Source organism: Tasmannia lanceolata, unplaced genomic scaffold, assembly GCF_043159265.1.
Source record: "Tasmannia lanceolata isolate RefF3 unplaced genomic scaffold, GAP_Taslan_0.1 ptg000008l, whole genome shotgun sequence".
NCBI classification, from domain to species: Eukaryota; Viridiplantae; Streptophyta; class Magnoliopsida; order Canellales; family Winteraceae; genus Tasmannia; species Tasmannia lanceolata.
Genome location: NW_027518685.1, coordinates 69841118 through 69985296, shown reverse-complemented (window position 1 = coordinate 69985296; position 144179 = coordinate 69841118). Strand labels below are relative to the sequence as shown.

Here is a 144179-nt window from a genome sequence, read left to right as displayed (position 1 = left end):
AAAGAATCTCTATTTCTTTTTTGACTCAAAGTGAAATCTTTAATAGCTCTCCCGTTTCTGCTTTCTCATTTCCTATCTCCTCCTTCAATTCCACCCAAATTCACTCATTTTCTTCTCCAAGATTGTCAGTGGTTGGTCCTTCATTTGTAGTAGAAATTTCAAATGCACTTATGTCCTTCATTTGTAGTAGAAATTTTGCAAAACAAACCATTCCATAGCTTGTTGAACGACCAAGTTATTTATAAAGAAGCATCGACTAACCCACTAAGAGAGATTTGCTAGGCAATTTCACGAAAAGCCATTTCGTGACTCACTTTTTAGAGAGAGAACAGCCACATACCAGCAAATTTTGTCTTATTCATTTAATTCACATCACGCATTTGTACTGTCCTGTTCAGTCTAAAATGCCTGGGCACAGTTGGTCAGTGCAAGCATGTGTGGGGAGTGTGTATATGTGTGAGTGATGCAAGGGCGTGCCAGCCAAGGAGGTATGAAATCGGAAACTCATTTCGAGGGTTCGGCAACCGAAATGTTTCCATCTTCTGAGACTGGATTTTAGGTGATTGAGATGAAGAGGGGAACGTCACTTCTTCCTCGGGCTGTCTATACACAGATGGAAAGGACATTTTTAGTACAGACATAATGTCAACTGAGGAGATGTCGACACGCGCAAATTGTCAACGACACGTCGACATGCATGACTCGCGATTGGCAAGGGAAACGTCACCGAGCGCAGAACGCAAATGTCGCTATCGATTCAAGCAGAATGCAAACGACTCTCAAGGTTTACAAGCCGTTCTATTTCAACTAAATGACAAAAGAATATAAACAAAACGGCAATGCGAGGGATAGTTGAATTAAAGGGAAGGACTCACTTGGGAAGATAAATTCATTGCATCCTTAATCCGGATAAAATCTATAGCTGGGAAAAGTATAGGTATAGTACTTGAAAGTAAAGATAAAATGTAAAAACTTGTTTGGATTTTGGTTCTGGTACCTCTTCCTTGGAGACAAACGTCTCTTTATATACCTTTATTTGGATAACTATAAATACCCGAATTTACCCCTCCCTCTAATATTCGTCCCCTTTGTGAATCAAGGGTAATTTTGTCATTAGAAGTTGGATTAGAATTAGCGCTTCTTTAGAAAAGCCTATAAATACAACTTTAAGAGTGATTAAGAACCCTAAACCGTCTTTGTGGCCCTAAGAGAAGATCCATGAGGAGAAAGAGAGGAAGAACGCGATTCAAGAAGAGACAGCGTGAATCGAGGTAAGATCTATGTTCTATATAAGGTTTAGCATGTTGAGAACACTAAAACAAGGATTAAAGTATTTAAAAGATAAAATTTGTGATCAATATGGCTTAGAATAAGAATATTTTGACTGATCTTGGATTCCTAGGGTTAGTATCGCCCTTCGACCCCCAACAAACCCAAGAATTGGCAGTTATGTCATAGAATTTTAGTTTTAGAAACCTTAACCTAAAAGATTAGATTATTTTACAATAATTACTCGTACCAATTCGGAGTGTGAAATTGATTTAGATGGATTCCTCTCGTCGATATGAATCCAACGAATCCGACCACGAGCGAATCAGAGCTAAAACGGAAAAGTTATGGTCCGTTGAAGTTTTGGGAAAATCAGGACGAATCATGAATTTTCACAAAAACCAGTCATGAATAGTGCTGCGGGCGTCCGATGAATAGTATCTGGCATCCGATGAATAGTAAACCGAGAACCCGAAAGTGTGCAGAGGCGTCCGATGAATAGCGTTGGGCATCCGATGAATAGTGGTGCGGGCGTCCGATGAATAGTGTCGAACTTCCGAACTCATTGAAAATTTTGAAGTATTTTTCTTAATTTTGGGAGGTTTTAACCATTGCTTTGGCCACTATCCTAGGCCTATTTATTGATATGAATGCCATTGTTTGGGATAGGTATTGTGCCCTAGAAATTGTTGAAGGAATATATATTCAGCATTTGAGGTACGTAATTTCGTACTACTTTAGTGCTACGATTTACATTTCGAATACTATGCCATTGTTGATTGTGAATCCCAAACTCTCTGAATCTTTGGAGCCATTGATAAACTTTAGACTTGACTTGGGTCTTGCATGCTAATTCCGTTATTTTTTGAAATCTATTGAATCTTATGGCAAAGAGACTTACATTGAATGCTTTTTCCATTATATGAATCTTTTGTGAAAACCCATTTGTGATTCCTTCACACTTATGAACTTTGACCACTGTGTGACCATCTGCATTGACAACCTTATGAAAAATCTATGTGAATTACTATCTTTGAATGTCGAATGAACTCTATTGAATTTGGTTATTTGGTGCACCTACGTGGTGTAATACTTTAGACTTGTGAAACCCCTTTCAGTTTTTCTAACGGTATGAATCTTTGAACTATCAGACATCCTCTACTATATGAATCCACTTTGGAACTAATGTAAAACAATCACTTCGAACTTTGAATACCAATATATATATATATATATATATATATATATGAGAAAAATAATTGTGAGCTTGAAGCTCATATAGCTTATATGAGCTTGAGGGCCCAAACACATGTGGGCCCACATTGTTAGGATGATCCAAAGCATTCATTTGAAAGGCCCTTACGTAGATAGAGTGTGTACGAAAATTCAGCTCCATTGGATCATCCTAACCCCACCAAAAGTGGAGGGCAAAATGGACATACACCGTTTGTCACAAATCTGCCCAGTTTTGCCCTCCGCTTTTGGTGGGGTTAGGATGATCCAATGGAGCTGAATTTTGGTACACACCCTATCTATGATGGGACCTTGTAAATGAATGGTTTGGATCACCACAAAAAATGTGGGACCCATGTGTTCGGGCCCTCAAGCTCATATAAGCTATATAAGCTTCAAGCTCACAATCATTTTCCTCATATATATATATATATATATATGGGAATTGCTAGCGTCCTTCGCAAAAGGCATTTCCCGGGTGGTTTGACCAACCACCTCGTGAATGGAGACAACAACTTTTTTCTCCATTCACGAGACGGCTAGTCTGATATGTGACTGACCAGCTGCGAGAAACCTTTAGCGATGGATCCTAGCAAATCCCTATATATATATATATATATATATATATATATATATATATATATATAGGGAAAGGTGTGCGTACTCGGTCGAGTAGATAAGCTTATCTACTCGGTCGGGAAAAACAGTGGGGGCCCACATTTTTGGGGTGATCCAAACCATTCATTTGAAAGGCCCTTATCTAGATAGGGTGTCCACAAAAAATCAGCCCCATGGGATCATCCTAACCCATCCAACAGTGGAGGGAAAAATGGGCAGATTTGTGGACAAGCTGTGTTTGTCCATTTTTCCCCATTTTTCCCTCCACTGTTGCATGGGTTAGGATGATCCTATGGGGCTGATTTTTTGTGGACACCCTATGTAGGTAAGGGCCTTTCAAATGAATGGTTTGGATCACCCCAAAAATGTGGGCCCCCACTGTTTTTAATCCGACCAAGTAAATAAGCTTATCTACTCGACCGAGTACGCACACCCATATATATATATGAGGAAACTGTTGGTGAGCTTAAGCGCACCAAACTTATGGTGCACTTAAGCTCCCCAATCACATGGGTCCCACATTTTTTGTGGTGATTCAAACCATTCATTTGCAAGGCCTTATCATAGATAGGGTGTATACCAAAAATCAGCTCAATAGGATCATCCTAACCCCTCCATTTGTGGAGGACAAAAATGGGCAGATTTGTGGACAAACATTGTCTGTCCATTTTGCCCTCCACAAATGGAGGGGTTAGGATGATCCTACAGAGCTGATTTTTGGTACACACCCTATCTATGATAAGGCCTTTCAAATGAATGCTTTGGATCATCCTAACAAAGTGGGCCCCCATGTGATTGGGCGCTTAATCGCACCAACCGTTTCCTCTCTCTCTCTCTCTCTCTCTCTCTCTCTATATATATATATATATATATATATATATATATATATATATATATATATATCGGAAAAATGTTGCTACTCGGTCTTGTAGCTAAGCTTATCTACTCGGTCGGGAAAAACAGCGAGGGCCCACATTGTTTGGGTGATCCAAACCATTCATTTGAAAGTCCCTTACCTAGATAGGGTGTCCACAAAAAATCAGACCCATAGGATGATCCTAACCCATCCAACAGTGGAGGGAAATGGGAAAAAAATGGACAGACACGTGTCGTCCTCCCCTTCCTCCTCCCGTTTATTTTGATTTTCTCAAATTCCCAAAAAATCAGCAAAAAATACAAAAAAGAAAAGAAAAGAAAGAAAACAGGAAAAAAGCCATTAAAATAGGGAAAACCCTCTCTTGCCAAGAATATTGCCCTCTGTATCTCTCGCTCGCCTCCAAAATCTCGCCTAAGAGAAAATTTCGACCCAAGATTCTCACGAAGACTCTCTCTGTCTCTCTCTCCAAAATCTCGGTATCGCGAGATCATTAGCAAGCCCGAAAATCCTCACCGAACTTATCTTCTCAGGACCGCCTCGACACACGCACCACAACTGCCATACAGCTGCATCATCAACCACGAAGTTTCTGGATTTTCCCAGATTTCCCCACTTCATCAACTGCTACTTAGAAGCCTGATTGATTTTTTTTTGGGTCTTCTCTCCCATATTTCTGCCCCTCTTCAAGAAACCCTATTTCAGGGTAAATTTTAGAAACCCTGTTTCAGGGTAATTTACCCATGTCACCTTTTAGAAAGGCTACCTCTCTGTTCTTTTTTTTTTTTTTTTCATTTATGATTTCCTGACCTAAACATTTTTAAAACTTTTATAATTTTTGAGCTGATTCTGCTATATATTCTGATTTCACGCCTTATTTTGCATTCCACATAGTCGATGACTGAGTGTTTATTTGGTTGAGGTACCAATATCTTCTTGATTTGGATTTGATTGCTATATGAATTCAGTCTCTGGTCGGCTAATTAGATGTGTATTGACTATTGAGAATTACACCGATTCATCGATTGTTTAATTTGATGATACTTCGGAGATTATGTGCGTACTACTTTTTCCAGAGGATGTTGATGATGGCCGGTTTACTTGAATTATCTAAAATGTTCTTACAGGCAGCATAGTTTAAGACCACTTGATGTTGTACTATACATGTGTTCATTGGGACTTGCTAGGCAATTTTAAGAAAAGCCATGTCGCGGCTGACTTTTGCATGTGAGAAAATCCACGGAGGCTCACTTTTCAGCTGATTTTGTCCTCATTTTATTCATCTGAGATGGTTATCCTATTATGCAAAAGGTAGCCACCAAATGGCTTCCCACGAAATTGCCAAATGCCATATTTGTAGTTCAACTAAATTTTTTATCTGAGGTGGCGGTTCTCTGGTGCAAAAGTTATATTTGCTTACATTTTCCCCCTTTGCTACTTTATAAATGATTTAGAGAAAATCTATAAATCCATCTTTTAAATTCATTTTTTATGAATTATTTAAATTCGTCCGAGTAGAAATACTATATCAACAGATATTTTTATTTTTGTGTTTTCTAATAAATTATTTTAGGTGTTAGTTTGTTTTTTCCAGTTCTTTTCCCGTGTTTTAATCACCAACTGGACTATATAGAATGTATTTCTTTTCTGTTTAAACAAATTTTCCACTGTTCAAAGACACCTGTAGGCCTCTCCTTCCTCCTCAGGGCATTTTCTATATTTAATATGGATTATTCAAGCTCTGCTGTTGGTTTTGGAATTTCTTTCTTCCTTCCTTCCTTTTTTTTTTTGCTGTTGATTCGATTCCTTTCTTCTTCCAGGAGTAGGCTTTCGGGCGTCAAACATTTAAGACACCTTCTGTTGCCATCTGCTGCTAAGTTTGGGTTCCAGACTTTAATTTCACCTCTCTAGCCTTTTTTTGATGGATTTATCAGGAAGGGGATGCTCTATATTTTGGTTGAGTGAAAATAAGGTTTATCAAAATTAGGGAATGCTAAAAAACTCAAAGAGTGTAATCAAACAAACCTACAACTATAGGAAGTTGGTACTTCTGGATTGAAATGAAAAATCCTTACTATGAGGTTTCTTTGTTGAATCAATGGATATTTATGGCAGATGGACTGTTACAGCCTTGGTGCGTCATTGCTGACGATGGTACTTTTAGTGAGAAGGTGGTGATGAGCAGTTGTATTAATTTTTTTCTACTTAAAGAATGTTTTTTTGAGGGTTTTATCTATTTTCATTATGATCTTACTCTTTCTATTGTATTTCAGGTATACCATTAAAAGAAAATTGTATTGCAGGTATAAACAAATCTTACCATTGCTCTATTGTCTGTTGGAATTGCACACAATGTCTGGATATAAAAGTTTCTCATGAAAAAAATTAATCCTGGTATTTTTGTAGTTTGCTTAATCATGTTTGAAATTGAACCAATAGGGTCATTGTTGGATGCAACATAATTTGAAAATTTAGTCATGGTATTTCTGTATTTTACTTAATTGTGAACTGGAAAATTTAGAATAAATGAGTCTCTTTGAATTTCGATGAAGAGATGAGTTTCTTTGAATTTAACTTCTTGACTTTGGTTTTCTGTACACACCCTTCCAACCATCAAACATTGTTATTTTTGAAGTTTACTTAATTCTGAGCTAGAAGATTTAGAAAGGATGAGTTTCTTTGGATATAAGTTGTTCACATTGGCTCTTTGTACACCCTTCCAACCATCAAACAGTGGTGTATATTTTTGACAAAAGCTAATATGTAGAAATTAAAATGCAATGATATCATTTCTTTAATTTTACCCAGCTCAATCATTTTTATTTCATCTTTTTAGTAACAAGCCGTCAGTTACAGGTCAAAAGCTCTTTCATTTTGTTCGTTTCCTTATCCTATTTCATAAGTTTAGACTATGATTATTAGGTAATTCTTGTGGAATATTGTTGTATATTTTTCTCTATTTCCCTTTTTGAACTGTGCATTACATAATTTTCATTTATAGTGTGTTGAGATGTTGGAACTTTGGGTTTATTGGTGGTGTGTTGTTATCATTTATTGCTTGTGTGTGATTTTTTTTTTAGCTTGTGATGTTGTGTTCTGAGGTTTTCTTATAGATTGGATTCTGAGGATTGTGTAATTAAATGCATCCGGAAAGACTAGAGTTTTGGGAATTCATGCCATGAACTCAAACGAGTCTATGGAAATTCATGCCAATGCACTCATACGAGTCTACAGGATGTCTGGCTAGCCAAGATCCCGTCCTCAATGCTCGGAAGGCTGTACTTTGGGCACTGCAGCCGTTAATCATCAGATATACTCTTTAAGTTTACTTAATTTGGGAATTTGTTTATCTTAAACTTTATTATTTTACATTCTAATTAGGACATTTCACTGATATATATTTCGTGGTGAATCTCTTTAAAATTCTTTAGATCATCTGCAATTCTCTTACGTCGCTATTCTTTTTTTGGTAGGTGAGCTGGGTTTGAACCTGGGCCATAGTCGTTTTTGCTATTCTTTCTATGCATCCAGTGGCATTTTTCATGGCCTCAATGATTTAATTTATGAAGTTGATATAGGAAGTATTCAATGGATGGGTATGCTAAAGTGTTAATAAGTATTAGTTTTTCCTTACCGCCCGTGCATCGTCCATCTTTGCATTTCTCAGGTATGTATTTCTGCATTTTTTCCTTAAATTTTGGTGAAAAAAAATTGCTTGCATTCCATCTGGGATTTTACAATTTCAAGAGGAATTTGTTTCTTCCAACTCTGACAATTGGTTAGGGTTAATGGACACAACAATGATGGATTCAGAACCCATTTATTTTACGCATTTGGTTGTTGTGGGAGTTGCGGGTCAATGTTTTTAACTTCATAACATAGGTACATACTTTCTTCGTAGGTTTTTTTCCTACTTAGTGAGGTTTTTGGACTTCTGGTAATACAAGTTGTATGTTTTCCTCTTCATTCTTTGCAGTGATTATCTTTCCATGTTGAAAAGCTTCCTACATATACCCAATATTGGGTTATGTGTCTGGAGTTGTAACAATATCATACTTTGCAGAGCTATCTTGAGGATCTATTTTGATTGCCTGATGGTGATAGAAATGAGGATTGTGCTCCTGAACTAATTCTTTTGCATTGGCTACCACCATTGTAAAATTATTTTAACACAATATACCAAGTTCATTCGGTTGTAGTATTTAATCCATCAATTTCCGTATTTAGAATATGACAGGATAATGCAATGGATGATATGAAATGGATGAGAATGCAGCCAAGCAAGTGTGAGATTTTATTTCCTAAGAAAAGATAATGCTATTAATTTTCAAAAAAAAAAAATGCTATTCTTCCCACTAATCTTCCTGATATTTTCCCCTCTTTATAATAGTAGATGTTTTTGTTTATAAGATCAAAGTCTCTTTCTCATGCTCTTCAAGCTTGGGCATCGAAGTACCTCCAGCTTCTTTTCCTTTTTCCCCAATTTTTCCTGTCTATGAGCCCTCCGGTTATTGGGTTCTTTTACCAGATCTGGTTGGAAGTAGTGGAACTTTTTGAGAGAGAGAGAGAGAGAGAGAGAGAGAGAGAGAGAGAGAGAGAGAGAGAGAGAGAGAGAGAGAGGCCTTTTTGCAATTGTCTACAGAGGTAATTATATGAATCTCTTTATTATTTAGAAAGATCTATTATACCATTGAATTCACGTCCTCTATTTCAAGGTCTAACTCAGAAACCATACTATCCACTCTGTATAAGTATTTAAGATTTTCTATGGTTTCCCTTCTTCTCTTAAATATTTGAAAACGATGAAAATCAATCCAATGATCTTTTCTAATGATCTCTGCAAATTTCTTATGAGCTTGATTTTGGGAGCCAGTATTGGTGACTTTTTTATAGCAACTATGGGTGATTTTGAGAGAGTATTGTGGCTTTTCAGATTCTCAAGTATGTATTAAGTACAATAGCAATTAATGAAGTTGAGAGCATATATCAATTTCACTGCCATGAAGGTGATAAAAGTTGGTTTATAAAGGTGGAGTGCAATGTGTTTTCTTTCTTCTTTTTTTAAATCTACAGAGTAGCCCCTGCAAAGGATGGGTTGTTGTAGCTTGAAAGGTATGGGGAAAAACCTTTGATATTCCACATAGAGTAGCCCCTGCAAAGGATGGATTGTGGTAGCATGAAAGGTATGGGGAAAAACATTTGATATTCCACATATGTTTCACTTGCACAGAAACTGCTCGATGAAATGTTTTTAAGAAAAGAAAGAATTTTTTACTTACCTTTTGTGCAATGTTAGTCTTTTACATCCGAGCAGAGATTTGCTCTTGCTGGCCTTTCCTTTTTTCATGACAATTCCTTTCAGGTTTATCCAAAAAACTTTCTCTTTTTCACATTTATATAGTATAGATAGTCATGGAATTCTATAGGGATATGTTATGTTTCATTTAATTGTAGGCATGATTTTCCTAAGCTTTGTAATAATCTACTATGGGTTCCAACATTGTTTATATTGGGTTTTTAAGGTTTTTGATTTGTTGAATCTAGGATTGCCTGAGATCGTTTGTTCGCATGCTACAACTTGATATATCTCAACTTACCTGCTTCCATCAAAGACAATATCACCAGCCAAGTTGTTTCTATCTCTATCTAGAAGCTATTCATTTGACCTTATTTTTGTGCTTCCTTCTCATTTCCTGTTGTTGCATATAAATGGAAAAAAATTTCAATATTACTTCATTTTCTTTGTTTCAGTATGTGCAGGCAGTTCTTTGCCTTTTTATTTGTTTTGGAATTTTGATTGTTGATATGGAAATGAAGCTTTTCACTTTACTGAGATTTTATGTAGAACCCATGTCAGGAAAAGTGATGAAATGCGTTTGAAAACTGTGGTCTCTAGGTTTTGAATGTGAATACTTTTTTTATCTCAATTTTTAGACCGTCAAATACACTTATTAAGACACACAATAGACTTCTAATCAAACCCAATCTTAACAAAAAAATGTTTCACATTCTTGGTTAAATCAAATCTATAACTATAATCCTGCAACTAGTCAAAGTTAAACACAGGACACTATCAGTTTTAACTGATTTTGGAACTGTTTTAAAACAACACAAAATCAGCATATCACAGTGATCCAATTGGGAGAAAACATTTAAAGAACATGTAATCAGTTTCACATTTTCGGTCTTTGAACTGTTTTTTTTATTTAATCTCGGTATATTAGGGCCGCTAAAAATGTCTCACTCAAGAAGGTGAGTTGAGTTGAGCTCTAATTTGGTGATTCATGGCAGTTTCTATAATGCATCCACCCTTGGAAGAAGATATGCCAAAGTCCTATAAAGCAACTACAACCAGAATAGATGACATTAAAATGGTAATAGCCACTGAGCAGTGAACAACAAAATGAAAAAAAAAATAGGAATGAAAGAAAAGCAGAGGAAGTGAGAACCTATTACTTTAAGAAAGACAGCTGAAATGATAAACGTCAGGGTGGATCAAAGAGAAAATAGAGATTAGAAAGGAGATAAAAGTAAGAGGAAGCTCAGGAAATTGGAGCTCACCTTCTTCTGTATAAGCTTCTTCCGCCAGTAACAGTTTCCAAAACGTGACAAAAAATGGAATTAATTGAGAATACTGCAAATAAAAGCATGCAAATGATTAATCAAAGAGAATCAAAATGTGTGGTTCCATAAAGTAGGAGGTAGGTCAAGAAATTGGAGCTCACCTTCAACACCACATTTTTTTGAATGTGAATACTTTTTTTATCTCAATTTGTAGACCGTCAAATACACTTATTAAAACACACAATAGACTTCTAATCAAACCCAATCTTAACCATAAATTGTTTCACATCCTTGGTTAAATCAAATCTATAACTATAATCCTACAACCAGTCAAAGTTAAGGACACTATCAGTTTAACTGATTTTGGAACTGTTTTAAAACAACACAAAGTCAGCATATAACAATTATCCCAATTTGCGAGAAAACATTTAAAGAACATGTAATCAGTTTCACATTTTCAGTCTTCGAACTATTTTTTATTTATTTAATCTTGGTATATTAGGGCCGCTAAAAATGTCTCACTCGAGAAGGTGAGTTGAGGTGAGCTCTAATTTGTGGAGCTTCCTCTTATTTTATATCTTTTCTAATTTTTATTTTCTTTGATCCACCATTTGCATGCTTTTATTTGTATTATTCTCAATTAATTTCTTTTTTGGGCAGGTTTTGAAAACTGTTATAGGTGGAAGAAGCTTATACAAAAGGTTTGAAACTTTCATGTTTCTTTGCACTTTTCTGCTTTTTGGAACTGTAGCTGAGAAGATCTGATGTTACATTTCAATGTCAAGAACTAGTCGATGCTTCGCATTTGGTGGAAGTAGAAACATAGTATTGCATGATCCCGAGATTGACCCACGGTTAGTTTTATCAACATGTTCTCAAGAATGTGGTAAGCTGTATTTTTTTTTGGAATGTTTTTCTCTTCTTTGTTATTGTCTGTTTTTATCCTCTTGCTTCAGTTTTTGGATTTTGATTGCATATGTATACTGCCGAATTCTGGGAATGTTGTGCGCTTTTAATTTTTTATAGCAATTTTTTTCACATTCAACAATTTCTTGCAAAAGGAGCTCTCTCTATTTGTCTTACTTTTGTCTTTATTTTCCTGTACTGGGAAAGGAATTGGTCTTTAGTTTGATTATAACAGTTGGAAATGTTTCATGTGTAGAATTTCTTGGTTGTCTCACTAGACAAATCCAAAACATTCTTCCTCGACTTAACATTTGTTATCCCATGAAATGAGGATGTTTTTATAGACAGCATCATAGCATGAATTGTATAATCTTAGTTGATACCCATTTTTCAGATGGGGATTTTTATTAGCTTTTGCATTTCCACCCATGTAAAAACATTAAACAATCTTCTTTGAATTGGATTTTTTTACTCTTTTAGAGTCGAATTATAACGACTGAAAGAAAAATAAGGAGCTGGAATCTCTCCCTGTTTTCACATCTCTTCATTGAAAAGTTACATCTTCCTTAATTTCGTATCTCTTGGTATCGTCAACACATGAAAAGTGACAGCTTTCTTACTTTCATATCTCTTTGTACGCCTCACTACTGTCTGCTAGAGTTCTATCCGTTCGAATTTCTATAGCATCTACTAAATGTTTTACAGTGGTTACTCTGTCCACTTTTTATAGAATGTTGTAGCCTCATGCCGAATTTGTTGAGATGCAGCTGGTATGGCTGGCCCCCCTCCTTCCTATACCAACTACTAAATGATTTCTTATATTTGAGATGTGCCCCCCTCCTCTCTCTGTAGCAACTACTAAATGATTTCTTATAATCTGATATTTGGCCTCATGTCAAACCAGTACATTCTCCACCGGCATCAATCACTCACTCCGTGCATCGCACGGGTTTCTTACTAGTAAATATATATAGACACACACACACACACACACACAGAGAGAGAGAGAGAGAGAGAGAGAGAGAGAGAGAGAGAGAGAGAGAGAGAGAGTTGCTTCAGAAACTCATGTGGCCCCACATTTTTTGGTACACACCCTATCCATGGAAGGGCTTTTCAAATGAATGCTTTGGATCACCCCAAAAATGTGGGCCACATGAGTTTTTAGAGCAGCTGCTTAGATAGCTTATCTAAGCATGGATTTTTAAAACAAGGGTGGGTCCACATTTTTGGGGTGATCCTAAGCATTCATTTGGAAGGCCCCATCATGGATGGCGTGTGTACCAAAAATCAGCTCCATTGGATCATCCTAACCCTTCCATTTGTGGAGGGAAAAATTGGGCAAATTTGTGGACAAACAGTATCTGTCCATTTTTCCCTCCTCAAATGGACATGTTAAGATTTGAGCTGATTTTTGGTACACACCCCATCCATGATGGGAACCTTCCAAATGAATGCTTTAGATCACCCCCTCACCCCCAAAATGTGGGCCCACCCTTGTTTTAAAAATCCATGCTCAGATAAGCTATCTGAGCAGCTTCTCACAAACCATTTCCTATATATATATATATATATATATACTAGTAAGAAACCCGGTGCGATGCACGGGTAAAAAAACAAAAGCCCTAAAAACTTACACTCAAATAGCTTGATTGTATATGTGGAAGGAAAGATAAAAAATACCATAAGAGGTAAATAGAACTGAAAGAGAGATCCAAAGAAGCGGCAAGCCTGTTGGGAAATGAAATTAAAATGTAGCTGGCAATGTTAAGGTATTCACCTTTCTAATATGACTTCTCTCAACAGCCTATTGATATGACAGATATGAGGAAAATAGAAAGACCAAGCATAAAAAGAACCGCAACCACAATATAGTACTATCAATTGAAGAGGTGGATATAAAGGAGGTGGATTTTGATATGGCCATTCCTAGCACAACCAAACTGATAAACAATTTGGATTGAATACGTGGGCCTCACCTTGACAAACGAAAGACCCCCACTCAAAATAACAAAGGACAATTTACTATCCTTCTTTTCATTACAATGACGAATCCAAATCTTAACTCGTAAAGTGGTATTAGAACATCACAAAAACTTTGAATTCTACATGGACACAGTAATGAACCTCAATTCTATACCCCGTGCGATGCACGGGCAAAAAAAAGAAAGTTTGGCTTAAAATTGTTTTAAAGGCAGAAATATGCATTCGTTAAAAATATTAAGTTTGGAGATGCAGGTTTTGCCTCAAAACATGTGAAAAAAGAGTAATAGCTCTTATAAATTATCTATTTAAAAATGGACATGAAAATGGAGGAGGAAAGAATAACAAATTCATTTTCTTGGAAAGAGGAAGGAACAACAAATTCAGTTTCGTAAACATAAACAGAATGAAAATCGAGCGAAATCCCAACTTCTAAGCCAACAAATCAAAGACAGACTATCAACAGAAAGTTCAAGTGGTGAACATTGTCTCTTGTTCTTAAGTGATGAAATAAGATGAAACCTCAAGTTCCCACTCTACTCCACCCAAGCAACTGTCATTCTTTGCAAGTAGACCTCTCCAACTGCAACTCAAGCCTGCAAGCTCAACAACAAAATTATTCATGTGGGACCTATGAAAAAGCAACTACGGAAGGATTAGAAGATTTCGGTTCTTTATCAAAAAGCAGAAATGCAACTACGGAAGCATTAGAAGATTTTATTTCTTTATCAAAAAGCAAAAATTTTGAATAAGTAACTCCTATGATCCATGTTGGATATATGTAATAAGCCTGAGGGCATAGATGTAATTATGCTTCTCCATTATTAATAAATATATTAGTATGTGTATGCATATTTATATGTTTGTGTCTTGATGTATGCCCGTATGTTTGCTCATACATTTATGACTGCATGTATGCAGAATTTTAGAAAGGGATTATTACCTATAAGTATTTCATTTATAAAATATACTATGCTTAGCCATTCTAACATATTATTTAGCCAAAAATAATTTTTAGAAAAAAAATATTTCTACTAAGTATTTATTTATGTTGCATGCATTAGACATTGAACTTGTTTTCTTCAACATGACCTTTTGAGTAACGCTAAAAAGGCAATGTTTTAGTCTGAAGAGTTTGTTGTTATATTCCTCTGATGTTTTGAAAATTTTTTATTCAAAAAAATTGTGTACATATGGGCCATGTGTCCAACAGAAAAATAATCGGAGACCAACATCAATCAAAGCCTTGACCCCTAATTATTATGGCTCAAATGGGCAGTCCGCCAGACGAAATTTGGTCGGCTGGACTCCACCTGGCATTGAACACATCTAATGGACATACTACTAATTAACCTTAACATTTAGTTGAAAATGTAACCCTCTATCTTTTTCTACTTTACCATTTCAACTTTTATTGGTAAGAAACTAGTGAGGGCATTTCAAGTTATTTTTTTGGAAAATGACTGAAAACCCTCTACATAAAAACATATCTAAAAGAGTCTGCCCAAAATTTTCTTGATTACCAATAGCATAGTATTGTGTCCTAAATAGTTTTTAATTTTTTGTCTCTACCAATTTCAACCTTAATTATATTAGGGAAAACTACTAAAAACCGACTACATCACAACATATTTTATAAGAATCTCCACGTAATTTTCTTAATTACCAATAGCTTAATCTTCGCCTTAGATAGATTTTAATTTTTTTTCTGCCCATTTTATCCTTATATTACCTAATTAGATAATGCTTACTTTTCCTAAGAAGGGACAAATTCTTAAATATCTCTCCCTATCAATAATCATTTGGAATATCTCTCTCTCTCTCTCTCTAAAAAAAGATAAAAATGCAACGGGAAGGAAGAAACACCGCAAAGAGTCGTCTTTCTCCTCCTCAAAGAGTCGTCTTTGTCCGTTGTTTCAGAACAAAGGCTCCTTTGAAAAAAGTGGCTCTCCAAGGGGGGAATTGCTTTGTAAAAATAAAAGATAGGTAACCGGATACATAAGTTCCTTTAACCTTTTGAGTTAAAGGATCGCTAAGGGGCGTGAATTTATTGTGAAGCGGGGTGAATTATCAGTGCCCTTTCACTTTCGTCTGTATTTTCCAAACAAATTCCTGTTTTGGAAGTGTTTTCAAGTCCTTTATGAGATGACCTAATTATTGCTAGTCCCACGCCACATGAAAATCAAATCGATAAGATAGATAAACTTTCGATCACCTATGATCGAAAAAATTTCTTTATGGAAGTTGGAGCAGGCGGTTGTTTATGGAGATTTTGGTTCTAGAAAAAATCCTTAAGATGATGAGGACGATGACGTATGATGAAGAGATGGCTTCTTTCAATGACTCAACTGATAAAGAGATGTTGGGAGATCTTCTCCGGAAGCAATGGAAACTATTTAAGCTAAAGACCCAAGATTGCCCTTGGAAACTTTATAGCCTTTATGAGACAGACACGGTCAAAGACACCCACTCGCCGTTGCATAAACATCCTTTATTCAAACTAATCTTGAACAAAGAAAGAGTGGTGAGGAGGCAGAACTGGGAAGCTAACAAGGTGGTGGGCATCCAGCTGGTGGGGGAAATGATTGCTAGAAGAAAAATTTCTGGATTCTTGGATCGGGTTCCGAGGATCTCCTCATTGAAATGCCGGATTTCCAAATCCAACACATCGTGGAGGAGTTGGAGAAGTGCTCGGCATAAGTGAGCCGTCTAAAGATGAGTTGCTGCTGGAATTTTCTGGAAGTAGGGTGGTTTCCATAGCGTTTGGGACATTGTCAGAATCTGGTAACATAAGTACACTTGCGGAGGTTTAGAGGTAGTCTTTGGGTATTCGAGGTCATACTTTAGGATACCTTTTGTTATGTACTTGGGACTCCTGGTTGCAACCCTTGTAAAGATGTTTGAAAGACTGAAATAAATTGTCATTTAAAAAAAAAAAAAAAACTTTCGGTCACCAGATAGATCAACAATATTGATCACATGCAGAAGGTACACGTGGGAGCAAAAAAAGCTATAGTTAGGAAAGATTCATCTTTTAGCGAGATAATAAATGCACCTTGTCACGCCTCGACCCCACTTTGTAAATATTGTTCGATTCTGGGTCTTCTACCCTCCTCAGTTTTATTTTCCAATAACACTAGCAGAGTCCGACCCACTCCGTGGGGCCCGCCCCTTGGAGATGCTGGAAACACATCTACACATGGAGAATGAGAATCCACATATATAGCCTAGGAACATTCTCTCGCTTTTCGATGTGGGATCTTACACACCTCATTGTTATACGAGGGACATACCTCCTTAGATCTTTGTTTTGAAAAAAAAAAAGGTGATGGTGGACATTGATCGAATGGAAAACAACAGAGCATGGGCCCACTGTTTTGCACTCATGCATAGCATGGGCCCCCGAATTCTAGTCTAATATATGTTAGAATATATCAGATCCATTAAGATCTGACCCTAGGATTATTGGGTACTGATTAATTAATTATTTAGATTAAGAAACATAGTTGATTAGGAGTACCTCGCCGTAGTTCTTATCCTTATTACTTACCATACTCAAGAGAATTCAATGTATAAGAGCATTCCTTCATGCTTCCAGGACAGAAAGTGCCTTCGTTCTTGTGGAACAGAGTTAAATAACACACGATCTTTAGAAATGTTTCCCCATTTTTGGATTGTGAATTGTAGAAAAAAAAATCTTAGGAGTAGTCACTACAACAATAGGCACATATTTAGTTATATCTCTAAGTATATTTGCTACGTTTTCATCTTAAATTTCCATTATTACATTAGGAAACTGAGTTTCCTTCTAATTTCAATTCCTTGGGCAAGATCCATATACTAGTTTAGATTTTTTTCCCTTACCTTGTTCCTCATCCTTCGAATTCTAGAGTTGGATACTGTTGACACCCCATTTTGACCGGACCCTAATTCCCCAAAATCGAATAAGTTCCCGAAACCCGAACCCCATAAATCGAGCCAAGTCGTACCCCAACCCAGGTCTTGGGTTCAAGTTGAGCGTAACAAAGGGGGGTGAATTTTCTAGCCCTAGTGTGCCTATATCAATCTCATGTGCCAAAAAAATCTAAATTCTACCCCTCCTTCCTACCTGAGCCACTCCTTCGTAGGGAAAAAATGGTTATAAATACACTAAAGTGGGGTTGTCTAGGGAGGAAAATGGGGGTGGAATTTATCACTTCCCTTAAAATGGATCGAATTAGGGCTTCGAAAGGGGGGTTCCATTTTCGTTTAAAATCAAGGAGAGAGGGGTTCTCTGATCTGCAGAGGGAGAAATTGAGGGAGAGGAGAAGACTGAGAGATTTGTAGAGAAAATCTCGAAGAGAGATCAAAGGAGAAAGTAGAGAGAAGACGATAGAGAGATCTAAGACAAATTATTGAGGGAAAGAGATTAGGGTCTTTGATCTTTTTTTTTTTTTTAAAAGAGTAGATCTGAAAAAATAAAAGAAGCTGAAGGAGAGTTTCTAATAGCAGAGAGACATATCTCTGATTCATTAGTGCAAGTGCTTTACAGGTATTTCTCTTACTTGTATTGTTTGGGAGTCATTGCACATTCAGATATATGGCATTTTCTTAAGGTTTTTTGAAACTTGACTTTTATGTTTGAGAGAAAGGAAACCATTGCATCTGTCATCATTTTTTTTTTTTAATCTATATGATTGATGCATTTCATTTTTTTAAAAAAATTCGCTTTGGATTCTATTTTGCATGTTATAAATCATTTGTGAACTAGAGCAATTCCTTTCTGATCTTATGACATAATGGTGAATCCGGCTCAGTTTCAAATCTTTATATTATGTCCAGTGGTGTGTTTAGTATATTTGTGATACATGGAAAAGACTCGATGAGTAGATCTGCTTTAGATTGCGTGATGTTTAGGTGTTCAGAATGCAAGACCATGTTGATGTCTCGGTTTTATTTCACATATATTCTTTTTTCTGTTAATAGGTTATAAATAGCTAATGATTTTTCTTTTGATAGAATTGGCGGATAGTGCCATTTTATTTTGTGATCATTTGAAGAGCCAAATGAGAATTTCATTTCATCATGATTTCTTGAGGTCTTTGCTGTAGATTTCCTTTATAGCTGATTATAGTGTTTTGACTTTTCGCTTGATTCTCCTTATGATTGTGGATGTTATGATAAGGGGTGTAGAATGAGAGTCATATTTAAGATTAGAGTTTAAGAATTCTAGTTTCAGCTATCTTATTAGAGATTAAACCAACAACATTTTTTTTTGTTATTTCATAAATGTGATAGAACCTGGTATTTTAACTTACAATTTTTCTTATTAAGTTCTTCCAGAATATACTAGAAGACAAAGCTTTGAACTTATGATTTTGTTTGAATTAAGGTACTGGAATGTATTGTTGTTTGTGTGATGTTTCAAATAAAAATTACCGAGATGGATATCTGAAAATGATAAGCTCTCTTTATTTCTATGGTAATTTTCCTAGTTTCAGTTGAATATTGTAATACAAAATCCTTTATTTCATAATCTTTCACACATCCTACGGATATAAGATAAATGTTGATTAGTTGAGAATTTTCATGATTACTTTAGGTTACCTTGTTTTTTACATGAGTTACTTTGATATGAAGGTATTCAATGCACGTATTTCTTCCTAAAAATAAAAAGGGTAGCATTTTCATGATATGTGATGAGTGAATAATATTCTTAATTCAATAGGTTATACAGTTTTGTGTCTTATTAGTTCATCAAGCCTTGAAGTAAGGTTGAAATAAAACTAACTAAAAGTTCATGGTATACATATTGGGTCATATTCCTTTGTGATATATAGGCGAGTTCCAGGGTATTTGATGACTATTAAAGCATTGAGTTTTTTTATTTCATTCAAGCTGTTAATATGTTTTGGGAAATGGCTTTCAATTGAGAATTGGTTGAGACCTCTTCCTCTGCTTCCTTGAGTGAATGGGCTAAAATTGATCTGTTGTTTGTATTCCTTTTTGTTAATTCAAGAGTTAACCACCTTAACCTTGGTCTTTGTAAAGCTGTCAAGATGAATAATGAAGGTGTAAAATTTGTGTGCCTTGTTGATCCGTTTAACATACTACTTGTGGTGGCACAAAGTTTACAAGCTTCAGTTGGTTGGAAACAGCTATAGTTTTGATAAATACATGAAGTTGGCTTGTTCTTAAATGGATATATACTTTATTACAGCAACTTTATCACATAATTTGCATGCTAACTGACCGACTTTAAGTTTGCACTAGGTGAAATGCCTAAAACATTAGCCATAATTAAGAGAGACATTTATAGAAATATTGGCTTGTGTTCTTGACTCCATATGTGTAGAGGACTACTTGAATGGAATTTAGGTTGCTTGAATGACAAATTCTTCAATTGGATAGATGGATAGATGATTTGGGAGGGTATATCTGACCTATTATATTCAATTTGTTCCATTATTGTTGTGAATTAAAATTATATGTGATTTCCTTTCTATTAACTTGTTCCAATTTAATCATCCATGGCATGTCATGATAATATGTTCATATTGTCTGTGTAAAGTATTACCCTTCTTCATTCTACAGAAATGAATGGTTTAGACCATTGATTTTATTATATCTTATCCGCATTCTCTTTTGCAAACAGATTCTGTTCAATTAGAGTTAGTTCCATTTCATTTGTTTTGTAAAACTAGTCATCATTTGTCATTTAAGGTAGATGATGTTTACATTTTTTTTTAAATCTGTATAAATATTTAAACTTTAGGGGTCTGAGGAAAATGTGTCTATTTGATGATTATTGGTCAGTTGTACATTTCATTGAAATCATGTGTTTACTTTTCTTTAGGAACTTGAGGTATGTTTTGGGTGTTCCATGTATTTCATTTTCAGGAGGTTTTTCAAAAGAATATAAAGGCATGTGTATACTCATTGGATTGGATAACAGGTGGTAGTTATCAAAATAGAGCAATATTTACTCTAACTTTCATAATGATGTTATTATATGTTAGGCAATCATATGTAATCTGTTCATCTTTTCCAAGGTAATTGTATGTATCCTTTCTCGAATTCTTAGTTGTCCTATGAAGTCTACTTCGGTTTAGGATTTATCCAAGATATCTGTTAGTCTTTCCAATTGGTTTAGGGCAATGAAAGAGTCATCTAGAGCCCCCTATAGAAGACATGCTTTGTCTCTATAGTAAGTTACTCTTTAGGAGACAAGCCCTGTCTCATTAGAAAAGTACCCTCATTTAGGAGACTATCCAAGTCTCATAACTTGCACCCCTAACTAAGTTAAAGACTAGCTTAGTCTTTTAGTTGTCATATCCTATTTATCATTGCAAGGGCAATGATAGGGATACTTGGAGCCCATCTCTGTGTCTAGGAGACTTGCTTAGTCTCACTAGCACCCTTCTTTGTCTCCTCTTCTTCTAAGAGACTTGCTTTAGTCTAGTTAGCACTCCCTTTAGAGCTTATAGACTAGGAGTCAGCCCCATAGAATAGGAGTCTACCCTCTAGTTAGGAGTTAGTTCTTCAGTAGGATTCTGTCCTACTATCGTAGAGAGTTCGGATTTTGTCCTACTTTTATAGTCATAGGATTCTGTCCTATTGTCATAGAGTCGTAGGATTCTGTCATACCCTTGCAAAGTTTAGGAGCCTGTCCTACCCTTTCAGACTTTAGGAGTCTGTCTCACCCTTGCAGAGTTTAGGAGTCTATCCTACCTTGACAGACTTTAGGAGTCTGTGCTACCCTTATAATGTATAGGAGTCTGTCCTACCCTTTTAAACATGATTCAAACCTGAATTCCCAAGATCTAGAGCTTAGCCTCAATATCCAACTCTGGAATTCGAAGGATGAGGAACAATGTAAGCGAAAAAAAAATCTAATTTAGTATACGGATCTTGCCCAAGGAATTGAAATTAGAAGGAAACTCAGTTTCCTAATGTAATAATGGAAATTTACTATGAAAACACGGCAAATATACTTAGAGATATAACTAAATATGAGCATATTGTTGTAGTGACAACTCCTAAGATTTTTTTTTCTACAATTCACAATCCAAAAATAAGGAAACATTTCTAAAGATCGAGTGTTATTTAACTTTGTTCCAGAAGAACGCAGACACTTTCTATCCTGGAAGGATGAAGGAATGCTCTTATACATTGAATATGACCGTCTAGACTGACCGAGGTGAGATTTAATGTTAGTCTAATTTATAACACGTTTAATCTTCATAGTTTCTTTACATAATTATTTTGGGAAATTATATTTTCACCCCCTTTTTGTCCTTGGCCACTCTTTCTAGTGTATTTAGGACTACTTTTTTAAACACTAGAAGGGGGTGTGGCCCAAGGACAAAAAGGGGGTGAAAATATCACTACCCTTAAAAAATATGGGATGGGGGTTGCTAGCAAGACAGGATCCGTGCTGAAAAAAGCACAAGATCCTCTATCGTTACACGTGCTCAAGAGACAAAAAGAGAGAGCGTGTATCCCCACAAATCCAAAAGAAAAAGGGTAAAAATATCCAAATTTTTTGGTTATTCTCATCCCTTATTTATTTTTCGCACAAGATCCCGTTTTGAAGTGTTTTCCAAGAGTGATTTTCGCTTGTCATGTGGAGTGTGTAGCATGCCATAGAGAGATTATCTTGACTGTCTTGTTTATCAGATCCCACACGGACAACCTTGAATTGTTTGTTGGATGGACAAGTAAAATACATTTCTAACATACATGCAACTTTATCTATTTCTTTAAATAATTCAAAAATGCTAATTAGTGGAACTATTTTCTATGAGGGTCTGTTTGGTTGCTTGGCATGGAGTACTGGAATAAGTAGTCAACATGGAGGAGACAAGCATTGGATTTGCCTGGAATTACCTCGAAGAATAGTCGTTGAAAGTTTTCGGTTGTGCAGCATAGGCTCGGAGAGTAGGGGAATAAGGAGGGGGTGTCATTACCAATGCATAGAGAGAGAGAGACAGAGAGAAAGCACGGTTCTCAAGAAATTTAAAGTGAAATTCCACCTTTTTTGGGTGTGTTTGATTGCACAAAGCCAGGATAGTTTAGGGGTTTTACTTTGCATTTGGGTGCCAAAATCTCTTGTTTGGTTGCCAATGTGGCATTGAAATCTCTGGATACTACAAGACAAGATTCATGGGTCATTATTGCATGTCTAGTGACATGGCATCCATGTCCCACCCTTATACCTTCCGAGCCATGTCTGGTGACATGGCATCCATCTCCCCTCCTTATAACTTCCAAACCAAATTTCTCAAAAAAGGTGGATTTTGGCTCGGAGAATAACGCCTTTTCTCTTTCTCTCTTGCTCTCTCTTTCCTTTTTATAGTAGTAATGACACCCCTCCCACTACTCTACAAGGTTAGCAACCAAGTACTACTTATCACTATTCTAGGAGGTAAATTCTAGGTAAATCAAATTTTTGTCTCCTCCCTATTGAGTAGTTATTGTTGGAGAAAATATGTCGGTGGTGATGGTGGGAAATAGAAAAGAAAGAGATGCTTCAAAGCGCGCTGTCGCTTTCCTGAAGATAATATTCGCCCCCACTAGTTAGTGTGCAAGGGGTATCACGAATTTGCCTCCAACATACAATGAAGCCTGGTGTTATCTGTATCTAATGTTTGTTGACGCTTTGTACTAAGCGAAAACAAACTCTAAATCACCTTTGGATAAACAAGTATTTGAGAGACCGGTTACTGTTTCTGTAGAAAACAGTACACTAGAATGGATTTGTGAAAAGAAAGCAAAGAACAAAGTTGATAAACTTCCAAAAGAGTAATTTTGGCTATGGATTTACTCGAACTCAAGTCCCACAAGTGTAATTTTTGTATTTTATTTCAAAGGTTGTTATCTACTCTTTTAATAGAGTATTTGGCAACCTTTATGTTTGATTTGCACCCCTACAAGGGCACCTTTTAAAAGCATGTTGAAATTTGGCCGTTAGATCGCGCCAATCCACGATTCTACAGTCTAGAGCAATCTTGGAGTGATTATTGGTTTGTGTAAAACCTCCGTCCTCCTCTCTAACTGCTAGATCAATGATCCACGGTGCGGATTGCACCCTTTGGCTTTTGATCGTTGGGACGCGATGGGAGATAATCCAAAAGTCCTCATCACACCTTATCACCCACTAGCCGTTACACCACGATCTAAAGCTTTGGATAGCACCCGCTCAAGCACTAGCCGTTGGAGTGTGTTGGACCAAAAGATCGACCACCCATATGATTAAAACCATGGCCCAACCCGACCGAGTGGGACCTTGATCGATCCAACGGTTCATTCGGCCACCTACACGACCGATCCATGGTCAATCCAACTGATCAACTGGTCTTTATTAGACGGCTCATATCAAATCTGGTAAATTTTAAACTCTCTAGTCGCTCCTAGCGATGATGTGAAGTGCGCCAAAAGAGCGCCACTAGCAGCCTACAGACCACGCCGTGCGTGCGGATGGTGCGTTGCACCGTGTCGTGGGTTCACCTGTTGTGCAACAAAACAAAAGAGAGAAGTGGATAACACTATATATACCCTTTTCCAACTCTTTGAACATCCAATGTGGGCCTATCCCCCCAAAGCGGTTTTAACCTCTTTTCCAAAGCACCCCCATTTTACAAACCAAATGCACTTTTATATATAAAACCTTTTCAAAACACTTTTACTTCGAAAATACACTTACAGTTATACCACTAACCTGAAGCCAAGAGCCACAAGAATGTCATATCAACATACACGCAATAATTACCCACGCGACATGTTAGGGAGTCTCCAAGGAGTTCAATGCTATATTGCAACCAAGAATGAAGAATTTTGCTGACATGACACCCAGATGCCGAGCAAAATCCCTAAGCCTCCCCTGCTTTTGTGCAACCAAACTCACTCTGAATGTAAGGATGTGGAGATCGAGGGGAGCCATTCTTCCCTCGAGGGTCCCACAGACTGGAGTGATTGTGACCTAGTAATGAGTGATTGAGATGGTCATATGGAGTATATGGCACGACATAGACATTTGGTGGGGTGTTCTTTTCATGAGAGAAATATAATGGAAGAGAAATTATATGGTGCCCGACTGTCAAGTAGCGTCAAGGTGGTACTTCAAAAGTACCACCCTTGATCTTTGATCCAACAGCAGCCTCTTAAAAAGTGGGCTGTTGTTGGATCAAAGATCAAGGGCGGTACATTTTTTATGCTGCTTGACGGACGGGCAACATATAAAAACTCATAATGGAAAATGAGAGAGAGAGAGAGAGAGAGAGAGAGAGAGAGAGAGAGAGAGAGAGAGAGAGAGAGACCCATGCTCATTGAAATTGAGAAAAGTAATAAGAGTAAAAAGTCGAACCGACCCCACTCCTCCCTAACTCCAATCGCTAAATGGCCTAAAAAATCAAATTGGAACCGACTCCACTCCTCCCTAACTCCAATTGCTAAACTGCCTAAAAAATCAAATTGGAAGGTAAACAAAATAATTATACTCTCTTGATCATACCCAAAATATCTCTTGGATTTTAGATATCGTGGAGACTACTTTGAGTCATGTGGGCCTGTTTTCAATGAATGTAATGAGAGACTTACTAACGAGTGATTGAGATGGTCATGTGGCGTATATGTAGGGGTGTAAACGAGCCGAGCCGAGCCGAGCTTGGCCAGGCTCGGCTCGGCTCGTTAAGCTCAAAGGCTAGGCTCGGGCTCGAACCAGGCTCGGCTCGGTCAGGGTCAGGCTCTGCTAGGCTATCTAGCTTGGGTTATATTTTGAATATGGACGGTTTGGATTATCACAGAAAGCGAAATAATAAAAAAAAAAGGTAATCATTACATAAAAAGCAAAGTAATCATTACCGAAAAAGCAAAATAATAGCTGAATATAAAGGTTTTAAATGAAAAATTACCAAAAAATGGTAAAAAGTTATTACAATTACCAAAAAAATACAACTAAAAGGCGGTAAGTTATGACAATTACAGAAAAAAGTCATGATTACAAAAAAGGTAATGATTATACCTACCGCTGTACTTATATTTATATTATATTTACCAATATTTATATTATATTTAAAATACTTTTATACGGGTTTTTATTAACGAGCCGAGCCGAGCCTGGCCTAATTCGGGCTCGGCTCGTTAAGCTTAACAAGCCTAGCAAGCCGGCTCGGCTCGGCTCGTTAAGGATTCGAGCCGAGCTCGAGCGAGCTTCCGAGCCCGAGCCAAAATTGACACCCTTACGTATATGACACAACATCGACTATTAAATTTTAATTGTTTAAATCTCTATCAACAAGACTGCTTTTTCACTAGAAGACCTTATTAAATTTTAATTGTTTAAATCTCTATCAACAAGACTGCTTTTTCACTAGAAGACCCTATTAAATTTTAATTATTTAAATCTCTATCAACAAGACTGCTTTTTCACTAGTAGACATTAAATACAGTCCGACCCGCACTCCACACTAGACACAACCGTCTCAATTACTTTTTTCAACCGATTTGGACGGTAATAAAAAATGATGTGATGCAATCAAGGGCCCTTTTTCCAGCTCTTTACGCAAGGCCGTCCTTGCATCTATCATTCCTCATAAATCTGTAGACAAACTTCAGCTCAACTGTTTGTTTTTAAAAAATAAATAAAAGATAAATAAGGCATAACTACTCCGAAGCATTATATAAAAAGTCATTCCAATCTGATGAAGTTAGGTCATGTGATATGAGTGTCGCCATCTTTTCCTTCTTACATGTGTGCATAATCCACACATAAATATTGTCCATGAGTTATCAACCTAGCATTCTGCATTAAGATATTGAACAATCCAATGGATGGCCTGAGTTTGAACGATCCGAGGGAAAACCCAATTAATTTGGATCCGCTTTGAAACAGATCCGAGCAGATTGCCAGTTTTGAGCCAGGGGCGAATGGAAGAAATTTTGAGCCATTGGTAGGGTTTGACGGGATTAGTATCATGGACACCTCTGTAGTTTTTTGACCAAAAGTGTCTTTGATCTAATTCTCATTTTGTAGTATATAAACCTGCATCTTCTTTAAATAAATAGAAAATAAATAAATAAAGGGTGACAACGAAAGTAGGAGGTCCGGTAGTTGGGTCCCCTCAGGGATCCGCGTGCCGGTCCACACAGGTGACAAATTCGTGGGCTGAGGTGGTGTGAACTCACGATATTTCCTCAGTGCTTCCGAGTCTCCCGTGGCGGCGCCATGTTTGACTCTCCAGGCCAGGTCGGGTCAACACTCAAAAAGACCCAAACCGATTTTTGGGAGATTATTTTTTTCGCCCCCCCTCTAGGATAATGCGCCCCACGTTAATTGGAACTGGGGGCAGACTTTAACGCTTTTTGACCTCAAATCACATGACATGCGGGGCGCATTATCCTACAGTGGGGCGATAAAATCATCATCGCTTTCTTTGTTTTCTTATTTTTCTTATTATTTATATTATGGGAAATGATATCAGCACAACCATGTTTGAACAATTGCTCCTACCTAACTTGTCTTTTTATTTATTTATTATTGGTTTGTCTTTTTCTTTTTTAATAGACTTGAAAATCTTTTTTAATAGGTCTTTTTCTTTTTTAAATAAATAGAAAATAAATAAATAAAGGTTACACAAAATGATAATGAGTGTGAGACCTACCATCCATTAATTATTGATGAGTGATTTAGAGTGTGAAGCACGCAGTGGAAGTATTCTCTTGACTCTCATGTTAGACGGATAGAAAAAGAAACCACCTTTCCTGTCACAGTTGTGGGTCTCACTCTTTATGAGATGTCACTATTAGTACGTGTTTTTTCCCTTATTTGGACATTTGGATGGTCTAGATTTATGAACGGTGAGGTGGCGAAGACGGGAAGACTTTGGATCCACCTTCCACCTTTCCTTCTCTACATATATCTATGTTTAAGCTTAGAGTGAAACTACAACCGAGCTTTTAGTTTGGAGTTTGGAGTTTGGAGTTTGGAGTTCGGAGATAAACTTATTAAAAATATGAGGGGTTTACATGCGTATAGTATTGTTGGGGTGTTGTGGTTTGTGAGTGTGTGCTGCTGCTTTTACGGGGGCCAAGCATGTTTGGAGGAAGAGAGAAAAGCTCTCTTACAATTGAAAGACTCCATCAACGACTATCCAAATAATGCTACTCATTCTGTCTTCCAAGATTGGGTTGGAGAGGATTGCTGTCAATGGGAGCGTGGGCGGATATCATGCTCTAATTCTTCATCTCGCGTGATAGGAATCGACCTTTTCGGTGCAAGGGATCCTTCATTAGGAGTGTGGTATCCTAATGCTACTCTGTTTGCCCAATTCAAAGAATTGGAGTCACTATATTTGACTTCTAATCAGATCGGTGGATGGGTTATGCCAGAAGGTAATACTTGTTTCCTCCAATTTTATAAAATCCTTCCTCAAATTGCATAAAAACCTTCAATCTCTTTTCTTAGGCAATTCAAAGATATTGATGGATGCTTATCAAATCAGGTTTTTCTTTTAGTTCAACAAAGACCTAAAATGGATTCACCGTCTATATATTTTTTTGGAATTCTCCAAAAGGAAAAAAGAACAAAAACAACAATGGACAAATGGTAATTTGAAACCAGTGGTATCCCACAATTTAAAACATACTAAAATATGTTTTAGTATTATTATAAAAGGGGAGGAAATATAGTCATCAGCACCTCACTCTCTCATCGTCTCTTCCTTTTGCAGGGTTCATTCAAATGAAAAACTTAGAGATGTTGGATCTTTCGAGAAATATGCTACACCAAAGCAGCCAATCCTTGTCAGGTATAGAGTCTAGATCGAATCTAACTCACGCACATACAAAAATTCCAATAAATATTTAGTGGAGTAACAGTCGATAGAATCATATTCTAACGACATGCCTTAGATAGTAATTGAATCACGTTTATGATTTGCATGAAACATCTTCTATTCTTTTCTTCTTTGTTTCTCATTTGTAAAAAGCTTGTTTTCACTATAATTTGCTCATTTCTTGCATGATTATGTGGTTTGAAAAACCTACTATATTTGAATCCTAGCTACAACAATTTTGAAGCACTTCCACCGTGTCTGCTAACCAAGCTCTCTGCATTGCAAGCATTGTTCTTCTATACGAATAACTTGAAAGGAGACTTACCTGGTATTCTGCATTTTGCCATTTCATTTCTGTGTTTGTTGAAGTAGTGTGAAAAAATCAAATAGTAGATTTTTTTCATTTAGAATTAGTGATGTGGAACAGGTGAGTAGGAAATGGGTCTTAAGCTGAAAAACTTTGATCTCTATAGACTGAGGTGTTTTAGGTAAAAAATCAAGTTTAATTTTTAGAGAAACAACACACTCTATCTTGGAACATTGTAATGAATGAGGATTTATCAATAACAACTCAGAACCGATCGGCCGAAAAGAAACACTTCAAACAGAACGTTAACTTCAACTCATGAAAGAACATGTTTCTATTTTTCTTGGCCCACTGACCGCTTAGGGAAATGATCGGATCTGATCACTATGGATGCAGAACTGATTTAGTAGGTGGAAGTTAAAGGAGATTCCTTAATTTCTCTTCACACTTGTCATCTGAGCATAGAGATGACATGAGATGGGAAAGACCCTTGCAGATTCAAAGTTGACGTGAAAGATAAATTTTACAAGCGTGGGACTGATTACATTCAAAGCAATTCAAGATAAAGGAGATGAAATGGAGCACCTTACCTTTGAAAACTGCCAAAAATGAAACTCCTCTCCTTTATTTATAGAGGAAGAGAAGTCTACTAGAAGCTGCTGCCATCTTATGACAGCTCAAGCCAGCTGGCTTGCTGAAGTGGCATGCCACATGGCTTCTTGTAAGGCTCTCAATCATGTGGTCCCTTCTTGCTCAAAGGCCCCCCTTCTCGCCTTCTCTAAGCTCCCAATTGAGTGACACATGGTGTGTTATTGTGCTTTAACGCTTTTTAACAATCAGTCCTCCCAACCGACTATGCCCTACCATCCTTTCTACTCGATATTGCCTCTCATAGGACAACATTGACATTACTACATTTCACCCCCTGTACGCATAAAGGAAAGTAAAAATACGACTACTCTATGCTAAAAAGAAACCCGCGCTCCTCGAACTCTCCCCCTTCAAAAGAACATTCCCTCAAGCTCACGTCTTTCTCCAGGCAGACTCGACACAGGTTCTAGGAGGCCCTTCGCCCGGGGCCGATCCGTGTCAACACCTTGCCTCGTTGTTAATGGTGTATTGCACCACCTGGCTACTTCTGATGGTGCCTTGTCTTTATCTCCATCTTGAATTTCAAGTAAGTTTTATGTCCCAAGGCTATCCTCACGAATCAAATGTTTCTGCCATAATGTTCTATCATGATCCAGAAAAGGATCGTGAATGAAAAGCTCTATTAAGTAAAAATGGTCCCTTGTCATCTCAAGATCCAGGCCGTCCACTGCCCACACCCCTGGGCACAATATGGTCGTCATCTGCAAATGCCATCCATTCTCCATCATCCTCTATGAAGTGTTCTTTGTATCTACGACGTCAGGCTGACAATCCTCCCAAATCTCACCTTGTATACCACAATCCTCACAAATCTCACTTTGTGTGCCAAACTCCCCTGTCTCCACACAAGAATCTATCATCAACCTGCTCATGTACACATATCAATTGATGTAGATTGCCACATTTAGATCAAATTGTCATGCTAGTTCCCAAAGGTTAGCAGAAAACTCTGAAGATCTGATCCTCAAGACTTGGATCTAAATGCAAAGCTTTCAACAACAGTGATGAAGTTCGATCTACTCACTCTTCAGAAATGAGTTTTAGAATTCTGGTCAGGCTAAGGCTCTCGCTTGTTGTTTGACAATAGCTCGCTGGATTGGAGTTCAACGAGGTTTGCTTCACTCTCTGAACTGGTTCGAGTTTATTGTGAAGAGGAGAAATAGATCCAGAGAAGATATTAAGAAGTATCAAATTGGTAACTGAATACCTTCAGCTCTGAGTTCTCCTGTTCTAGGAAACTCAGATCTGGCACTTGAACCCAAGTATTGGAGGGGAAAAAATACAAATGAGAGAGAAGGAGCAATAGGACCTAGAACTTGCTGAATTCTAGAGTGGAGAGCTGGAACTTGTAGATCCGGAATGCCTTTGTATTCAGGTGGACCGAAGCTCAGCTTCAGAAAACTATCGCCTCACGCCAGGATATGACAAGCAGGTGGCAGCTCAAACTCCACATAGTTGATTTTCATGATAACATAGCACGATGTCTTTTCTCCTTCCAGCTCAAAATGGATCAAAGGTTCAGCAATACCAATTCTCAAATACCTGTTTGGATCGAACAACCAGAAAGCATAGAATTTTCTCAAAAACAGAGTGTCGGTGGTACTTTGTTTCTGTGTTCTTGTAGAATATAATGAATCCTTTAAGATCAATTGGATTTGTTGTTTTGTAGAGATGTAAGAAGATAATAAGTATAGGATCCACAATACTTGTTGTTGACAGTTAGCAATATGTATTCCAATAAGACGAATGATCAGTTTTCCCAAAGATGAATTATCTGCCATGAAGTAGTGTAAAAACTCAGTGGTTTTATTGCCATCTAGATGACTCCTTTCCCCATTTCAATTCTGTTCAAGGAAGGCTTTCGAAATTTCATGAAAAACATGAATAGATTCATGCATTTTCTATTTTGATATATTAGATCTTTATGAGGAAAGAACTCAGAGATGAAGTCCAACAATGAAGGCAGAGAGGACCGAATGGATTGCACGTCCAGAACAAAGCGAAAAAGAACACTCAAGGATATGGAATCAAACAACGAGTCTCTCCTCCAATTGCTAAATCTCTAAAACTCTAAGTCCCATGAAAGCAAAGAGAATTCCTCAAGTATCCTAATAAGCTGCAGTTTGTGTGACGGGGATGGTTTTCCTGATATGATTCGAGGAAAAAAAATAATGGAGGTAGAGCAATGTGTGATGCTATGTTTTTTTATTCTGTGAATATATTCAATGGAAAATTGTAAAACTCTCAATGGAGGAAATATGATCGACCAAAGAAGAAGGACTTTGTCACTCCGTGATGTGCTTGTCATGAGGCTTTCCATTTGAGTTGCTTGTGGAGTAATCTCATATTGACCAGAACTTAATCCACAATACTAACACGAAAATCATTAGATTATAAATTTCAATCAATTTGGGTTTGGGATCAATCAAAACAGGGGTGATCGTTGAACCTTTTTGCTTACAAAATTTCCGCAAATTTGGTGGACTTTTCGACAATTTCTGTGGAAATTTTGGTGGACATTTTTAAAATTTCGATGGGAATATTTAAAATTTGGGTGGAAATCTTGTAAATAAGCATGAAAATTAAAATTTGGAATTTCAATGAAACCGTGTAAAATAAATGACTCATTTTGTGAATTTTGTTTCGGCTAAATCCGAAATTTCGGCTGAAATTTAAAACCATGCCACTAGTCTGATGTCTTGGAAAGCAGCCCTCACTTCCGCTTTGTTAGATTCCTTGATACCAAAAGGTCAAGGGAAGGCTCGCTTAGTATCACCAGTCTTGTCTCTAACAAGGCCTCCGATGTCGGTCAGGCCTGGGTTGCCAAAGCTAGAACCATCGAAATTTAGCTTCAAACAACCGGGATGTGAGTGACATTTTTAGCATTTTTCATAAAAGTGATATAGAAATTTGTGTTAGTATATAAGTCAAATAAAAGATGTGGAAAATTGATCGTACCTCTTGCCATGATGATCATATTGAGAGTGCTTTATGATATGTGCTACTATTGAAAATGCTCCTATCTTCGAGTATTGTTGATCACTGGAATGATTTTGCAATATAGCCAAGTCGTGATGCTCAGATCAATAGAATCTTTGGCCTTACCTTTGGTATATCAAAGAAAAATCATAAGAAATCCTGAGATCTGAATATCTCTTGCTCCCATCAATTAGAAACCCATATTAATAAAAGAGATTGGGGTTAATCCTCCTAGTGAAACACACCTTCCTTCTTAAAGTTGAACTTCTAATAGATTTAATCTTTAATTTATCTAAAATCCATTTTAACAAAAATCCTAAACACGGATTAATAAAAAATCTAAGTGGCAATGTCGGCTACCCTATTAGATCTCACGAGAGATTATTCCAGCATTCTCCCAGTGGTCGATATTGACACTGCTATGTTCTGGGTAAAAAAAGACCGGGCTTTGGACACTTTAATTTTCTGAAGTATGGGCATACATCATTTCCTTTAACAAATAATCTCTTTAGTCTAGTCTTTCAGGGAAAATATACATTCATGTAAAGAGAACTAAAAAGATAGGTCATGGCAGGCTTGGCAGCAAATACCCAAATAATGAGCATTACATTCCATATATCACAAAAATAATGATATCCTTTTATGAGCACTTAATGTGGTGCACTCTTTATGATAAGACTAACTAATATGCATTCGTGGTTAATCTTCCTTTGACTATATCCAATTGTATACACTTTACATATGATCATGGTTTTAAATTTCGGCCGAACAAAATGTTTTGGTTTCGGCACAAAACCGAAACGAAATTCACATGAAGTCGTTTCTTTACAAGATTTAGCTGAAATTTTATAGAAATTCGGAAATTTTTCGGTGTCAATTTCGGTTGAAATTTTTGCTATTTCGGTGGAAATTTTGTAAAAAAGTCCAAAAAATGAAATTTCAACCGAAATTTCGGCAACATTTTGGCCAAAATTTCGGCCTAAAACCGAAACGTTTCGGTTTCGGTGGTGGTCGAAACCGACACCGAAACCGAAATTTAAAACCTTGCATATGATACGAATCACCAAAATTAGTGTCAAAATTAAATTTAAAAGTGTCTCGTAATCGCAATCAAACACCAAGGCCCTGTTTGATTTAGATTTTGAGAATGGATTGTGAGTTCAAATCTAATTACTGGAGTAAAAATTAAATGTAATTTTGAGTTCAATAATCAGTTTGAGACTCATAAATGATTCTTAAAATCCAAACACAAACAGGGCCTAAATGAACTGATCAATCATATATGCTCTACATGCCCCTAATGTGATATGTATGGAAGCCTCTTTTTGTCACTTAGTATGCAACTATCATCACAGTGTATATGTACTTAGCAGCCAACTGATGATCCCTAATGTTCTCTCTAACAATATGATATTATAAGTAATTATGTCTACTTTCATTGTCACCCTTCTTACTTCTTAGAGAACAAACCTACTGTAGAATTATCCCGATAAATAACAGATAGCCTCGAGATATGAGTGCACGACTCCAAGCCTTGTGATGAAATTCTGCAACCATAGTGCTCCTATCGCAGTCTTGTAGCACGAAACAAAGTTTGCCTCCATACTAAAAGAAAAGATCTGATACTAATGCTTCATGTTTTCTATGAGATGAGATTTCCCTCCTTGCACATAACTAGGAGGACATACCCTAAAGTAGACTTCATTTGATCGAGGTATTGTATTTACCAGAGAAAATTAGCAGGTTAGCCTTTTGTGACTGATCCTTAAACAGAACATCACTCAAGGAAAACCTCAAATGAGTCTTACGATCCCATATGCTCTACATGCCCCTTATGTGATATGTATGGAAGCCTTTCTTTGTCACTTGGTATGCGGCTATCATCACAATGTATATGTGCTTCACAGTAGGGGTGGACATAGTTCCGGTTCGAACCGAGGAACCGAACCGAACCAGCACATTTTGTTATGTTCGGTTCGGTTCCATTTCTATATGGTTCGGTTCCGGTTCTGAAAGACGGGAAACGGTGCAAATTCGGTTCGGTTCTGGGTTTGGGATCCCGGAACCGAGAACCGAATTGGTTTAATGTGATTTTTGCTTTGGATATTAGGGACTGTTTGCTTTGAATATTAGGGCCTTATTATTTCCCAAATTTGTAGTTCATGGCTTCATGCATTGCCAAAATTTGTGCATGATTATCCCACTTGTTTGTACTTCTTCATACTTCATATAAGTTTTGCATTGCCCAAATTTGCGCCTGTTACTGTTACTGTTAGTGCTTGGAATTCATATATAAACAGGGCCATTGGTGAAGGTTGGGTAAACCCAGAACCGAACCGAACCGATTATATATGGTTCTGGTTCGGTTCAGTTCCACACATATGGTTCGGTTCTGGTTCCAATTTCAGCGAACCGATTATATATGGTTCGGTCCTGGGTTTAGCCCAAAACAGAACCAAATCGGACCATGTCCACCCCTACTTAATACCCAAATGATGATCCAACGTTCTCCCTAACAATATGATACTTTAAGTAATTATGCTTATTGTCGTTGTCACTCTTCTTTCTCCTTAGAGAAGAAACCTACTGTAGCATTATCCCAATAAATAACATATAGCCTAGAGATCTGAGTGCACGACTCCAAGCCTTGTGATAAAATTCTGCAACCATAGTGCCTGTATCGCAGTCTTGTAGCATGGAACGAACTCTGCCTCAATACTAGAAGAAAAGATCTGACACTAATGCTTCATGTTTGTATGAGATGAGATTTCCCTCCTTCCACATAAGTAGGAGGACATCCCTAAGGTAGACTTCATATAATCGAGGTATTGTATTTATAAGAGAAAATTAGCAGGTTAGCCTTTTGTGACTGATCCTTAAACAGATAATCGCTCAAACAAAACCTCAAATGAGTCTTACGATCAAGCCTAGCGTCAACATCATGTCATACATAGGGACAAGGGTGTGGAATCAAGATCATTGATCTGGTGAAACATGATGAGGAAAACCCATATGGTTCCAGTCCCGTTCCTAATGGACATCCCATTCACCCAATTAACTGCTATAGAGAAAACCTTAACGAAGCCTAATACTCAAGTGCTAGGATCATTCAATCAAGGTTGGTCAAACAATAATGTGCCAGGTTTAAGTTCGTCAGTTAGTTAACGAAACAGATCACGTCCACAGGGCACAAGTGGAGGGCCCAGGATGTGAGCCCAGGAAGTTATATGTCTTCAAGGATGCAAAGAATTGATAATGACTATTTATCTCGTAGAGTATGAAAATATAATAAAACAAAGTTAACTTTTTTTTTTTTGGAAACCTTAAAACGAGGGTTGGTTAAAGAACCTAGTATCATGTCTCTTAGCAAAAGTAACAAATTTTCCTTCTTGCAATTGACTATTCGGTTTTAGCTAAAACAACATATTTTTGTTGTAAGGTGGGGTCCATTTTTTGGCTATCCATGCCATTCAACTCATGCTCATATGTTGGTAGATCAATGCTATTAAAAAGAATTTTATTGTTGGACAAATTATGCAAAAAAAGAAAAAGAAAAAAGGGAATATAAGGGGAAGAAACGGAAATTTGGTCCATTTTATGCAGGCATCATCGCAGGGAAGTTGGTGGTCATGAGAGTCACACCTTTGATTGATTTAATCCAAAAGAAAACACGGCCTAAGAATGACCGTTTTTTGCATTATTCCTTTGCATTGAAAGGAATTTTTTTTTTGGTAATAAATGAAATGTGCTCATACTTTTTTGTCTTCATCATTTTCTTGTAGGTTTATGCAGCTTGAAGAGACTCAAGCAACTATATCTCTGGGATAACCAACTCGATGATCGAAGTCTTCCATCATGTCTAGGAAACCTTTCGTCCCTGGAAGATTTAGACTTATCATATAATAATCTTAGAAATCCACTTGGCATCTCAACAGGTATGGAGTGGCAATAGTATTTTTCTCATCCGAAATGATGATGGTTGAAGTAGTTTTTCTCTTCACTTTCACTTATCTCATAATTTCAAAGATAAGATGATGCATATAATACACTTTTGGGATCTTCGAAAGGCAACTGATCAAGGCACAAACTTGTTTTGACAATAGAGCAAATTAAATCATCTTGTCCACATGGATGGGGAGATCAGATAATGACTGTCGTTGGCGAAATTAACAAATAGGCTAGTATCATGTCTCATGGCGAAATTAACAAATTTTACTTCCTTCAATTTTTAAAATAACAAAAATACCCATTAGATCAATTGTCTATTCGGTTTGAGCAAGAACAACATATTTTTGTTGTAAGGTGGGATCCATTGTTTGGTTATCCGAGCCATTCAATTCATGCTCATATGCTGGTGGATCAATGCCATTCAAAAAAGATTTGTTTTTCTTGGACAAATTAGGCAAAAAAAAAAGGGGAATAAAAGGGGAAGAAAGGGAAAGTGGGTCCATTGGTGTGGCGATCAGAGGAGAATCTAAGATATAGGTCAAAATCCATTAGGCCAGAGAAAGATGGCCTTTCCACTTTCTCCCACACCAACACGCTACTTTAGGGCTGTTGCACGATTAGATTAGATTAGATTAAACTCTTGAAAAACCACCCAAAAGTTGTATTTATTGGTGTTTAATAGGAAGCCCTAACCCAGGTTTTGCTAACAGACAAAAACACCCTCTTTGTCTAAAGAGGAGGACGAATTTGGTTAGGGTACTTTTCGGGCTTTCGGTTAGGATAAGCCTAGGCTCAACTTCTAATCCCATTAAAAACGGTGGTGAAAATTCGCCCATTGGAGTCGGCATAGTCCATTAAATCAACGGTCTTAATTACACCCTTGACCATTTAGAAGACAGCCATGAGGAACTAGGCATATGGCCCTTTTGGATTGCAGGAATTTTCTTAAAAAGTTTGGAAAAGAAAATTCTTATAAAATTTCTTCCTTTTCCATTGATTGATTACAAAGTTTTATTTATTAGGACTTTCTTTTTATAATGGTACCCCTCTAAATAAACCGTAACCATATGATTCCCCTCTAAATTGTGAAATAAAAAAAAAAAATCAAAGAAAATATTTTCTGCGAGAAATGTTTTTCTGCAATCCAAACAGGGCTGAAACAAATCTCATATGTTTTTCTGCAATCCAAACAGGGTGTGCGTAACCAAGGCCCTTGATATGACAAACTATCATGAGGCAACGCATATGGCCCTAGCACCACACCCAACTGCCATCCAATCAGAAAGGGCCCATTTGGACACCCAGAAGATTTTGATTTGGATTTCTCACATTTGCAGCCCTTTTTGGTTGTGATTTGGATCCGGATCAAATCCTTGGATTTCCAAATCAGCTACTGACAGTGAAAAAAATCAGATTTCCAAATATGTTGTGGTAATAAGTAATTGGAAATCCACAAATCTGTCTCCCTCAGCATGAGCTGCCGGATCTATTCATTTTGTATTCAAAACTCAATTCCAAATCCAAATACACAATATCAACTATCCAAACGGGCCCTAAGATTATTTGTTGAATACAAATATGAAAGCTTTAGCGGCTTTTGGTGTGAGACCTACTAAATCAAGGCTTAGGATCATCTGATCAAGATTGGGAAAATGATAAAGAGCCACTTTTGTGGCTGTCTTCTAAATTAACAGAATTGATCATCTCCACTTTTGGTGTGAGCAATTTATTGTTTAGTAATAAATGAAATGGCTTTTGGGTTTTTATGTCTTGATCATTTTCTTATAGGTTTATGTGGCTTGAAGAGACTCACACGTCTATTTCTCAGTCATAACAATCTTCACGATCAAAGTCTTCCATCATGTCTAGGCAACCTCTCCTCCCTGGTATATCTGGAATTATTTGGGACTAATCTGACATTTGGCGCCATCTCAACAGGTACGCGGCAATAGCTTTTCCTCGCCCAAAATGATGATTCTGTTATTTTTCTGCATAGTACCCGCTGTAAGAAAAGTAAACTATAGATTTAATAAAGAAAATGGGAAATGATATTCCCACCCCCTCTTTTAAGATCTTTGGGTGGGTCTCACAAGTCACAACACAAAGAAACCACCAACAATAGAAATCTGATGAAAGTAAAAGAGGAGAAAATAAAAAATCTCAAGTTGCATGATCTCCTTACAAGATGGAACGGGACATGGTGACCCTTCACGCGATCAAGTATCTCAAGTTCTCAACAATGAACTCTGAAATTCCCATATATATGCACAGAGCCTAAATTACACGACCATTCAACTTTGGCATCCAAAACAAACAGGACCTAACTGAACTAATCAACCCCATATGCTCTACATGCCCCTTATGTTATATGTATGGAAGCCTTTTTTGTCACTTGGTATGCAACTATCATCACAGTGTATATGTACTTAATACCCAAATGATGATCCCTAACGTTCTCCCTAACCAAGTACGGAGGCAGGGCGGGTCAAGAGGAGGCAGTTGGCCCCCTAAAAAATTGAAAAAAAGTCTTTATGATATCTTTGATGGCGTGTTACATTTCCATTACTGCCCTCTTGCCTGTTTTTTCCTTAAGGGGGCAATGGTTATTAGGTTTTTCTAATTATTGCAAAATGCATAGCAAATTTTTTTGGCTAATTCCTTCCCCTCCGTAATGGTATTCTCTCTCTCAATCTCTTCTCTCCAACGAACGTTCAATTAGGTGAGAAATTTTTGGGAGAAAAGAGAGATTTTTGGTGATGAGAGGATTTTGTGCATTTTTGGCAAACCTCATTCCTTTCAATTTCGGCTTTTCACCATTCAAGCGGATCCTTTGGGCTTGGAATTTTTAAAATTGCTAGTCTTCTGGCCACATGATATGCATTGGTGTACAATAGTGGGCCCCACCCATCAAAATATGAATTTTACGATGGTGGACCCACTACATCTAAATTTTGAGATTTTACATGGTGCAAGTCCCTACAGTTAAATATTTTGCCAAAAGGAATGTATGGCCCAGACCATAGATGATCAAAACCGTCCATTTGATGGGCGACAGTGTAAATAGGTTGTGCCCCAAAAATCTCTTCCATAGGATGATCCCAACCCTCCAATCTATATAGGTTTCCATAATATACAGTTCCTCTACAGATTGGAGGGATCAGATCATCCTATGGAAATGATATCTCCGCCACAACTGATTTACGTTGTTGACCATCAAACGGATGGTTTCAATCATCCTATGACATGGGCTGTAGCTTGTAGAGTACATTTTAAAAAATAATGGACCATATGCACCTAAACCTTATAAAAACTCTCAAATGTGAGTTGTAAATTGTGAATGTGGTCGCGTGTGTGCGTGCGTGTGTGTGTAACAACCAGTGTTTGCCCCCCCTTGTGCAAACTCCTGGCTCCGCCCCTGTCCCTAACAATATGATACTTAAAGTAATTATGCTTAGTCATTGTCACTCTTCTTTCTCCTTAGAGAAGAAACCTAATGTAGCATTATCCCAATAAATAACATATAGCCTAGAGATATGAGTGCATGACTCCAAGCCTAGTGATAAAATTCTGCAACCATAGTGCCTGTGTCACAGTCTTGTAGCATGGAACAAACTCTGCCTCAATACTAAAAGGAAAGATCTGACACTAATGCTTCATGTTTAGATGAGATTTCCCTCCTTCCACATAAGTAGGAGGACATCCCTCAAGTAGACTTCATATAATTGAGGTATTGTATTTGTAAGAGAAAATTAGCAGGTTAGCCTTTTGTGACTGATCCTTAAACAGAACATCGCTCAAACAAAACCTCAAATTACGAGAGGTAGAGTGCCTCTATAAGGAAAGGAAGATAACCCTACGAGTACTGCTTTATTTGTGGTAAAGCCCCATTACTTTTCTTATGAAAGAGTAAGGATTGAATCTTACGATCAAGCCTAGGGTCAGCCTCATGTCATACATAGGGACAAGGGTGGGGTCATTGATATGGTGAAACATGATGAGGAAAACCCATATGGTTCTAGTCCGGTACCTAATGGGCATCCCATTTACCCAATTAACTGCTATAAATAATCAAAGCTTTAGCTTCTGATAGGGAAAACCTTAATGAATCCTAATACTCAAGTGCTAGGATCATTCAATCAAGGTTGGACAAACAATAATGGGCCAGGTCTGTGTTCACCAGTTAGTTAACGAAACAGATCACATCCACAGGGCACAAGTGACAGGCCATTGTTTACTCGGTTTTAGCAAAAACAACATATTTTTGTTGCAAAGTGGGGTCCATTGTTTGGTTATCCAAGCCATTCAACTCATGCCCATATGCTGGTGGATCAATGCCATACAAAAAAGTTTTGTTTTTCTTGGATAAATTAGGCAAAAAAAGAAAAGAAAAGGGAATAAAAGGGGAAGAAATGGAAAGTGGGTCCATTGGTGCGGCGATCAGAGGAGAATCCAAGATCTAGGTCAAAATCCATTGGGCCAAAACTGAAAGATCTTGAGTTCGATGGAGATCCAAGAACAAGGTGAACCGCAAGGAATCCGAGATCAATCACAGAGACCTCTCAAAGAATATGTCCAAAACGACATTATTCCAAATCAACCGAACTTAAATCTTAGGGTTTTTAAAGATCAAAACCATTTTTTGGAAGGGATCTTAGCTTGGATCACAATTTCCAGCCTCCAAGATGGTCTCTCCACTTTCTCCCACACGAACACTCTCCTTTAGGAATTAGGGCTGTTGCACGATTAGATTAGGTTATAATCTAATCTAATCAAACATAATCAAACGGACACTCCTAACATCTCACAATGTGTCTATCCAAAAGAAAACAAGGCCTGAGAATCACTTTTTTAGCTTTTTTCTTTTAAGTAATATAGAAATCTGATTTTTTTCCTTTGCATTGAAAGGAATTTGTTTTTTGGTAATAAATTAAATGTGCTCATATGTTTTTGTCTTCATCATTTTCTTGTAGGTTTATGCAGCTTGAAGAGACTCAAGACCCTAGTACTGGGTATAACCAACTTGATGATCGAAGTCTTCCATCATGTCTAGGAAACCTTTCGTCCCTGGAAGATTTAGATTTATCATATAATAATCTTAGAAATCCACTTGGCATGTCAACAGGTACGGAGTGGCAATAGTATTTTTCTCATCTGAAATGATAATGGTTGAAGTAGTTTTTCTCTTCACTTTCACTTATCTCATAGTTTCAATGATAAGATGATGCATAAAATACGCTTTTGGTATAGTCTTTAGGGTATCTGGGGATCTTCAGCAGCTGATCACGGCATATAATGACTGTCGTAGGCCTATGAAAAATATAATAATAAAAAGTGAACCTGCTTTTTTCTTTTTGGAGAAACCATAAAAACGAGGATTGATTGATCAGTAGGCTACTATCATGTCTCTTGGGGAAAGTAACAAATTTTCCTTCCTTCAATTTTTAAAATAACACAAACACACATTAGATTAATTGTCTGTTCGGTTTTAGCAAAAACAACATATTTCTGTTGCAAGGTGGGGTCCATTGTTTGGTTATCCAAGCCATTCAACTCATGCTCATATGCGGGTGGATCAATGCCATACAAAAAAGTTTTGTGTTTCTTGGATAAATTAGGCAAAAAAAAAAAGAAAAGAAAAGGGAATAAAAGGGGAAGAAATGGAAAGTGGGTCCATTGGTGCGGCGATTAGAGGGTTAGGCCAAAACCGAAAGATCTTGGGTTCGATGGAGATCCAAGAACAAGGTGAACCGCAAGGAATCCGAGATCAATCACGGAGACCTCTCAAACGCAATTATATGTACAAATCGACATTATTCCAAATCAACAGAACTTAAATCTTAGGGTTTTTAAAGATTTTTTGGATGGGATCTTAGCTTGGATCACAATTCCCGGCCTCCAAGAATGGTCTCTCAACTTTCTCCCACAAGAACACGCTCATTTAGGGCACACGCACACGCTCTTTTAGGGTTGTTGCACGATTAGACTAGGGTTAAACTTTGGAAAAACAATCCAAAAGTTGTATTTTTAGGTGTTTAATATGAGGCCCTGACCCAGGTTTTGCAAATAGACAAAAACACCCTCTTAAAGCTTTAGCTTCTATTAGAGAAGCGTTAAAGGGGGCGAATGACGAGTCCAAGCAGCACACCTAACTGCCATCCCATCAGTAAGATTAATTATTGAATACAAATATGAAAGCTTTAGCGGCTTTTGGTGTGAGACCTCCTAAATCAAGGCTCAGGATCATCTCATCAAGATTGGGAAAATGATAAAGAGCCACTTTTGTGGCTGTCTGCTAAATCAACAGAATTGATGATGTCCACATGGCACAAGTGGGTCCAAAAAGTAATCATAGGAAAAAAATAATCTAAGGGTGATTTTTCTAGCAATTTTCATATAAGTAATGTAAAACTTTGAGATTTCTCCCTTGCATTGAGAGCAATTTATTGTTTAGTAATAAATGAAATGGATTTTGGATTTTTATGTCTTGATCATTTTTCTTGTAGGTTTATGTGGCTTGAAGAGACTCACGTATCTACGTCTCAGAGATAACAATCTTCACGATCAAAGTCTTCCATCATGTCTAGGCAACCTCTCCTCCCTGGAAAATCTGGATTTAGCAGAGAATAATCTGACATTCACATCTGGCGCCATCTCAACAGGTACGGGGCAGTAGCATTTCCTCACCCAAAATGATGATGTGTGAAGTATTTTTTGACAGGATTTTGTTATTTTTCTGACATAATATTACCCGCTTTAAGAAAAGTAAACTATACATTTAATAAAGAAAATGGGAAATGATATTCCCACCCCCTCTTTTAAGATCTTTGGATCTCACAAGTTTACAGGACTGATTATGTTATTACTTTGAGTGGTCATGGTTAGGATGAAGCCTAGGGTCAACATTAAGTTCCACATATGGTCAGGGGTGTAATCAAGACCGTTGATCAAGTTGACCATCATAAGTCCAAGTCAGATTAAGGCCTCTAAATATATATCACAGCTTTAGCTTCTTTTAGTAGAATCCTTAAGGCCATATTTTTTTAGCATGAAAAAATAATAAAAACATTGAAAATAATTATGTTTTATCATTTTCCTAACAAGAGGGATATTTTTGTCTTAAAAAATAATTATGACTGTAACGTTACACACATGACAAAGCATGATAACCTCCCTACATATTATTGTTATGTTATTCTACGTACTACACTGGCCTTTTTATGAAGATAAGCCAAAAAATGAAAAAGGGAAGAAATAGCCTCCCTACATATTATTGTTATGTTATCTTATCCTGACATTTGATAGGCCTTACATTGAGTCAAGGTGTGAGAATATTATTTCCCAAAATATGACTATTTACATTTACACTAATAAATTGGAAAAAAAAGAAAAATAAAATTTTATTAGAAACTTGTTTTTTAGCGAAGAATTTTATCTTGCCTCATAATCATACAATGGGGCTTCCTCGTTATCATTTTGCAACATCAATCTAATTTTGTCACAATTTTCTCTTTGGCTTATTCTTACAGGGATTTGCAAACTAAGGAACTTAAGTTACTTGAATCTCAGGAGCAATTCAATTGAGGGCATTTATCCATGTATGGAAGGCATGCATAACCTGCGATGGCTTTATCTCTCCGACAATCGCGTTTCAGGGAAGATTCCTTCATTCATTTTCAACAACCTAACGAAGATAGAATCTATTGATCTTTCAAATAATCAGTTCATGGGTGTGTTCTCATTTTCTAGTTTTGCCAACCTCTCGAAGCTTTCAGGTGTTGACCTTTCAAACAATGTCCAATTAGTGGTCGAAACCCAACATCCACATTGGGTTCCTACTTTTCAACTGCGGAGTTTGTCCTTAGAAAATTGCAACCTCAACAAACATAGCACTCGTAGCATTCCCAGCTTTCTTTCAACTCAGCTTTATTTACGGAATTTAAATTTGGGTCATAACTCTCTTAAAGGGATCATCCCATCTTGGCTATTGTACAATACATCATGTGAGATCTTGTTGTTGAGCGGTAACTTGTTCGAAGGCTCAATTCCTCAGTCTACCCACAACACTACATCGTTCGTCAAATTTCTAGATATCTCTGAGAACAATCTGTTTGGGCCACTTCCTACAAACGTCGGCACACTCTTCCCTCAATTGAATTACTTCAACCTATCCAAAAATATTTTGCAAGGTAGGATCCCCTCATCCATGGGTGAAATAGAACGCTTATCTATATTGGACCTATCTTCCAACAACTTTTCAGGAGAAATGCCACATCAACTTACCAAAAATTGCACTCAGCTGGTTTACCTCAATATATCAAGTAATAGATTGCAAGGAGACATTCTCCCAGTTGATGCTAACTTGACACAATTGCAATATTTATTTGCCAGCCACAATAACTTCACTGGAAAAATTCCATCTGGCCTGTTAAATAGCCCTGACTTGATGATTCTTGATATGCAAAAAAATACCCTATCCGACACTATTCCTAGTTGGTTATTCTCCCTCTCAAAATTGGTATCAATTCTTTTAGGGAATAATTTCTTTCGAGGAAACATTCCAATACAACTGTGTCAACTAAGTAACCTCCATACCTTGGATCTCTCCAACAATTCTTTTTCTGGAAATATACCTTCTTGTCTCAACAACATAACTTCATGGAAGAAAACATATCAAATCCAAATTTCCTATGTTTCTTTAAATACAACAGCCTTTCTTCCTAGGCCTTCAACTTCTTTCAACACAAAGGGTGAAACTTACACTTACGAGGGCCTTCCTTTTGGCTTGATGACTGGAATTGATTTGTCCATGAATCAATTGCAGGGTGATATTCCATTCCAAATAGGAGACTTGGAAATGCTTCGCTCATTAAATTTTTCCAACAACCTGCTAACTGGCTATCTTCCACAATCCTTTCAAAACCTAAAAAGCTTAGAGAGTTTGGATCTTTCCCACAACGAGTTAGTTGGGAGAATCCCTTATGAATTATCTCAACTGGATTCACTTGGTGCCTTCTCTGTTGCCTACAATAACCTATCAGGTAAGATCCCTTTTGATAAACACCTTACCACATTTGGTAAGGATAGCTATGAGGGAAATCCAAATCTTTTTGGACCACCACTAGAAAGAAATTGCTCCTTGGAAATCCCTTCACAACCTCCTAGAGATGAGGGAAAAAATTCTAGGGTTCTTGATAATCCTGTGATTTTCTACTCATTCATGGCAATGTCATATGCTTTGGGCTTTTGGGGATTCATCGGCTTTCTCATCCTCAACAAAAATGGGAGGCATAAATACTTCAGAGCTATGGATGCATATATTGACCGGTCGATTGAGAAGCTCTCAGAATTTTGTAGTTACTTGAAAAATTGTTGTTTCAAATAATGGTACAATTTTCCTTTAGTTGTAATGCAAAATGATTGTTGGAACTAATAATAAGCTTTATCTTGAGTTTTAAGTTAATAATTTGATATTTTTGCAATGAATGGCTTATGACCACAAAGATCAAACCGCCTACCCAAAGCAATGGTGTTGATCACTCCATATCAACAATTATAAGGTTGGGATGGCACAAAAAAAATAGCTGCTTGAACTTTTAATAAATTATTGTTAGATAATCATCACCTGCATTGTGAGGATGTCCCAGATTGTGTTGGTTGTTCCTAGCAATCTCTTTAGACTATAACATCCTCTTAGAGTGATAGCTGAGATATCTTCACTATATATATAGACATTTTACTAAGTAATTAATCAAAGTTTCTGAATTTCTGGATGAATGGTAGTTTAAAAACTATTGACCTAGGAGGCGTGTCTCACGGTTCGAAAGACCATTTTGTCATCTTCTTCTCATATAATTTTTCCTATCTTTTCATCTCCTGCAATGTGTTCGTTGCACCACCGACTACCAATGAAACCCGGAAGTGGAAGAAGAGGAGGAAATAGTAACATGTAGCCAATGGGTGCATATATCTAGTCCTAGACAATAAACAATTGACATTTAGTTTTTTTGTTTCAAAGTAGAAATTTTGAAAAAATAAAATTTGATACTTTCTTTTCATAGGGCTTTATAAACCTTGTAAAAATTTCTTTTGATAGAGCTCAATTTCCTCATATAAAAAGTTTCCAAGTACGAAGAAAAGATCACTGTGTAAAATAGGGCTTTATAAACCTTGTTCTCGTCATGTTCCACAAATTGCCACATCCAATGTGGATGTTGTGTGTCAGATATATCGACTGATTATATATGGCACATCATACACACTAAAGAGAGGTAATATATGGTGAAAACAAGGCCCCATGTATGATCTATCATCACACTCAAAAGTAGCTTCATATCACATAATACATATCTATAACAAACAATATGGAATACCTTGCTCAAAACATTCTACTATATAGTTAATCCATATAACACAAACTCATCAAGATATATATCATTTACCTTAGTCATTGGAATATAGAAAAGGATGATGATAAATTCGCAAACCCTATAGGATGATTCGCACCCATTTAAGGTGAATTGACGTCAAAAAGTGTCAAAAAGCATAAACAAGCATCGGCCTTTAACGCTTTTTTTACGTCAATTCACGTTAAAGGGTTTTAATAATCCTACAGGGGGTGCGAATTTATCATCACCCCATAGTAAATCCAAAATGGTTGACGTCGAACTGTTAACTATCTATAGCCATCAGAATATAGTATATCCACAACTGCACAAGATCACCTAGAGGTTGGCAGTTCAATCCCAGCTTACCTACCGAAAAAAGGAAAGTAATAAGCTTTGCTTGCTTATGAAAACTTTCTAAAACTTACAGAAGAATTCAAGCTCTTGCTAGCAGACTTGAAATCCTTTAGGCCTTATTTAGATGGCAAGAATTTTAAGGAAAAGTTTGGAAAGGAAAAATATTTCAAAGATTTCATACTTGTTTTACACATGAAAAAGCTAATTGGAACCACCACTATTCAAATTTTATTAAGAGGAACTTACAATTTATAATAATATCCTTCCAAATTAACCATAATCATATCATTTCCATCTAAATTGTGGAAAGAAGGAAATTTTCCACGAAAGTTTTTTCCATCTAAATTTTTTTTCTTGCAATTCAAACAAGGCCTTAAGGTAGACCTGAAAAGGAATCTTAATGACTAGCTTAATACATTCCAAAGGAGGACTTCAAGGCACCTAAAAAATACAACACTTGCTAAAGACTGGCATAAGTCCGCTAACTAATGCTGGTTGTTGAAGGGTCAGAAATGCTACACGCTCTAACACCAGTGTGTATTACTGAAAGGATATTCCAAATCAAACCAGATGAAACGAAGAATCCTGATCCTGGAGAGCTCAAGATTAATATCGAAGGAGCTGGAATTGGTGGAATTCTTCAACACGACGAAAGAATGATTCTTGGTTTATTCTCGATTGAAGTCATGAAAGAACAGTTTTTGAGACTAGAGCTCTCATCCATTTTCATGGGAGTGAAAACGGTGCAAAAATGGGGAACCCCAAATCTATAGATTAGAGCCGATTAATTATTTGCAGTAGATGTAATTACTGGGAAAATCCAAGCCCCCATGGAAAATATCCCAATGATAACCCACATTCGAAAATCCTCAACACTTTCAGAGCCTGGTGCTTAACTCACGTGTCGACGGAAGCAAACTCGGCCGCAGACTTCCTCTCAAAGTGAGGTTGCCCATGCAAGGGAGAAGATATCCCTCTTCTCCTCATCCCTCCAATGCTCATGGAAATAATCCAGTCAGATAGGGAAAGAAAATTGTACTCTTGTTTGTAATTTGTTCTCTAGTTTCATCTGTTCTTCTTGTATTCTTTCCTTCTATTCAATGCACTGGTAGGGGTTCCGCCAAACCCCAGGTCACCCATAAAAAAAATCTAGTTACAATTCATTGCGGCTATCCATACCTTATCCAGTATGGTTTTCTTAGTGTGGAGATCCACACCTAAGACATACTTACATTGTAGTTATCCACACTAGCACATATGATAGCCATCCTCACTAGCTTAGCTTTTCTCACTGAATCCATCCGCACTTCATAAAATACTCAGTGTAGGTGTCCACACTATCGTAAATTTTCGGTGTGATTATCCATACTAATAAAATTTTAAGTATAACTATTCACTATAGTACATATTTTCAGTATGATTATTCACATTTATGGGGTTTTCTTTTTTGAATGTAGTTTTCTACACCTATAGTGAAAATTTTACTACCTATAAGGTCCTACTTGTGATTGAAAATGAGCATGGGCTTTAGGATTATACTAATAAACGGCGGAAATGAAGTAATTGATAGCAAGAAAGTAATGTAAGAATCAAACGGTAAAGAAGTGACTTATCGACTGAGTTGATGCATGAATATGAATCTGCTATCCATAAGGCAAATATTGTCCTCATAAACGACTAATCGATGGTACATATGGGATCTCCAATGAATGCCTCCAGGATACAACAACTCCGCTCCAGGATTGTGCATTCACACAACCTGGACGCCTTGAGAAAATGATTATGTTTGCCATGATAAAAAAAAATAGAACAGAAAAGGGACCAAACTTTACAGGGGAAGAAGGGAGAGAACAAATATATTCTAAAATAACTTTTACGTATTCTCGATCGAATATTTCAAAAAGTTAAAGAGACGTATTCTCGATGCCTTCTCCAGCCACTTAAGCTTTTGAAGCAACTGGTTGTTTGACACGATCCCTCGAACTTGTCACCACCCGTGTTACAAAAGATGATAAAAGATGTAACCAAAAATAAATCAATGGAATTTCTTGAGAAGAAAACAGATAGCTTTTATAGAGACGAGGAGACCTCACCAGAAAGTGGTCCTTCTCCCATTTTGAGATTATCGAAAGAGAGATTTTGTAGGGAAGAATAAACATGAAACGTCTCCACCCCTCCTAAAAGCCCTCTTAACGTTTCCACTTTCCCTCATTTATAGGTTTTAATGTCTCCCACCGTTTCAACCCATAAAAAGTACATAGTAAATAAAATCTTTTGATATCTTTAAACATTGAGAAACATTAAAACCAAAATGTCATAGAAATCTAGCATGTAAACGAAGCAGAAGTGGGTCTTAATAAATGTCTTTTAAAAAGGAGAATAAAAGGGAAATGATAAATGCACCCCTTTTCATCCCTTGGGACACTTGGCTAGAGTGTATCTATGACTGCAAAGGGTCTGATGTACTTCACATTTAAGGAATGAAGTGACATGATTGCCACCTACAATGCAGCCGGGTGCCCCAAGTGATGGAAAGGGGCACATTTATCATTTTCCGAATAAAAGTGTCTTTCATTTTAGCATTTTCCATTTCCATTAAGGCCTTGTTTGGATTGCAAGAATTTTTCGGAAAAGTATGGAAAGGAAAAATATTTCAAAAAATTCCATATGTTTTTTACACAAACCAACCCTATTCAATTTTTACTTTGGGGCCCTCAATTTCTGATAGTATCCCTCTAAATTAACCAAACAGGGTCATAGAAAAGAAAAAAATTGAAGAAAATATTATCATTCGGAAATAATTTTATTGCAATCCAAACAGGGTTTTAATGATGGGCATCTTTCGCATGTGTATTTATTTTCGATTGAGCAGGGTTTGCTGAAGTTTTATTTCATTTACTTACATTTGCCTCGTACTTTCCTAAATGAAGTGTTCTTTACCTACATGTATCAGAATATGTAGGTCCCACCCATATCATTTAATTTGGACCATGTAACAGATCAATACACTCACAGAATCTTAACTATCTCTAAAAAGGCGGCCCAATGCACGAGGTGCCGCTATTGCGGGGTATGTGTAGGGCTAGATGTATGCAGGCTTACGCCTGCTTTGCAGAGAGGCTGTTTCCATGACTCGAAGCCATGACCACTATTGGAGCAGCCTTACCGTTGGACCAATAATCTTAACTATTTTTGCATCTGTACTTTTTCATCATTATTTCTTATGTTCTTTTCTTGATCATTAATTTCTAGGATCTTGATCTGATGGTTACGATGATTAGCTGTGTGTTTTATGCATGGTTGTAGATCAAGGTGGGCCCATGATGATATGATGAGTGATTGAGACGATGGTGTTGTATATATGAGAGATTTTCCCCACTTTTGTAGTTTCCTTTTGATCCCATGCCTGCAACATTGCCTCATGTCGGATGGGGATGAAAATGGTGGATTGGAAATGACCTTTCGTGTCCTTATATGGGGAAGTGATATAGTCGCCCCCTTTTCTTCCTCGGGCCACCCCTCTAGTATATTTATGACTGCTATTTTCAACAGGGGTGGCCAGTGAAGAAAAAGGGGCTAGATATCATTTCCCTTCAAAAAGAGAATGTGGAATACACAATTGCTAATTAGTGGGACCACCACCACGAATGTAAGGTGGGAAACTTGGTAGGTAGTGTGAGTCAGATGGTCGTCTGAAGTGTATAACGCGGCATAGAAATGGAGATTAAGAGACCTTTCATTGAAATTGTTGGTAATCTTTTGGAGTATATACGGGAAATGATACTTTTTCCATTCTTTTCTAATATTTTCACCCATTTTCATTTATCTTTTCCTAAAAAAGATGGCATTTCCAAACTTTGTTTGATTTTTAAAGGAAACAAAAGGAAGGAAAAAAAATGGAAGAAAACCGAGTAAGAAATATGCCACCAAACCAATACTCAATTCGCGGTAGAGTAGAGTAATTGTATTGTCAATATGTTTCATTTGGGCACACCTCATTGTGTGACAATGGGGCATGCCCCACTAGGACATAGTGGGTGTCAACTTAGGTTGATGTAAATCGCACATTTCATGTTGTGACAAATTGTAACAGTGGATGAACAAAGTGACTCTTTAGAACAAAGAATCATAATAGGAGAGAGAGAGAGATAGGCAAGGCACAACGAAGCTTTCTCTTACAGTTTCTTTTTCTCTACTTATGAAGGTGGCTACACAGAAATAAGTCCCAAGAAAATTGTTGGGGTTCCACGCAAAAGCAAAATAGTCCCACATCGGTTAAGTAAGATGGATGGGGATGGATTATAAGGGAATGGGCACCCTCCTTCTAACAGCTAGCTTTTAGGGGCGAGTTCTACTAGGTTAAATTCTCTACAGATGGTTTGCTTCCGAGGGCGGGAATGTCCCTCGGGGAAGATCTCAGAAACCCCGGTGTAGTATCTTGTGGTTCCCACGTTGCCACCACGTGGAGGGGCAAGATTGTCCACCTTGCTTCCGCGTGGAGGGGGAGATTGTTGGGGTTCCACGCAAAAGCAAAATAGTCCCACATCAGTTAAGTAAGATGGATGGGGATGGGTTATAAGGGAATGGGCATTTAGGGGCGGGTTCTACCCGGTTAAATTCCCTACAAAAATAATGCATACGCCAAGAACAAGGTCTACACCCTGAATTCCGGACAAGTATGCCCTTACATATAGGAAAAGAGCAGAGTTAAAGGGGAGAAAGTTATCTTAAAATTGAGACTGCAAGCCTTTTTTTTTGTTAATAGAAAATAAAAAGGATATGAAGGCACCACGTCATATGAAAAGCACCCTTTCATTTTAAAACAATACTTTTTTCACAAGCTAAAGTGTCTTCTAGCTGGAAACATCATTTCACACAGAGAAATGTCTCTTTCAAATTTCTCATTGAAAAATCTCATTTTTCTATTTTAAAAAATAAAATATTTTAAAAATATCCAACATTTTAAAGGCACACCAATCATGCATTATATCTTAATAATATGTGTTTATGTCTTTGACCCCTTGATCATGAGATGAATATCACAAGATATTGTGTTTTATTTTGGATTTAAAACCACTCTCTCCATCTCTTGTGTCTTGATTTGGCTAAAACCTTTGAGAGATTGGATTATGCTCAACTTGTATTATATTGTGAGAGATTTCTTCTTCATTCTTCATCGTGCAATCAGCCCCTAAAATGAGGCAAAGCAAGATCTTTCTCTTCTTCATTCATTTTCATTGTAAAGGTGGAAGGGCACCAATATTAAACCCCTTGAATCTTCAAGCTTATATGGGCTCACATACGGCCTACTAGGGAGAATAGCAATAGTAGATTTCCTCAAGGAGCAAAACTTGAGAAGAGTGGAGTATGCCATGGTTTCAAGGCTGAACCACTATAAATTATTGGTGTACATTTCTCTTTCCCTTATCTTCTTTTCTTCTCTTAGTTATGCTTATCGTGTTTATATTTTCATTCTACTTGGCTAACCACTGAACTAAAGATTAATAAGCAAAAGGATTAGGACTAAAGATCAAAGTTTAAAGAGCTTAAAATTTTAATAGCCAACCAATTTCCACCCCCCTGTTTCGTGGTTGCCCTACATGGGATTCACATTGATTTAAGCATAAGGCTTTGGATAGATCTAAAGGCCACATCAAAACTAAGTTCTTCAAGGAGAGTATTCAACGTTCAGATAATGTGCATCATCTGCACCTTCAATTTGATAATCGTAGCAGACGTAACGATCTATTTCCGCTTAAGGTTGATTAATTTTCTAACAAATATCATCAGTAGGCTAAATAAAAATGTATAATTTAAGAAAAAAGTATAAAATAAAAAATATCATTAAATTATCATGTTATTTTCACAGTGAATTATAAAAATGAAAATATCGTGATATTTCTTAAAATCTCAGGATTATTTCGGGATTTTCTCGTTTTATAAGACATCTTATTCCCCCTGCTCATTTAACATATCCTCCCTTCATTATCAATCACTGTCATAAAAAATAGAAAGAACCATAGGAGAATAGGATGGGTAGAAATATACAAACAAGTACCATGATCCGAATTTTTGAAATACCACCAAGTGATAAAAATAAATACAAAATGAAGGATACATTAATCTCTATGAATGTGTACTGAGGTTCTCGCTGGTCGCCCATCCATCTTGAACTTGAGCTGAGTACTGCAAGTTCCAGAGAACATCTTCTATCGATGGACGCTGACCAATATCTTCAGATAGACAGTTTATGGTGATCTCAACTGCAGTTTTTAAGGACTCATAGGCAAAAGTACCTCTAATGGAAGGATCAGTTTCCCCCCTCAGTTTTTTCGGGCCTTCTGCTAGACCTCTCTCTAGCTGTGAACCACAAAAAACATACATAAACTTTAAAAAAATTACTAAAATTTCAACATACTATTATGAACTAAAAATCTATTCATGATTCAATCTTGATGTCTAATGGTGTGTCACAACTCGAAATCATGGGTTCAAAATTTCCTAATACAAGGAATTCATTTCGTTAACATACTACTAAAACCTTCTTTCTCCAGTTATTAAAGGAGTTTTTTTTTTTTTTTTTTTGAATAATCGAAACACTTGGATATTTTCTGAAGAGATTTCCATGTTTTTGAAAAACTAGAAATATGTTTTAGAAATAGCTGATTAATAGCTTAGAAATACTTAAAAAAAAAACATTTCAATTTCTCTCTCTAAATGCATTAATAGTAAAATGGAGGAATGGGTTGTTTACCTTAAGTTTCAAGACATCCAATTCTGTCTGAGATGCGATGGGATTTCCTGTAATAATTTCTAGTAGAATAACTCCCAGCTGATAAACATCTTCTTTATCACCATGTCCAGTACTGCAGATAAAGAAAGTAAAAACCAATTCATACTGAATTCACCGTAACATGCTTGGTGGTCATCACTATATACACTCCCACATGTAAGAAATATAAATGCTTTTTAGGTCGACGATGATCAAACTACACTTAATTTTGATTTGGGTTTTATATAAGACACACTCCAGCTATAAGCATTATATCAAAAAAGGTGGTTGTTTACCTGTCAAGATCCCCAAGTTCTGCTCCATTGAAAGGGCTTTCAGAACCGACCTACATTATTAAAGATGAAAATTAGCTGATATTGAGACCTTTTGGTTCAAACAAAAAAAAAAAGTAAATAAAATTAGGGGTGTATTAAGTAAATGTGGATACTTCATATTAACGAAAAAATAAAAACTGAACTATTCACTCTAAGTGGAGCTGACCTTAGTGATCTTATTGATAAATGGTCTTGGAAGCTTATAATCACTAATTTTGGTTGTGAGATTTTCATCCAACAAAATATTCTTTATATTAAAATTATTTCTTAAAACACCAGGCACAATTCTTGTATGCAAGAATTGGATTCCTCACACAATTCCCGTAGCAGCAGCTAATCTTTGTGGCCATTTTAGCATCTCTTGCTTTCGCCGTTCTGCCAAATAAATTATAAGAATTGAAATCTTATGATATTTCAGATATTAATGGCTGAAAAGCCATAGGATAATGGTTATTCCCCTTACCAGTAAGATGACTCCTCAGTGTCCCATTTGAAATGTATTCCAAGACAAGAAAGATGGTATCAGTGGCATTAGGGGATTCCTCATAAGGGACAAAGCAGTGTCCAAGAATGCTGACCAAATGGCGATGTCTGGGCTTTGAAATTACTTCCATTTGCTGTTTTAAGATTTTAAGAGCATGCCTTTGCTTTAGTTTCAGACACCTCACCACGACCACTGATCCGTCACTGAGCCATCCTTTGTACAGCTAAAATTGCAAAAGAAGCCAAGATGATGTGAAATTGATTCAGATGTCAACATTGAAAGTGAAGCAGTCTGTGTCTAGTAGAGATGATGTTTTAATCATATTAATTTACAAAATTCTATCAAATTCATGGAGATATGATCATGGATCATCACCCAAAGTCAAAAAACCAATAACTTCCAGTTTTTCAAATATCCTATGTTGGTCCAGTAAGATACACCATAATAAGGAAAGGTTACTACAACATATGAAAATGGGAATGTTATCCCTATTTCTGGGACATTAAATAGAAGTCCAAATCTTTTGTCTTTTTCATTTATTTTAATTCGTGAGTACATGTATGGCATCTGAAATCCTCCTAAGAGATGCCCATGTCTGAAACTCTAATGACATAGACATTACAAGAAAACTGTAATTTACTGTCCTCTTGAGTTACTTTAGTTCATGAGCTACAGCTCCCAAATTTGTCTTACGTAGGTAGAAAAATCACTTGGTATGTTTTATGAATTAGGTTAAAAATATAACTAGTGATTGAAAGACACCATTTAGAGAGAGATATGGTAGTGCTTAAAATCTTATCATTGCTCAAGAAGTCAACCCAAAGCAAAAGTCGGTTGAATCAGGCAGTCAATGATTTAACCAGCGAGTTGATTGCATCGGGTGGATCAGTTTGCAGAACGCCGTTTGGGAGTGTTTGGGTGCACAACCACCGTTTGAAACACCGTTTTGAACCCTCAAAATGGCGTTTTGCAAACGGAGGGGAGGAGGTCAGTTTGCAGAACGCCGTTTTGAACGGAGTTTTTGAGCTGTGGGTTTTTAAGTGTTTGCCCTCACCAAAACCCATTTTTATGTATATGCGTGTGATTTTATGCGTTACGTCAAATACCAAAAAAGTGGGGGTGTTAATATCATTCTTGAGGACACAAATTTGTTAAATTGTTAATGTTTAATTTAAAACGAGGGGCTGTTGATATCATTATATGATCTCTTAATTTTGATTTTTTAAAAACAAAAGAATTAAAAAAAACCCTAATTTCTTACTTTCTTCATCTACTTTGCAAAGTTGCAAATGCTCACACGCCTCACTGCCTCAGCGTCTCCACTCGTCCGTCAAATCCGGCCGCTAAGAAGAAGGAGAAGAACCCCAACGGTATAGCCATTTTTATTTTTTTTGGCAATGATGTTTAATTTTAATAGTGTTTGAATGAGATCCTAATGACCGTTTAATATTGGGCCTAATGAGAGAGTAACTGAGTTACATTGAGACCAACCAAACAATGTCCTTTTTGGTCATTTTACCACTAAAACTCCATTTTGGGGCATTTGCAACCAAACACACAATACCTCTGTTTGCCGTCTAAAAAGCCGTTTTGATCTGGCCAACCAAACATGAAAACGCCGTTTTGAACCAACAAGCCGTTTTGCAAAACGGCGTTTTAAACGTTATTTCAAACGGTACGCCAAACACCATTGTCGTTTGGAAGGAACCATTTTGCTTTGATCAAAAGCCATGCTAGGTGGCTTGCCCAAATATACACCCTCGAAAAGTGAACCTTTTTTATTTTATTTCTTGATAAATGTAAAGTTTACTTAAAGTTAATCCCTGCAGTCAAAGCAAACAAATGCATATGATATTTACACTCTTCTGCTTTGATACGTCCACTCCTATTTTCGCTTTACAGCAACTAAGAAGACCTTATTGTAGATATTTTGTTAATTGAAAAAGGACACGGGGTCGAATTGATTCCTCATATGAGAGCAAACATACCACAATGTTCAAAGGGGATTTTGTAAAAAAAAAAAAAAAAGATGTTGAAAATAAAATGAAGATGCACTACAATGCTACTTCTTGAAGATATATAGTTGGAGCCACCATACATTTTTATATGCCTGTCGTATTTCAACTCTCTTTGTTTGATTGATTTTGCTTGTCTTATTTGTTTCATTCACCTGTTTTTAAGTTTTGTCCCCATGTCCTTTGTCTACCACCTCCAAATATCCAGCATTCTCTTCCATCCTCCCTCATGCAATTTGGACTGTATGATTCTCAATGCATTGATTCAAAACTGAGAGCCGTAACTAGAGGGACTTGATATCTACACGTTAAATTTTGATAATGGCACTTCACTATTTATTTTATATTTTTGTGAATAGCTGGTACAGTTCAAAATTTACCAAAAATCTATTAAAGAGAAGTGACAAAATCAAAATAAATGCAGATGGATCTCCTAATCAGAAAAAAAAAGTCACTCATAGAAACCATGCAACCTTTATAACAAAAAACCCATAATTTATGTTTCAAATGTATACAAAACAAAAAATTAAATTATATCAATGTAGTGCTGGCAATCACCACAAGAATAAAACAATGCTAGACACACAGCAATTATCACTGTTCACCACTACAACACAAACACTTGTTCTTTGTCTTTTGCTTAAAACCTTCAAACAAGCACACAAAAGCACATGAATACATTTGTAGGATTTTAATATATGTTTAGTTTTGACTGTCTACTATTCTACTGTCAAGCTGATCTCTTCAAGCTGTGAAGCTCCCTGCATTAAAAAAGGTAAAAAATAAAACGAGAATAACACTAATTGAAAATAATCTAACTCTCAAGGCAAAATGCACATGTTTACTTGCAAATACTAATACTATGATAAAGAAATTTGCAAAACATGAACAGAGCATTTAGATGACAAATTGGTGGGTATTTTTGGGGCAAAACATGTTAGCAGGCAAGTGTACAAGTGTGAGGAACTAATTCATAATCTAAACCATTTTACCTGTTGAAGGCTGCTATCGTTGGGCCATGACCCAAAAGTGCCTCACATCAAATGATCATACAGTACTAACCTTCTGATTTGTGTACTTCAAACAGAAAGAAAATAAAACGAGAATAGCATATACATCACATGTTCTTAGCGACGAAAAAGATTTTTGTGTACTTAAAAAGGCCAGAGACCAATTTAGAAGTAAAAAAAAATCTCAATAAACATAGCGATGAAAAAGATTTTTGGGCATGGCCAAACTGTATTGGGGCATAACACCTGATTGCCTTGGATCATGAAATAACATTTTGCACATTCATTAACTGCATAATTACCATGTAACAACTGATAATAATAACAATAGGAGATGTAATCAACAATTTCTTATTTTGATAATCGTGCTCCTCTCAAGGGATATAAGGGGTGTGAAACTGATAAATAAGATTAAGGGAGTATCCAGTGTTGCCATTTCTTTGTTTAATTTTCAGTTAAGGGTGTTTCTAATTCCTTCCTCTTGTGAGTAACATCACAGTTGGGCTAGACCCCCAAAAACATCCTTTCATGTTTAGGTTGAGGGAATGTCAGAAATTAGCAGGCGTCGATATTGAAGGAAAGAGGAAACCTTCAAACGAACAGGATTACAGCCCCTCAATAGCTGAGTTAAAAACATGTATCGGATTAGAGGTATTTCAAGAACCACAAATGGAATACTACTAAGAAGTCAACCAACAATCAGCTTTTGATTGGTAAAGGAATTCAATTAAATAATTAAAATTGGCTACGAGGGGAATATTGAGCTTCGAGTCAGAACAATCAACAGTACAGATCTTGACTAAAATCATATTCTAAGGTCACTTTAGATCCCTGGATCATCACAATAACGAATACAAATCAAGTGTAGTTGAATACTTGAATTAATTGTTTGGATTAGAGGCAAAAACAACAAAATCATTAAAAGAAGTTTTAATCTCTGTTTCGAAAACAAGCCAAATGAAATCCTAGTCACTTGGAATGCCACGATCGAGTACTCGTATGAAAAAGTTATAATTATGGAGTCAAAGGAGAACGTATTTACTTTGAAGGGTGAAAATGCGGATTCGGACAGGAACTCGTCCAGCGTAAAAGGGAGTTGACACAACCGAGTCGACAATGATGCTGAGGCATTTTGAAACTATGGTTGTAACACCAGATACCTTTCCTCAGATTAAAATTGAACAAAATAAATTGTTGATACGAGAGGACTAAAACAATAAAAAGTTGTAAGATATGTGGACCTTCTAATTGAACAGGCTCAATACCTTAGAAGCAAGAATCTTCCCTCGGGGTGCCGCTCCCACCTCGGAACCTCGATTCGGCGCTCCTTAAGAAGGAGCTTCCAGGGAGCGCGACCCCAAAGTGACAGGAACTGCTCTCATGACGCTCTCACATGCTTCTATTACTCCATAAGTCTCACTACTAACTTCCTTGCATCGAACTTCTCCAACTCTTCAAAGTAATTCATTGGAGTAAGCACAAAGGCTTGTACATTTTCAGAAGGCGTGAGGGACAAGTGTACGTAAATGAAGATGGTGAAGATAGTTAGAAATTACTGCTATTTTATGTACTTAAATTTTGAAAGATACATATGAAAATGGTTTGAAACTATTATTTTTTGATGTACTTGAATTTTGAAAGATATATAAATAAAATATTACATGTACGCTCCCATGGCGCTCCCAAACTTAGACTCTTCTAGATCCCACGCTTCCCCGCCCCCGCTCCCGCTTCGTGCTTCTAAGCTCAATACCACAAACCATCATTGCTGCTTAATAGATTGAACCAAATCCCTCAAAATGACCAAAACAGCTCTGATGAAACCTGTTCTATCAAGATAACAGGGAACACCATATATTGATATGAGAGATCTGAAATAATGAAGACTAAAGGTTTGTAAGATTGGAAGACCTCCCAATTGAGCAAGAGGTTCAACCCTGGGAACAATATTTGCTGCTGAACAAGTTGAACAAAGTCAACCACAGAAAGACCACTAGAGACAAACCTTTTCTATCAAGGTAACAGGTAACACCATATATTGAAACATGGGGATTGCTAGGGACCATCGCAGAAAGGTATTTCATGGCTAGCTGTTGCATTTAAAAGTAGCCACCGCAATGAATAAAATTAATAAAACAAAATCTGATGAAAAGTGGGCCTGTGTGGCTTCTCTCACATGCAACAGCCATCCGTCAAATGCCATCCGGGATAGTCGCTAGCAAATCCCTTGAAGCAATATATGTACCACAACCCAATTAATGTAACAAACTACTAGCCAGCCGTGAAATACCATCCGGGGTAGTCGCTAGCAAATCCCTTGAAGCAATATATGTACCACAACCCAATTAATGTAACAAACTACTAGCCAGCCGTGAAATACCATCCGGGGTAGTCGCTAGCAAATCCCTTGAAGCAATATATGTACCACAACTCAATCAATGTAACCAACTACTAGACACATAAGATATAATCTAGCAAGGCGAACCATGAATTTGCAGTAGCCTGAAACCCTCATTAGATGAACAATCTAGTCAGAAGATTTTTGTCCACGTTGAATATGAACCCGTAGTTAATTTCTCATTTTCTAGCATTTGAATATGACACATCGCAATAGAGTTTTCAAATGAACAATCCAGATATGGTGCCAATGTAAATTCAGTAACAGGAAGAAGTTAAGAAAAGACCTTTTCAATTCTTCAGATATGGTAGAAAGAAGTTAATAGACCTTTTCAATTCAGATATGGCAGAGAAAAGTTAAAGAAAAGTTTCTCTCCACCTTCGCCGCCGTCCCTCGTCGCCGCCGGCCTCTCCTCTCCACTCCACTGATGAAAGAGGGTTTTGAATGAGCTCTGCATCCCTGAATCTTCCTCGCCTGTCTCTCTCCCTCCTCAACTCCTCCAAAGGATATATGATGTGCCCTTTGGTAGTGTAATTTCTTTCTTCAAGAAAAGGGGATCTAAGATCTGGCTGATGCGAGAAGAAAAGGGGATCCGAGATCTGGCTGTGTGAGCCTGGCTTTTTCCGAATGGGAGAAGAAAAGGGGATCTGAGATCTGGCTTTTGCGACGCTTCTTCGATCAGCTGAGAAAAGGGAGCCTCCATCTCAGGAATTGCCGAATAGGAAATGGTATTCAGTTCTCTCTCAGGATTTGGATCGAGGGCTCGAACGGCTCGATTTGGATCTTGTATTCTGAGAAATCTCGCCCAAGCACTCTTCTCTCCATCGTGGGTTGTGTCCTCCCCAACGATCCTCTGCTTGTGGGTTTTTTCGGCATCTTGTTGCTATTGGGTTGTATCACTCGTTTGTTCCGGAGGAGGAGAAACAAGATTGTCTGCCGGTACTGACTCCCGGTACTGTAATTAGATGAACCCTCACATAAGTAGAACACTGGATCGCAGGAAGCCCATGTTATCCAACAATACGATGGGATTTTGAGACCGATTGATCTTAGCCCTAAAGCTCCACCAAGAATTTCGGGGTTTGTGTTAGGGTGTGTAAAAGGTGGGTTTTTTAGCTTGAAGGAACGAAGGGCATGAGGTTTTGGATCTGATTTAGGGTGGTTTTGTTACAGAGATTTGGGCATTTTTTATGGCTACTTGGATCTGTGATGAGGCATGGACAAGGGAAAAGAGGGTTAGATTTGGGCAATATCTGTGAGTTTGGCTGAAATTTGTTGCAGGATTTGGGTTATAAGGGTTTGAATGGTGTTAGGATGTAGAAAAGAGGGACAAGGTTATATAACAATGGTGCCTCCACGGGTGGTTACGGGTGCTAAACGGGTTCCGCTTGGTGGTGGTGGGGTCTTGGGTAGAAGAATCTTGGATGAAAACTCACTTCTTGGTAATGCTTTGGGTTTTGCCTCTAGAGCTAATCTGATTCCTTTAGGTGGTTATTGTGGCAAGCCTGTTGGGTTCTCTGAAGAAGTTCCTGATGCTAGGAATTTGGAGAATGATTCTGGGTGGCTTATCTCAAGGGGAAAGAGGGCTAGGAGAATTGATAGGGTGAAGCGGAGGCGTATAGAGAGGGGTTTGGGTGACTGGAGATGTTGTCGGTGTAGGTTTAAGAACTTTAAGAAAAGAGTGGTTTGCTGGGATTGTCACAAACCTTGGTCTAACCTAGACTTCAATTTCCCTTACCAGGCAAGAGAATGTATAGTTGCTCCTAATAGTGTGGTGGAAAATCCGGTGGGTGTGTTATCTGGGAAGATTAACCCAGCTGTCTCTGATGGAGCGGTGTTCAATTTGGAGGTGGTTCCTCTGCAATCTATAAGCAATGCGGATCTTGGTATCTGGGGGAAGATTAAACCGGGTTGGTCTGGTAATCTGAAGGCTCTGGACAGTTGGCTTATTCGTAAAAATAGCTATACTTGTGAGGTGGTGGTATATAGAATTGGCGAGCTTGAGGTACTGCTTACGCCCGCACTAGGTTTTGACCGATCACACCTTATGGCTTCATGGAAAGGTGATATGGATTCGCCATTCTTAGAACTTCTTCTGTGGACTAAGAAATTTCCAAAAGAGGGGAATTGTAACTGGTGGAGTGTTGAAGGAGTTCCGCCTGAGGCGTGGTGCGAAGAAAACTTTAGGAGAATTGGGGAAAAAATTGGGAGAGTTGTAAAGCTTGATTCATCATGCCTAGCTGGTAGCGGGTACTCCAAAGCTAGGTTTCAGATATCTTCTGAAGGGATAGTGGGGAAGGAGTTATCCATCCAGGTTTCAATGGATGGGACTGTTAGATGGGTGCATGTTCAACAGGTTGTGGAAGAAGGAGAACTCAATTCGGATCGTGATTCTGAAGCATCAAATGAATCTGGTAGCGACCTTGGATCTAGGAGCCAGCCTCCTGCTGAGGATCTTTTGCAAGAGGACCCTGGTCTTTTGATGGTGGAGGAGCATATGGGTGGCTTTGAGGGAGGAGATTTGGAGGATACTATTTCTTCCCATGATGTTCATCGGCCTACTGTACAGGTTTGGCCTGGTAATTTATTTCAAGCAGGGGCGGAGGAGGGAGAGGTTTTTCCTATTCCGGGTATGGTAGAGGCGAGGGAGGTGGCGCATGATAGAGTGCCCTGTTTAAGCGAGTTGAATGTGGCGCATGATAGCTCTAATCCAGTTGGTGAAATATTTGAACTTCATAATGAGGTTTCGCCTGTGGAGTACAGGTGGCGCAGCTTGTGTGGTGTAAATAATACAGCATCAGAAGTTGTGAACCCATCTGCCTGTATTAATTGCTACAACGATATTTTGGCAGTGCTTTCCCCAAGAACCTATAGTAGCGAGGAAAACAGTTATTCTGGAGCCTTGACTCCCAAGTCTCCTATGACAGGCAATGGCTATAGGGCCTTGGCCCACATTGATAGTGTAGCTGGTCTTGGGCCCCGATCCATATGTGAGGTTTTTGGTGGGTGTTTAAACGAGTGGACCTTAATAAAATCCCCTTCCTTTTCCTCAAATGATAATCTCTTATCTCCAGAATCGGATTATAGTTGTATCCTAAAGGAAGGGGATGGTGGAAATATGGTAAGTCCTTCTTTCTCCTTGATCTCACCTTTGGAGGAGAGCCGAGTTGTTGGCTCTTTGACTAGAGGTTGCAGCACGGAGAATCATCTCTACAGATTGAGGTTGTCGGAAGTGGCTCCCCATTTCGACTTTGATAATGCAGAGGAGGGGAATGATGAAGCCGAAGACGCGATGATAGATGACGTCATTAGGTTGGCCCCTAAGGAAGGAGTTGTGGTTATTGGTCCGTGTGGCCGCGGTAGTTTGAAGGATAATCAGACGTTCTTTCGCATCCTTTATCGTTCTAATTCGACTGAGTTTTCCTATAGTGTGTGTGATTCTTTCTGTTTGGAGGTGGTTGATGGATACCCTAAAGAGGGTTATGCTTTTGCTAATTTGGCCAAAATATGCTTTGGAAATTTTGGTTTCTGTATGGATTCCATTGATTCTTTTGGAGGGTTGAATAGATATATGGCTTCTATTTCTGCTCGTTGGGGAGTAATGTCCACGGGGGGTTTGAAACACAATTTATCATCTTTTGCAGTGGGGGAATACCCATTAATGGTTTTTCGCATTTTACCGCATCTGGAGTTGGGGGTTGGCAGCCTCTACGTCCGGCCCATTGAAGGTATGAACTCTTCTAATTATGTTATGGGTAATGATTGTTTTTATTCTGGTGTTGAAATGCAGGATACATCCCTGTGCAATAAAGCTGCTATTAGTTCTCTTGGCTGTAAAAGGACCAATGGTCCTGGTACATACTCTTATGTCCATACATCGCCAGTCCATGATGTAGCATATGATATAAGGCGAATGTCTGTGGATGATATTGATTCTGGTTTCTCTGATTCCGTGGATCCTATCTTGGAGCAGGGGACCATGAGTTTGGAGGGGGGGAGTTCTGGGTTGGAAGCTGTAGAGGAGTCGGTGAATCATACGGTTAATGTTAGTCTCAAGCTTGGCTTGATTTACCCTGGTCCTATGCCCGAGTTTAGAGACATGATTAGAACTTCAGAGATGAGGGATACTATGGTGTCTGGTAATTCGGTGAGTTATTCTGATGAATCATCAAAGAGAAAATTCAGGGAGTTGGCTAGATTGAAATCCGAGGTGAATTATGGTGGGATTTCAGTTGAGGAAGAGTCAAGCATTTGTCTTTCTGGAAGGAAAAAGAGTGCGAGGAAGGGGAGGAAATCAGTTAAATTAGTTTCCTTATGAAGATACTATCTTAGAATGTTAATGGTTTGGGATCTCTAGCAAAGAGGGCTCAAGTTAAAGGGTTAGTTAAACAGTCAAAATCGGATCTTATCTGTATTCAAGAAACCAAATTGGAGGTTATTGATAGGAGTATGGTAAAAAGTCTGGGTGTTGGTTCAAATTGGGGTTTCTCTTTTGTTGAAGCTATTGGTGCTTCGGGAGGCATTTTCATAGCTTGGGACGAATCTACTTGGGTTAGGTCCGAGGAATGGAAGGGTAGGTTTTCAATATCTATTGTCCTTCGTAGGGTGGAAGATGCGGCTGTGTGCTTGTTTTCTGGGGTGTATGGTCCTTCTCTTTGGGCGGATAAGAGGTTGTTTTGGGAAGAGCTAAACGGAGTTAGGGATAGGTGGTCCTATCCTTGGTGTATAGGGGGTGATTTTAATGAAATTAGGTTTGTTTGTGAAAGGTTAGGATGTCGGAGAGCAAATCAAAACATGGCTGCTTTTGCAACTTTCATTTCAAAGCATAATATTATTGACCTTCCATTATCTGGCGCTAGGTTTACTTGGAGCAGAGGTGAAAGTCTTAGTAGGATTGATCGATTTATTATTTGTCCTGGTTGAATGAATTTGGCTCCTGAGGTTCTCCAAAAGGCTCTCGTTCACTCGGTATCTGATCATTGTCCTCTTCTCTTGGATCCTAGAATGGAGTCTTGGGGACCTCCCCTTTTAGGTTTGAGATTTCGTGGCTTCAAATTCCCCTCATGGAGGAAAGATTAGGTGTTTGGTGGGTAGCGCATAAGTGTGAGGGTCCTGCGGATGTGGTTATTGGGCAGAAGCTTAGGTTTGTAAAGAAAAAGTTAAAGGAATGGGTAGCTGAAAGAGGTCAAGCTGATTCGAGTAGAAAAGTTTGGCTAGAAAATAGAATTGGTGATTTAAATGTGTTGGAAGAATCTGGATTAGGGTCCGTAATTTCGAGGGAGGAATTGGGTAGGGTTAAAGAAGAGCATAAAGGTCTGCTGCTTCATGAGAAGATATCGTGGAGGCAGAAGTCGAGAGTGAGATGGTTAAAGGAGGGGGACAAAAATACGGCTTATTTTCATGCTGTGGCCAGTGCCAGAAGACGGAGAAATAGGATCGAGTCTTTGGTTGACAATGGAATCAGAGTGTCAGGGAAGGATGAGGTTACTAGAGTGATCTTGGATTTTTATTCGTCCATGTACGCGTCTGAGGGTATCTTGAGACCTCTTCCAGAAGATCTGGAGTTTAGTGGGCTGAGTATGGCTCAGAGGGTTGCTTTAGAGAGACCCTTTGAAGAAGAGGAGGTTGAAAAAGGTGTTTTCTCTATTAGTAAGGATAAGGTCCCTGGTCCTGATGGTTTTTGTTTAGCTTTCTTCCAATCCTGTTGGTCTTATGTAAAAGGGGATATCCTAAAAATTTTTGAGGAGTTCTATCATGGGTTGGCATTGGATAAAGGCACTGGGGCTACTTTCATTGCCCTTATCCCTAAGGTTCCTGGTGCCTCTAAAATTTCGGAGTACCGTCCAATAAGCTTAGTGGGATGTTTATACAAAGTTTTGGCAAAGGTTCTAGCGGATAAGTTAAAGAGGGTGCTTCCATCCATTATCTCAGATTGCCAAAGTGCTTTTGTGGCTAATAGGCAGATTCTTGACTGCTCATTAGTTGCGAATGAGGCCATTGACTTTTATCTTAGAAATGGCATGGGAGGTTTTATGTGCAAATTGGATATGGAGAAGGCTTATGATAGGGTGGAATGGGATTGCTTAGATTACTTGCTTGGAAGAATGGGGTTTGGAAGTAAATGGAGAGAATGGATGAGGGGTTGTGTCTCTTCGGCTTGGTTTTCCATTCTGATTAATGGGTCCCCTAAAGGATTTTTTAAGTCATCTCGAGGACTTAGGCAGGGTGACCCCTTATCCCCTTTTCTTTTTGTCATCGTGGCGGAGACTCTTAGCAGATTGATGAATAAAGGGAGTGGGTTGGGCTTATTCAATGGTTTTAAGATTGGAAGCCAGCAGGTAGAAGTATCTCATCTTCAATTTGCTGATGATACGCTCCTGTTTTGTGAACCCAATATGATCCAAGCGATGAATTTAAAATCTTCCCTTAGATGTTATGAGTTGATTACGGGGCAGAGATCCAACTTTCATAAATCTCGATTATATACCCTAAACATCCCGCAGAATGAGGCGCTTGAATTGGCTAAGACTCTGGGTTGTCAGCTTGATCAATTGCCTTCCTCATACCTGGGACTCCCATTGGGGGTGGGGAGACCAAAAAAATCTTTGTGGGATCCTGTTGTAGAGAGAATTGAAAGGAGGTTGGAATCATGGAAAAGAAATCTTGTTTCTAGAGGGGGAAGGCTTGTGTTGGTTAAGGCGGTGTTGGCCAATATTCCCATTTATTTTTTGTCTTTGTTTAAATGCCCGGTCAGTGTTGTATCGCGTATTGAACAAATCCAACGTAGATTTTTATGGGGAGGCAATGAAAGGAAACAGGGTATTTCTTTGGTCAGTTGGAAGAGTGTGTGCTTACCTGTTAAGAATGGTGGTTTGGGTATTAGGAGAGTGAAAGAATTTAATCATGCCTTGTTAGGAAAATGGTTATGGAGGTTCGGGGAGGAAAATTCTCAGTTGTGGGTTAGGGTAATTGGGAGTAAATATGGGTGCAAGCCGGGAAAGTGGGAATCTAAAAACCATTTCAAGAAACAAGGTTTGACTGTGTGGCGTGACATTTTGAAAATGTCATTTGCTTTTCTTTTGAGGGTTAGATTTAGAGTGTATTCGGGGGATCGAATAAAATTTTGGAGGGATGTGTGGTGTGCTGATGAGCCTCTTATGAGTTTATTCCCAAATTTATATCGTGTAGCCGTTGAGAAAGAGAGTTTTGTTTCTGAATGCTTTGCTCGAGATGGGGGTAGATTAGTTTGGTCCCCTAGGTTTAGAAGGAACTTCTTTGATCGGGAGCTAGAGTCGGTTGCCCAATTTCTTAAGCTTTTAGATGGTTGCTACATTAAGAGAAGCGGTATGAATAAAAGAGTATGGACTGCGGAATCGTCTGGTTTTTTCTCTGTCAAATCTTTCTATTTCAGCTTGTTGCCTTGCAGTGTATCCTCCATTTCAGCCGAGGTATGGAAATTTCATTGCCCGCCTAGAGTTGGTTTCTTCGGATGGGCGGTATGTCGTGATCGGATTCAAACGATTAACTTCCTCCGGAAACGCGGTATGATGCTTGTTGACCATTGCCCCCTCTGCTTGAAAGATGGTGAATCTGTGGATCATCTCTTCATGCATTGCTCCTTCACGCGTCAGGTATGGAGTTTGATATTTCTGAGATTTGGCATATGTTGGATTTTTACATTTTCTATTCCAGAGTTGATTCTTCTTTGGACTTTTGTGCCATGGAAGAAGAAGGGCAAATTATTGTGGAATTTGTGTCTTCTTGCAACATGGTGGGTGATATGGAAAGAAAGAAACTCCCGTGTCTTTGAAGGGGTTGCAAAATCTCCGTATTGGATATATATGAAAATTATTACGCTCACTATTTCATGGGCGAGAAGTTTACCGGCTTTCCGTTTTGTATCGGCCTTTGACTTATGGGAGGGTTGGAGGATTGTTTGCTTTAGTAGGAAGATCCGGCATCCGATTGTTCAGAGATGGGAGGCTCCGCCTATTGAAATGTTCAAAATTAACTTTGATGGGTCGAGTATTGGGAACCCAGGCCCGGCTGGTGTTGGTGGGTTGTGTCGGGATGCTTGTGGTGAAGTTATTTGGGCTTTTGCCGGCCCTCTTGGAGTTTGTGATGCCTCGGAGGCCGAGGTGAGGGCGGTTTATCATGGCATAAAAAGGCTTGAGAGAGATAGCATGGATATCACTATTGTGGAGGGAGATTCTTTGAATGTGATTAAATGGTTGAAGGGGTTGGTGTCGCCTCCTTGGAGATTTTCTTCTATTTTTGATGAAATAGATGATTTAATTGCGGGCTCATCTATTGTTTTCAATTATGTTCGGCGATCTGCTAATGGGGAGGCGGACTCCTTGGCTAGAAGTGGGGTTAGGGGGTTGGAGTTGGAGTGGTTTGACTTCCTTCCTCCCTGAGATTTGTCTTTCTTGTTATTGTTGTTTTATTTTCTTGTAATTTTGGTTGAGGCCCACCTCGGTCCCCTTCCTTTTTAATGAATTCATCTTGCCATTTCAAAAAAAAAGAAAAGTTAAGAAAAGACCTTTCAAATTCAGAAAAGGTACCAATGTAGAAATGAATAGTGATACGAATAGATGTGCCCATATTATTTTTGGTAATACAGGTTTCCAACTGTAAAAAATTGCACACCCAATGGTGTTCATCCTCATCAATCTGGTGTGCCTAGCTAGTCTAGAACATTGCCTCCAGTCCCGAGGTGATCGAGTGTTCAGCTTAATTATTGACATTATTTCCTCATTTTATGTTAAAATCATGTCTTTTATCCTTTTATCCAGGTCAGGATCATCCAATAATGGTGAGACTAGAGGTAACGGCAGCCCCATCCTTCCAGCAAAACAGTCAATTGAAATTCATTTTATTGAAGAAAATATCATACCAAGTTTTCCTTGTCATCTTGCTGTGTTTCTTCGTTGGGCATAGGATTGCCTGAATCTGTAACATAACAAAAGGATAAGATGAGCAAGAACAACTGAAAAGCACTGCTATTGACACTTGGACCCCTTTTACCTACTCCCATTTTTGACCCTATCAAAATGGTTGGTTCATTAAGAATTTCCCCTAAAATTAATAATTTCCATTTGTAGGCCATGACAAAGGTTGACATTATACATTCAGCATGGGTTTATCCACAAAGCATTGAGTAGTAACCATGAGGTCAACTGCCACAACAACCAAAAATGAATGCCTTGCAGTTATCCCACAAGAAAAATGGTCATGAGGCAAGAAAGCTCACCATACACCTGAACATTCCTCAAAAAAAAAGAAAAAAAGATCGAGATGTTTTTTTCTTACCTTTTTCACTAGCAAACTTAGTCTCTGAATTCTTGACCTTCCCCTTCTCTCTGTTGGTATCCTGCGTAGTTGGCCTCTGAGATTTCTTTTGCAAATTATTCCTATTATCAATAACAGAGGTCAAATTTGAAGAGCTTTTGTTAACTGATGCCCTGTTCTTGACTGCAGTCCTTTTCTGAACACCCTCTTTCTTAATCACTTCTCCAACGACAGAAGCTCTAATATTTTCGGAGTTCAATGATTTGGGTTTCAAATTGCCAGCTCTTGCAGTAGAAGTCAAATGACCATCTTCATCAGATGACTCAGGGACCAGAGAACATGTCTCAGAGACCTGTACCTGCTCTAAATCTTCTGAAATATTGTAGCTTCTCAGCAATTCCTTTGCGGGTTCTCCAAGTTCTAGAAGGTTATGTCGAAGTACATATGATTTCAGCTCATCATGCAATCGCTGAAAAGGCTGTGAATTCAAGCCACAACGCATTAGCAAATTAGAATTATGTGGAAAAGAAAAGACATCAATACAGGCCAATGTCACAAATATCGTTCTCGGGAATTTCTAGGCAAGGGAAAATCTCGGAATATATTAAATTTCTTTTATTTTTTCCAGGTTTATATCAGGAAAAAACAATAAAAATAAGGTTATTTAAAAATATATAAATATATAAAATTTAAGAAAAATATATAATATAAAAATATCGTAAAAATGTCAGGATAGTATCATGATATTATGGCTATATTTTATGATAATGATATTATGGCTATATTTTATGATAAAAATGAAAACATGGCTATATTTTTCAAATCTAGGGATTATTTCGGAATTGTCCTTTTATCAAAATGTCGCAATAAAAACGTGATAATTTGAAAATATTGGAGATATTCGTGACATAGAATACAAGCAGTGTGTCATTGTGAAATTCAAGAATATACGGGCCTAGATACCTCACATCCAGACTCTAAGGCAAGCTTGAAAAACCCAGGGGAAATTGAATGCTTAGCAGCAGATTCAGATATCTTAATCTGTGATATCCAATAAGAGACAGATGAGAGAACACTGAATTTCTGCCTGTTTGTCGACTTTGACGCATCAGAGGCAGGTGTATTACAATTTCCCTGGCTGCTAGTTGATTCCTTTGTTCTAATAATGCTGCTAACCGGTCTTGGTAGTGGGCTAACAGAAGACTTGGGAGGAATTGAGAGGCGTCTGGGTGGTTCAGCAGTTTTCTCCTTGCCAGAAAGATCAAGAACACTCACACTTTTGCTTACATCTAAATTTGAAATTAATCTCTGCGCAAGTATGAAATTAATCTCTTCATCTTCTTCTACAGAGGATGTTGTAAACATCTAAATTTGAAATACATAAATATAGAAAGAAATAAAATTTTATATTATAGCTAAAATCTGCCTGTACCAAAATATCTTTCTCCCTCCCCTTTTAGAAGGAAATTATATGCTGAAAGGCCGTAGGAACACAAAAAGGCAGTACGATAAAGGTACCATCCTTGAGATTTGATCCAACAGCAGCCCATCAAAAAGTGAGCTGCTGTAGGATCAAATATGAAGGATGGGATGCTGAGTACGTATTCACAAGACCTTTCATCATATAATTCTCTTAGAAACAAGTCATTTCTCTCATATTTTGCTACTAGACACACCATCTCTCTACCATCTTTTCTTTACACAGAGTTCAATTATACATGCTCTGTAGAAGATCTTTTTTTAATGTATTTATTTATCCCTTGATTTCATACACCAAAGAAAACAAGATTAAAAATAAATAAAAGGTTTGAAATTTTGAATGTAGTAGGAAGAGAGGACATCAAAATTTCGAATTTAAATATAACTGTGAAGTTGGATTTCTAATGAGTCATGACTAGTTCAACATGTCGAAGTGAATATGTAAAAGTTTTAACCTAAAATTTGTATAGAAAGATTTAGATATGTAATTTTATCAACAAAATGATGTATTGCAAGCAAAGATTATAATTAAATAAAATAATAGCTTCAAAGAAATCTATGTCAAATCAAATTTGATCTGGAAATTTATAAATGATAAAGTATGCATATGATCGGTTACTATAAAATACATAAGACAATAACCAAAAGAAAAAAATTATTTAAATAAATAAAATTTAAGAATAGCTTATGCGCAATCTGTTTATGTATTGATCTAATAAATAAACAATAGAATAATAAAAGAAGAGGATTAAATCTTTCACGATGCTTGCGATTCGTGGGTCCAATCATTGATGGTGGATCTGTCATGGAAGGATTGAGAAGTTGGTATTCCGTAGAAGCCCTGTGTGAAAATCAATATGAATGCCAAAGATTTGATGCGCGCATCTCCCCAATATATAAGATCAAGATTAAATAAAATGCTTGGGAAAAAAGTATAAATTCTAGTTTGTATTTGTGTACTAATGGCTTGTATGGTGAAAAAAACAAGCTATTGTAGAAAGTCTACATTATAGTAAAGTGTGTGCAGAGAAAGAAATGACTTTTTTTAAGAGAGTTCTCCTGTAACCTTTTGAGCAATAGGAGGCGAGGGGAGAGAGAGAGAGAGAGAGAGAGAGTTGCACCAATAGAGGGAAATATCCCCACCCCACCCCCTTCTAGGATTTTGAGGGGAAGAGAGAAATGAAAGATCCTCTTGAGAGGAGAGCCTACTGTTATTTTTTTAGAAGTAGGATAGGAGTCCATTTTTTGTCCTGCTATAAAAGAAAATGGAAGAAAACAAAAGATATTTGGGGAGTGCCTAAAATAAAAATGATTATTTTTAATTGAAATAGGGTTGTATGTCAAAAAAAGAACCTTTTCTATAATAGGAAAGTTCGTCGAAAATTCTGTTTTCTTTTCTGAAATGACACGTCAATGGTGTTTTATTCGATTTCGTGTAATGTGAGAAAGACTATAATGCCTCGTTCTTTTTTAATTGTTCCTGTTTTTTAATCTCCACTACCACCGACGACCATCTCTGCAACTCGAAAAAGGTGGAAGAATAGGAGAAAGAAGAGAAAGAAGACGATGAAAAAGTGGACAAATTAGATGAAGAAAAGAGCGTGAAGAAGGAAACAAAGGAATCGACGATGGAATAATGCCTTTTCTCTTTCTCTCTTGCTCTCTCTTTCTTTTTTATACTAGTAATGACACCCCTCCCACTACTCTACAAGGTTGGCAACCAAGCACTACTTATCACTATTCTAGGAGGTAAATTCTAGGTAAATCAAATGTTTGTCTCCTCCCTATTGAGTAGTTATTGTTGGAGAAAATATGTCGGTGATGATGGTGGGAAATAGAAAAGAAAGAGATGCTTCAAAGCGCGTTGTCGCTTTCCTGAAGATAATATTCGCCCCCACTAGTCAGTGTGCAAGGGGTATCACAAATTTGCCCCCAACATACAATGAAGCCTGGTGTTATCTATATCTAATGTTTGTTGACGCTTTGTACTAAGTGAAAACAAACTCTAAATCACCTTTGGATAAACAAGTATTTGACACACCGGTTACTGTTTCTGCAGAAAACAGTACACTAGAATGGATTTGTGAAAAGAAAGCAAAGAACAAAGTTGATAAACTTCCAAGAGAGTAATTTTGGCTATGGATTTACTCAAACTCAAGTCCCACAAGTGTAATTTTTGTATTCTATTTCAAAGGCTGTTATCTACTCTTTTAATAAAGTACTTGGCAACCTTTCTGTTTGATTTGCCCCCCCCCCCCCCCCTACAAGAGCATCTTTTAAAAGCATGTTGAAATTTTGCCGTTAGATCGTGCCAATCCATGATTCTATAGTCCAGAGCAATCTTGGAGTGATTATTGGTTTGTGTAAAACCTTCGTCCTCCCCTCTAACTGCTAGATCAATGATCCACGGTGCGGATTGCACCCTTTGGCTTTTGATCGTTGGGACACGACGGGACATAATCCAACAGTCCTCATCACACCTTATCACCCACTAGCCGTTACACCACGATCTGACGCTTTGGATAGCACCCGCTCCAGCACTAGCCGTTGGAGCGTGTTGAACCAAAAGATCGACCACCCATATGACTAAAACCATGGCCCAACCTATCAACTGATCTTGATTAGACGACTCATATCAAATCTGGTAAATTTTAAGCGCTCCAGTCGCTCGTAGCGATGATGCGAAGTGCGCCCCTAGTGGCCTATAGATCACGCCGCGCGTGCGGATGGACCGTTTTGTGGGTCCACCTGTTATGCAACAAAACAATAGAGAGAAGTGGATAGCGCTATATACACCCAGATGCCAAGCAAAATCCCTAAGCCTCCCCTGCTTTTCTGCAACCAAACTCACTCTGAATGTAAGGATGTGGAGATCGAAGGGTGCCATTCTTCCCTCGAGGGTCTCACAGACTGGAGTGATTGAGACCTAGTAATGAGTGATTGAGATGGTCATATGGAGTATATGTGTAGACACCCCATTTTGACCGAACCCTAATCATGTTAGTTTGAATCAAAACCCTATCAAATCAGTCCATTAGGGTCCCAAATTTTATCCTAAGCTAGGTTAGGGTCCCACCAAGGTCCCGGTAAAGTTTCGCCAAGATCCGAGCACGTTTGCCTAGAGAACGAGCTAAGACAGTGTCGTGGTGCAAGTTTACAAGGGGGGTGAATGTATCCTAAAAGGAGGACGAATTTATCCTGGAAAGGTCGCGGCCTGGGGCAGAAAAGACACGATGGAGTCGTGCGCCCATCATCTTTTCAACTCAAACCGCGCGCCTTATCAAAAGTAGTGCCAATATCAGTACCTCATTTCCCAATAAATAGGAGTTTAAGCCTCATTTGTGAGGGGATCTAGGTTTTTTTTTTTCCTTAATTTCTAGAGAGACAGAGAGTGGGAAAACAAGAGGGAGAAAGTAGATCTAGGATATCAAACCCTTAATCATTTTCTTCTCCAGCAATATCCGGTTAAAATCAGGCAAGGCTCCGTCCGTTCAAGAGATTAGCACATCCTCTTCAGTCCTACCTTCATCGAAACCATAAATTGATATCTTAGAAACCTAGATCTTGCTGATTTTGAAAATGCAAACCCTAACTCCGGTGAGCTCCATAGATTCCGGCTAATCTCCATTTTTTCCGATAGAGTTTCGGAGTCTGTAGAATAATTCTCAGATCTAAGAGGAGATAGACTTGATTTGTAGGGAAAGTAAGTTTAAACATGGATCATTTAATCCATAGGATGTTTTATTTACAGAGTATTAAACCTAGAATAGAGGATTATCTTTTGGACGTTGAGAAGAAGTTGGTTTGGAATTTTTTTTATAAATGTTGTCCTTTTTGTGTTGACATTTATAAATTTATAGACTTGATTTGCATTCCGAATTAGAGTCTCATTCCATTATTCTTCTATCTTATACCTTTTGCACTGAGGCCTTTAAGTAGCTAAGGTATCTCCGATACATAGTTGTGAAAATAATAGCTGAGCAGGTTTCATGAAGAATTATGAGATGATGTTTTAAAAGACATAAATGTTAAAAGAAAATCTGATCTGTAGCTGATAGAGGATAGTTTTGTAGCATAAGAAAAGGTATTCAGGTTCGATTATTTTTGGGGAAATAGTTGGTTGATGTGTGATAGTAGGTGAAAGAATTGTCTCATACATGCTTAGATTCTCGTTTGGGTTTAAGTAGTTATGCACTTGCTTGAAACATAATTCATCCCCTGCACAATAATGACCCAGGGAGAGTAGAAAACCAAATGAAGTGGTAACCCTTGTGTTGTCTCATTTATCATAAGATTGTTTTAGTTTAACCATTTGTGAGTGTAGTTGTTTTCTCTGGAGGAATGTTATAAATAAAGTCATAACTCTTGTTAGGGATATCATTATAGAGATAACCTGTCATTTATCTTTGTCTTTCGAAATACTGCTTACTGTAGAGAAGTTAGTTGGAGTCCATTATTAATTGCAATAAATTTTCAAGGTTTGGGTTTTGATCTTCGCATACAGTTTCTTGGTTGACACCTCTTATGGAATATAACTTCGACAGTGTCCCTTTACCAAAGGGGAAGAGTTCCTCGATTGGTGGACAGTGGTCCTTATTATGGGAAGTAATTTATGCATGCATCTTCACTTAAAGTAATTTTCAAATCAATAGGGCAGTGATATACCCCCTCCCCCTTCTACTCCACAGCCCGTACGACACCACTCCAACCGGCCTTCGGCTCAACAATTAATTTGTGGAGATCTTTGAACAAGGTAGGCCCCACCCATATTTTAAAAATGATCTGTATGCCCACACCATAGGACGATCCAAACCGTCCATTTGATGGACCACAACGTAAATTGGTTGTGCCTGAAAATAACATTTCCATAGGATAACCCTAGCCCTTCGATCTAAACAAAAACGGCATATTATGAAAACCTCTATAGAGTGGAGGGTTGCGATCATCCTATGGAAATGATTCTAGGGCACAACCTATTTTTGTTGTTGTGACCCATCAAATGGACGGCTTGGATCATCCTATGGTGTGGGTCCTGCAGTAACATTAAGGCCCAATTGTAGGTCCCACCCATATTTTTCAAAATGAAGTGCACGGTCCATACCATAGGATGTTCTGAGCTGTCCATTTGATGGGCCGCAACGTAACTAGGTCGTACTCCAAAATCATTTCCATAGGATGATCGCAACCCTCCGATCTATAGAGGTTTCCATAATATGCAGTTTCTTATTTGATCAAAGGCTAGGATCATCCAGTGGAAATGATTTTTTGGGCAACCTATTGACGGTGTGGCCCATCAAATGGACACTTTGGAGCATCCTATGGTGTGGGCTGTACGGTTCATTTTGAAAAACAAGGGTGGATATCCATACCTTATCTAGTATGGTTTTCTTAGCGTGGAGGTTCACACCTAAGGCATATTTTCGTTGTAGTTATCCACACTAGAACATATGACAGTTATCCTCACTAACTTAGCTTTTCTCAGTGAGTCTATCAGCACTTTATAAAATACTCAGGTGTCCACACTACTGTAATTTTTCAGTGTGATCATCCAAACTAATAACATTTTAAGTATAGCTATTCAGTATAGTAATATTATCATTGTGATTATTTACATTTATGGTAGGGGTGCAACTCAGGCAGGCTCAAAACCCGGAAAAAGGTCGGGTTGGGTTGAGTTCAGGGCAGGTACAGGTTGGGTTTTCGAGTTCAGGTTGAGGGCTTGGGCAACCCAACCCGAGTTCAACCCGATATATTTAATACTTTTTTTATTTTTTAAGCTTAAAATCTCGGGTTGGGTCAGGTTGAACTCGGGTTCGGGTTCGGGTTGGCAAAGCGGATTCCTCGGGTCGGGTCGGGTTGAGTAAATGGTTGCTCGGGTTGGGTTCGGGTTGGCCTCAACCCGACCCAACCCGACCCGAGTTGCACCCTTAATTTATGGGGTTTTCTTCTGTAAATGCAGCTTTCTACAGCTATAGTGAAAATATTTGTCCCTAGCTAATCTTCTGGGATTTTACTAATCAATGGCGAAAATGAAGTAATTGATCCCAAGAAAGTAATGTAAGAATCAAATGGTAATAAAAGTGACTTATCGATTGAGTTGAGGCATGAATATGGAATCAAACGGCATCGGCTGTGCAGGATTTTATGACTTAGTCTCTACTTAAAAATATGGGTTCCATGAATAAACTTCAAAATCAAAATAACTATTTATTCGTCCTCGTGATGGTATAGTGATGCGGGCATTCATACTAAATTGTTCTAATGCCATTTGTGATTGCATTATGGTATGTGATCATGAATAGCTAAAAGATTGTGATCTTAACTCTAGAATGCTTTCATTCTTTATTGAATTAAGCCTAATTGAATAAAACCGACCAGATAGACATGTATTTGAACATAGAAAATCCATCCTGTTACTGGAGATTTGGTTTCTGATTAAATATATCGAAAAGAGGCTTTCCAAGGAAAACGAAACTTTTTCCTTAACAGTTTCCCTGGATTCCTTTTCCTTCTGCCATGTCACCTGGAAAGGAAAGGAAATCCTCCTTTCCTTTCCAGGGAAAAGAAGTGAACAGAGCCATAAAGAATCAGGCCCGTTTCCTCTGACTCAGAGCCAAATCGACCTGGCCGTCAGAAGCAGGAGAAACTTGTGTACGTGTGGTGACTGGCTCTCTCATGTATGCACTCAAGGTGTTTGAGATAAGGCCTGTTCTACATTCTCGTAATTAAAGTCTTATAGAGACCTTTGTGTTAAACTTCTTTTGAGTATAGATTAAAAACTTTGTCCGGGTTTTAATTAATATCCAGCAAGTGAGCCTTTTTACCTTCACTTTTCATGGTTGATGGCAGCTGAAATCTGCTATCTTGATATAGGAGTTGTTACAAATTGATTTTTTTCTATGCGCGTTACCAAACGTGATTCGGTGTTTTAAAATCACAATCAGAATTAAAAACAAAATCAAGAATTGATATCAAAATCAAGAAGTAGAATTAGAATTGTTGCCAAACGCACACTTATAAATATAACTAAATATGGGCTTATTTAACTCTGCTCCACAAGAACGCAGGAACTCTCTCTTGGAAGGACAAAGGAATGCTCTCATACATTGGATTCTCTTATACAACGTTCTGAATTTTATTGTACATGGATTCATGGAATTTTCTTATATATCTAATTGTATTGATTTGAGTCCTATATATAGGCCTCAAATTATGGAATATGGATAGTTTCCTTAATTTCGAAATTGCAGAATTTGGATAGTTTTGCTAGACTTCCAACCAACTTTTGAAATTACAATCTGCAGTAATTAGAGTTTCTCATATGCAAAAGCCAGCCGCGAAATGGGTTTCTGCAAAATTGCCTAGTCAAAAATATACTTTTTTCAACTAAATATGGATCTCTGCTTCTTTTTCTTTTGTTGATCATCCATTTGTACGGTCTTAATTAGATGGTTAGGGTCAATGGTTCTATGTGCTTTTGGATGGTTCCAGGCCAAGGTGGGCCTATGACAATGTGACCGTCTAGATTGGCCAAAGGTGAGTTTTAATGTTAGTCTCCTCATTTATAACACGGGTACCAATTTTATTACCCACGAAAAAAAATACCCGCACCCAACTTGTACCCGTGACCCGCGGGTGGGTCTGGGTCGGGCGTTGGTGCCCGCGGGTTACCCGCCATTCGGTTTTCAACTTTTTATTCTTAAGGCCTAAACACTAAACAGTAAAAAATAGACTATGTGGGTGGGCCAACAAAACAAGTCAAAGCAATCAGACCATGTGACTGGTATTTTTGGTTGTACCAAAACAAACACTTGTTAAAGTAAATGAAAAATTGTATGATGAATGGGCATATAAACATGTACTCATCATCCCATCCTTGATATTTGATCCAAGAGTAGCTGACTTGTTAAGAAGCTGCTGTTGGATTAAATATCAAGGCTTGTACATCCATCGTACCACCTTTATGTGTTCATACACCCATTCATCATATAATTTCTTTTGGTATATATATATATATATATATATATATATATATATATATATATAATTTCTTCTTTAAATTTGCCGGGTTACCCGCGGGTATACCCATACCTGCCCGGGTGGGTTCTGGGTTCATGAAAGGCTACCCGTACCCGCGCGGGTTACCCGTTTGCCAGGTCTAAAGAAAACCCCAATTCAAAAAAAAAAACCACTAGATGGAAATCTATGATTAATCATACCCAAACAAAATAAAAAAACCTAGGAAAAAAAAACTAACGTAATCTAGGAAAAAAACATGAGAAACCCAAACTAAATCTAGGAAAGAACCTTAACGAAATAAGGGGGAGAAACTGAAAAATTGGTTGAAGCCAACACTAAATCTCAGGAAAAACTTGAATAAAAATGTAAAACCCAAAAAAGTTGGCATCATCTCAAACAAAATCAAGGAAATAAAAAAAAAAAAAAAAAAAAAAAAAAAAAAAACAAAAAACAACTTACCTCTCTTTGGCTTCGTCTTCCTCATTCCTGCAATGAAAACTTGAGAATTCCTTTCCGCAAAAGTCAGTTAATGAAAATATCTTTATTTTTTAGGAAAAGTCTTTAAAGAAGGGGATTCTAGTACATGTGGGATACGAAATTTGAGTAAACAATTCGGGTGCAATTTTTCATTTAGATGGATATGAAAGTGACTTTTAAAATTCCCACGTAGATAGTGACTTTTGAAATTCGACAGAGTGACACATGGCAAGCGTTTCTGCGAATTTGGGTTGGATTGGGTTGGGAAAAATCAACCCGAATTGGAAATCGGGTTGGGGGAGCAACCTGACCCGACCCGAAACCCGATTTCCAATTCCGATATGTGTTTAAATGTGCTTAAAACCCGATTTCAACTGAACTCATTTCCCATTGAAGCTAGAAATGTGCTTAAACTTCAACATAAATTTATCCTTTTGTTCAGTTACAAAGAGTTTTTATATGGCTGATGCCTGTGTAGGAATGTGAGCAAAAAAAAATAAAAAAATAGTGGGGCCCACAAAAAACATGTGCATGAATTGAAAATTGGGTTGGGTCGGGTTGACCCAATTGCAAATCGGGTTGTGTCGGGTTGGGTCAAGCCGGGTTGGAAATCGGGTTGGGTTGGAAAAATGGGTTCCTCGGGTTGGCCTCAACCCGATCCAACCCGACCCGAGTTGCACCCCCTAATTTACATACCTTGTAGCCCACGAGCAGAAGCATCCACTTCTTGCAAACACCTATCCACAACTTCTAAGCCAACAAATCAAAGACAGACTATCAACAGAAAGTTCAAGTGGTGAACATTGTCTCCTGTTCTTAAGTGAGGAAATAAGATGAAACCTCAATTTCCCACTCTACTCCACCCAAGCAACTGTCATTCTTTGCAAGTAGACCTCTCCAACTGCAACTCAAGCCTGCAAGCTCAACAACAAAATTATTCAAGTGGGACCTATGAAAAAGCTACTACGGAAGGATTAGAAGATTTCGGTTCTTTATCAAAAAGCAGAAATGCAACTACGGAAGCATTAGAAGATTTTATTTCTTTATCAAAAAGCAGAATTTTTGAATAAGTAACTCCTATGATCCATGTTGGATATAGTTGGATATATCTAATAAGCCTGAGGGCATAGATGTAATTATGCTTCTCCATTATTAATAAATATATTAGTATGTGTATGCATATTTATATGTGTATGCATATTTATATGTTTGTGTCTTGATGTATGCCCGTATGTTTGCTCATACATTTATGAGTGCATGTATGCAGAATTTTAGAAAGGGATTTTTACCTATAAGTATTTCATTTATAAAATATACTCTGCTTAGCCATTCTAACTTATTATTTAGCCAAAAAATAATTTTTAGAAAAAAAATATTTCTACTAAGTATTTATTTATGTTGCATGCATTAGACATTGAACTTGTTTTCTTCAACATGACCTTTTGAGTAACGCTAAAAAGGCAATGTTTTAGTCCGAAGAGTTTGTTGTTATATTCCTCTGATGTTTTGAATAATTTTTATTCAAAAAAATTGTGTACATATGGGCCATGTGTCCAACAGAAAAATAATCGGAGACCAACATCGATCAAAGCCTTGACCCCTAATTATTATGGCTCAAATGGGCAGTCCGCCAGACGAAATTTGGTCGGCGGCTAGACTCCACCTGGCATTGAACACATCTAATGGACATACTACTAATTAACCTTAACATTTATTTGAAAATGTAACCCTCTATTTTTTTCTTTACCATTTCAACTTTTATTGGTAAGAAACTAGTGAGGGCATTTCAAGTTATTTTTTTGGAAAATGACTGAAAACCCTCTACATAAAAACATATCTAAAAGAGTCTGCCCAAAATTTTCTTGATTACCAATAGCATAGTATTGTGTCCTAAATAGTTTTAAATTTTTTGTCTCTACCAATTTCAACCTTAATTATATTAGGGAAAACTACTAAAAACTGACTACATCACAACATATCTATAAGAATCTCCACGTAATTTTCTTAATTACCAATAGCTTAATCTGCCCATTTTATCCTTATATTACCTAATTAGATAATGTTTACTTTTCCTACGAAGGGACAAATTCTTAAATATCTCTCCCTGTCATTAATCATTTGGAATATATCTCTCTCTCTCTCTAAAAAAAAGATAAAAATGCAACGGGAAGGAAGAAACACCGCAAAGAGTCGTCTTTCTCCTCCTCAAAGAGTCATCTTTGTCCGTTGTTTCAGAACAAAGGCTCCTTTGAAAAAAGTGGCTCGCCAAAGGGGGGAATTGCTTTGTAAAAATAAAAGATAGGTAACCGGATACATAAGTCCCTTTAACCTTTTGAGTTAAAGGATCGCTAAGGGGGGTGAATTTATTGTGAAGCGGGGTGAATTATCAGTGCCCTTTCACTTTCGTCTGTATTTTCCAAACAAATTCCTGTTTTGGAAGTGTTTTCAAGTCCTTTATGAGATGACCGAATTATTGCTAGTCCCACGCCACATGAAAATCAAATCCATAAGATAGATCAACTTTCGATCACCTATGATCGAAAAAATTTCTTTATGGAAGTTGGAGCAGGCAGTTGTTTATGGAGATTTTGGTTCTAGAAAAAATTCTTAAGAGGACGAGGACGATGACCTATGATGAAGAGAGGGCTTCTTTCAATGACCCAACCGATAAAGAGATGTCGGGAGATCTTCTCCGGAAGCAATGGAAACTATTTAAGCTAAGGACCCAAGATTGACCTTGGAAACTTTATAGCCTCTATGGGACAGACACGGTCAAAGACACCACTCGCCGTTGCATAAACATCCTTTCTTTAAACTAATCTTGAACGAAGAAAGAGTGGTGAGGAGGCAGAACTGGGAAGCTAACAAGGTGGTGGGCATCCAGCTGGTGGGGGAAATGATTGCTAGCAGAAAAATTACTGGATTCTTGGATCGGGTTCCGAAGGATCTCCTCATCGAAATACCGGATTTCCAAATCCAGCACATCCTGGAGGAGTTGGAGAAGTGCTTGGCATAGGTGAGCGGTCTAAAGATGAGTTGCTGCTGGAATTTTCTGAAAGTAGGGTGGTTTCCATAGCATTAGGGACATTGTCAGAATCATAGGTCTATTTGGTAACATAAGTACACTTGCGGAGGTTTAGAGGTAGTCTTTGGGTATTCGAGGTCATACTTTAGGATACCTTTTGTTCTGTATTTGGGACTCCTGGTCGCAACCCTTGTAAAGATGTTTGAAAGATTGAAATAAATTGTCATTTTTCAAAAAAAAAAAAAACTTTCGGTCACCAGATAGATCAACAATATTGATCACATGCAGAAGGTACACGTGGGAGCAAAAAAATCTATAGTTAGGAAAGATTCATCTTTTAGCGAGATAATAAATGCACCTTGTCACGCCTTGACCCCACTTTGTAAATATTGTTCGATTCTTGGTCTTCTACCCTCCTCGGTTTTATTTTCCAATAGCACTAACTGAGTCCGACCCACTCCGCGGGGCCCGCCCCTTGGAAATGCTGAAAACATATCTACACATGGAGAAGGAGAATCCACATATATAGCCTAGGAACATTCTCTCGCTTTTCGATGTGGGATCTTACACACCTCATTGTTATACGAGGGACATACTTCCTTAGATCTCTGTTTTGAAAAAAAAAGGCGATGGTGGACATTGATCGAATGGAAAATAGCGGAGCATGGGCCCACTGTTTTGCACTCATGCATAGCATGGGCCCCCGAATTCTAGTCTAATATATGTTAGAATATATCAGATCCATTAAGATCTGACCGTAGGATTATTGGGTACTGATTAATTAATTATTTAGATTAAGAAACATAGTTGATTAGGAGTACCTCGCCATAGTTCATATCCTTATTACTTACCATATTCAAGAGAATTCAATGTATAAGAGCATTCCTTCATCCTTCCAGGACAGAAAGTGCTTGCGTTCTTGTGGAACAGAGTTAAATAACACTCGATCTTTAGAAATGTTTCCCCATTTTTGGATTGTGAATTGTAGAAAAAAAAATCTTAGGAGTAGTCACTACAACAATAAGCACATATTTAGTTATATCTCTAAGTATATTTGCTACGTTTTCATCTTAAATTTCCATTATTACATTAGGAAACTGAGTTTCCTTCTAATTTCAATTCCTTGGGCAAGATCCATATACTAGTTTAGATTTTTTTCCCTCACCTTGTTCCTCATCCTTTGAATTCTAGAGTTGGATATTGTTGACACCCCATTTTGACCGGACCCTAATTCCCCAAAATCGAATAAGTTCCCAAAACCAGAACCCCATAAATCGAGCCAAGTCGTACCCCAACCCAGGTTTTGGGTTCCAGTTGAGCGTAACAAAGGGGGGTGAATTATCCCGCCCTAGTGTGCCTATATCAATCTCATGTGCCAAAAAAAATCTAAATTCTACCCCTCCTTCCTACTTGAGCCACTCCTTCGTAGGGAAAAAAGTGGTTATAAATACACTAAAGTTGGGTTGTCTAGGGAGGAAAATGGGGGTGGAATTTATCACTTCCCTTAAAATGGATCGAATTAGGGCTTCGAAAGGGGGGTTCCATTTTCGTTGAAAATCAAGGAGAGAGGGGTTCTCTGATCTGCAGAGGGAGAAATTGACGGAGAGGAGAAGACTGAGAGATTTGTAGAGAAAATCTCGAAGAGAGATCAAAGGAGAAAGTAGAGAGAAGAAGATAGAGAGATCTAAGACAAATTAGTGAGGGAAAGAGATTAGGGTCTTTGATCTTTTCTTTTTTTTTAAAGAGTAGATCTGAAAAAAAAAAAAAAAAAAAGCTGAAGGAGAGTTTCTAATAGCAGAGAGAGATATCTCTGATTCATTAGTGCAAGTGCTTTACAGGTATTTCTCTTCCTTGTATTGTTTGGGAGTCATTGCACATTCAGATATATGGCATTTTCTTAAGGTTTTCTGAAACTTGACTTTTATGTTTGAGAGAAAGGAAACCATTGCATCTGTCATCAGTTTTTTTTTTTAATCTATATGATTGATGCATTTCATTTTTTTTTTAAATTCGCTTTGGATTCTATTTTGCATGTTATAAATCATTTGTGAACTAGAGCAATTCCTTTCTGATCTTATGACATAATGGTGAATCCGGCTCAGTTTCAAATCTTTATATTATGTCCAGTGGTGTGTTTAGTATATTTCTGATACATGGAAAAGACTCGATGAGTAGATCTGCTTTAGATTGCGTGATGTTTAGGTGTTCAGAATGCAGGACCATGTTGATGTCTCGGTTTTATTTCACATATATTCTTTTTTCTGTTAATAGGTTATAAATAGCTAATGATTTTTCTTTTGATAGAATTGGCGGATAGTGCCATTTTATTTTGTGATCATTTGAAGAGCCAAATGAGAATTTCATTTCATCATGATTTCTTGAGGTCTTTGCTGTAGATTTCCTTTATAGCTGATTATAGTGTTTTGGCTTTTCGCTTGATTCTCCTTATGATTGTGGATGTTATGATAAGGGGTGTAGAATGAGAGTCATATTTAAGATTAGAGTTTAAGAACTCTAGTTTCAGCTATCTTATTAGAGATTAAACCAACAACATTTTTTTTTGTTATTTCATAAATGTGATAGAACCCGGTATTTTGACTTACAATTTTTCTTATTAAGTTCTTCCAGAATATACTAGAAGACAAAGCTTTGAACTTATGATTTTGTTTGAATTAAGGTACTGGAATGTATTGTTGTTTGTGTGATGTTTCAAATAAAAATTACCGAGATGGATATCTGAAAATGATAAGCTCTCTTTATTTCTATGGTAATTTTCCTAGTTTCAGTTGAATATTGTAATACAAAATCCTTTATTTCATAATCTTTCACACATCCTACGGATATAAGATAAATGTTGATTAGTTGAGAATTTTCATGATTACTTTAGGTTACCTTGTTTTTTACATGAGTTACTTTGATATGAAGGTATTCAATGCACGTATTTCTTCCTAAAAAAAAAGGGTAGCATTTTCATGATATGTGATGAGTGAATAATATTCTTAATTCAATAGGTTATACAGTTTTGTGTCTTATTAGTTCATCAAGCCTTGAAGTAAGGTTGAAATAAAACTAACTAAAAGTTCATGGTATACATATTGGGTCATATTCCTTTGTGATATATAGGCGAGTTCCAGGGTATTTGATGACTATTAAAGCATTGAGTTTTTTTATTTCATTCAAGCTGTTAATATGTTTTGGGAAATGGCTTTCAATTGAGAATTGGTTGAGACCTCTTCCTCTGCTCCTTGAGTGAATGGGCTAAAATTGATCTGTTGTTTGTATTCCTTTTTGTTAATTCAATAGTTAACCACCGTAACCTTGGTCTTTGTAAAGCTGTCAAGATGAATAAAGAAGGTGTAAAATTTGTGTGCCTTGTTGATCCGTTTAACATATTACTTGTGGTGGCACAAAGTTTACAAGCTTCAGTTGGTTGGAAACAGCTATAGTTTTGATAAATACATGAAGTTGGCTTGTTCTTAAATGGATATATACTTTATTACAGCAACTTTATCACAGAATTTGCATGCTAACTGACCGACTTTAAGTTTGCACTAGGTGAAATGCCTAAAACATTAGCCATAATTAAGAGAGACATTTATAGAAATATTGGCTTGTGTTCTTGACTCCATATGTGTAGAGGACTACTTGAATGGAATTTAGGTTGCTTGAATGACAAATTTTTCAATTGGATAGATGGATAGATGATTTGGGAGGGTATATCTGACCTATTATATTCAATTTGTTCCATGATTGTTGTGAATTAAAATTATATGTGATTTCCTTTCTATTAACTTGTTCCAATTTAATCATCCATGGCATGTCATGATAATATGTTCATATTGTCTGTGTAAAGTATTACCCTTCTTCATTCTATAGAAATGAATGGTTTAGACCATTGATTTTATTATATCTTATCCGCATTCTCTTTTGCAAACAGATTCTGTTCAATTAGAGTTAGTTCCATTTCATTTGTTTTGTAAAACTAGTTATCATTTGTCATTTAAGGTAGATGATGTTTACATTTTTTTTGAAATCTATATAAATATTTAAACTTTAGGGGTCTGAGGAAAATGTGTCTATTTGATGATTATTGGTCAGTTGTACATTTCATTGAAATCATGTGTTTACTTTTCTTTAGGAACTTGAGGTATGTTTTGGGTGTTCCATGTAGTTCATTTTCAGAAGGTTTTTCAAAAGAATATAAAGGCATGTGTATACTCATTGGATTGGATAACAGGTGGTAGTTATCAAAATAGAGCAATATTTACTCTAACTTTCATAATGATGTTATTATATCTTAGGCAATCATATGTAATCTGTTCATCTTTTCCAAGGTAATTGTATCCTTTCTCGAATTCTTAGTTGTCCTATGAAGTCTACTTTGGTTTAGGATTTATCCAAGATATCTGTTAGTCTTTCCAATTGGTTTAGGGCAATGAAAGAGTCATCTAGAGCCCCCTATAGAAGACATGCTTTGTCTCTATAGTAAGTTACTCTTTAGGAGACAAGCCCTGTCTCATTAGAAAAGTACCCTCATTTAGGAGACTATCCAAGTCTCATAACTTGCACCCCTAACTAAGTTAAAGACTAGCTTAGTCTTTTAGTTGCCATATCCTATTTATCATTGCAAGGGCAATGATAGGGATATTTGGAGCCCATCTCTGTGTCTAGGAGACTTGCTTAGCCTCACTAGCACCCTTCTTTGTCTCCTCTTCTTCTAGGAGACGTGCTTTAGTCTAATTAGCACTCCCTTTAGAGCTTATAGACTAGGAGTCAGCCCCATAGAATAGGAGTCTACCCTATAGTTAGGAGTTAGTTCTTCAGTAGGATTCTGTCCTACTATCGTAGAGAGTTAGGATTTTTGTCCTACTTTTATAGAGTCATAGGATTATGTCCTATTGTCATAGAGTTGTAGGATTCTGTCATACCCTTGCAAAGTTTAGGAGCCTATCCTACACTTGCAGACTTTAGGAGTCTGCCCTACCCTTTTAAACATGATTCAAACCTGAATTCCCAAGATCTAGAGCTTAGCCTCAATATCCAACTCTGGAATTCGAAGGATGAGGAACAATGTAAGCGGAAAAAAAAATCTAATTTAGTACATGGATCTTGCCCAAGGAATTCAAATTAGAAGGAAACTCAGTTTCCTAATGTAATAATGGAAATTTACTATGAAAACACGGCAAATATACTTAGAGATATAACTAAATATGAGCTTATTGTTGTAGTGACAACTCCTAAGATTTTTTTTTCTACAATTCACAATCCAAAAATGGGGAAACATTTCTAAAGATCGAGTGTTATTTAACTCTGTTCCAGAAGAACGCAGGCACTTTCTACCCTGGAAGGATGAAGGAATGCTCTTATACATTGAATATGAGCGTCTAGACTGACCGAGGTGAGATTTAATGTTAGTCTAATTTATAACACGTTTAATCTTCATAGTTTCTTTACTTAATTATTTTGGGAAATTATATTTTCACCCCCTTTTTGTCCTTGGCCACTCTTTCTAGTGTATTTAGGACTACTTTTTTAAACACTAGAAGGGGGTGTGGCCCAAGGACAAAAAGGGGGTGAAAATATCACTAACCTTAAAAAATATGGGATGGGGGTTGCTAGCAAGACGGGATCCGTGCTGAAAAAAGCACAAGATCCTCTATCGTTACACGTGCTCAAGAGACAAAAAGAGAGAGCGTGTATCCCCACAAATCCAAAAGAAAAAGGGTAAAAATATCCAAATCCTTTGGTTATTCTCATCCCTTATTTATTTTTGGCACAAGATCCCGTTTTGAAGTGTTTTCCAAGAGTGATTGAGATTGTCATGTGGAGTGTGTAGCATGCCATAGAGAGATTATCTTGACTGTCTTGGTTTCAGATCCCACACGGACAGTCTTGAATTGTTTGTTGGATGGACAAGTAAAATACATTTCTAACATACATGCAACTTTATCTATTTCTTTAAATAATTCAAAAATGCTAATTAGTGGAACTATTTTCTATGAGGGTCTATTTGGTTGCTTGGCATGGACTTGGAGAGTATTGGAATAAGTAGTCAACATGGAGGAGACAAGCATTGGATTTGCCTGGAATTACCTCGAAGAATAGTCGTTGAAAGTTTTTGGTTGCGCAGCATAGGCTCGGAGAGTAGGGGAATAAGGAGGGGGTGTCATTACCAATGCATATAGAGAGAGAGAGAGACAGAGAGAAAGCACGGCTCTCAAGAAATTTAAAGCAAAATTCCACCTTTTTTGGGTGTGTTTGATTGCACAAAGCCAGGATAGTTTAGGGGTTTTACTTTGCATTTGGGTGCCACATCAGCAAAATCTCTTGTTTGGTTGCCAATGTAGCATCAAAATCTCTGGATACTACAAGACAAGATTCATAGGTCATTATTGCATGTCTAGTGACATGGCATCCATGTCCCACCCTTATACCTTCTGAGCCATGTCTGGTGACATGGCATCCATCTCTCCTCCTTATAACTTCCAAACCAAATTTCTCAAAAAAGGTGGATTTTGGCTCGGAGAATAACGCCTTTTCTCTTTCTCTCTTTCTCTCTTTCTCTCTTGCTCTCTCTTTCATTTTTATACTAGTAATGACACCCCTCCCACTACTCTACAAGGTTGGCAACCAAGCACTACTTATCACTATTCTAGGAGGTAAATTCTAGGTAAATCAAATTTTTGTCTCCTCCCTATTGAGTAGTTATTGTTGGAGAAAATATGTCCGTGGTGATGGTGGGAAATAGAAAAGAAAGAGATGCTTCAAAGCGCGTTGTCGCTTTCCTGAAGATAATATTCGCCCCCACTAGTTAGTGTTCAAGGGGTATCATGAATTTGCCTCCAACATACAATGAAGCCTGGTGTTATCTGCATCTAATGTTTGTTGATGCTTTGTACTAAGCGACAAACTCTAAATCACTTTTGGATAAACAAGTATTTGAGACACCGGTTACTGTTTCTGCATAAAACAGTACACTAGAATGGATTTGTGAAAAGAAAGCAAAGAACAAAGTTGATAAACTTCCAAGAGAGTAATTTTGGCTATGGATTTACTCGAACTCAAGTCCCACAAGTGTAATTTTTGTATTTTATTTCAAAGGTTGTTATCTACTCTTTTAATAGAGTATTTGGCAACCTTTATGTTTGATTTGCACCCCTACAAGGGCAACTTTTAAAAGCATGCTGAAATTTGGCTGTTAGATCGCGCCAATCCACGATTCTACAGTCCAGAGCAATTTTGGAGTGATTATTGGTTTGTGTAAAACCTCCGTCCTCCCATCTAACTGCTAGATCAATGATCCACGGTGCGGATTGCACCCTTTGGCTTTTGATCGTTGGGACGCGACGGGACATAATCCAACGGTCCTCATCACACCTTATCACCCACTAGCCGTTACACCACCATCTAAAGCTTTGGATAGCACCCGCTCAAACACTAGCCATTGGAGTGTGTTGGACCAAAAGATCGACCACCCATATGATTAAAACCATGGCCCAACCCGACCGAGTAGGACCTTGATCGATCCAACGGTTCATTCGGCCACCTACGCGACCGATCCATGGTCAATCCAACCGATCAACTGGTCTTTATTACACGGCTCATTTCAAATCTGGTAAATTTTAAACTCTCCAGTCGCTCCTAGCGATGATGCAAAGTGTGCCAAAAGAGCGCCACTAGCAGCCTACAGACCACGCTGCGCGTTCGGATGGTGTGTTGCACCGTGTCGTGGGTCCACCTGTTGTGCAACAAAACAATAGAGAGAAGTGGATAACGCTATATATACCCTTTTCCAACTCTTTGAACATCCAATGTGGGCCTATCCCCCCAAAGCGGTTTTAACCTCTTTTCCAAAGCACCCCCACTTTTACAAACCAAATACACTTTTATATATAAAACCTTTTCAAAACACTTTTACTTCGAAAAAACACTTACAGTTATACCACTAACCTGAAGCCAAGAGCCACATCTACAAGCAAAATTCTTGTACGTTACAATGTACAAGAATGTCATATCAACATACATGCAATAATTACCCAGGCGACATGTTAGGGAGTCTCCAAGGAGTTCAATGCTATATTGCAACCAAGAATGAAGAATTTTGTTGACATGACACCCAGATGCCAAGCAAAATCCCTAAGCCTCCCCTGCTTTTGTGCAACCAAACTCACTCTGAATGTAAGGATGTGGAGATCGAGGGGTGCCATTCTTCCCTCGAGGGTCCCACAAACTGGAGTGATTGAGACCTAGTAATGAGTGATTGAGATGGTCATATGCAGTATATGGCACGGCATAGACATTTGGTGGGGTGTTCTTTTCATGAGAGAAATATAATGGAAGAGAAATTATATGGTGCCCGACCGTCAAGTAGCGTCAAGGTGGTACTTCAAAAGTACCACCCTTGATCTTTGATCCAACAGCAGCCTCTTAAAAAGTGGGCTGCTGTTGGATCAAAGATCAAGGGCGGTACATTTTTTATGCTGCTTGACGGTCGAGCAACATATAAAAACTCATAATGGAAAATGAGAAAACGAAAGTAGATGAGAGAGAGAGAGAGAGATGGCAACCCATGCTCATTGAAATTGAGAAAAGTAATAAGAATAAAAAGTCGAACCGACCCCACTCCTCCCTAACTCCAATCGCTAAATGGCCTAAAAAATCAAATTGGAACCGACCCCACTCCTCTCTAACTCCAATTGCTAAACTGCCTAAAAAATCAAATTGGAAGGTAAACAAAATAATTATACTCTCTTGATCATACCCAAAATATCTCTTGGATTTTAGATACCGTGGAGACTACTTTGAGTCATGTGGGCCTGTTTTCAATGAATGTAATGAGAGACTTACTAACGAGTGATTGAGATGGTCATGTGGCGTATATGACACGACATCGACTATTAAATTTTAATTGTTTAAATCTCTATCAACAAGACTGCTTTTTCACTAGAAAATCCTATTAAATTTTAATTATTTAAATCTCTATCAACAAGACTGCTTTTCACTAAAAGACATTAAATACAATCCGAACCTCACTCCACACTAAACACAACCGTCTCAATTATTCATAATCTTCCATCCAAGGATGATAGGTCCCACAAATTAAGATTTTTCGATCTTTTGGGAGATAATAAATTCACACCTCCTGGTAGAATATAACACTTTTTTACGTGTATTAGGGGTGTGAATCATCCTACAAGGGGTGCGAATTTAGCATTGCCCTTCTCTTATTCTTTTCATAGGAGTGAGAGTCGTCCACAGGTAGGGGTGTAAATGAATATTCGGAAATTCGATTACCGTCCGCATCCGAATCCGTTTAAAGCGAATATTATCCGAATCGGTTTCAAGCGGATATTATCCGAATCCGTTTATGAGATATCCGGCTCTTAGCGGATGCGAATCTGGTAAATGGTATATCCGATCCGTTTAACATTCGAATCCGAGAAGTAAATCCTTTTTATTTATTATTAATAATATCATTAATATTTATTTTTAGTAATGACACACTATCTTTTGTTTCTATAAGAAAAGTGAATATTCTTTTTAGAAAAAATAAAATAAAAACAAAAATAGCCCAAACTCATTCCATCAAAATAACCCAAACCCATTCCATCATATACAAAAACAAAAGGAAAAACCCAAAGACCACTACCAACACTATCATCCATCCACACCGCCTCCCTCTCTCTCTCTCTCTCTCTGCCTTTGTTTTAAAAGGAAGAAGAGGATCTCATATATTTTAGGGTTTGAGAGTTAATTTTGTAAAGATAATGTAGAGGTCTAGTTTTAGGGTTTGGAAAATTCATTCGAGTAAGTAGGAGAAAAAAGATAAAGTGCTGCAATAAAATGTTCGAATTTACCGGATAAACGGATACGGATAATATCCGAATTCGAACAATATCCGACGGGTACGAAGGTAATAGATATTAAATATCCGTCAAATCCGAATTCAGATAGTGTATACTGTAATCGAATTCGGATATAGTCATATCTGCTCCAAATTCGATCCGTTTACACCCCTATCCACAGGAGATGTCCTGTCATTTTCAGTTGGGTCCCATATGCTTTTACTAGTCATAAGCCATCAACGAGGGAATACCTGGCTAAATATTTTATAAAATAGTACTTATTGAATTTTATTAAAAGTTAAAATTTAACCATAAGGAATTAAAAAACCTAAAATACCTTTCCCTTTAAATACATCTGCTAGCTGGCACTTGTTTTTGCTCTGCCCCATACAAATTTTGTTTAACTCAACAAATAGGAAATTTATTATGAAAACATAGTTCTAAATTTTAAATATGATGTATGTGCTTAGATATGAGTATTTTTCAAAAAAAAGTCGGTCCCGCTTTGTTCAAAGATCCAAACCCTTCATATGGATTACCATAACATAAATATGTTGTGCCTCAATAATCCTAACCCCGGATCAACAGAACGACGACATTAAAGAAAATGATACAGATCGGAGGGTTAGGATCAACCTAAGGGGATGAATTTTCGGGCACAGCCTACTTACATTAAGGTGACCCAAACGAAATATTTAAATCTGGAGGAATGATAGATGCAAGGACACCCTTGCATAAAGAGCTGGAAAGGTCCCTTGATTTGACCCAAATCATTAAGTAGAACCGAATTTACTTTTTTCAACCGATTTGGACGGTAATAAAAAATGATGTGATGCAATCAAGGGCTCTTTATGCAAGGCCGCCCTTGCATCTATCATATCTCATAAATCTGTAGACAAACTTCGGCTCAACTATTTGTTTTAAAAAAATAAATAATAGATAAATAAGGCATAACTACTCCGAAGCATTATATAAAAAGTCATTCCAATGAAACCATGTAAAACAAATGACTCATTGTGAATTTTGTTTCGGTCTTGGCCGAATTCCGAAACTTCGGCTGAAATTTAAAACCATGCCACCAGTCTGATGTCTTGGAAATCAGCCCTCACTTCCGCTTTGTTAGATTACTTGATACCAAAAGGCCCAGGGAAGGCTCGCTTAGTGATGGGGTCCAAAATCTGCAACCAATCGGCTGTTGACACGTGGCCCTCACAGGGACCACTGCAAAGCCAACACCTGTCCCTGCTAGGTATGACACCTGGACCAATCAGGGACTTCCACCTGCCCTTCCTAGGTATGAAACCTGGTCCATACAGGGGCTACCACCTGTCCTGGACAGGTGGCTCAGGATCACTATAAATAGCCCTCATTTGTGCTAAGGTGAGGGATCTGAGATCTAAACCCTAAGCTCTTTGCTCTGACATTGCTCTGCACTCCTGCTCATACTGACTTGAGTGTCGAAGCGCCCGTCCGGAGCACCACTCCGGGTTGGTCTTCTGACCCTTTGTATCCTTGTCTGTGCCCTTGTGCAGCGTGCAGTACAGGACTCCATTAGCCCTTCAGCTGTGGCTTGCCAGATCAGCCCTTCCGGCCCTACCATAACCTGTTACCAATTTTAGACCTAACACTTAGTATCACCAGTCTTGTCTCTAATAAGGCCTCCGTTGCCGGTCACAGCCTACTTACATTAAGGTGACCCAAATGAATTATTTAAATCTGGAGTAATGATAGATGCAAGGACGCCCTTGCATAAAGAGCTGGAAAGGTCCCTTGATTTGACCCAAATCATTAAGTAGAACCGAATTTACTTTTGTCAACCGATTTGGACGGTAATAAAAAATGATGTGATGCAACCAAGGGCTCTTTATGCAAGGCCGCCCTTGCATCTATCATTCCTCATAAATCTGTAGACAAACTTCGGCTCAACTATTTGTTTTTAAAAAATAAATAAAAGATAAATAAGGCATAACTACTCCGAAGCATTATATAAAAAGTCATTCCAATCTGATAATGTTAGGTCATGTGATATGAGTGTCGCCATCTTTTCCTTCTTACATGTGTGCATAATCCACACCTAAATATTGTCCATGAGTTATCAACCTAGCATTCTGCATTAAGATATTGAGCAATCCAATGGATGGCCTGAGTTTGAACGATCCGAGGGAAACCCAATTAATTTGGATCCGCTTTGAAACAGATCCGAGCAGATTGCCAGTTTTGAGCCAAGGGCGAATGGAAGAAATTTTGGGCCATTGGTAGGGTTTGACGGGATTAGTATCATGGTAGAGCACAAGACCATCGTTTTTTCTTTGTGAGATCCACCTATTCATCATATTCAATAGTTTAATTCAGGAAAAAACGAAAAAAGTAGGCTTGTGGGACCCCCTGCTACTCTTTTCGCAATTTTCCACGGACATGGAAAAAGCAAGAGGTTTCGTAGTTTCTTTGACGACGAGGTCCGGTAGTTGGGCCCACTCAGGGATCCGCCTGCCGGCCACCACGCGTGACAAATTCGTGGGCTGAGGTGGTGCGAACTCACGATATTTCCTCACTGCTTCCGAGTCTCCCTTGGCGGCGCCATGTTTGACACTCCAGGCCAGGTCGGGTCAACACTCAAAAAGACCCAAACCATATTATGGGAGATTATTTTTTTCGCCCCCCCTGTAGGATAATGCGCCCCATGTTAGTTGGAACTGGGCAGACTTTAACGCTTTTTGACATCAAATCACGTGACAAGCGGGGCGCATTATCCCACAGTGGGGCGATAAAATCATCATCGCTTTCTTTGTTTTCTTATTTTTCTTATTATTTATATTATGGGAAGTGATATCAGCACAACCATGTTTGAACAATTGCTCCTACCTAACTTGTCTTTTTATTTATTTTTTATTGGTTTGTCTTTTTCTTTTTAATAGACTTGAAAATCTTTTTTAATAGCTCTGCATTTTTTTGACGGTCTAGATTGACCAAAAGTGTCTTTGATCTAATTCTCATTTTTTTTTAGTGTGAAGTTCAAGTTATGACATTTTCCATTAAGTTTCAAAGGTAAAGGAAAACGTCAAAAGTGGAGAATTTATCCTTGTGCAGCAAAGGTAAAGGAAAACGTCAAAAGTGGAGAATTTATCCTTGTGCAGTGAACCAATCTCACGATTATCATTGCCCTTACTTTATTTTTATATTTTGCTACTTTTCAACTGTTGTTTTCTAGAAAGGCATAGAAAAACTTTTCCAAAACTTTTAAAACATGTAATTTATTTAGTTTTTTTATTCAGCTCATGGGAGGCAGCTGCCCCCTTATTACATACGTGGCTCCCCCTGGCCCCATACAAATTTTGTATAACTCAACAAATAGGAAATTTAATATGAAAACATAGTTCTAAATTTTAAATATGATGTCTGTGTGCTTGATATGAGTCTTTTTCAAAACAAGTTGGTCCTGCTTTGTTAAAAGATCCAAACCCTTCATTTGGATTATCATAACATAAATATGTTGTGCCTCAATATTCATCTCCACAGGATGATCCTAACCCCGGATTTGTTACATTACAGAAAATGATACAGATCGGAGGGTTAGGATCAACCTAAGGGGATGAATTTTGGGGCACAGCCTACTTACATTAAGGTGACCCAAACGAATTATTTAAATTGAGAGGAGTGATAGATGCAAGGACGCTCTTGTATAAAGAGCTGGAAAGGGCCTTTGATTGGATCCACACCATTAACTAAAACCGAATTTACTTTTCTCAACTGATTTGGACGGTTACAGAAAATGATGTGATGCAATCAAGGGCCCTTTTCCAGCTCTTTATGCAAGGGTGCCCTTGCATCTATCATTCCTCATTAATCTGTAGACAAACTTCGGCTCAACTATTTGTTTTTAAAATAAAAAATAAATAAGGCATAACTACGCCTAAGCATTATTTAAAAGGTCATTCCAATCTGATAATGTCAGGTCATGTGATATGTGTGCATAATCCAGTAATCCACACATAAATATTGTCCATGGGTTATCAATGCAACCTAGCATTCTCCATTAAGATATTGAACAATCCAATGGATAGCCTGAGTTTGAACAATTATGGATTATAAAATTGAATGTACGATCCGAGGGAAAACCCAATTAATTTGGAACCGCTTTTGAAACAGATCCGAGTGGACAGTGGGCTTGTTGACTCCCCAAAAATCAGGTTGCCAGTTTTGAGCCAAGGGTGAGAAATTTTGGGTGTGAATTTATCAGGAAGTACCCATGAAAAAAATCCAATCATCATGTATTTCCTTTTTAGCCGAATGGAAGAAATTTTGAGCCGAATGGAAGAAATTTTGGGTGTGAATTTATCAGGAAGTACCCATGAAATGAGCATAAAAGTTTACAGTCGTGAATTGTTTACTTTAAAATTTTGCACCTTATTTGTTTTTAGCTGTGCATAACTCGTTATCTCCTTTTGAAAAATGCCCAAAGCAACTCTCTCATGACAAAAATACTCATATCTCATAAAAATAACCAAAGTACAGCTCGTTAAAAAAATGTAAAACCATTGGGGTTGTCCTCATTATCAAAACATTGTCGTGGAGATATTAGTCCCACCAGTTTTAAATATGCAGTTTATAAGAAGGCTATTGATTTTGGCACTACTGGGTTTTGATATTTGCACTAAGTTACCTAGTCTTTTATTTCATAATTTGCTTCAATAGAATTTTTTGAAATTGTGATATCCATTGACAGCTAGTTGAATAGTACAAGACAATGTGAGTTAGTGAAATTATCAAAACATTTTCCCAACCGAAATCTTTCTTGCATCTTCTTTAAATAAATAGAAAATAAATAAATAAAGGTTACACAAAATGATAATGAGTGTGAGACCTACCATCCTTTAATTATTGATGAGTGATTTAGAGTGTGAGGCACGCAGTGGAAGTATTCTCTTGACTCTCATGTTGGACGGATAGAAAAAGAGACCACCTTTCCTGTCACACTTGTGGGTCTCACTCTTTATGAGATGTCATTATTAGTACGCGTTTTTCCCTTATTTGTGAGCTCAGCTTCTACTTTAGACATTTGGACGGTCCAAATTTATGAACGGTGAGGTGGCGAAGACCGGGAAGACTTTGGATCCACCTTCCACCTTTCCTTCTCTACATATATCTATGTTTAAGCTTAGAGTGAAACTACAACCGAGCTTTTAGTTTGGAGATAAACTTGTTAAAAATATGAAGGGTTTACATGCGTATAGTATTGTTGGGGTGTTGTTGTTTGTGAGTGTGTGTTGCTGCTTTTACGGGGGCGAAGCATGTTTGGAGGAAGAGAGACAAGCTCTCTTACAATTGAAAGACTCTGTCAACGACTATCCAAATAATGCTACTTATCCTGTCTTGGAAGATTGGGTTGGAAAGGATTGCTGTCAATGGGTGGGTGTATCATGCTCTAATTCTTCATCTCACGTGATAGGAATCGACCTTTCCAAAGCAAGGGATCCTTATCCTTATTTTACTATGTTTGGAGTGTGGTATCCTAATGCTACTCTGTTTGCCCAATTCAAAGAATTGGAGTCACTAAATTTGGCGTTTAATCAGATCGGTGGATGGGTTATGCCAGAAGGTAATGTTCGTTTCCTCCAATTTTATAAAATACTTCCTCAAATTGCATAAAAACCCTCAATCTCTTTTCTTAGGCAATTCAAAGATATTGATGGATGTTTAGCAAATCAGGTTTTTCTTTTAGTTCATTACCGGCATGAGGCCCATAAATTTTTTATTATTATTATAAAGGGGGAGAAAATATAGTCATCAAATGAAAAACTTAAAGATATTGCGTCTTGGGGATAATATGCTAAACCAAAGCAGCCAATCCTTGTCAGGTATCGAGTCTAGATTGAATCTTACAAACTCACACACATACAAAAATTCCAATAAATATTTAGTGGAGTAAGAGTCGATAGAATCATATTCTAACGACATGCTTTGGATGGAAATTGAATCATGTTTATGATTTGTATGAAACATCATCTATTCTTTTCTTCTTTGTTTTCTCATTTGTAAAATGCTTGTTTTCACTATAATTTGATCATTTCTTGCATGATTATGTGGTTTGAAAAACCTACTATATTTGGATCTTAGCTACAACAATTTTGAAGCACTTCCATCGTGTCTGCTGAGCAATCTCTCTGCATTGGAAGAATTGTTCTTATATGGGAATAACCTGAAAGGAGACTTACCTGGTATTCTGCATTTTGCCATTTCATTTCTGTGTTAGTTGAAGCAGTGTGAAAAATCAAAGAGTAGATTTTTTCCATTTAGAATTAGTGATGTGGAACAGGTGAGTAGGAAATGGGTCTTAAGCTGAAAAACTTTAATCTCTATAGACTGAGGTGTTTTAGGTCAAAATTCAAGTTTAATTTTTAGAGAAACAACACACTCTATCTTGGAACATTGTAATGAATGAGGATTTATCAATAACAACTCAGAACCGATCGGCCGAAAAGAAACACTTAAAACAGAACGTTAACTTCAACTCATGAAAGAACATGTTTCTATTTTTCTTGGCCCACTGACCGCTTAGGGAAATGATCGGATCTGATTCTGATCACTATGGATGCAGAACTGATTTAGTACGTGGAAGCTAAAGGAGATTCCTTAATTTCTCTTCACACTTGTCATCTGAACATAGAAATGACATGAGATGGGAAAGACCCTTGCAGATTCAAAGTTGACTTGAAAGAGAAATTTTACAAGCGTGGGACTGATTACATTCAAAGAAATTCAAGATAAAGGAGATGAAATGGAGCACCTTACCTTTGAAAACGGCCAAAAATGAAACTCCTTATTTATAGAGGAAGAGAAGTCTACTAGAAGCTGCTGCAATCTTATGACAGCTCAAGCCAGCTGGCTTGCTGAGGTGGCATGCCACATGGCCTCTTGTAAGGCTCCCAATCATGTGGCCCCTTCTTGCCCAAAGGCCCCCCTTCTCGCCTTCTCTAAGCTCCCAATTGAGTGACATATGGTGTGTTCTTCTGCTTTAACGCCTTTTAACAATCAGTCATCCCAACCGACTATGCCCTACCATCCTTTCTATCCGATATTGCCTCTCATATGACAACATTGACATTACTACATTTAACCCCCTGTACACATAAAGGAAAGTAAAAATATGACTACTCTATGCTAAAAAGAAACCCGCGATCCTCGAACTCTCCACCTTCAAAAGAGCATTCCCTAAAGCTCACGTCTTTCTCCAGGCAGACTCGACACAGGTTCTAGGATGCCCTTCGCCCGGGGCTGATCTGTGTCAACACCTTGCCTCGTTGTCAATCGTGTATCGCACCACCTGGCTACTTCTGATAGTGCCTTGTCTTTATCTCCATCTTGAATTTCAAGTAAGTTTTATGTCCCAAGGCTATCCTCACGAATCAAATGTTTTTGCCATAATGTTCTATCATGATCCAGAAAAGGATCGTGAATGAAAAGCTCTATTAAGTCAAAATGGTCCCTTGTCATCTCAAGATCCAGGCCGTCCACTGCCCACACCCCTGGGCACAATATGGTCGTCCTCTGCAAATGCCATCCATTCTCCATCATCCTCTATGAAGTGTTCCTTGTATCTACGATGTCAGACTGACAATCCTCCCAAATCTCAACTTGTGTACCACTATCCTCACAAATCTCACTTTGTGTGTCAAACTCCCCTGTCTCCACACAAGAATCTATCATCAACCTGCTCATTGTACACACATCAATTGATGTAGATCGCCACGTTTAGATCAAATTGTCATACTAGTTCCCAAAGGTTAGCGGAAAACTCTGAAGATGTGATCTTCAAGACTTGGATCTAAATGCAAAGCTTTCAACAACAGTGATGAAGTTCGATCTACTCACTCTTCATAAATGAGTTTTAGAATTCTAGTCAGGCTGAGGCTTCGCTACCACTATATTCTTTGTGAAATTAATGCTCACGAATGTATACTACTGCTCAGATTGAAGATTCTTCTAACCAAGGACTTTGATTCTTTGGGATTCAGTTGTGTTTCAGTGATGGAAGATGCAAAGCAATCTCAGATTTGCAAGCTTCAGGTTGAAACAAACTCCTCCAATGATTGCTCCTTAGTAAAACTCAATTTGGCCAGATCCACTCACTTGTTGTTTGACAATAGCTAGCTGGATTGGAGTTCAGCGAGGTTTCCTTCACTCTCTGAACTGGTTCGAGTTTATTGTGAAGAGGAGAAGTAGATCCAGAGAAGATATTAAGAGGTATCAAATTGGTAACTGAATACCTCCAGCTCTGAGTTCTCCTGTTCTAGGAAACTCAGATCTAGCACTTGAACCCAAGTATTGGAGGGGGGAAAATACAAATCAGAGAGAAGGAGCAATAGGACCTAGAACTTGTAGAATTCCAGAGTGGAGAGCCGGAACTTGCAGATCCGGAATGCCTTTCTATTCAGGTGGACCGAAGCTCAGCTTCAGAAAACTATCGCCTCAAGCCAGGATACGACAAGCAGGTGGCAGCTCAAACTCCACATAGTTGATTTTCATGATAACATAGCACGCTGTCTTTTCTCCTTCCAGCTCAAAATGGATCAAAGGTTCATCAATACCAATTCTCAAATACCTGTTTGGATCGAACAACCAAAAAGCATAGAATTTTCTCAAAAACAGAGTGTCGGTGGTACTCTGTTTCTGTGTTCTTCTGGAATATAAGAAACAAAAGTTGAATCCTTTAAGATCAAGTGGATTTGTTGTTTTGTAGAGATGTAAGAAGATAATAAGTATAGGATCCACAATACTTGTTGTTAATAGTTAGCACTCTGTATTCCATTAAGACGAATGATCAGTTTTCCCAAAGACGAATTATCTGCCATGAAGTAGTGTAAAAACACAGTGGTTTTATTGCCTCCTAGATGACTCCTTTCCCCATTCAATTCTGTTCAAGGAAGGCCTTCGAAATTGCATGAAAAACATGAATAGATTCCTTCATTTTCTATTTTGATCTATTAGATCTTATGAGGAAAGATCTCAGAGATGAAGTCCAGCAATGAAAGTAGAGAGGACCGAATGGATTGCACGTCCAGAACAAAGTGAAAAAGAACACTTATGGAATCGAACAACGAGGCTCTCCTCCAATTGCTAAATCTCTAAAACTCTAAGTCTAATGAAAACAAAGAGAATTCCTCAAGTATCCTAATAAGCTGCAGTTCGTGTGACGGGGATGGTTTTCCTGGTATGATCCAAGGAAAAAAAACAATGGAGGCAGAGCAATGTGTGATGCTCTGTTTTTTTATTCTATGAATAAATTCAATGGAAAACTGTAAAACTCTCAATGGAGGAAATATGATCGACCAAAGAAGAAGGACTTTGTCACTCCTTGATGTGCTTGTCATGAGGCTTTCCATTTGAGTTGCTTGTGGAGTAATCTCATATTGACCTGAACTTAATCCACAATACTAACAAGCGAATCATTAGATTATAAATTTCAATCAATTTGGGTTTGGGATCAATCAAAACAGGGGTGATCGTTGAACCATTGGGCATACAAAATTTCCGCAAATTTGGTGGACTTTTCGACAATTTCTGTGGAAATTTTGGTGGACATCTTTAAAATTTCAATGGGAATATTTAAAATCTGGGTGGAAATCTTGTAAATAAGCATGAAAATGAAATTTTGGAATTTCAATGAAACCGTGTAAAACAAATGACTCATTGTGAATTTTGTTTCGGTGTTGGCCAAATTCCGAAATTTCGGCTGAAATTTAAAACCATGCCACCAGTCTGATGTCTTGGAAAGCAGTCCTCACTTCCGCTTTATTAGATTCCTTGATACCAAAAGGCCCAGGGAAGGCCCACATAGTATCACCAGTCTTGTCTCTAATAAGGCCTCCGATGCCGGTCAAACCTGGGTTGCCAAAGCTAGAACCATCAAAATTTAGCTTCAAACAACCGGGGTGTGAGTGACATTTTTAGCATTTTTCATAGAAGTGATATACAAATTTGTGTTAGTATCTAAGTCAAATAAAAAATGTGGAAAATTGATCGTACCTCTTGCCATGATGATCATATTGACATTGCTTTATGATATGTGCTACTATTGAAAATGCTCCTATCTTCGAGTATTGTTGATCACTGGAATGATTTTGCAATATAGCCAAGTTATGATGCTCAGATCAATAGAATCTTTGGCCTTACCTTTGGTATATCAAAGAAAAATCATAATAAAATCCTGAGATCTGAAAATCTCTTGCTCCCATCAATCAAAAACCCATATTAATAAAAGAGATTAGGGTTAACCCTCCTAGTGAACCACACCTTCCTTCTTAAAGTTGAACTTCTAATAGATTTAATCTTTAATTTATCTAAAATTCATTTTAGCAAAAATCCTAAACATGGATTAATAAAAAAATCTAAGTGGCAATGTCGGCTACCCTATTAGATCTCACGAGAGATTATTCCAGTATTCTCCCAGCGGTCCATATTGACACTGCTATGTTCTGGGTAAAAAAAGACCGGGCTTTGGACACTTTAAATTTCTGAAGTATGGGCATACATCATTTTCTTTAACAAATAATCTCTTTAGTCTAGTCTTTCAGGGAAAATATACATTCATGTAAAGAGAACTAAATAGATAGATCATGGCAGCAAATACCCAAATAATGAGCATTACATTCCATATATCACGGAAATAATGATTTCCTTTTATGAGTACTTAATGTGGTGCACTCTTTATGATAAGACTAACTAATATCCATTCCTTTCCAACTTTATGTTGTGCTCGTGGTTAATCTTCCTTTGACTATATCCAAATGTTGTGATACGAATCATCAAATTTAGTTTCAACATTAAAGTTAAAAGTGTCTCGTAATCGCGATCAAACACTAAGGCCCTGTTTGTTTTAGATTTTAAGAATGGATTGTGAGTTCAAAACTGATTACTGGACTAAAAATTAAATGTAATTTTGATTCCAATAATCAGTTTGGGACTCACAAACGATTCTTAAAATCCAAAACAAACAAGGCCTAAATGAACTAATCAATCCCATATGCTCTACATGCCCCTTATGTGATATGTATGGAAGCCTTTCTTTGTCACTTGGTATGCGGCTATCATCACAATGTATATGTGCTTCAAAGTAGGGGTGGACATGGTTCCGGTTCGAACCGAGGAACCGAACCGAACCAGCACATTTGGTTCTGTTCGGTTCGGTTCCATTTCTATATGGTTCAGTTCCGGTTCAGAAATCCGGGAACCTGTGCAAATTAGGTTCGGTTCTGGGTTTGGGATCCCGGAACCGAGAACCGAATTGGTTTAATGTGATTTTTGCTTTGGATATTAGGGACTGTTTGCTTTGAATATTAGGGCCTTATTATTTCCCAAATTTGTAGTTCATGGCTTCATGCATTGCCAAAATTTGTGCATGATTATCCCACTTGTTTGTACTTCTTCATACTTCATATAAGTTTTGCATTGCCCAAATTTGCGCCTGTTACTGTTACTGTTAGTGCTTGTAATTCATATATAAACAGGGCCATTGGTGAAGGTTGGGTAAACCCAGAACCGAACCGAACCGAACCGATTATATATGGTTCTGGTTCGGTTCGGTTCCACACATATGGTTCGGTTCTGGTTCCAATTTCAGGGAACCGATTATATATGGTTCGGTCCTGGGTTTAGCCCAAAACCGAACCAAACCGGACCATGTCCACCCCTACTTAATACCCAAATGATGATCCCTAACATTCTCCCTAACAATATGATACTTTAAGTAATTATGCTTATTGTCATTGTCACTCTTCTTTCTCCTTAGAGAAGAAACCTACTGTAGCATTATCCCAATAAATAACATGTAGCCTAGAGATATGAGTGCACGACTCCAAGCCTTGTGATACAATTCTGCAACCATAGTGCCTGTATCGCAGTCTTGTAGCATGGAACAAACTCTGCCTCAATACTAGAAGAAAAGATCTGACACTAATACTTCATGTTTTGTATGAGATGAGATTTCCCTCCTTCCACATAAGTAGGAGGACCTCCCTAAGGTAGACTTCATATAATCGAGGTATTGTATTTATAAGAGAAAATTAGCAGGTTAGCCTTTTGTGACTGATCCTTAAACAGAACATCGCTCAAACAACACATCAAATGAGTCTTACGATCAAGCCTAGCGTCAACATCATGTCATACATAGGGACAAGGGTGTGGAATCAAGATCATTGATCTGGTGAAACAAGATGAGGAAAACCCATATGGTTCTAGTCCCGTTCCTAATGGACATCCCATTCACCCAATTAACTGCTATAGAGAAAACCTTAACGAAGCCTAATACTCAAGTGCTAGGATCATTCAATCAAGGTTAGGCAAACAATAATGTGCCAGGTTTATGTTCGCCAGTTAGTTAACGAAACAGATCACGTCCATAGGGCACAAGTGGAGGGCCCAGGATGTGAGCCCAGGAAGTTATATGTCTTCAAGGATGCGAAGAATTGATAATGACTATTTATCTCGTAGACTATGAAAATATAATAAAACAAAGTTAACTTCTTCTTTTTGGAAACCTTAAAACGAGGGTTGGTTAAAGAACCTAGTATCATGTCTCTTGGCAAAAGTAACAAATTTTCCTTCTTGCAATTGACTATTCGGTTTTAGCTAAAACAACATATTTTTGTTGTAAGGTGGGGTCCATTTTTTGGCTATCCATGTCATTCAACTCATGCTCATATGTTGGTAGATCAATGCTATTAAAAAGAATTTTATTCTTGGACAAATTATGCAAAAAAAGAAAAAGAAAAAAGGGAATATAAGGGGAAGAAACGGAAATTGGGTCCATTGTCCCACACATAATCAAAAACTACTATTGAGGCATTTTATGCAGGCATCATCGCAGGGAAGTTGGTGGTATTTTATGCAGGCATCATCTGTATTTGTTTGAATGGAGTAACATTATGGGTCCATTGTCACACCTTTGATTGATTTAATCCAAAAGAAAACAGGGCCTAAGAATCACTGTTTTTTGCATTATTCTTATAAGTAATATAGAAATTTGATTTTTTTTCCTTCGCATTGAAAGGAATTTGTTTTTTGGTAATAAATTAAATTTGCTCATATTTTCTTGTCTTCATCATTTTCTTGTAGGTTTATGCAGCTTGAAGAGCCTCAAGCAACTAGATCTCTCGGATAACCAACTTGATGATCGAAGTCTTCCATCATGTCTAGGAAACCTTTCGTCCCTGGAAGATTTAGGTTTATTATATAATAATCTTAGAAACCCATTTGGCATCTCAACAGGTACGGAGTGGCAATAGTATTTTTCTCATCCGAAATGATGATGGTTGAAGTAGTTTTTCTTTTCACTTTCACTTATCTCAAAATTTCAAAGATAAGATGATGCATATAATACGCTTTTGGTATAGGCCTTAGGGTATCTGGGGATCTTTAGTAGCTGCACCCTTTTTCAATTTTCGAAAGGCAACTGATCAATTTAACTCATCTTGTCCACATGGATGGGGAGATCAGATAATGACTGTCGTTGGCGAAATTAACAAATAGGCTAGTATCATGTCTCATGGCGAAATGAACAAATTTTACTTCCTTCAATTTTTAAAATAACAAAAATACCCATTAGATCAATTGTCTATTCGGTTTGAGCAAGAACAACATATTTTTGTTGTAAGGTGGGATTCATTGTTTGGTTATCCGAGCCATTCAATTCATGCTCATATGCTGGTGGATCAATGCCATCCAAAAAAGATTTGTTTTTCTTGGACAAATTAGGCAACAAAAAAAAAATGGGAATAAAAGGGGAAGAAAGGGAAAGTGGGTCCATTGGTGTGGCGATCAGAGGAGAATCTAAGATATAGGTCAAAATCCATTAGGCCAGAGAAAGATCTTGGGTTCGATGGAGATCCAAGAACAAGATGAACCCCAAGGAATCCGAGATCAATCGCGGAGATCCTCTCAAACGACATTATTCCAAATCAACAGAACTTAAATCTTACTTGGATCACGATTTCCGGACTCCAAGATGGCCTTTCCACTTTCTCCCACACCAACACGCTACTTTAGGGCTGTTGCACGATTAGATTAGATTAGATTAAACTCTAGAAAAACCACCCAAAAGTTGTATTTATTGGTGTTTAATAGGAAGCCCTAACCCAGGTTTTGCAAACAGACAAAAACACCCTCTTTGTCTAAAGAGGAGGACGAATTTGGTTTGGGTACTTTCGGGCTTTCGGTTAGGATAAGCCTAGGCTCAACTTCTAATCCCATTAGAAAGGGTGGTGATAAATTCGCCCATTGGAGTCGGCATACGCCCCCTCTATCGCCTCTCTAATGCAACCTAAAGCTTTTATGTGGCCCATTTCCTTGTCCCCAATAGAAGCTAAAGCTTTGATAGTTGTAGGCCATAAATCTGACATATGTGATCTCTGATTGGACTATATGGGTTGCCTCATGATAGTCCATTAAATCAACGGTCTTAATTACACCCTTGACCATTTAGAAGACAGCCATGAGGAACTACGCATATGGCCCTTTTGGATTGCAGGAATTTTCTTAAAAAGTTTGGAAAAGAAATTTCTTATAAAATTTCTTCCTTTTCCATTGATTGATTACAAAGTTTTATTTATTAGGACTTTCTTTTTATAATGGTACCCCTCTAAATAAACCGTAACCATATGATTCCCCTCTAAATTGTGAAATAAAATAAAAAATCAAAGAAAATATTTTCTGCGAGAAATGTTTTTCTGCAATCCAAACAGGGCTGAAACAAATCTCATATGTTTTTCTGCAATCCAAACAGGGTGTGCGTAACCAAGGCCCTTGATATGGCAAACTATCATGAGGCAATGCATATGGCCCTAGCACCACACCCAACTGCCATCCCATCAGAAAGGGCCCATTTGGACACCCAGAAGATTTTGATTTGGATTTCTCACATTTGCAGCCCTTTTTGTGTTGTGATTTGGATCCGGATCAAATCCTTGGATTTCCAAATCAGCTACTGACAGTGAAAAAAATCAGATTTCCAAATATGCTGTGGTAATAAGTAATTGGAAATCCACAAATCTGTCTCCCTCAGCATGAGCTGCCGGATCTATTCATTTTGTATTCAAAACTCAATTCCAAATCCAAATACACAATATCAACTATCCAAATGGGCCCTAAGATTATTTGTTGAATACAAATATGAAAGCTTTAGCGGCTTTTGGTGTGAGACCTACTAAATCAAGGCTTAGGATCATCTGATCAAGATTGGGAAAATGATAAAGAGCCACTTTTGTGGCTGTCTTCTAAATCAACAGAATTGATCATCTCCACTTTTGGTGTGAGATTTCTCCCTTCCATTGAGAGCAATTAATTGTTTAGTAATAAATGAAATGGCTTTTGGGTTTTTATGTCTTGACCATTTTCTTATAGGTTTATGTGGCTTGAAGAGACTCACACGTCTATTTCTCAGTTATAACAATCTTCACGATCAAAGCTTTCCATCATGTCTAGGCAACCTCTCCTCCCTGGTAGGGCTGGATTTATATGGGACTAATCTGACATTTGGCGCCATCTCAACAGGTACGGAGCAATAGCTTTTCCTCGCCCAAAATGATGATTCTGTTATTTTTCTGCATAGTACCCGCTTTAAGAAAAGTAAACTATAGATTTAATAAAGAAAATGGGAAATGATATTCCCACCCCCTCTTTTAAGATCTTTGGGTGGGTCTCACAAGTCACAACACAAAGAAACCACCAACAATAGAAATCTGATGAAAGTAAAAGGGGAGAAAATAAAAAATCTCAAGTTGCATGATCTCCTTACAAGATGGAATGGGACATGGTGACCCTTCACGCGATCAAGTATCTCAAGTTCTCAACAATGAACTCTGAAATTCCCATATATATGCACAGAGCCTAAATTACACGACCATTCAAATTTGGCATCCAAAATAACTGAACTAATCAACCCCATATGCTCTACATGCCCCTTATGTTATATGTATGGAAGCCTTTTTTGTCACTTGGTATGCAACTATCATCACAGTGTATATGTACTTAATACCCAAATGATGATCCCTAACCAAGGACGGAGAGGGGGCAGTTGGCCCCCTAAAAAATCGAAAAAAAGTCTTTATGATATCTTTGATGGCGTGTTACATTTCCATTACTGCCCTCTTGCCCCTCTTTAAGTTTCTGTTTTTTCCTTAAGGGGGCAATGGTTATTAGGTTTTTCTAATTATTGCAAAATGCATAGCAAATTTTTTTGGCTAATTCCTTCCCCTCCGTAATGGTATTCTCTCTCTCAATCTCTTCTCTCCAACGAACGTTCAATTAGGTGAGAAATTTTTGGGAGAAAAGAGAGATTTTTGGTGATGAGAGGATTTTGTGCATTTCTGGCATACTTCTATTTCTTTTTCAGCCACCTCATTCCTTTCAATTTCGGCTTTTCACCATTCAAGCGGATCCTTTGGGCTTGGAATTTTTAAAATTGCTAGTCTTCTGGCCAAAAGATATGCATTGGTGTACAATAGTGGGCCCCACCCATCAAAACATGAATTTTACGATGGTGGACCCACTACATCTAAATTTTGAGATTTTGCATGGTGCAAGTCCCTACAGTTAAATATTTTGCCAAAAGGAATGTATGGCCCAGACCATAGATGATCAAAACCGTCCATTTGATAGGCGACAGTGTAAATAGGTTGTGCCCCAAAAATCTCTTCCATAGGATGATCCCAACCCTCCAATCTATATAGGTTTCCATAATAGACAGTTCCTCTACAGATTGGAGGGATCAGATCATCCTATGGAAATGATATCTCTGCCACAACTGATTTACGTTGTTGACCATCAAACGGATGGTTTCAATCATCCTATGACATGGGCTGTAGCTTGTAGAGTACATTTTAAAAAATAATGGACCATATGCACCTAAACCATATAAAAACTCTCAAATGTGAGTTGTAAATTGTGTATGTGGTCGCGTGTGTGTAACAACCAGTGTTTGCCCCCCCCCCCCCCCCCTTGTGCAAATTCCTGGCTCCTCCCCTGTCCCTAACAATATGATACTTAAAGTAATTATGCTTAGTCATTGTCACTCTTCTTTCTCCTTAGAGAAGAAACCTACTGTAGCATTATCCCAATAAATAACATATAGCCTAGAGATATGAGTGCATGACTCCAAGCCTAGTGATAAAATTCTGCAACCATAGTGCCTGTGTCACAGTCTTGTAGCATGGAACAAACTCTGCCTCAATACTAAAAGGAAAGATCTGACACTAATGCTTCATGTTTTGTATGAGATGAGATTTCCCTCCTTCCACATAAGTAGGAGGACATCCCTAAAGTAGACTTCATATAATTGAGGTATTGTATTTGTAAGAGAAAATTCGCAGGTTAGCCTTTTGTGACTGATCCGTAAACAGAACATCGCTCAAACAAAACCTTAAATTACGAGAGGTAGAGTGCCTCTATAAGGAAAGGAAGATAACCCTATGAGTGCTGCTTTATTTGTGGTAAAGCCCCATTACTTTTCTTATGAAAGAGTAAGGAAGGATTGAATCTTACGATCAAGCCTAGGGTCAGCCTCATGTCATACATAGGGACAAGGGTGGGGTCATTGATATGGTGAAACATGATGAGGAAAACCCATATGGTTCTAGTCCGGTACCTAATGGGCATCCCATTTACCCAATTAACTGCTATAAATAATCAAAGCTTTAGCTTTTGATAGGGAAAACCTTAATGAATCCTAATACTCAAGTGCTAGGATCATTCAATCAAGGTTGGACAAACAATAATGGGCCAGGTCTGTGTTCACCAGTTAGTTAACGAAACAGATCATGTCCACAGGGCACAAGTGACGGGCCATTGTTTAGCAAAAACAACATATTTTTGTTGCAAAGTGGGGTCCATTGTTTGGTTATCCAAGCCATTCAACTCATGCCCATATGCTGGTGGATCAATGCCATACAAAAAAGTTTTGTTTTTCTTGGATAAATTAGGCAAAAAAAGAAAAGAAAAGGGAATAAAAGGGGAAGAAATGGAAAGTGGGTCCATTGGTGCGGCGATCAGAGGAGAATCCAAGATCTAGGTCAAAATCCATTAGGCCAAAACTGAAAGATCTTGAGTTCGATGGAGATCCAAGAACAAGGTGAACCACAAGGAATCCGAGATCAATCACGGAGACCTCTCAAAGACAATTATATGTCCAAAACGACATTATTCCAAATCAACAGAACTTAAATCTTAGGGTTTTTAAAGATCAAAACCATTTTTTGGAAGGGATCTTAGCTTGGATCACAATTTCCAGCCTCCAAGATGGTCTCTCCACTTTCTCCCACACGAACACTCTCCTTTAGGAATTAGGGCTGTTGCACGATTAGATTAGGTTATACTCTAATCTAATCGAACACACGGACACTCCTAACATCTCACAATGTGTCTATCCAAAAGAAAACAAGGCCTGAGAATCACTTTTTTAGCTTTTTTCTTTTAAGTAATATAGAAATCTGATTTTTTTCCTTTGCATTGAAAGGAATTTGTTTTTTGGTAATAAATTAAATGTGCTCATATGTTTTTGTCTTCATCATTTTCTTGTAGGTTTATGCAGCTTGAAGAGACTCAAGACCCTAGTACTCGGGTATAACCAACTTGATGATCGAAGTCTTCCATCATGTATAGGAAACCTTTCGTCCCTGGAAGATTTAGATTTATCATATAATAATCTTAGAAATCCACTTGGCATGTCAACAGGTACGGAGTGGCAATAGTATTTTTCTCATCTGAAATGATAAAGGTTGAAGTAGTTTTTCTCTTCACTTTCACTTATCTCATAATTTCAATGATAAGATGATGCATAAAATACGCTTTTGGTATAGTCTTCAGGGTATCTGGGGATCTTCAGCAGCTGATCACGGCATATAATGACTGTCGTAGGCCTATGAAAAATATAAAAAAAAAGAAGTTAACCTGCTTTTTTCTTTTTGGAGAAACCATAAAAACGAGGATTGATTAATCAGTAGGCTACTATCATGTCTCTTGGGGAAAGTAACAAATTTTCCTTCCTTCAATTTTTAAAATAACACAAATACACATTAGATTAATTGTCTATTCGGTTTTAGCAAAAACAATATATTTTTTTTGCAAGTTGGGGTCCATTGTTTGGTTATCCAAGCCATTCAACTCATGCTCATATGCGGGTGGATCAATGCCATACAAAAAAGTTTTGTTTTTCTTGGATAAATTAGGCAAAAAAAGAAAAGAAAAGAAAAGGGAATAAAAGGGGAAGAAATGGAAAGTGGGTCCATTGGTGCGGCGATTAGAGGGTTAGGCCAAAACCGAAAGATCTTGGGTTCGATGGAGATCCAAGAACAAGGTGAATCGCAAGGAATCCGAGATCAATCACGGAGACCTCTCAAACGCAATTATATGCACAAATCAACATTATTCCAAATCAACAGAACTTAAATCTTAGGGTTTTTAAAGATTTTTTGGATGTCTTAGCTTGGATCACAATTCCCGGCCACCAAGAATGGTCTCTCAACTTTCTCCCACAAGAACACGCTCCTTTAGGGCACACGCACACACTCTTTTAGGGTTGTTGCACGATTAGACTAGGGTTAAACTTTGGAAAAACAACCCAAAAGTTGTATTTTTAGGTGTTTAATATGAGGCCCTGACCCAGGTTTTGCAAATAGACAAAAACACCGTCTTAAAGCTTTAGCTTCTATTAGAGAAGCGAATGCCGAGTCCAAGGGGCGAATTTATCACCTCCCTTTCTAATGGGATCAGAACCTTATCGGCTGCCCCATGAGGGTCAATGCTTATAATCACATTCATGGTCATGGCCATTTTGGATTGCAGAAATTTTCTTAAAAACTTTGGAAAAGAAATTTTTTATAAATTTTTTATAAATTTTCTTAAAAACCTTTCGTCCCTGGAATATTTATATTTATCAAATAATAATCTTGGAAACCCAATTGGCGCCATCTCAACAGGTACGGAGTGGCAATAGTATTTTTCTCATCCGAAATGATGATGGTTAAAGTACTTTTTCTCTTCACAATGATAAGATGATGCATAAAATACGCTTTTGGTATCTGGGGATCTTCAGCAGCTGCACCCTTTTTCAATTTTCGAAAGGCAAACTAATCACTGCATATAATGACTGTCATAGGCCTATGAAAAATATAATAATAAAAAGTTAACCTGTTTTTTCTTTTTGGAGAAACCATAAAAATGAGGATTGATTGATCAATAGGGTAGTATCATGTCTCTTGGGGAAAGTAACAACATTTTCTTCCTTCAATTTTTAAAATAACACAACTACACATTAGATCAATTGTCTATTCGGTTTTAGCAAAAAGAAACATATTTTTGTTGCAAGGTGGGGTCCATTGTTTGGTTATCCAAGCCATTCAACTCATGCTCATATGCCGGTGGATCAATTTCAATGCCATACAAAAAAGTTTTGTTTTTCTTGGATAAATTAGGCAAAAAAAAAAAAAAAAGGGAATAAAAGGGGAAGAAATGGAAAGTGGGTCCATTGGTGCGGTGATCAGAGGGTTAGGCCAAAACCGAAAGATCTTGGGTTCGATGGAGATCCAAGAACAAGGTGAACAGCAAGGAATCTGAGATCAATCACGGAGACCTCTCAAACACAATTATATGTCCAAAACGATATTATTCTAAATCAACGGAACTTAAATCTTAGTGTTTTTAAAGATCAAAACCATTTTTTGGATGGATCTTAGCTTGGACCACTATTTCGGCCTCCAAGATGGTCTCTCCACTTTCTCCCACAAGAACACGCTCCTTTAGGGCTGTTGCACGATTAGATTAGGTTAAACTCTAGAAAAACCACCCAAAAGTTGTATTTTTAGGTGTTTAATATGAAGCCCTAACCCAGGTTTTGCAAATAGACAAAAACACCCTCTTAAAGCTTTAGCTTCTATTAAAGAGGAGTTAAAGGGGGCAAATGTCGAGTCCAAGGGGCGAAGTTATCACCGCCCTTTCTAATGGGATCAGAACCTTATGGGCTATCCCATGATGAAGTACAAGGGTGTGCGTAACCAAGGCCCTTGATCTGGCAGACCATCATGAGGCAACACATATGGCCCTAGCACCACACCTAACTGCCATCCCATCAGTAAGATTAATTATTGAATACAAATATGAAAGCTTTAGCGGCTTTTGGTGTGAGACCTCCTAAATCAAGGCTCAGGATCATTTGATCAAGATTGGGAAAATGATAAAGAGCCACTTTTGTCTAGGCAACTAGATCTCGCAGAAAATGGGGGTTTTTACTATAAAAGTTTTAAACAAAGTAAAAACTCTCCTTAAACAGTGTTTCGTTCACTATGGTTAAAAGATACTGCGTATATGTAATGTAACAACAACCACCCGATAACAACAACTTTGAGATGATTTTTTAGCATTTTTTTAGTATTTTTAGTTTTATATTCCATTGAGAGCAATTTATTGTTTAGTAATAAATGAAATGGGTTTTGGGTGTTTATGTCTTGATCATTTTTCTTGTAGGTTTATGTGGCTTGAAGAGACTCAGGAATCTATATCTCAGCGATAACAATCTTCACGATCAAAGTCTTCCATCATGTCTAGGCAACCTCTCCTCCCTGGTAGAACTGGATTTATCAGAGAATAGCTTGACATTCACATCTGGCGCCATCTCAACAGGTATTTTTTGACAGGATTTTGTTATCTTTCTGGCACAGTACCCACTTTAAGAAAATTAAACTATAGATTTAATAAAGAAAATGGGAAATGATATTCCCACCCTCTCTTTTAAGATCTTTGGATCTCACAAGTCACAACACAAAGACATCCAATACAATGACTGGGCCATATCTTATAGTTATATCATCTCTATATCGTTACTGATCAAATTATCCTATGACTGTCATAGGCCTATGAAAAATATAATAAATAAAAAGTTAACCTGTTTTTTCTTTTTGGAGAAACCATAAAAATGAGGATCCGTAGTATCATGTCTCTTGGGGAAAGTAACAAATTTTCCTTCCTTCAATTTTTAAAATAACACAAATACACATTAGATCAATTGTCTATTCGGTTTTAGCAAAAGGAAACATATTTTTGCTGCAAGGTGGGGTCCATTGTTTGGTTATTCAAGCCATTCAACTCATGCTCATATGCCGGTGGATCAATTTCAATGCCATACAAAAAAGTTTTGTTTTTCTTGGATAAATTAGGCAAAAAAAAAAAAAAAAAGGGAATAAAAGGGGAAGAAATGAAAAGTGGGTCCACTGGTGCGCCGATCAGAGGGTTAGGCCAAAACCGAAAGATCTTAGGTTCGATGGAGATCCAAGAACAAGGTGAACAGCAAGGAATCTGAGATCAATCACGGAGACCTCTCAAACGCAATTATATGTCCAAAACGACATTATTCCAAATCAACAAAACTTAAATCTTAGTGTTTTTAAAGATCAAAACCATTTTTTGGATGGATCTTAGCTTGGATCACTATTTCGGCCTCCAAGATGGTCTCTCCACTTTCTCCCACACGAACATGCTCCTTTAGGGCTGTTGCACGATTAGATTAGGTTAAACTCTAGAAAAACCACCCAAAAGTTGTATTTTTAGGTGTTTAATATGAAGCCCTAACCCAGGTTTTGCAAATAGACAAAAACACCCTCTTAAAGCTTTAGCTTCTATTAGAGAAGCGAATGCCGAGTCCAAGGGGCGAATTTATCACCTCCCTTTCTAATGGGATCAGAACCTTATCGGCTGCCCCATGAGGGTCAATGCTTATAATCACATTCATGGTCATGGCCATTTTGGATTGCAGAAATTTTCTTAAAAACTTTGGAAAAGAAATTTTTTATAAAATTTCTTCCTTTTCCATTGATTGATTACAAAGTTCTATTTATTAGGACTTTCATTTTATAATGGTACCAGTCTAAACAAACTGTAACCATATGATTTCAGTCTAAATTGTGAAATAAACAAAATCAACGGAAATATTTTGTGCGAGAAATGTGTTTCTGCAATACAAACAGGGCCTAAACAAATCTCATAGGATGAATACTAGGCCAAGATCAGATACATCGCACATAGGCACAAGGGTGGTCGTAACCAAGGCCCTTGATCTGGCAAACCATCATGAGGCAACGCATATGGCCCAAGCACCACCTCTGACGGCCATCCCATCAGTAAGATTAATTATTGAATACAAATATGAAAGCTTTAGCGGCTTTTGATGTGAGACCTCCTAAATCAAGGCTCAAGATCATCTTATCAAGATTGGGAAAATGATAAAGAGCCACATTGATCATGTCCACTGAGGGTGATTTGTTTAGTATTTTTCATATAAGTAATATAAAACTTTGAGATTTCTCCCTTCCATCGAGAGCAATTTATTGTTTAGTAATAAATGAAATGGGTTTTGGGTGTTTATGTCTCATTTTTCTTGTAGGTTTATGTGGCTTGAAGAGACTCACGAATTTAGACCTCAGCCATAACAATCTTCACGATCAAAGTCTTCCATCATGTCTAGGCAACCTCTCCTCTCTAGAAAATCTGAAATTATCAGAGAATAATCTGACATTCACATCTGGCGCCATCTCAACAGGTATTTTTTGACAGGATTTTGTTATCTTTCTGCATAGTACCCGCTTTAAGAAAATTAAACTATACATTTAATAAAGAAAATGGGAAATGATATTCCCACCCCCTCTTTTAAGATCTTTGGATCTCACAAGTCAAGTCACAACACAGAGACAACCAATACAATGGCTGGGCCAAATCTTGTAGTTATATCATCTCCACATGTTTACAGGACTAATTATGTTATTACTTTGAGTGGTCATGGTTAGGATGAAGCCTAGGGTCAACATTAAGTTCCACATATGGTCAGGGGTGTAATCAAGACCGTTGATCAAGTTGACCATCATAAGTCAACCCATACTGTCCAAGTCTTATTTGTCAGATTAAGGCCTCTAAATATCAAAGCTTTAGCTTCTTTTAGTAGGATCCTTAAAACAAGGCTTGATTGGTTAGCATCTCCATATTTTTTTTGCATATTCTTTCACGATTTTCTCAAACATAACGGAATGTTTTATCATTTTCCTAACAAGAGGGATATTTTTGTCTTAAAAAATAATTATGACTGTAACGTTACACACATGACAAAGCATGATAACCTCCCTACATATTATTGTTATGTTATTCTACCTACTACACTGGCCTTTTTATGAAGATAAGCAAGAAAATGAAAAAGGGAAGAAATAGCGAATGGGACCCCACGTTGGAGATTTGATGTATGAGGGCGTCATCCAGAGGAAGTTGGTGGTCTTGAGGGTCCCACCTTTGATTGATCTTATCCTTACATTTGATAGGCCTTACATTGAGTCAAGGTGTGAGAATATTATTTCCCAAAATATGACTATTTACATTTACACTAATAAATTGGAAAAAATAGAAAAATAAAATTTTATTAGAAACTTGTTTTTTAGCGAAGAATTTTATCTTGCCTCATAATCATACAATGGGGCTTCCTCGTTATCATTTTGCAACATCAATCTAATTTTGTCACCATTTTCTCTCTGTCTTATTCTTACAGGGATTTGCAAACTAAGGAACCTAAGTCGCTTGAATCTCATGAGGAATTCAATTGAGGGCATTCATCCATGTATGGAAGGCATGCATAACCTGCGAGGGCTTTTTCTCTCCAACAATCGCGTTACAGGGAAGATTCCTTCATTCATTTTCAACAACCTAACGAAGATAGAATCTATTGATCTTTCAAATAATCAGTTCACGGGTGTGTTCTCATTTTCTAGTTTTGCCAACCTCTCGCAACTTTCAGATGTTGACCTTTCAAACAATGTCCAATTAGAGGTTGAAACCCAACACCCACATTGGGTTCCTACTTTTCAACTCCAGCGGTTGTCCTTAGAAAATTGTAACCTCAACAAACATAGCACTCGTACCATTCCCAGCTTTCTTTCTAGCCAGGTTAAGTTATCTCAATTAAATTTGGGTCATAACTCTCTTAAAGGGATCATCCCATCTTGGCTATTGTACAATACGTCATGTGATTCCTTGTTGTTGACGGGTAACTTGTTCGAAGGCTCAATTCCTCAGTCTACCCACAACACTATATCATTTCTCACAGTTCTAGATATCTCTGAGAATAATCTAAGCGGGTCACTTCCTACAAACATCGGCACACTCTTCCCAAAGTTGCTTTACTTCAACCTATCCAAAAATATTTTGCAAGGTAGGATCCCCTCATCCATGGGTGAAATAGAACGCTTATCTATATTGGACCTATCTTCCAACAAATTTTCAGGAGAAATGCCACATCAACTCACCAAAAATTGCATTAATCTGATTTACCTCAATATATCAAGTAATAGATTGCAAGGAGACATTCTCCCAGTTGATGCTAACTTGATACGATTGCAATATTTATTTGCCAGCCACAATAACTTCACTGGAAAAATTCCATCTGGCCTGTTAAATAGCCATGTCTTGATGATTCTTGATATGCGAAAAAATACCCTATCCGACACTATTCCTAGTTGGTTATTCTCCCTCTCAAAATTGGTATCAATTCTTTTAGGGAATAATTTCTTTCGAGGAAACATTCCAATACAACTGTGTCAACTAAGTAACCTCCATACCTTGGATCTCTCCAACAATTTTTTTTCTGGAAATATACCTTCTTGTCTCAACAACATAAGTTCATGGAAGAAAGCATATCAAATCCAAATTTCCTATGTTTCTTTAAATAGAACAGGCTTTCTTCCTAGGCCTTCAACTTCTTTCACCACAAAGGGTGTAACTTACTCTTACGAGGGCCTTCCTTTTAGCTTGATGACTGGAATTGATTTGTCCACGAATCAGTTGGAGGGTGACATTCCATTCCAAATAGGAGACTTGGGAGAGCTTCTCTCATTAAATTTTTCCAACAACCGGCTAACTGGCCATCTTCCACGATCCTTTCAAAACCTAAAAAGCTTGGGGAGTTTGGATCTTTCTCACAACAAGTTAGTTGGGAGAATCCCTTATGAATTATCTCAACTGGATTCACTTGGCGTTTTCTTCGTCGCCTACAACAACCTATCAGGTAAGATCCCTTATGAGAAACACCTTACCACATTTGGTAACAATAGCTATGAGGGAAATCCAAATCTTTGTGGACCACCACTAGAAAGAAATTGCTCCTTGGAAATCCCTTCACAACCTCCTAGAGATGAGGGAAAAAATTCTAGGGTTCTTGATAATCCTGTGATTTTCTACTCATTCGTGGCAATGTCATATGCTTTGGGATTTTGGGGATTCATCGGCTTTCTCATCCTCAACAAAAATGGGAGGCATAAATACTTCAGAGCTATGGATGCATATATTGACCGGTCGATTGAGAACCTCTCAGAATTCCTTAGTTACTTGAAAATTTGTTGTTTCAAATAATGGTACAATTTTCCTTTAGTTGTAATGCAAAATGATTGTTGGAACTAATAATAAGCTTTATCTTGAGTTTTAAGTTAATAATTTGATATTTTTGCAATGAATGGCTTATGACCACAAAGATCAAACCGCCTACCCAAAACAATGGTGTTGATCACTCCATATCAACAATTATATGGTTGGGATGGCACAAAAAAAATAACTGCTTGAACTTTTAATAAATTATTGTTAGATAATCATCACCTGCATTGTGAGGATGTCCCAGATTGTGTTGGTTGTTCCTAGCAATCTCTTTAGACTATAACATCCTCTTAGAGTGATAGCTGAGATATCTTCACTATATATATAGACATTTTACTAAGTAATTACTCAAAGTTTCTGAATTTCTGGATGAATGGTAGTTTAAAAACTATTGACCTAGGAGGCGTGTCTCACGGTTCGAAAGACCATTTTGTCATCTTCTTCTCATATTATTTTTCCTATCTTTTCATCTCCTGCAATGTGTTCGTTGCACCACCGACTACCAATGAAATCCGGAAGTGGAAGAAGAGGAGGAAATAGTAATATGTAGCCAATGGGTGCACATATCTAGTCTTAGACAATAAACAATTGACATTTAGTTTTTTGGTTTTAAAGTAGAAATTTTGAAAAAATAAAATTTGATACTTTCTTTCCATAGGGCTGTATAAACCTTGTAAAAATTTCTTTTGATAGAGCTCAATTTCCTCATATAAAAAGTTTTCAAGTATGAAGAAAAGATCACTCTGTAAAATAGGGCTTTATAAACCTTGTTCTCGTCATGTTCCACAAATTGCCACATCCAATGTGGATGTTGTGTGTCAGATATATCGACTGATTATATATGGCACATCATACACACTAAAGAGAGATAATATATGGTGAAAACAAGGCCACATGTATGATCTATCATCACACTCAAAAGTAGCTTCATATCACATAATACATATATATAACAAACAATATGGAATACCTTGCTCAAAACATTCTACTATATAGTTAATCCATATAACACAAACTCATCAAGATATATAACATTTACCTTAGTCATTGGAATATAGAAAAGGGAGATGATAAATTCGCACCCATTTAAGGTGAATTGACGTCAAAAAGTGTCAAAAAGCATAAACAAGCATCAGCCTTTAACGCTTTTTTTATGTCAATTCACGTTAAAGGGTTTGAATAATCCTACATGGGGTGCGAATTTATCATCACCCCATGGTAAATCTATAAAATATGCCAAAATGGTTGAGGTCAAACTGTTAACTATCTATAGCCATCAGAATATAGTATATCCACATCTGCACAAGATAACCTAGAGGTCGGCAGTTCAATCCCAGCTTACCTACCGAAAAAAGGAAAGTAATAAGCTTTGCTTGCTTGTGAAAACTTTCTAAAACTTACAGAAGACTTCAAGCTCTTGCTAGCAGACTTGGAATCCTTTAGGCCCTATTTAGATGGCAAGAATTTTGAGGAAAAGTTTGGAAAGGAAAAATATTTCAAAGATTTTGTACTTGTTTTACACATGAAAAAGCTAATTGGAACCACCACTATTCAAATTTTACTAAGAGGGACTTACAATTTATAATAATATCCTTCCAAATTAACCATAATCATATCATTTCCGTCTAAATTGTGGAAAGACGAAAATTTTCCAAGAAAGTTTTTTCCATCTGAAATTTTTTTCTTGCAACTCAAACAAGGCCTTAAGGTAGACCTGAAAAGGAATCTTAATGACTAGCTTAATACATTCCAAAGGAGGACTTCAAGGCACCTAAAAAATACAACACTTGCTTAAGACTGGCATAAGTCTGCTAACTAATGCTGGTTGTCGAAGGGTTAGAAATGCTAAACTCTCTAACACTAAACAGTATTACTGAAAGGATATTCCAAATCAAACCATATGAAACGAAGAATCATGATCATGGAGAGCTCAAGATTAATATCGAAGGAGCTGGAATTGGTGGAATTCTTCAACATGATGAAAGAATGATTCTTGGTTTATTCTCCATTGAAGTCATGAAAGAACAGTTTTTTGGACTAGAGCTCTCATCCATTTTCATGGGAGTGAAAATGGTGCAAAAATGGGGAACCTCAAATCTATAGATTAGAGCCGATTAATTATTTGCAGTAGATGTAATTAAGGGGAAAATCCAAGCCCCCATGGAAAATATCCCAATGATAACCCACATTCGAAAAATCCTTAACACTTTCAGAGCCTGGTGCATAACTCACATGTCGACGGAAGCAAACTTGGCCGCAGACTTCCTCTCAAAGTGAGGTTGCCCATGCAAGGGAGAAGATATCCCTCTTCTCCTCATCCCTCCAATGGTCATGAAAATAATCCCGTCAGATAGGGAAAGAAAATTGTACTCTTGTTTGTAATTTGTTCTCTAGTTTTATCTATTCTTCTTGTATTCTTTCCTTCTATTCAATGCACTGGTAGGGGTTCCGCCAAACCCCAGCTCACCCATAAAAAAAATCTAGTTACAATTCATTGTGGCTATCCAAACCTTATCCCGTATGGTTTTCTTAGTGTGGAGATCCACACCTAAGACATACTTTCATTGTAGTTATCCACACTAGCATATATGATAGCCATCCTCACTAGCTTAGCTTTTCTCACTGAATCCATCCGCACTTTATAAAATACTCAGTGTAGGTGTCCACACTATCGTAAATTTTCGGTGTGATTATCCATACTAATAACATTTTAAGTATAACTATTCACTATAGTACATATTTTCAGTATGATTATTCACATTTATGGGGTTTTCTTTTTTAAATAGAGTTTTCTACACCTCTGGTGAAAGTTTTACTGCCTATAAGGTCCTACTTGTGATTGAAAATGAGCATGGGCTTTAGGATTATACTAATAAACGGAGGAAATGAAGTAATTGATCGCAAGAAAGTAATGTAAGAATCAAATGGTAAAGAAGTGACTTATCGACTGAGTTGAGGCATGAATATGAATCTGCTATCCATAAGGCAAATATTACCCTCATAAATGACTAATCGATGGTACATATGGGATCTCCAATGTATGCCTCCAAGATACAACAACTCCGCTCCAGGATTGTGCATTCAAACAACCTGGACGCCTTGGGAAAATGATTATGTTTGCCATGATAAAAAAATAATAGAACAGAAAAGGGACCAAACTTTACAGGGGAAGAAGGGAGAGAACAAATATATTCTAAAATAACTTTTACGTATTCTCGATCGAATATTTCAAAAAGTTAAAGAGACGTGATTAATGAAAAGTTATGTTGAAAACTGTTTTGAAATGTTTTCATAACGATAGCTTATGCTAAACTAACCTCACCCGGCCCGGCCCGGCCCGGCTCGGAAAACTTGCTACTCAAGCCCCGGAATGATATTCCAAATCAAAGTAATTGAAAACACGCTACCCAAGCCCCGAAAAATGCGCTACCCTTGGAGATGATGTGCCCCCTTCTACACTGGGTTGATCGGCGTTCGGCTCCCAAGATACAACAATCCGTTGGGTCTCTTCCGGAATCGATCTGTGGGGACGCGGGTAGAACTCACGCTTAAAAGCTAGCCGTTAAGGGTAGGGTGCCCATTCCCTTATAAAGTCCATCTACATCTATTACACTTCCGATGTGGGATCTTTGCTTTCACGTGGATCCCCCAACAATCTCCCCCTCCATGTGGAGACAACGTGGGAACTACGAGATCTTCCCCGAGAGATATTTTACCATTCTCGGAGGCATATTGGGGTTACTGAGATCTTCCCTGAGGGATTTTTCGTCCTCAGAGGCACACCAGAGTTACCACGGGCCTAGCATTGATACCACTGGTTGTTTGACATGGTATCGGATGCAAGGGTCCCGAGTTCAAACCTCCTTGAATACAAAAATCCATATGCAATGGCCAAATCCAAAAGAGAGAACACATGTGCCACATGTAGGCCAACCCTAAAAGAGGGGCCACAAGTGAGGGGGTGTTAAAGTATAATAGATTAATAATGCCTTCTCCAGCCGCTTAAGCTTTTGAAGCAACTGGTTGTTTGACACGATCCCTCGAACTCGTCACCACCCGTGTTACAAAAGATGATAAAAGATGTAACCAAAAATAAATCAATGGAGTTTCTGGGAGAAGAAAACAGATAACTTTTATAGAGATAAAGAGACCTCACCAGAAAGTGGTCCTTCTCCCATTTTGAGATTATCGATACAGAGATTTTGTACGGAAGAATAAACATGAAACGTCTCCACCCCTCCTAAAAGCCCTCTTAACGTTTCCACTTTCCCTCATTTATAGGTTTTAATGTCTCCCACCATTTCAACCCATAAATAGTAAATAGTAAATAAAATCTTTTGATTTCTTTAAACATTTAGAAACATTAAAACCAAAATGTCACATTTTCATCCCTTGGGACACCTTGCATGTAAACGAAGGAGAAGTGGGTCTTGATAAATGTCTTTTAAAAAGGAGAATAAAAGGGAAATGATAAATGCACCCATTTTCATCCCTTGGGACACCTGGCTAGAGTGTATCTATGACTGCAAAGGGGCTGATGTACTTCACATTTAAGGAATGAAGTGACCTGATTGCCACGTACAATGCAGCCGGGTGTCCTTAGCGATGGAAAGGGGCGCATTTATCATTTCCCGAATAAAAGTGTCTTTCATTTTAGCATTTTCCATTTCCATTAAGGCCCTGTTTGGATTGCAATAATTTTTCGAAAAAGTAGGGAAAGGAAAAATATTTCAAAAAATTCCAAACTTTTTTTACACAAACCAACCCTATTCAATTTTTACTTAGGGACCCTCAATTTCTGATAGTATCCCTCTAAATTAACCAAACAGGGTCGTAGAAAAGAAAAAAATTGAAAAAAATATTTTCATTCGGAAATATTTTTATTGCAATCCAAACAGGGTTTTAATGCTGGGCATCTTTCGCATGTGTATTTATTTTCGATTGAGCAGGGTTTGCTGAAGTTTTATTTCGTTTACTTACATTTGCCTCGTACTTTCCTAAATGAAGTGTTCTTTACCTACATGTATCAGAATATGTAGGTCCCACCCATATCATTTAATTTGGACCATGTAACACTCACAGAATCTTAACTATCTCTAAAAAGGCGGCCCAGTGCACGAGGTTGCCGCTATTGCGGGGTCTGTGTAGGGCTACATGTATGCAGCCTTACCCCTGCTTTGCAGAGAGGCTGTTTTCGTGACTCGAACTCGTGACCAGTATTGGAGCAACCTTACCGTTGGCCAAGAATCTTAACTATTTCTGCAAATGTACTTTTTCATCATTATTTCTTCTGTTCTTTTCTTGATCATTAATTTCTAGGATCTTGACCTGATGGTTACGATGATTAGCTGTGTGTTTTGTGCATGGTTGTAGATCAAGGTGGGCCCATGATGATCTGATGAGTGATTGAGACGATGGTGTTGTATATATGAGAGATTTGCCCCCCTTTTGTAGTTTCCTTTGGATTCCATGCCTGCAACATTGCCTCATGTCGGATGGGGATGAAAATGGTGGATTGGAAATGACCTTTCGTGTCCTTATATGGGAAGTGATATATTCACCCCCTTTTCTTCCACGGGCCACCCCTCTAGTGTATTTATGACTACTCTTTTCAACAGGGGTGGCCAGCGAAGAAAAAAGGGCTAGATATCATTTCCCTTCAAAAAGAGAATGTGGAATACACAATTGCTAATTAGTGGGACCACCACCACGAATGTAAGGTGGGAAACTTGGTAGGTAGTGTGATTCAGATGGTCGTCTGAAGTGTATAACACGGCATAGATATGGATAATTGAAATGGAGATTAAGAGACCTTTCATTGAAATTGTTGGTAATCTTTTGGAGTATATACGGGAAATGATACTTTTTCCATTCTTTTCTAATATTTTCACCCATTTTCGTTTGTCTTTTCCTAAAAAAGATGGCATTTCCAAACTTTGTTTGATTTTTAAAGGAAGGGAAAACAATGCAAGAAAACCGAGTAAGAAATATGCCACGAAACCAATACTCAATTCACGGTAGAGTAGAGTAATTGTATTGTCAATATGTTTCATTTGGGCACACCTCATTGTGTGACAATGGGGCATGCCCCACTAGGACATAGTGGGTGTCAACTTAGGTTGATCTAAATTGCCCATTTCATGTTGTGACAAATTATAATGGTGGATGAACAAAGTGACTCTTTAGAACAAAGAATCATAATAGGAGAGAAAGAGAGGTAGGCAAGGAAAAACGAAGCTTTCTCTTATAGATTCTTTTTCTCCACTTATGAAGGTGGCACACAGAAATAAGTCCCACGAAAATTGTTGAGGTTCCTCGCAAAAGCAAAATAGTCCCACATCGGTTAAGTAAGATGGATGGGGATGGATTATAAGGGAATGGGCTCGCTCCTTCTAACAACTAGCTTTTAGGGGCGAGTTCTACCCAGTTAAATTCCCTACAAAAATAATGCATATGCCAAGAACAAGGTCTACACCCCGAATTTTGGACAAGTATGCCCTTACATATAGGAACAGAGCATAGTTAAAGGGGAGAAAGTTTTCTTAAAATTGAGACCGCAAGCCTTTTTTTTTGTTAATAGAAAATAAAAAGGATATGAAGGCACCACGTCAAATGAAAAGTACCCTTTCATTTTAAAACAATACTTTTTCACAACCTAAAGTGTCTTCTAGTTGGAAACATCATTTCACACAGAGAAATGTCTCCTTCAAATTTCTCATTGAAAAATCTCATTTTTCTATTTTAAAAAAATAAAATATTTTAAAAATATCCAACATTTCAAAGGCACACCAATCATGCATTATATCTTAATAATATGTGTTTATGTCTTTGACCCCTTGATCATGAGATGAATATCACAAGATATTGTGTTTTATTTTGGATTTAAAACCACTCTCTCCATCTCTTGTGTCTTGATTTGGCTAAAACCTTTGAGAGATTGGATTATGCTCAACTTGTATTATATTGTGAGAGATTTCTTCTTCATTTTTTATCGTGCAACCAGACCCTAAAATAAGGCAAAGCAAGATCTTTCTCTTCTTCATTCATTTTCATTGTAAAGGTAGAAGGCACCAATATTAAACCCCTTGAAGCTTCAAGCTTGTATGGGCTCACATACGGCCTACTAGGGAGGATAGCAATAGTAGATTTCATTAAGGAGCAAAACTTGAGAAGAGTGGAGTATGCCATGGTTTGAAGGCCGAACCACTATAAATTATTGGTGTACATTTCTCTTTCCCTTATCTTCTTTTCTTCTCTTAGTTATGCTTATTGTGTTTATATTTTCATTCTACTTGGCTAACCACTCAACTAAAGATTAATAAGCAAAAGGGTTAGGATTAAAGATCAAAGTTTAAAGAGCTTAAAATTTTAATAGCCAACCAATTCCCACCCCCCTGTTTCGTGGTTGCCCTACTTGGGATTCACATTGATTTAAGCATAAGGCTTTGGATAGATCTGAAGGCCACATCAAAACTAAGTTCTTCAAGGAGAGTATTCAACGTTCAGATAATGTGCATCATCTGCACCTTCAATTTGATCATCATGGCAGAGGTAACGATCTATTTTCGCTTAAGGTAGATTAATTTTCTAACAAATATCATCAGTTGGCTAAATAAAAAATGTATAATTTAAGAAAAAAAGTATAAAATAAAAAATATCATTAAATTATCATGTTAATTTCACAATGAATTATAAAAATGAAAATATCTTGATATTTCTTAAAATCTCGGGATTATTTCAGGATTTTCTCGTTTTATAAGACATCTTATTCCCCCTGCTCATTAAACATATCCTCCCTTCATTATCAATCACTGTCATAAAAAATAGAAAGAACCATAGGAGAATAGGATGGGTAGAAATATACAGACAAGTATCATGATCCGGATTTTTGAAATACCACCAAGTGATAAAAATCAATACAAAATGAAGGATACATTAAAAACTGAACTATTCACTCTAAGTGGAGCTGACCTTAGTGATCTTATTGATAAATGTTCTTGGAAGCTTATAATCACTAATTTTGGCTGTGAGATTTTCATCCAACAAAATATTCTTTATATTAAAATTATTTCTTAAAACACCAGGCACAATTGTTGTATGCAAAAATTGGATTCCTCTCACAATTCCCGTAGTAGCAGCTAATCTTTGTGGCCATTTCAGCATCTCTTACTTTCGCCGTTCTGCCAAATAAATTATAAGAATTGAAATCTTATGATATTTCAGATATTAATGGCTGAAAAGCAATAAGATAATGGTTATTCCCCTTACCAGTAAGATGACTCCTCAGTGTCCCATTTGAAACGTATTCGAAGACAAGAAAGATGGTATCAGTGGCATTAGGGGATTCCTCATAAGTGACAAAGCAGTGTCCAAGAATGCTGACCTAATGGCGATGTCTGAGCTTTGAAATTACTTCCATTTGCTGTTTTAAGACTTTAAGAGCATGCCTTTGCTTTAGTTTCAGACACCTCACCACGACCACTGATCCGTCACTGAGCCAGCCTTGGTACAACTAAAATTGTAAAAGAAGCCAAGATGATGTGAAATTATTCAGATGTCAACATTGAAAGTGAAGCAGTCTGTGTCTAGTAGAGATGATGCTTTAACCATATTAATTTACAAAATTCTATCAAATTCATGGAGATATGACGATGGAATCATCACCCAAAGTCAAAAAAGAATAATAGCTTCCAGTTTTTCAAATATTGTATATTGGTCCAGTAAGATACACCATAATCAGGAAAGGTTACTGCAACATATAAAATTGGGAATGTTATCCCTATTTCTGGGACATTAAATAGAACAGTCCAAATCTTTTGTCTTTTTCATTTATTTTAATTCGTGAGTACATGTATGGCATCTGAAATCCTCCTACGAGATGCCCATGTCTGAAACTCTAATGACATAGACATTACAAGAAAACTGTAATTTACTGTCCTCTTGAGTTACTTTAGTTCATGAGCTATAGCTCCCAAATTTGTCTTACGTAGGTAGAAAAATCACTTGGTATGTTTTATGAATTAGGTTAAAAATATAACTAGTGATTGAAAGACACCATTTAGAGCGATATGGTAGTGCTTAAAATCTTATCATTGCTCAAGAAGTCAACCCAAAGCAAAAGTAGGTTGAATCAGGCAGTCAATGATTTACCCAGCGAGTTGATTGCATCGGGTGGATCAACGAGTTTTACTGACTCAATATATCTGAAATCAAGTTGATTTGTGCGAGTCAATGATTGACCAAGTGAAGTTTCAAACATAGAAAAAGTAAATCCAATCAACTACTTGTGGAATTATAAACCAGAGCATTGATGCATTTTGAAGGATCCAACTTTTCACTACATGAAATTATAAAAGTGCGGAAACTCAAAATGAACTGACAATAACAAATCATACAAGTGAAAATAAATATTTTTCGATAGAGTTGAACACTATTATCGACTGAATTAAGCCTATAATGTATGCAAATAACCTATATTACTTTGAGATCTTTACCATGAGCGCGTGTGATTACTTGTTCAAATTTTGAGAAAATAAAAAATTCGGAAACCAGCTTAGTTATGTGGAATCCGTCAGACAGATTTTAACTGTAAACACCTAAAAACATTTCTTCTTTGCTCTTGATCCATTCATAACTTGGGAGTTAGGCTGCTAAGGGAATTGAGAACTGATAAGGAGGATAACTTTATATAAAATTCACTACCTATGGACCCCGATCCGAGAGGATGGGTGCTGAGGACATGAGATCCTCTGCAATCCTCAAAGATCTCCACATGTGAAGGAGAGCTCTACCAAGGAACTCTCAAAATAAGTGTCACTCTCATAGCCTAGCACGAGTGGTGATAAATGAGATACCTCTTGATCCAAGGATAAATCCTCAAACCAAGACGTACCTAAAACAAACTCAGAGTCGCCATCCATGGATAGGCCATAGAACTCCAAAACAAATCCTCTGTGCAATAGATAACCAGAAATATATATATATATATATGGGCTCGTGCCTGGTTACGAATGGAGAAGGTCCGAAGAGCACCTCCAATTCGTCCGAGTGCAAGCACTTGGTCTCTTATGCCATTTTTTATTAACTCCAAAGAATTTTGGGCAAAATCATGTGATATGGGAACGAAATATCCCCGAGAAAACGTCTACCTAATCATGCATGTCCCGGGGATTAAATAATAAGCACACACGAGATGAACGAAAGAAGTGTCACCTAATCACAGCTAGGTTGTGAGTGACATACCTAATGGGTGTCTAAGTTCTGGTGGACAAAGACATGCATGCTACAGCTAAAGGTATAAGGTCTGCACAGAAAAATATGAAAGCACAACAAAACATGCAATATAACTTGATACCACACAAGACGCAACACAGCAAATCCTAAACTCTAAATGATTTCGCCCGATTCTTCGGATGGTCTGATATTCATCTAAAACTGCCTACGTATCCCCGCCTGCACGAGAATCAAAGCAACGTAGTTCTTCGCACCTATTCTAAGCTATGATGCCTAAGGCATCTAGACCTCTATCCGAGACTCGACCTAAAAGACCGGACTAGTTATTAAAGCTTCTTGTGCAATTATTTAAATTACAGTGGATTGTGGATTTTAGGACATCCTATATGCCCTAACTAAACGCAAGTTAGCCCTAAGCTAATGCAGGTGGTTCCTACAACCTATGTGTAACTAAGCTGTGTGTCCTAAGGAATACAATGGGATTTCTAACGCATCCTAGACCTAGTCATCAGTCGCGACAAACTCCTAACTCTAGCACAAACACAAACAAAACACACAACACATCAAAAGACAAACTCCTAACTCTAAAACTCTCTATCTAGGACAAACTCCTAACTCTAGAGGAAGATCTTGTTGAAAACAAGGTTTTAAAAGATTTTTGTGCTTTTTAAAGAATTCAAATGATTTATTTACAAAGTTTGGCTGGACTTTGGATAAAGATCCCAAGCTGCACTACGTACCTCGTGGAAGAGGATCAAGCCAACGTAGTTCGAAAATCGAACTCTCCTAACTACCACTAAAATTTAACACTCCAAATGATTTAAGGCTTTTGATGTTTTCAAATGTTTTTGATTTTCAAATGCTTCTAATGTTTTTCCAAATATTTTTGTTGTTTTAATTTCTGATGTTTTTGGATTTTAAAATGTTCAATTGTTTTTTGGTTTCAAATTTCTAATGTTTTTGTGATTTTAAATTATTTCAATATTCTTGTGATTTTAAGATTTGAAATGTTCTGGATTTTAAAATTTCAAAGGCTTTCACCATTTTGGTCAAAGGCCAAAGGAAACACACAACGCAACACCCTAGGGTAAAACCCTTAGGGTAAAGGGGAAACCCCAAACCAACAAATTAGTATCCCAAAATAAGATGAAACAATCCACGAACAAGTAAACAAGTGCCCCAAGAACAAAGAAAACAATCTAAAATCCTAAGTAAGCAAAGCTCTAATAAGACTGTGCTAGTCTCTAATAAAGAAGAACGACAACAACTCTAAAGGAGAAACCCCTAGCTACCAACACTAAAGAAGAGAGTACAAATGAGTCAAAGACTCTCTAATAACACTATCAAAACAAGGGTAAATAAGTCAAAAACTTACTCTAGAAAAAGGGGAGACTCTAACATGAGGCTGAGTAGGCCTCCTAAAGGGAAAACTCTCTAAATGAGACAAGGCTTGTCTCCAATTAGGGGTTCTATAAACGAGGCAAGGCATGCCTCCTAGACACAAAGGTGAGCTCCAAGTACCCCTATCATCACCCTTGTAATGATAAGCAAGGTCGGGGCAACTAAAAAGACTAAGTTAGTCTTCTACTTATGAGGGTGTTCCACAAATGAGGCTAGGCAAGCCTCCTAAAAGGATGAACTCTATAAATGAGACAAAGCCTGTCTCCTATGGGCGGACTCCTCTAATGCTAAATCCAAGGTATACACCCTAAGAGATAAATTCTAAACAATGAGGCTTGTCTTCAAAAGAGAACTGCCTCATGAAACAAGGTATGTCTTCTAATAGGGCTCTAGATGACTCTTTCCTTGTCCTTGCAATGAATGGGCTACTTATGGGTTAAGGGCACCTAAAAGACTACGAACACTCTACCTAAAGATAATACAATAAACAAGCTATAGATAATACACACCTTCCCAACAATGATTTCTTAATGAAATACCCTAGTACAAATGGGAAACTAATTTTAGAAAAGATCACAACTATAGATAATACACACCTTCCCTTCTGTATCAAATGACAAATACCCACTACCCTAAAGTCCATGTAGAGAAATAAGTCACAAATTACACACACATAGTCAAAGTGGAGTTTTGAACTGGGCTCTTGCAGAAAAGGTATACCCAGGTTCATGCTTTAATTTAACTACAGGCCATAATATTTAGTGAACGAAGGTTGGACTCCTAAACGGGGCAGGGGTACCCCGTGCCATAAAAAAAAAAAAAAAAAGGGTCCACTGCAACTTCATCATAAAACAAATCAGCCACAACCAAACTGAAGCATTCAAAGTGTATAACAATCTTGTACAAAACTTCTCCAATTGGACCATATAAAAGTAAGATCTACAGTTTTGACATCCACCACAAGAAGCCAAACTCGTATTTATTGAAAAATCATGAACCTCAATAAATTCAAAACAGGAAATAACCTAAACTAAAACTTCTAAGAAAGTATACCCTACCATATAACAAAGAAACAATTACAGAATTAAGACATGAGGAAGTTGTTCCCACATTACCATTCAAAAAAGAAAAAATAAAAAAATGTTCTCACATTGCAAAGTGCAAACATGTAATAACCACACAGCAAGAGAGAGGTTTAGCAATTAGAACCTATCCACTCGAACGAATATTATAGGCGTCCAGAAATTCAAAGTTTTAAATTTAAAAACAAAAAGAAGAAAATAATAAAAATAACCGTGCACCTGCAAATAAAATGCAAAGTGAAGCATGCAGTTCGAGGTGAACCCTACAATGTACAATTAAGTTTTAACCATCCATAATACAGTTAGATGAAAATGACAAATAATAATCAAGTCATAGATGAAAACAGTGGCCTCCATAAACAGTAGAATCATAGTCAAACGCTCTAAGCATGTTGTGCACAAGAAATAGAATAAATACAAGGACCTTGAGACTTGTCCTCTCCGATTCTAAGATGAAAATAGCCAAAATAACCTTACTAGGATGGTAAGAAAATTAAAATGAAGCACGGAGCTTAACGCTAATTGAAGTTATACCTTAACCATCCAGAACAGACCTACATATAAAACCATAACTGCAAATCAATCCATAAAAGAAAATTCTACAAATGACATTCAAAATAAGAAAGAGTCACATTGAGCCCCTCAAGGCATGCCATATACAAGAACAGAATAAATAAGTAGAAATATCTGGGGACATGCTCCATAAAAATTTAACATAAGGATTCCAAACTGAAAATTCGAATGTAACATGTGCTTTGCTATGGCACATTGCATCCGCTGGATTCTAAGAGTAAAACATCTTGGCGCCCATATACAAGATACTACTTTATCTTTATCATTATCCAAAGTCCAAACAGAAAATTCTCATAAAGCAAATGACTACATAGATGAAACTGATTATTCAAAATGCATAAAGAATGAGAACCACGGGAATCAATTCCAAAACAGGAGACTCAAAGCTTTTCCTTTTTGCGGGATAACGGCATATATTATTAAAAAGAGTAGCAAGAAACAGGAGGCTCAATGAGCCACCTGACGTGATAAGTTTGTATTGTGACAGTAAAATGCAAATCAAAATACCAAGTAATGCATGTGTAAAAACAAACGCGTGCCGGGCCGGGGTCCGAGGTCTGGGTTTGGGTTTGGATTTAAATGAAAAGGTTATTTAATTTTCAAAAAAAAAAAAAAAAAAAACCAAGTAATGCCCAAACAGATTCCATGAGCACTGGGCACTAAAAATGGAATAACAGGATAACAATGATAAGCAAAGTAAACTCCGGAGTCATAAAGAATATATACGAGAAAACTAATATAATGCATAAACCCCAATACATACCCGGTAGAGAGAAAAAATGAAGATCCTCTTTCTTTGCCCCAAATCACGCAACTCACGAAATCCAGAATTTCACCAACGCTGATCGCTTTCTATTCTATCCAACGCCAGCAGGCCTAAATAAATTGCTCTGGTCCAAAGCCTCCTCTTCTTCTTCTCTCCACTTTTCGAAATTACTGACCAGAGGAACAAATCTGAACTAGGAAGTTTCGGTCTCAGAAAATGGGTGAAACCCAAGTAGAAGAGAATCTTAAATCTAGGGATTAGAACTATGTTTGAGTGAATTGCGATGGAGAGGGTGCTTTGGAACAAATTAAACAAGAGCTTGAGGAAGGAGCTAAGGGTGATGGTGGAGATAAAAATCAAAAAGGGTTTCCTGGATGTTGGGCTGATGGAAGATGATGGTGGTGGAGAATTTGATGTGGGTTTCTGAGTGGCGGTGGATATTGAAATGAGGTGGTTGCTTGGGGTCAAATTTTAGGCTGGGGTTACTGAAATGGGTTAGAGATGGTGATGAAAAACGGAGAAATGGGAGGTTTAATAGGGGAAGAAGGTGAGGCTATGGTGGCCCGTCGGATGAGGTGGAGCCCAAGCTCCTTTCTTCTCCGATGGGGTACGGTGATGGTGGTGGAGGATCGGCCAGCGGTGGAGGATGGGATGGGTTGGATTTTCGGCTGGAAATGAGGCCAGAGAAGGAGGTCTTGGGGAAATGAGAAGAGGGGTTGCCGGCTGTGATGGTGATGGGTTTTGATGGGGATAAACAAAAATGAAAATGGAATAGGATCTGGGTGGTGGTGGTAAAGAGGGAGAGATGCGAATTGCAGAGAAGGTGTTGGCCGGAATCTATGGCCGTTGCCGGAGTAAATGGGTTTAGATCTAGATCTAGGATTTTAGAGGTCAATGGATGAGAGGTTTTGAGATGTGGCAAAGAGATGGTGATGGTGGAGGTGGGTTGCAGAGATGGTGATGGTGGAGATAAGGGAAGAAGAAGAAGAATAAGAAGATGGTTGTGGTGGGGGTGGAAATGATAGATCCGGCTGGAAATGATGCCGGAGAAGAAGGCCAAAATCCCTCTCTCACTCTCTCTATGCTCTCTGTTTCTCTCCCTCTCCTCTGAGAATTTTTCAACGAAAAATCTCCTCTCCCCTTTAAAACCCTAATTCAGATGGGTTTTTATGAAAGGGAAACCCTCCCTACTTAGACAGCCACCTATAGTGTATTTTGTACATTTTCTAACCTACAGGGGGGGTCCAACTAGAAAACAAGGCAAGAAATTCTCTTTCCTTTCTATGATCCTAGCCCTTCAAATTGCCTTTATGAATAAGGGGCTGAGATCAAAAGCCTCTAAACCTCCTAGGAAGCTTCCAAGAAAGCTTCCTAATATTCTTTCATAACTAATCCTAGCCTTAAACGTCATTAACTCATGATTAGGCCTAATTGTAACTTGGAAAGGAAGGAAGGAATCTTTCCTATTTACCAAACTGCCCTGCTCTCGGATAATGTACCCTCTAATTATGCTACACATTAATCTGCACACCCATATATCTTTCTGGACAGCCCGCTGCAGTAAATTTGAACTGGCTTTCTAGGTTCCAGCACACCCCCTTTTCTGGCTAAATCGTCACTCTTATTCCTACACTACACTACACTAGAAACTTCGCTTGTTTGCTAGGTAAACTCTAACGGATTCAAACGAAAATTTAAAGGGACCTACCTGGGATTTTAACCTATCCTAAGGTACAAATTGGGATCTAAAACGCTGATTTAGTAGGATTTCTAATCTAACGACGCTACTAGAGTTCGGTCAAAATGGGGTGTCTACACTACCTTACCACTTAATAGACTGAAATTTGAGGGGATTTTTGTGTTGAACCCATGAACAAAATATTTAGTATTCAAAAGAGTTTGACACAACAGGCATAGTCCAAAAATCAACAGTTAAATTATTCTTTGCAAAGCACGAAAAGATAGCCCTTTGATCAAGGAGATAGGATGTTTAAATTATGGTGGCAAAAGGGCAAATAAACAGGACTCATTGAGGTCTACCAGATGTTAAAAATCTATCATCTATTTTCTGTAATCAGTTTCGTTTCAATGCTCACAGGCACATACATTGGAAACATTCACTTTTATGTCATGGTTAGAGCCACAACTTGGGTAGTCCATTCAGGTCTAGATAGAAGAAGGAAAATACAACATCATTCCCTTATCCTTTCTTTAGAGTGTATTAACATTTCGTATATGATCTACCTATTATGTCGCCTTCATTAATCTATGCAGTGGCTAGGGTGACACAGTCAACATTATATTGAAACATTTTATTACATGATCATTTGTCCCCAAGCATTTCGAACAAATATATAAGATTATTATTAAGAGTAGTAGGTGATATTTTCCATCCGAAATACATTCACTCTCATACCTGACCCTGAGATCCTTCCCCCATTAAATTCGACGGCTCGAAGTTATTTGTTGCTTCTTCGAGTTCCTCCAGAGTAAGAGCATGATATGGTGGGAGCCCAAGTGCTCCTAGCCTCATTGCCTGAGACATATGCCCTGTCAAAGATAAAATTGGCTTCACATATTTTAATCATTCCTATCAAAGAAACATTGAATGCTCCATGCAAGAATCCTTTACAAAAGTCTATATACACTACCAAGCAGAAACATTACAAAAGAAACTCAAAAAGATTAGGCCCTTAAACCATAGACGCAAGTCTGGAAAACTTGGATACATTTCTACTGAAATTTTCAAGGATGGTAAAGTGAAAGAAATATCATTCATGGTTATCCTATAGACAGATAGCAATGAATAATGGTGGAAGAGAAAGAACAGCTTACTAGATTCAGTACCCAGTCTTGGGGATATCTGAACTGACGTTTTTCCTACGACAGATTTCTGAGATCTAGAGTTTCTTTCATTCTTTTTCCCCAATCTCCTAACTATCACGCATATTAACATCATACATGCTACCAAGGATCCCACAATTCCCCCAACAATTCCAAGTAAGTGGCCTAACTTGGTTTTCAATGTTTCCTTCTGTTTACTAGGCATAACTGCAGCCAAAGCTTCTACATGGCAAAATGAGTTTGAATGTTGATACTTTGAATCCCCAGAAGACAAACAATTCCATGAATACAACACAATTCGGTCAGAAGAATTTGAACAGACACAGGGAGGCAAACCTCCAATCAAAAGATTATGAGAGAGATCCACAAAATTGAGTCCATTTCTGCAAGATGTATTCATTGGAAGAGCTCCACACAATTTATTACCAGCCAAATCCAAGTACTGAATTGAAGGTAAAGAGAACAAAAGAGATGGGATTGGCCCCACAAGTTGATTGAAAGAAATATCTAATCTTTGGAGCTGATCAAAGGACTGAAGTTCAGAATTAACACTAGAGTGGAAAGAATTGTTTCTCAATACTAGACTGACAAGCTTATTCCCCAATGAGGGAAACTCCGGTCCGAGGATATTGCAACCCAAGTCCAATTCTTCAAGAACTGTTAAGCTACTAGGATCAGGAACACTTCCATTGAACAAATTATCATGAAAAATAAGACTCTGAATGCTGGTCAAAGAATAAATTTGCAATGGGATTTTCCCATAAATAAAATTTGAACTTATATTCAGTACTTGAAGAGACGAAAATCGATTGATTTTTGCAGGTAAAGGCCCCCACAAACCCAATGACACAAGTGACAGCACCTTCAAGCTTGACAACTTAGAAAGAGTGGTGAAAAGAGAATCAATCGAAAATTCAAAGATAGAGTTTGAGAAGAGATGGAAAAGTCCTTACTGGGTAAAGGGGATCCTTTGTTTCCAATGACAGTTAATTCGGTTACTCGGTTTCCCGAGCAGACGATTTTAAGAGACTAAGAAGGAGGAATGTAACAAAAATTAGCCCACCTGTTCCAGCCATTGAGAACAGATGGGTACTCCAAAATGCGTTGAAATCGGGACAAGGCCATGGTTTCAGAGGGAAGCAATTGAGCAAAAGAGAATGGAAGAACAAAGAAAAGGAGAATTGTAAGGAAGGTAAAACCATGAGGTTTTTCCATGGTTGAGAAGAAAAGATTGGTAAATGTAGAAAGAACACAGATAAAAATATTTACATTCTAATGCGGCGATTTAGACTCCTAATTTATACATAACTATTACTATCTGTAAATAATCCTAATGCAAATAGAACTAAGAAATAAACAAAAAGGAAAATAAGAAATCTAAAGAAAACAACAAACATTGTCCTACATCACATAAATGAAAATTCAGCAATATAAGAAAGAAGCAAATAAACAAGAACTCCAAATTTTCTGTTACTGGAAACTAAAAGACTAGAAATTAGTCACAGAATTGAGTCTAAATCTCAGTCTTTTCCATTTATGGAAATTAATTGTGGAGGGACTGAAACTCAAGATAGCAAACAAAGCTGAAATTTGGTGCAAAATGGAGTGTAAAATCTACAGACTAAGAAAGACCATGAAATATTTTCCCATTTTACTTAAAATTTTGATCTGAAAGTGAAGAACAATGCAAAATGGTTTTTGGTGTGGAGTGAGTATGAGTTTCACTGTTCTTTCCCAGATGGAGAAATCATTTACTAGAAGATGAAAATTCTTACAATGGGTTGTGAATTTTAAGTACTTATAAGTTATAACAAAAAAAAACCCAGAAAGATGAGCAAACCCAGATGTATCATTTGTTAGAGAAATAGAAATAGGAAAGAGAAAAACAAAAAAGTCCAAACATTTCAGCAATTAAATTTAAAAATAAGAGCTTCAAAAGATGGGTGTAAGATAATTTGAAGTAGGTGTTAAGAAAATAAGTTGAGAAGAGAATTGCTCAGTGAAAGGAATCGAAGAGTAGAGTAGTGCACAGCAGAGCAGAGAAAGGAAGAGCAGAGCTTTCTGTAGAAAAAAGAGGGGCAAATGATAGGCTAAAAATCTGTAAGAAAGTGGACGTGTCGGCGGCACGTGCGTAGTGTGAGAAGGAGCGTTGGGAAGTGAGCTAAGATCTGAGAGGGCATGGATTTCAGCAAGTCTACATCTTTAGATTCCTTCCTTCCATTAAGAACTAAATCACCCAACAATCCAACTACTGTATTTATCATTCCATTAAAATCGTGGGGGCCACCCTATCAAAGCAAGATGCAAAATGGTAGGCCCCACCTTATACATGAATATGAATTTGGGTGGTTGGACCCACACAACAAATAAATGTTGTAAGATGGTGGGCCTGACTCTATGTATGGATTTAGGTGGAGATAGTGAGAATTGGTATACATGGTGGGCCCCACCCTATTCATGTGTTTGAGAGCAAACATACTGTTAGGGGTAAAAATCGGCATTCACGGTACCGACCCTCAAACCCTTTCTCCATTACTCAACTGGATCAATACAACCCCCGCAGCAACACTCAGTAACGAACATTGATTGGGCCTCCTTGATACTTCTCCCTTGACCGGTACCGAGCTACCAGGGAAATCAAACACAATCGCGGGGATCTCGCCCCCAAACGACTAATCCGAATGGCCATCACACATAAGGTATGGCTTTTGAATTCAAAACGTCCCGCCCAAGTCACCATCCACGATCTCCGCCCATGATCAGCGGAAGTCATATCTCCACGATTTTATTCTCCAGCCATCATGCTCCACGTGGGCTAAATCAAAGGTATGATTGATATCTCCACAATCTTATTCTCCAGCCATCACGCTCCACGTGGGCTAAATCAAAGATACGATTGATATCTCCAAGATCGTGGACCTCCTCCCCTATAAAAAGGGGGCTACGCACTCAAGCAAAAGGCATTCCATTCTCCCTCTTCTCCTTTGGTCTGGTAACTTGACATAAACTCTGTCCCATTCCCCGTCCATCATCTGTGATTGCCCATCTCTGACTTGAGTGTGGAAGTGGCAGTCCGGAGCCACAACTCCGGACCCACTGCGCTTTCTCTGTGAGCGCAGGATTAGAGGTTCTGCGAAGCTAGTTCGTACAGTCAGATTTTTAGCGTCATCAGATTCGCGCCATCCGTGGGACCGTCTATGCCAAAGTCGAAAGCTACCTCCCAACCTAACGGTGGAATGGTTACGAGAAGTCAAGCAAGTCAATGAGACAGCGAGCCACCGGAGGAAACGGGAGAGATGGTTACTTCCGGCGACACTCCGGTAACAATGACCGTCTTCAACCAACTCACACGGCAACTGGGAAGCGTCGCGGCCGCCCTCCAACAAGTACTCCAAAGGATCCCTCCCCAACCGGCAGCACCACCTCCACCTGTAAACCCGCCGCGCAAAGGAATTCATCCCATCGAGATTTCAGAGGAGCAAGGATCCCTCAGAAGGACGAAATCCCCGGAGTCAAAGACCCTGCCAACATTAACAAGGGTTTGCCTCAATCACTAGCCCGCCACCCGACCATCGCCGTGATGATCAGCATCGAAGGGGTGACAACTCGATGATGGAACCCGCGAATCTAGCCCATCGAAACGAGAATCAGACACCTCCGCAAATCAGAAGCCCGACGAAAAACATCCAAGCAGACGAAAACCCCACCATCATGGCTGATCTCCAGCGCCAGATAAGAGAACTTCAACAGCAAATGAAGGCACCATGTGATCCGGACCTCCTAGCGGAATGGGATAGCGAGAATTCGGATATGCCTCGGTTAGACCTCTATGACGGATCATCTGACCCTCTTGAGTTTCTCCAAACCTACCGCCGTGCGATGTTAATCAGGAATGCTTCAGACGCCACGATGTGCAAAGCCTTTTCCGCCTACCTACAGAAAGATGCTAGCAACTTGTACAGTCGATTAAGGCCCAACTCCATCGAGTCATTTCACCAATTGGGAAAGGAGTTTGTCGCTTACTTCATTAACAGTCGGTCCTGAAAGAAACCAGCTGACGCTCTTCTGGCTTTACGGCAAGGAAAGGACGAAACATTACGGAAGTTCAACGGTCGGTTCCAACGAACCGAACTTCGATATGGTTCGCGCCGCACTCCGCCATGCCATCCAAGATAGAGACATGAAAGTCGCCTTGAATGTGAATCCTCCTCGAGACCTCCAAGAACTCATGGCCACTGCGGACAGATACATCAATAATGAGGAATCATTCGCCATGGAAAGGGAGTTGGAGAACTCCCGAGGAACCGAAAAACGAAAAGACGACTCTAGGGTGCTACCAAGTCAAAAGCAGGCAAGACGAAACGATCGACAGAATCGTCGTGCCCCAAATCCCCAGTTTGATAGGGTCAACTACACTCCATTGAACAGCATCATCTCAAATATCTTGTACGAAATCCGTGATAGAGAACCCATACACTGGCCCAAAAGAATGAGAAACTCGGGAAAGGGTAAAAGCTCTAACAAATATTGTCATTTTCACCAATATCATGGGCACACCACCGACAATTGCTATCATCTGAAGAATGAAATCAAAAGACTCGCGAGACTGGGTCAGATTGACTGTTACCTTCAAAATCCCCCAAGGAGCCAGCAACAACCCCGATCTGAAATACACCGGCCGGACGAACATCGTCGCTCGCCAAACCACCGTGCAGAAAACAGTAGGCAAAGAGCTTCGGATCAGGAGGAAGCACCTAAGATCACCAAAAATATCGACACCATCTAGGTCCGGCGTCCAGAGGACTGACCGACGAAGGACGCGCCCTTTATGCTGGACAAATCAACTCCATAGAAAACCCCTCCAAGAAGTCAAGGACGGACCCAAGTATCAGAGTGCCTATCACCTTTACAGAGGCAGATTATGGAACGATAGATCGGTAGCATGATGATGCTGTGGTAGCGCGGAGGAGAAGTCAAGGTACGAGGGAAAATCAAACTCCCTGTAACATTTGGTGCTCACCCGATCCAACGCACCATCATGCAAACCTTTGTAATAGTTCACGTCCCTTGCACTTATAATGGAATCATCGGAAGGCCAGCGCTGAAACCACTGCCCACTTGAAAATAAAGTTTCCCACAAAACTTGGCGTAGGAGAGGTTATTGGCGACCAAGAGAAAGCCCGCGAGTGCTACGCCACCCTGTTGAAAAAGAAAAAGGCCGCCAAAGAAACCTTCTTCATAGGCGGTACCAACCCTCGAGTTGAGGTAAAGCAGGGAGAACCGGTCGAGGAACTCACGAAAATTCCTCTGTTCCCCGATGCCGACGAATAAACCGTCCAAATAGGTTCTCCCCTGTTAGGTAAACTTAAAACTGACCTTGTCAATTTCTTAAAGACTAATTCGAATATCTTCGCCTAGTCCGCCTCCGATATGCAGGGAATTCCCTCCAATGTAGCGGTCCACAAATTGAATGTGAACCCAAACTCCAAGCCGGTCAAGCAAAAGAAACGTAATTTCGCCGTCGAAAGACAAAAGCACATCAAGGAAGAAGTAGATAAACTCTTCGATGCTAAATTCATCAGATAAATCTGCTATCCGGAGTGGCTGGCCAACATTGTGATGGTCAAAAAATCCAATGGCAAATGGCGAATCTGCATAGATTTCACGGATCTCAACAAAGCCTGTCCCAAAGATTGTTACCCATTACCAATGATCGATCACCTCATTGATGCCACCGCTGGGCATGAGATGCTAAGTTTCATGGATGCCTTCTCCGGATTCAACCAGATCCAGACGTACGGTACCGATAGAGGAATCTAAAGGACCAAGTCTCCCAGCAGAAGAACCGACTCTGATCCAACAGAACCAAGATCCACTGTGGATGTTGTACGTGGACGGCTCCTCCAATGCCGGGGCAGTGGTGTTGGCTTGGTCATAACAGGACCGGACAATTTTACTGCGGAGTACGCCCTGCGACTAGATTTCAAAGCATCCAATAACGACGCGGAATAAGAAGCTTTGATTGCGGGAATAGCTCTCGCCACCAAATTACGAGTCAATCGGATCAGAGTCCACAGTGATTCGCAATTGGTGGTCAGCCAAGTAAATGGCTTCAGCGAAGCTAAAGAAGAGCGGATGATCAAATACCTAGAAAATGTGAGAAAGGAAATCTCCACCTTTGAAGAATTCCAGATAATGCAAGTTCCCCGAACTTTAAATACCCGCACTGACGCTCTCTCCAAGATGGCCTCGTCCAGAATGTTTGAGCCGGAAAACATCTACACCGAGCCCTCAACCTAGCATTGAGAAAGAAGAAATCCTACAACTCAACGAGGAACCTAATTGGATGGATGCTACAGTACGGTACTTAAAAGACGGTGTCGTATCCTCGGATAGAAAGGAAGCTCGACGCCTGGTCGCCAAGGCCGCCAATTATATCTTCGATGGACAGGAGTTATACAAGCAGTCCTTTTCATGGCCTTTATTGAAATGTCTCCGACCCTCCGCTGCGGAACTTGCCATGAGAGAAGTCCACGAAGGAATCTGTGGCGATCACTCGGGCGGAAAGATATTGGCTCACAAGATCCTTCGCCGAGGTTTTTTCTAGCCAACTCTCCAGCAAGACGGATCTGAGTTTGTCAGAAAATGCGAGCAATGCTAGAAGTTCGCTACCATACCTCGTCTTCCTGCAGTTCCTTACAAACCCATCTCCAATCCAGTCCCATTGACTACTTCACCAAGTGGGTCGAGGCTGGCAGTGAAGAAGATTACTTCCAAAGAAACAGAAAACTTCTTCTATAATGATATCATTTGCAGGTTCGGTATTCCGCAGGTCCTTGTGACCGACAACGGGACTCAATTTACGAGCCGACGGTTCAAAGATTTTTGCGGAAAACTCGGTATCGATCAACGGTTCACCTCAGTCGGTCATCCACAAGCTAACGGACAAGTGGAAGTAACCAATCGGACTCTCTTACAGGGATTGAAGAAACGCGCAGAAAACGCCCGGGGCTTATGGGCAGAAGAATTACCGAATCTCCTCTGGGCCTATCGAACTACCCCCAGAACCGCAACAAGAGAGTCGTCATTCAGCCTTGCCTTTGGGGTAGACGCGGTCATACCCGTCGTGATTGGGCCCACTCTCCGAGGCTTGAAGCATATAATGAAAAGGCCAATCCCAACCACCTAAGGAGCAGTCTCGACCTCGTCAAAGAAACTAGAGAAAAAGCCCGAGTCAGGATGGCCGCGTATCAACACAGAGTCGCCCGATACTACAACTCTAGGATGAAGGAAGACTAATAAGGACGGGCGACTTGGTACTGCGATGATCCGAAGTCTCCGACCCTCGCAACTCGGGAAAATTGGCTCCCACCTGGGAGGGACCCTACCGCGTATCCCGCACTCTCCAGCCTGGGTCATACCAACTGGAAGACTTAGAGGGCAACCCCATTCCTCGCACTTGGCACATTTCAAATCTGAAGAAATTTTACCAGTAGGCAAGAATGTAATTTGTTTTCATTTCCTTATTTCCAATAAATCTATGTGTTTGTTCTTTGTCTTTGTGATATTGCAGACATGTAATCATTCTCCCCAAGTAATAAAATCTCCTTTTCGATTCTCCATCCGCAAGAGCGATTACATCGACAAATCTTCGAACTTAACAAGCTACAAACGAAGGATAAAAGATACGACCCATAAACCGGTGCCCGAAGAGGCCCGGTAGAGAGTCTATCTATTTGAAAGATACGACCCATAAATCGGTGCCCAAAGAGGCTCGGTAGAGAGTCTATTTAAGATACGACCCATAAACCGGTGCCCAAAGAGGCTCAGTAGAGAGTCTATCTACTTAAAAGATATGACCCATAAACTGGTGCCCAAAGAGGCTCGGTAGAGAGTCTATCTACTTAATAGATATGACTCATAAACCGGTGCTCGAAGAGGCTTGGACGAGAGTCTAACTACTTAAAAGATATGACCCATAAACCGGTGCCCAAAGAGGCTCGGTAGAGAGTCTATCTACTTAAAAGATATGACCCATCAACCGGTGCTCGAAGAAGCTCAGTAGAGAGTCTATCTATTTGAAAGATACGGCTCATAAACCGGTGCCCGAAGAGGCTCGATAGAGAATCTATCTACTTGAAGGATGTGACTCATAAACCGATGCCCAAAGAGGCTCGGTGAAGAGCCTATCTACAAAGTACTGCTTCAAAAAACAAATCAATATATCGCCAGAATCAGGAAAAAATTTACTATCACCAGCAAAAAGGTAAAAATATTTCAAAAGCATCACCATGAGTAGGGCTCGCCTCGAAGGACGAACCCTTCCGTAACACACCACAATAAAATTTAGTTTTACAGATCCAGTTCATAACAAAAGCGAAAAGAAAATTGCAAGGGCCCTGCCCCTAAACATCCTTCTCCAGATCTTCTCCAATAGAGGATGCTCCCACGGGCGGGACAGAGGATTCCACTCCAGGAGACGCAACCGCGAGGTTTGTCTCGTTCGCTTCAGTCGCCTCCTCTTCCTCTTCCTCGGAAAGTTCGGTCCCTGGTGGTACCTCCAGCCTGTCAACGGAAAATGTGGAGTCTATGACCTTAACCTGGTTCCTACAGTAAATGAACCCGTATGCCTCAAACTCCAGGACATGAAGTGCCATATTCGTTTGATACTCTTAAGACTGGAGAAACTTGGCAATCGCCCGGGACCGAATCTCTCCTTCACGCTGCGCAACCTCGTCCCGCACTTTTTCGAGGTTAGCACAGATCTCCTTTTCACGGCTAAGTTCGTCCTTTACCCTCTGAAGCTCAGC

At 38.1% G+C, this 144179-nt stretch overlaps 3 protein-coding genes, 2 long non-coding RNA genes and 1 pseudogene across 9 annotated transcripts; 3 read left to right on the top strand and 3 right to left on the bottom strand.

Moving 5' to 3' along the window:
* Nucleotides 1-4306: 4306 nt before the first annotated feature.
* On the top strand, nucleotides 4307-11533 carry LOC143885569 (uncharacterized). Of its 2 annotated transcripts, XR_013253502.1 has the most exons (4): nucleotides 4314-4700; nucleotides 5815-6165; nucleotides 6268-11259; nucleotides 11344-11533. It is a non-coding gene; the product is annotated as an uncharacterized LOC143885569 (long non-coding RNA). The 2 variants fall into 2 exon arrangements; XR_013253501.1 differs by having other exon boundaries at nucleotides 4307-4700; nucleotides 6268-11533.
* Nucleotides 11534-27296: 15763 nt separating this feature from the next.
* Nucleotides 27297-42810, top strand: LOC143885565 (receptor-like protein 9b). 3 transcript variants are annotated; one of them, XR_013253483.1, is made up of 6 exons: nucleotides 27297-27814; nucleotides 28153-28230; nucleotides 35977-36129; nucleotides 37931-38080; nucleotides 41113-41264; nucleotides 42646-42810. XR_013253483.1 is itself a non-coding variant. In XM_077389790.1 (5 exons), the coding sequence occupies exons 1-5, from the start codon at nucleotides 27436-27438 to the stop codon at nucleotides 41190-41192; spliced, it is 840 nt and encodes a 279-aa protein (XP_077245905.1). In that variant the 5' UTR covers nucleotides 27297-27435; the 3' UTR covers nucleotides 41193-42591. The 3 variants fall into 3 exon arrangements, 2 of the variants coding, with proteins under 2 accessions (XP_077245905.1, XP_077245906.1); XM_077389790.1 differs by lacking the exon at nucleotides 42646-42810 and having other exon boundaries at nucleotides 41113-42591; XM_077389791.1 differs by lacking the exons at nucleotides 37931-38080; nucleotides 42646-42810 and having other exon boundaries at nucleotides 27301-27814; nucleotides 41113-42590.
* A 10033-nt stretch (nucleotides 42811-52843) lies between these two features.
* Nucleotides 52844-137397, bottom strand: LOC143885561 (putative LRR receptor-like serine/threonine-protein kinase At1g14390; annotated as a pseudogene). The gene is made up of 7 exons (XR_013253481.1): nucleotides 135361-137397; nucleotides 134942-135075; nucleotides 54452-54695; nucleotides 54155-54363; nucleotides 53950-53999; nucleotides 53636-53747; nucleotides 52844-53241 (listed from the first exon to the last, which is right to left on the bottom strand). The product of XR_013253481.1 is annotated as a putative LRR receptor-like serine/threonine-protein kinase At1g14390 (transcript).
* LOC143885586 (uncharacterized) lies at nucleotides 56983-70551 on the bottom strand. Its single transcript, XM_077389798.1, has 4 exons — nucleotides 70150-70551; nucleotides 69208-69664; nucleotides 68792-68847; nucleotides 56983-57248 (listed from the first exon to the last, which is right to left on the bottom strand). Exons 1-4 carry the CDS (start codon nucleotides 70549-70551, stop codon nucleotides 57207-57209), a joined length of 957 nt encoding a protein of 318 aa, XP_077245913.1. The 3' UTR covers nucleotides 56983-57206.
* On the top strand, nucleotides 97098-118535 carry LOC143885560 (cuscuta receptor 1-like). The gene is made up of 7 exons (XM_077389783.1): nucleotides 97098-97627; nucleotides 105142-105294; nucleotides 107425-107574; nucleotides 110599-110751; nucleotides 113539-113694; nucleotides 115451-115606; nucleotides 116597-118535. Exons 1-7 carry the CDS (start codon nucleotides 97240-97242, stop codon nucleotides 118450-118452), a joined length of 3012 nt encoding a protein of 1003 aa, XP_077245898.1. The 5' UTR covers nucleotides 97098-97239; the 3' UTR covers nucleotides 118453-118535.
* LOC143885562 (uncharacterized) lies at nucleotides 126342-133685 on the bottom strand. Its single transcript, XR_013253482.1, has 3 exons — nucleotides 132523-133685; nucleotides 126739-126982; nucleotides 126342-126650 (listed from the first exon to the last, which is right to left on the bottom strand). It is a non-coding gene; the product is annotated as an uncharacterized LOC143885562 (long non-coding RNA).
* Nucleotides 137398-144179: the final 6782 nt, after the last annotated feature.

What these genes read in the sequence shown, in the direction of transcription:
- LOC143885565 (XM_077389790.1), top strand. Translation starts at nt 27,436, where the DNA reads ATGAGGGGTTTACATGCGTATAGTATTGTTGGGGTGTTGTGGTTTGTG. An exon ending in TGGATGGGTTATGCCAGAAG is followed by an intron (nt 27,815 to 28,152) that starts GTAATACTTGTT and finishes TTCCTTTTGCAG; the next exon opens with GGTTCATTCAAATGAAAAAC. An exon ending in ATTTGGCGCCATCTCAACAG is followed by an intron (nt 38,081 to 41,112) that starts GTACGCGGCAAT and finishes ATTTTCTTGTAG; the next exon opens with GTTTATGCAGCTTGAAGAGA.
- LOC143885586 (XM_077389798.1), bottom strand. Translation starts at nt 70,551, where the DNA reads ATGTTTACAACATCCTCTGTAGAAGAAGATGAAGAGATTAATTTCATA. An exon ending in CCTTAGAGTCTGGATGTGAG is followed by an intron (nt 69,665 to 70,149) that starts GTATCTAGGCCC and finishes TTGAATTCACAG; the next exon opens with CCTTTTCAGCGATTGCATGA. An exon ending in TAAGTTTGCTAGTGAAAAAG is followed by an intron (nt 68,848 to 69,207) that starts GTAAGAAAAAAA and finishes GTTATGTTACAG; the next exon opens with ATTCAGGCAATCCTATGCCC.
- LOC143885560 (XM_077389783.1), top strand. Translation starts at nt 97,240, where the DNA reads ATGAAGGGTTTACATGCGTATAGTATTGTTGGGGTGTTGTTGTTTGTG. An exon ending in CCCATTTGGCATCTCAACAG is followed by an intron (nt 105,295 to 107,424) that starts GTACGGAGTGGC and finishes ATTTTCTTATAG; the next exon opens with GTTTATGTGGCTTGAAGAGA. An exon ending in TCCACTTGGCATGTCAACAG is followed by an intron (nt 110,752 to 113,538) that starts GTACGGAGTGGC and finishes TTTTTCTTGTAG; the next exon opens with GTTTATGTGGCTTGAAGAGA.